Genomic DNA, 144,179 nt, shown 5'->3' with positions numbered 1-144,179 from the left:
GTTAAATCACTGTTTCACCTTAATAAATATTTCACTGCTTCTCTCTTACGAGTGAAGTTAATCACTCCAACCGTGACAGGGCATTCAGTAAAATCCACCTGACATTGTTTGAACAGGCATACAGCCCAAGGTCACCCTCCTCTAGCAGCTTCCCTTGTAACCCAATTATTCACCTTAGCACAAATTTAACAACCCTCAATTGCTCTTTTTGCTAAAAGAATAAGACCCAAGGCAGCATACATTTTGAGGAAGGCTTCCGCTAATCCTCGAGAACCGCAATGACTCCCCTCATGGAATTGTTTTAATATTTGCAGGGCCAAGGCCTTTGGTACCCATTTTTTACCATTCTTTGTAAACCAATTATTCTTTCTTTTTTCTGCTCCACTATTTTTAATTATCTCCAACTCAGGTGGAAAACACATCCTCTCTGGCAGTGGTGGAGTCACTGGGAGCAAAGAGAGGATCCTAGATGCTTCTGGCAAAAGTGCTGCTTTTTGAGCTTCTTCATCTGCCAATCGACTGCCTATTGCCTCTTCTGAGTATCCTGTCTGATGTCCCTTGACATGTATTATAGACACTTTCTCTGGTAAATTCACCACCTCCAATAGGTGAGTAATTAAACCTTCGTGAGCTAATGTTTTTCCTCTACAGGTTAATAACCCTCTTTCCTCCCATAATTTTCCAAATGCATGAGCCACCCCGTATGCATATTTTGAATCTGTAAATATGTTTACTGTTTTTCCTCGATACAATTCACAGGCTCATATTAATGCATACAAATTTGCAGTCTGTGCTGACCATGTGGAGGGTAGCTTCCCTCCTTGAAGTTCTCTTCCTTTTACCACAGCATATCTTGTAACTCGTTTTCCTTCTATTACCCTTGAGGACCTGTCGATAAATACATTTTCCCCATTTGGCCAAGGGGTATCCCTTAGTTCTTCCCTGGCCCGTGTTTGAAGATCTATTACTTGAACACAGTCATGAATTTCCTCCAGATCTCCTCCCTCAGGACCAGCTAAACAGGAGGCTGGATTAAACCCTTCCCCGCTTCTTAATTCTAAATCCTCTTGTTCCATTAAACAAGTTTCATACTGTAATAACCTAGCACTGGTCATCCATTTAGAAGCTCTTTCAGTTAACAAAGCTTTAATTTGGTGTGGTACTTTAACAATGAGAGCTCCTCCTGTTGTCAGTTTTTGAGCCTCGGTTACCATTAAAGCTGTAGCTGCACAATTTTGTAAACAATGAGGCCACCCCCTTGCCACTGGATCCAACATTTTAGAAAAATAGGCCACTGGTCTTCGACTACCCCCGTGTCCTTGCACTAGAATCCCTTTAGCATGGCTTTGTTTAACATCCACATATAATTCAAATTCTTTTTCCCGGTCTGGAAGGGCTAGAGCCAGAGCTTTGGTTAACTTATTCTTTAACATTTCAAAGCTCTGCTTCCCTTCTGGTGTCCATACTACAACATTGGGGCTGTCTTGCATTAAGAGATCATACAGGGGTCTGGCTAAAGCAGAAAAGTCCCCAGTCCAGATCCTGCAATATCCTATTAGTCCCAAAAATTGTCACAGCTCCTTTTTAGTCTTAGGTAATGGCACCTCTACAACTCCTCGAATTCTTTCTGGATCAATACACTGCAAACCTTCAGTCAAAATATGTCCCAGATATTTAACTTCCTGTTCCACTAGTTGTGCCTTCTTTTCAGATACTCTAAGCCCTTTCTTAGATAGAAAATTAAGCAATTCCACAGTGGCCTCTTCCACTGCCTCCTCTTGTTCTCCTGTCAGGAGTAAATCATCTACATATTGTAACAACCTGATCCCTGGGGGGCAGAGTAAATTCTCTCAATATTTCTTGTAAAGCTTGCCCAAACAGAACCGGTGCTTGTGTATCCCTGTGGAAGGACTGTCCACGTCAATTGTTGCTTCACTATTTTCCCTGCTTCTTCTTGTTCCCATTCAAAGGCAAAATATTGTTTACTATCATCTGTAAGTGGGCACCTCCAAAAAGCATCTTTTAAGTCGAGCACTGTATAATAATGATGTGAGGAGGAAATTTGGTTCAGGATAGTATAAGGATCTGGAACGGTAGGATGCCTTGGTTTAATAATCTTATTTATTATTCTTAAGTCTTGTACCATTCTATAGGTTCCGTACGGTTTCTTAACTGGCAGGATGGGAGTATTATAGGGAGACATACACGGCTCCAAAAGACCTGCCTTTAGTAAGGACTCAATAATGGGTTGCAGTCCCTTTCTTCCGTCTCTTGAAATAGGGTATTGCTTTTTAGAGACCACTTGCCCAGGCTGTTTCAAAGTAACCTGAAGAGGTTCCATATCTAATTTTCCATATTTCCCTGGGACTGCCCACACCTCTGGGTTTATTTTAGCATAAGCTTTATCAGACAATTTGCACAAAGTCACAACATTACTCGCTTCTTCGTCACACTTTATGATATTAATCTGCATCCTCAATTTTGCCATCAGATCCCTCCCCAATAAATTACAATCACAATTAGGAACAAACAAAAATTCATGCATCTCAAACTTATCTCCTATATCTATTAATAGCGGATGGATGAAATGTACCCATTCATCCTTTCCACTTACTCCTTGGATAATTAGAGATTCTCTTGACAACTGTGCCCCCTTTGGCACAAAGTTTAAAGTAGATCGAGAGGCTCCGGTATCCACTAAAAAGTGTACCTCCTCCCGATTTGGACCCACCCGACAGGTTATCAAGGGCTCCAAGGTGGTGGGTCCCTGGAGCAGTGGGAGCCCCTGACACCGCTAACAATCCATTTCCATCAACCAGTGGACTTCCTCCTCATTAGAATCCACCTGCTTCCGTGGACACTCTCTCTTCCAATGTCCTTCTTTCTTACAAATAGCACACTGATTTCTTCTCAGCCGAGGCCTGGGTTGACCCCTTCCCACTGAGGAAGACACGTTTCTGTTAAATCCTGATGGTTGCCCCCTCCCCTTCGATCCTGGGGGTCCCCACGTTTTTCCCTTTGGAGGCTGTAAAAGCTGTGCCATCACTCTTGCCTTCTCTTCATCCCTTCTTACATACACCTGCTGCGCCTTTCTAACCAACTCATCCAAAGGCCTGTTTTGCCAGTCCTCGTCTTTCTGTATTCTTCTCCTTATGTCAGGCCAGGACTTGGTGACAAATTGTACCCTCAACAGTGTGTCAAAGGCCAGTCCCTCGGGGTACAACCCTCCCTGTTTTCTTAAGGCATTCCTGGTCCTTTCCAACCAGTGAGAGGGACTCTCGTCTCTCCTGTTCTAGGGACATAGCTTTTGTCATATTGTTAGTTCTGGGAACCACTGTCTTAATTGTTCTAATCAAATAGGCTCTATAATCCCAAAGGCGGATTAGGTTAGCCTGATTGTTTGGATCCCAGTTGGGGTCCACCTGGGGGATTACGTCATCAACCATGGGCGCATTCTGTCCTGCGTTCCCTGCTGCCTGTGGGTGTTCATCTTCCCACAACTGACGGGCTTTTTGCAAAATCATCCATTTTTCCTGTGGCCCAAATAAAATTCCCAGAAGAAAATCCCAGTCCTTCCAGGTATAATCTGCATTCCCTAGATATTAGTCTACCTTTTCCCCCACCCCTATGGGGCCATCCAGATACGGGGGTAATTCCTTTTTCAACCCTCTTATGTCCTGAGTTGTAAGGGGCACAATTACAAACCCAAATCCCCCCCCTTGTCCGCCCAAAGGGACCTGGGAAAGAGGCATCTGATGAATGCTTGCCTCCTGGGTTTTAGGCACCCTTGGTGCTTCATATTGTGTCCCCCTTCTAGTTCTAGATGGGGACATAATCTCTTGCCTATCCTCCTCTCCACTGTTGTCCTCTTTAAGAGGGGCTGTAGGGATGGTTTCTCCCTGATTTTCTTGATCTGGGATTTGGGGGTATAAAGGCCCAGCAGCCTCTCCTGGGGGACCTGGAGGGGCTTGGCAATAATTTGGGGGAAGACACTGAAGAACATCCCGCGTCTCCTTCTCTGTCCCCTTCCCCCCCCCATTTTCCGTCTCTCCCTTATTTCTTCTCCCTCTGACCACATAAATTCCTGCCGGCGGTGATCTTAACCATATTTCCCACCTGCTTTTTCAATAAGTCCTTTCTCAGTGTCGTTCAAGTATAAGAATAAACACTGACAAAGACTAACATCATCTGACCCAAGAGGAGGCCATCTAAAACCTTTTTGCAAATTATATTCAGGCCAGATAAAATAACAAAACTTCACCATTGTTTCCTTAGTTATTTCTGGGTGAATGTGTAGATCTCCCCAAGATCTTAACATTCTCCCCAAGGGACTTTCCGGGGGTATTTCGGGATCGTCATCCCGGTCGTGGAGACCCATTCTCAACTTTCCCTTACTGCCCTCCCTGGGCGTCCTCCCTCTTTTACTCCCCGAATTTCCCATAGTACTCACTGGTGAGGTTTCCAATGGTCTCTCCCTGCAGACTTCTTCATGGATCCCTGCGGTCCATTGCTCCTCTGTCTCCTGAACAGTCTCAGGTACCCAATCAGTCATCCAGTGCTGGCAGCCATCAAAGGGAACTGATCACTGAAATTCTGGTGAGGCGCGCCATCAGCTCCATTCATTGCCCGCAGTCCCTGGAAGGTGGAAGGATCCCAGACGAACCCCCATTTGTGCAGAAAATCCCATTGCCAGAGGTCGATGTTCACAAAGGAGACAGAGGAGTCCTGCAAAGACTTTATTCGAATAAAGGGAGAGTCCACTGGGGCATTCCCCTGTGGGGTCTCTCAATTTGCCAGAGGACGCAGCTTCCATTTTATCCTAATTCCCCAGCCGCATGTAACCCTCTTCCTTTCCCCATTGGCTGAGGTACTTGGAAGGTACAGACTTCTCAATCCGCCTATTACATAAAAGTTTAACTTTTGTGGTTTTTCAATTGTCTAACTTTTGCATTTTCAGTTAATTCCCCTATTTTTCAGTTATCTCAGTCCTGCAGTTTCAATTAACTCTCCTATTTCCTTCAGTTATCTTACTCTTGCAATTTAAATTAACTTCCCTGTTTGTGGAGACACTCATATCTGTACTTTATCACCTGTTTGTGAAGAGACTCTTATTCCTATCTTATCAACTTGTTCCTCCACCCTGTAAAACAAAGACCAGCTCAAGCCAGACAGCATGGGAAAGGGTCCTTCTAAAGCAGATGCAGGAGGAGGAATCAGATGTAGAGATAATCATTAAATCCTCCTCTATGAAGGATTTACGAAACATGAGGAAGGACTTCAGTTGTCAAGAAGGGGAGACACTTATCTCCTGGTTGCTCTGATGCTGGGACAATGGGGCAGATATCATAGACTTAGAAGGCAGAGAGGTGTCTCGGTTTGAAGTAAAACAGAACCAACTTTTTGTTCAGTAATTTTACATCTTAGCTAGGCCTCTTCTAACTCTCTGAAATTAACAGCATATTGTGGAGAAAACAGCTCGTTCTCAGAATGATAAGACCAATGTTTGTGCTTCATGCCAAGGAATGGTATGCAGGGAGGCCCGTGCTTATACTTATTGCTATAACAACCAAGGTCAGCCAATTTCGTTATTTGCCCCCTTAGAGGGTCGGAAACGGAAAAAGTGTAGAGGGGTCACACCTGTGGGGAGGAGTGGACAGGACAGGTGACCCAAACCTGACCAACAGGGGTATTCCATCCCATCTGCCCCATACTCAGTATAAAAGGTGAGGGATCAAAGGGTCAACTCCTCTTTCTTCAATGGCTGACGTCCAGAGAGGACTCTGTCTGTTCACCTGCCTTTGATCCCAATCTGTGTGTTCCTGACTCCAGAGCTGGAACCCAGTTCCCATCCGTCGCTGAGTCCAGTCTGTGACTTCCCCAGTGCCTGCTGGTGACATCATCCTGGGAGCTTGATACAGTTTTGTATATATTGTATTTATTTCATTATTTTCTTCTTTTTGATTTTAATATTAATACTTCATTAAAGTAGTTTAGTTCATTCTAAACTTCTAAATCTCCTTATCTCTTCCTTTCCTCTCTTTTTTTGGGGGAAGGGCCATCTGTTAGTCTGGTTTTGGTAAATTTGGCCGAAACCACGACAAGAGGCTAAGCAGTTGGGAAACCTGGCCAAAGATGGAGGTATTGATAAAGTGATTGGGAGAAAGACAGACACTCTCAGCCTCTTGAGGAGACTGCTATCACCTATAAAGGGCAGGTATCCCTTTAAGGATGATATTGAATGCCCTCCAAGCAAATGGACCAGCATGAAAAATGGTATCAAGTACCTGAAGGAACTGGCTGTGTGAGAGGTGATTTATGGTGACTGGCAAGTGAATGTAGACCCTGATGAAATGCCGTGCACATGATCCTTTCTCAGGAAGTTTGTGCAGAGTGCAACATCAATGTATTCCCATATATTGTCAACAGTGGTCTGGGGAGGATCCGATGCTCATGCATCAACTGTAAATGCAGTGGCTACCAAGGTACGACAGTATGAAGACAGTCTCTCTTGTCCCCTCACTGTGGCAGCTGTGGAAAAAGTGACTGAGAAAATAGAGGAAATGACCGAGACAATAGCTGAGCAAAATGAGGAAATAGCTAAGAAAAATAATAAACTGTCAGAAAACTGTTCGGGATGGAAAGAATCCCACTCTTCCCCTGAACGGACCCACGTCTCAATCATGAAGAAAAAACACCCTCCAACAAAACTGACTCAAGAGAAACAGGACCCGCTCTAAGATTTCCTGTGGCTTTGCCTCTGCAACTATGGAGAGGACATGAGGAAGTGGGATAATAAAACCTATCCTGGTCCTACAGACACAAGTGCTTGAGTTGCAAGGTAAAGCAGATGGAAGAAAGAATTTTTGCAGGAGGGTGGCTGCTCTAGTCCATGGTAAGCGGTTCTCCGGTCCGGGTAGGAATTAATCTGCTAATTGTAGATGTTGTCCTCAACATTAGAGGTGCCCTGCCTCCAGCCGGGAGCAGGAGAGGAACAACCGAGTTTATTGGACTGTGTGGATTCGATGACCTGGCATGTTAGAGCCACAAAAGTATAAAGCCCTGGTGGACACTGGTGCACAGTGTACCCTATTGCCATCGAATCATAAAGGGACAGAATCTGTTACTATTTCTGGAATAACAGGCGGGTCTCAAGAACAGACTGTATTGGAGGCTGAAGTGAGCCTGAATGGGAATAAATGGGAGAAGCACCCCATTGTGACTGGCCCAGATGCTCTGTGCATCCTTGGCATAGACTACCTAGAGGGTATTTCAAAGACCTGAAAGGGTATTGGTGGGGTTTTGGTATAGCAGCTGCAGAGACTGAGGATATTATGCAGCTGTCTGCCTTACCTGGCCTTTCAGAGGACCCTTCTGTGGTGGAACTGCTGAAGGTTAAAGAACAGCAGGTGCCAATTTCTACTGCCATGGTGCATCGATGACAGTATCACACCAACCAAGACTCCTTGATTCCCATTCAGAACCTGATTTGTCAGCTAGAGAGCTAAGGAGTGATCACCAAGACTCGCTCACCGTTTAACAGCCCTATACGGCCAGTGCAAAAGTCTGGAGATTAACAGCAGACTGTCATGGCCTGAATGAAGTCACACCATCCCTGAGTGCTGCTGTGCCAGACATGCTAGAACTGCAATATGAACTGGAGTCAAAGGCAGCCAAGTGCTATGATACAATTGACATTGCTAATGCCTTTTTCTCTATTCCTTTAGCAGCAGAGTGCAGGCCACAGTTTGCTTTCACCTGGAGAGGCATCCAGTGCACCTGGAATCGACTGCCCCAGGGGTGGAAACACAGCCCTACTATTTGCCATGGACTGATCCAGACTGCACTGGAGAAGGGTGGAGCTCCAGAACACCTGCAATACCTTGATGACATCATTGTGTGGGGTAATACAGCAGAAAAAGTTTCCAAGAAAGATAAGAAAGTAATCAAGATTCTTCTGAAAGCAGGTTTTGCTGTAAGAAGAGGTAAGGTCAATGGACCCGCACGAGACATCCAGTTCTTTGGAATTAAACTACAAGATGGGTGTTGCCAGATCCCAATGGATGTGATTAACAAAATAACAGCTATGTCCCCACCAACTAGCAAAAAGGAAACACAAGCCATTTTAGGTGTTGTGAGTTTCTGGAGAATGCATATTCCAGGTTATAGTCAGATTGTGAAACCTCTCTATGAAGTGACTTGAAAGAAAAATGAGTTTGTGTGGGGTCCTGAGCAACGACAAGCCTTTCAGCAAATTAAACAAGAAATTGTGCATGCAGAAGCCCTTGGACCAGTACGAACAGAACGGGACATTAAAAATGTTCTCTACACTGCAGCTGGGGACAATGGCCCTACTTGGAGCCTCTGGCAGAAAGCACCAGGGGAGACTCGAGGTCGACCCCTAGGATTCTGGAGTTGAGGATACAAAGGCTCCTTGGCCAGCTATACCCCAACTGAGAAAGAAATCTTGGCAGCATATGAAGGAGTTAGAGCTGCTTCAGAGATAATTGGTACTGAAGCACAGCTCCTCCTGGCGCCCCAATTACCAGTACTGGGCAAGGGTAAAGTTCCTTCTGCTCATCATGCCACCGATGCTACCTGGAGTAAATGGGTTGCCTTAATCACACAGCGAGCTCGAATAGGAAACCCAAATCATCCAGGAATCGTAGAAGTGATCACAAACTGGCCTGAAGGCAAAGACTCTGGAATGCCACCTGAGGAGGTGGTAACACATGCTGAGGAGGCCCCACCATATAATGAACTCTCAGGTAATGAGAAACAGTACACTCTGTTCACTGATGGATCTTGTCATATCATAGGAAAGCATCGAAGGTGGAAAGCTGCAGTGGAGTCCTACACGATGAGTCGCAGAAGCTGCTGAAGGAGAAGGTGAATCGAGTCAATTTGCAGAGGTAAAAGCCATCCAGGTGGCCTCAGACATTGCTGAACAAGAAAAGTGGCCAATACTCTATCTCTATACTGACTCACAGATGGTGGCAAATGCTCTGTGGGGATGGTTAAAGCAGTGGAAGCAGAGCAACTGGCAGCGCAGAGGTAAACCCATCTGGGCTGCTGAATTGTGGCAAGGTATTGCTGACCAGCTAGGGGAACTAGTTGTGAAGGTATGCCATGTAGATGCCCACGTACCCATGAGTTGGGCCACTGAGGAACATCAAAACAATCAGCAAGTGGATCAGGCTGCTAAGATTTTCCAGACACATTTGGCATGGGAACATAAAGGAACTGCTGGAACTGTTTTTAGCTTGGTGGGGCCGTGACACTTCAGGTCATTAAGGAAGAGATGCAACATACAAATGGGCCCGTGACCGAGGGGTGGATTTAACCAGGGACATTGCACTCCACTGGTCGTGGAACATGCACTGAAATCAAGCAAGCTAAATGGTTAAAACCTTTGTGGTATGGGAGATGATGGTTAAAATATAAATATGGGGAGGCTTGGCAAATTGACTACATCACACTCCCTCAAACCCACCAGGATAAGCGCTATGCACTTACAATGGTGGAAGGAAGCACTGGATGGTTGGAAACCTATGCCGTACCCCATGCTACTGCCCGGAATACCATCCTGGGCCTTGAAAAGCAAGTCTTGTGGCGACATGGCACTCCAGAAAGAATTGAGTCTGACAATGGGACTAATTTCAAAAACAATCTTATAAGTACTTGGGCAAAAGAACATGGCATTGAATGGGTATATCATATCCCCTATCATGCACCAGCTTCTGGGCAAATTGAGTTATACAATGGACTGTTAAAAACTACCCTAAAAGAATAGGTGGTGGAACCTTTGGAACAGGCCCTTAGCACAAGCTACCTGGTTAGTTTACACCAGGGGATCCATCAATCGAGCTGGTCCTGCTCAATCAGACCTTTTACATACTGTAAAAGGGAATAAAGTGGTGCATGAAAGGAATACGTTGGGGAAAACTGTTTGGGTTTTTCCTGCCTCAGGCAAAGGCAAACCCATTTGTGGGACTGTTTTTGCTCAAGGACCTGGATGTACTTGGTGGGTGATGCTGCAGAATGGAGAAATTCAATGTGTACCTCAAAGAAATTTGACCCTCGGTGAGAATACTCAATCCTGAGTCTGCTGTAATAGATGAGACTCTGCAATTATGAACTGAATGGACTTAAAGAACTTTGTGTATAAAGATAAATCATAAATGACTGATCTCTGTATATGTATATCTTTGATGGATAAGAAGTATTAGTGATCTGACCATGATGCAAATGGTATGGAATAAGGGGTGGAATGTCCTGGTTTGGGGTGGAGCAGAGCCAACTTTCTGTTCAGTGAGAGAGGCTCTTGTGCTTACTTGTTGCTGTGGCAACCAGGGTCAGCTGACTTCATTGTTTACCCCGTGGAGGGGTTGCACCTGTGGGGAGGAGTGGACAGGTCAGGTGACCCAAACTGACCAATAGGGTATTCCATCCCATCTGCCATGCTCAATATAAAAGCTGAGGGATCAAAAGGGTAGGGTTGTCTCTTTCTCAAGTGGTCTCTTTTGGTGCCTCTCTGTCTGAGGAGGTCCCTGTTTGTTCATCTGCCTTTGTTCCCCAGAATTCAGTTCCTTTTTGTCACTGAGTTCAGTCTGAAACATTTCCAGTCCCTGCCGGTGACACCTCCCTGGGAGCTTGATACAGTTTTGAATATATATTTTTATATATAGTATCTATTTCATTTTTTCCTTTTTATTTTATTTTCAATATTTCATTTAAGTAGTTTAGTTTTTTCTAAACTTATAAATTTCTTTCTCTCCTTGGAATGAGAGATTGGGGATAGCATCTGTTGTCTTGTCTTTGGCCAACCTGGCTCAAACCACAGCATTGGTGTATTTTAAAATAGGCTATTATTGTCCCAAAATTGAAGATTTGTCTCGGTATCCCAGTTTATGCACCTGTATTTGATTCCAAATCTGCTTTGGTATTAAAGGTCATTCAAACAGAAAATTAGGCGAGCAGGTCTGCTGGGTGTAGAGGTGGGTTTCCTGAACTGGGAGAACCTCAGGGGAGCGGAGAGACCTGCCAGGAAGCCCACAGCTTGTGTGAGAGCAGTTGATGAGATCTGGGTGGGGCCAGGAGCAACTATGGCCAAGCTCCCCCCCATAAAAGAAACCCCTGGGGAGTGCTAGTGACTAGGAGTGCTGTGAACAGGGCATGGTGTATCAGCAAGGGGGTGTGTGTGTGACAGTTTAACAGGGTGTGGTGCATCAGCAAGGGTGTGTGTGTGCAGCAGTTTGTGTCAAAGGGAGCATAAGAAGGGTGTTGTAATTCTGCTGGCTCAACCAGGGAGCAATGGTATCTACCTGGCAGAAGGCCATGGCCTCTCTAAACTCTGCATCTGCTATGACTGATGCAGCTTCCCAGACAGTTCTGATGGGATCATGCTGCTACCCAAGTGTCAGGCTGCAGGGTGTGCCCTACTCTTATGCCAGTACTGGATGGCTGCAGTGAGTTCAACTGTGGGAGGCGCGCCCAGGTAGAGGAACTCCTCAGTTTGGTGGCAGAGCTCTGGGAGGAGGTGAGTAGGTTGAGGACTATCAGGGAGTCTGACAGGGAGACTGACTATGGGAACCACATCCTACCTTCTCTGGGACAGGCCTGTCAGGCAGACAGGATGCATGATACAGAGGATCCCCTATCCTCTCGCCACCTGGCAGAATGCGGTGACTTAAAGGATAGGGGGCAACGGTGACAAGTTCCTGCCCAGTACAGCAGGTGCATCTCCTCTGTGACTACCTCACCTTCCCAGGTGCCTTTGTACAATAGGTATGAGGGTCTGCAAGTGGAGCCGAACAATGATGAAGTGATGGTCCATCTAGGCTGGAGGTGTCACCAAAAGTCAGCCTATGCCCTGCATCAAAACCACTTCCATAAAGAAAAAAAGATGAGTTATTGTCATAGGAGACTCACTTCTGTGGCGAACAGAAGGCCCAATATACCAACCTGACCCACTTCTTAAGGAAGTTTTCTACTTTCCTGGGGCACAGGTTAAAGATCTGATGAGGAAACTTCCTACCCTGGTACAACCCTTGGATTATTATCCATTATTGCTTTTTCATGTAGGCAGGGATGAAGTTGCAATGAGAAGTCTAAGGGAAATCAAGAGAGACTTCAGGGCCTTGGGATGACTGGTTAAGGGATCAGGAGCGCAAGTAGTTTTTTCCTCTATCCTTCCAGTTGCAGGGAATGATGCTGGAAGAAACAGGACAAGCCTGGTGTCACAAGGAAAATTTTGGATCATGGATTGGTTTACATGACACCAGGCCTGCTAGCAACACATGGGGTAGACCTGTCTCAAAGGGGGAAAAGGATCTTTGCGCAGGAGTTAGCAAGGCTCACTGAAAGAGCTTGAAACTAGTTTTGAAGGATGGAAGTGATAAAACCAGGCTTGCTAGAGATAAGCCTGGGGGCAGCCCGCCAATGTTTGAGGGATGGTGTGCTAGTGAGGTCCTTTGGTCTGCTCCACAATGTGCTGAATACACTGGAGCATGTTTGAAATGTCCCTATACTAATGCACGCAGCACCTTAGCTATCTCAGTAGGGGTAGGAGATGGAGATCCATGCAGCAGCAAAGATGCAAGGGTTGTTGATGGGTAAGAAACCATGGAAGCACCTGAGAATAGTCACATAGGAATGAGGGTACGTGAGCCGATGCAGGCAGGACGCAGGAACAACCACAAAACCACGGATTAAAGGCAAAGAACAAATTTAATCTCAATACCTCATGGATCAGGGAACCTCTGAAGCAGCACCCGGGCAGAGGCAAGCAAGCAGGGGACGCAGGCACCGCGAAGCACGAAAGTCCTTATTAGCAAGAGAGTCCTTGTTAGCAAGGGAGCGAGAGAGCTCCCACTTGCTGTTCGGGCCTGTATTTCAAGGATTCTGGCAGGCAGAGTTTTCCGCTGTGCTTTGATCTCTTCAACAGCAGGGCAGGAATCTCAGACGTGTTCGATAAGGTGCCCCTGAGTCCATCCCAGGCCTACGTTATCTAAGTGCAGATGTTCTACTTGTTGAGCACACAGAACTAAGCGACAATTAGTGTGATATATGTGGTTTCCAGCACCCCACATGCGAATCACTTGAGCGTGTTTACAGTCCTTCTCGCTAATCTTCCATTACTTTCCCACAGAGGGCTTCTCCAAAAAAGGTGGCAGGATCAATAGCCCAACTGACGTGCATCTACACCAATGCACACAGCAAGGTCATCAAACAGGAGGGGTTGGAAGCCATTGTGCAGCTGGAAAACTATGATGTAATTGCAATCACGGAAACATGGTGGGATGACTTACACAACTGGAGTGCTGCAATGGATGGCTATAAATTTCAGAAGGGATAGGCAAGGTAGGAGAGGTGGTGCAGCAGCCCTGTATGTTAGTGTTTTGACTGTCTAGAGCTTGAGGATGGTGATGAAAGGGTCAAGTGTTTATGGGTGAGAATCAGGGGGAAGGCCAATAAGGCAGATATCATGGTGGGAGTCTGTTATAGATCAGCCAAACAGAATGAAGAAACAGATGAAATATTCTATAAGCAGCTAGGAGAAGTCTCGTGATCACTAGCCCTTGTTCTTGTGGGGGACTCCACCTTACCAGATGTCTGCTGGAAATGCAATAAAGCGGAGAGGAAAGAGTCTAGGAGGTTCATTGAGTGTGTGGAAGATAACTTCCTGGCACAGCTGGTGAGTAAGCCAACTAGGGAAGGAGCCCTGCTGGACATGTTGTTTATGAACAGAGAAAGACTTGTGGGTGATGTGACAGTTGGAGGCCGTCTTGGGCATAGCGATCATGAAATGAGTTTTCGATTCTCAGAGGAGTAAGGAGGGGGGTTAGAAGAACTGCTAGTTTGGACTTCCAGAGGGCAGACTTTGGCCTGTTTAGGAGCCTGGTTGACAGAGTCCCTTGGGAGGCAGTCCTAAAGGGCAAAGGAGTCCAGGAAGCCTGGACATTCTTCAAGAAGGAAATCTTTAAGGCGCAGGAGCAGGCCATCCCTATGTGCCAAAAGGTGAGCCAGCGGGGAAGAAGACTGGCCTGGCTGAATAGAGAGCTTTGACTGGAACTTGGGGGAAAAAAAAAAGAGAGTTTATGGAAGAAGGGGCAGGCCGCTCAGGAGGACTACAAGGATGTCATGAGGTTATGCAGGGAGAAAATCAGAAGGGCCAAAGCCCAGCTACCCCAACTTCATCTGGCTACTGTGGTAAAAGACAATAACAAATGTTTCTATACATTAGCAACAAAATGAGGGCTAAGGAGAATCTCCATGCTCTATTGGATGCGAGGGGAAACATAGTGACCAAGGATGAGGAAAAGACTGAGGTACTTAATGCCTTCTTTGCCTCAGTCTTTAATAGTAAGACCTAGGGGTCTTATAGTAAGATCTAATAGTATAGATCTAATAGTAAGTTCTAGGGGTACCCAGCCCCCTGAGCTGGAAGACAGGGATGGGGAGCAGAATGAAGCCCTCATAATCCAAGGGGAAATGGTTAGTGACCTGCTACAGCACCTATACACATACAAGTCTATGGGGTTTGATGGGGTCCACCCAAGGGTACTGAGGGAGCTGGCAGATGTGCTCACCAAGCCGCTTTCCATCATTTATCAGCAGTCCTGGCTAACCGGGGAGGTCCCAGCTGACTGGAGGCTAGCAAATGTGACACCCATCCACAAGAAGGGCTGGAAGGAGGATCTGGGGAACTACAGGCCTGTCAGTCTGACCTTGATGCTGTGGAAGGGTATGGAGCAGATCATCCTGAGTGCCATCACATGGCACGTACAGGAAAACCAGGTGATCAGGCCTAGTCAGCACGGGTTTATGAAAGGCAGGTCCTGCTTGACTAACCCGGTCTCCTTCTATGACAAGGTGACGCCGCTTAGTGGACAAGGGAAATGCTGTGGATGTTGTTTACCTGGACTTTAGTAAAGCCTTTGATATCGTTTCCCACAGCATTCTCCTGGAGAAACGGGCTGCTCGTGGCTTGGATGGGCGTACTCTTTGCTGGGAAAAAGCCTGGCTGGATGGCCAGGCCCAAAGAGTGGTGGTGAATAGAGTTAAATCCAGTTGGCGGCCGTTCACAAGTGGTGTTCCCCAGGGCTCAGTATTGGGACCAGTTCTCTTTAATACCTTTATCAATGATCTGGAGGTGAGCTATGGAGACCACAGAAGTTCTATCGAAGGCCTTTGGATCAAGATTGGAGGGATCGTCACCAAGGGGAATCTTATGGTAGGTATCTGTTACGGACCTCCCAGTCAGGGTGACAAGGCCAACGAAACCTTATTTCGGCCACTCAAGGAAGTCTCAGTCCAACAGAACCTGGTCCTCATGGGTGACTTCAATTACCCGGACATTTGTTGGGAAAACAACACAGCGGTGCACAAGTCGTCCATCAGGTTCCTGGAATGCATTGAGGACTGCTTCCTGCTACAGATGCTGGACATGCCGACTAGGAACAGCGCATTGCTATATTTACTGCTCGCAAACCAAGAAGACTTACTTGACAACATAACTACCAAGGGTAGCCTTGAATACAGCGATCACAACATTGTGGAGTTTAAGATCCTGCCGAGCACACTAAAGACCAGTAGTAGGACAAAGATCCTGGATTTTACAAGAGCCGACTTCAATACGCTCAGAGCCCAGCTGCAAGGGATTCCACGGGAAGCATCCGTGGAGGGCAAAGGAGCTTGCGAGTGCTGGGAGTTATTCAAGAACAGCTTCCTGGAAGCACAAGAACAGTCCATCCCCTACAAAGGGAAAGGAAGAAGGCGGAACAAGAGGCCACTCTGGCTTGACAATGAGATTTTGGGTGTGCTTAAAAGCAAAAAAGCAGCATACTGGCTTTGGAAAGGCGGCCATTGAGGACTACAAGTACCTTTCAAGGGCATACAGAGATACAGTCAGGAAGGCTAAGGCTCAGCTAGAACTGAAATTGGCCAAAGATGTCAAGAACAAACAAGAAAGGGTTCTTCAGTTATGTGAGCAGTAAGCAAAAGCACAGGGAAGACATCGGCCCATTACTAAAAAGGGTGGGGAAACTAGTTATTAATAATGCTGACAAGGCAGAGGTTCTCAGTACCTTCTTTGCCTCTGTCTTTACCTGTGTAGCTAGCCCCCAGATCACAGGATTAAGTAGCTACGACAACATGTGTCAACCCACCAGTAGCGGAGGAAGGGCTGTTCTGCGGCCTCTTGCAAGGGCTCAACCCACATAAATCTATGGGCCCTGGATGGAATTCACCCCAGGGTGATAGGAGAAGTGGCTGACATTATTGCAAGACCACTGTCTATAATATCTGCAAAGTCGTGGAGATCACGAGATGTCTCTGATGAGTGGAAGAAGGCAAATGTCACACCCACCTTCAAGAAGGACCCAAAAGAGGACCCAGGAATCTACAGGCCCATTAGTCTTACTTCAATCCCTGGGAAAGTAATGGAATGAGTCCTCCTAGAAACTATCACAAACCAAATGAAACAGGTGATTGGGAAAAGCCAGCACGGATTTGCCAAGGGAAAATCATGCCAGACTAACGTGATCACTTTCTACAATTAAATAACATCTTCTGTTGACATGGGGAGAGCAGTGGATGTTGTTTACCTTCAGCAAAGCATTTGACACTGTCCAGGAGAAGGCCATGGAAAACAATCTGGCAAGACACAGATTGGATGGATGGTCTGCGAGATGGGTAGGAAATTGGCAACCAGGCTACCCTCAAAGGGTGGTGATCAATGTTTTTTACTCAGGTTGGCAGCCTGCCACAGGTAGGGTCCCCCAGGGATGGATACTGGGCTCCACACTGTTCAACATCTTCATAAATGATCTGGACGATGGGATTGAAAGCGCCCTCAACAAGTTTGCTGATCAATGTTTTTTACTCAGGTTGGCAGCCTGCCACAGGTAGGGTCCCCCAGGGATGGATACTGGGCCCCACACTGTTCAACATCTTCATAAATGATCTGGACGATGGGATTGAAAGTGCCCTCACCAAGTTTGCTGATGACACTAAACTGGGTGGTGACATGGATGTGTCAATGAGGGATTAAATATCACTTCTTGTTGCCCTACGTGTTTGATAGCATATGGTCCAATTTCAGATATTTGTGGAATCAACTCCTCTCTTATTAGCAGAGTTGAAATTTGATTTATTGTGGTGGGTAGTGGGACTGTTGTTGGTATCAAGTCAATTCTTTCACAAGATACAGTAGTTTCTACTTTGCCAACTTCAACGTTAACCGCCACACAACACCTGAAATCAAGTGTTAAACAGCAACTGATAGAATTGGGACAGAGATCTAATTTTTTTGACTACCTCTGTCACAGTTAGATCATATGCTTTATCTGATTCACAACAAAAAACGAGAGTCCCTTCTTTAGGTTCTTCAAGAACTGGGAACTTGGATCCTGTATACTCTAAGTAGATTCTTTTCTTTTTGAATATATTGCCTTTCCACCACTCTGGATCATCCATTCTTTTTAATTTCACAGTTATCCATGCTGTAGTAGACAGCAGAGTCAATAGTACCAGGAGTAGTGAAATATCCCACTTCATTCTTTGTCGATTTTCAGGAATCTGTCATCTGTCAGCTGGTTTGGCTATCCACCACTGCTGATGCTGATCCAGAGATGGTCTCCACTAGGTCTGTAGCCACAGTCAAAAGGAATAAAGTGACCCAAACTGACCTACCACAGAAACATGCAGCTGTCCAGGTGATGGGCTGCATGGAATGTCTGAGCCTGTCACTCTTGCGGGAGGACAGCAAAGACAGTGCCTGTGTGCGCTGTGACCAGGTAAATGATCTGCTCAGCCTGGTGGCTGAGCTTAAGGAGGAAGTGGAAAGGTTGAGGACCATTTGGGAATGTGAAAGGGAAATAGATTGGTGGAGCCATACCCTGCCATCCTTAGGGAAAAAGCAGCAGGTAGAGGCTCCACAAGAGGTTGAGGATCCCCTGCCCTCTTGTCACCAGGAAAAAGGAGGGGAACTAGGAGAGGATGGGGGGGAATGGAAACAGGTACCTGCTCGGGGCAACAGGAGAGTCCCCTCCAGACCTCCCCCGACTCCCCAGGTGCCTGTTCAGAACAGATACGGGCCTCTGAAGATAAACAATGAGGGAATTGAAGATGCTGATGAAGCCCCATCCAGGGAGTTGCTGAAGCAGCCAGCTCCACATATTAAGACTGCTTCTGTGAAGAGTAGAGGAGGGCGATAGTTATAGGTGGCTCCGTTCTGAGGGGAACTGAGGGTCCCATACGCTGGCCGGACCCTTCCCACAGGGAGGTCTGCTGCCTCCCTGGGGCCCGTGTTAGGGATATAACCAGGAAGCTTCCTGGCCTGATATGGCCCTCAGATTACCCTCTTTTGATCTTACAGGCAGACAGTGATGAGTTAGAGAGTAGAAGTCTGAGGGCAATGAAGAAAGATTTCAGGGCCTTGGGACGACTTGTCAGGGGCTCGGGAGCACAAATTGTGTTCTCCTCAGTCCCTCCAGTTTTGGGGACTGATGAATGGGTGAATAAGGCCAGACAGATCAACGTCTGGCTCCAAAACTGGTGCCACCAGCAGGACTTTGGGTTCTCTGATAACAATTTGATTTACAGGACACCGGGCCTGCTCACAAAGGATGGGAAAACCCTATCCCAAAGGGAGAAAAGGGTACTAGGCCAAGAGTTAGCAAGGTTCATGGACAGGGCTTTAAACTAGAAGTGAAGGGGAAAGAGGATAAGACCAGGCCCACTAGTAATGAGCCTAGGGGTAAAGGGCCAAGGATGGGGGTGAAATCGGGAGCCCAGCTCAAGTGCATCTACACAAATGCACGTAGCATGGGCAATAAACAGGATGAGCTGGAAGCCATTGTGCAGCAGGACAGCTATGACGTAGTCGCCATCACGGAAACGTGGTGGGATGACTGTCACGACTGGAATGCTGCGATGAGTGGCTATAAGCTCTTCAGAAGGAATAGGCAAGGAAGGAGAGGCGGGGGTGTGACTCTGTACATTAGGGAGCGTTTTGACTGTATAGAGCTAGATTCCAGTGATGATAAAGTTGAGTGTTTATGGGTAAGGATGAAGGGGAAGGCTAACAAGGGAGATTTGGTGCTGGGAGTCTGCTATAGACCACCCAACCAGGATGAGGAGGCAAATGAAGTATTCTATAAGCGGCTGGCTGAAGTCTCACAATTGCCAGCCCTTGTTCTGGTTGGGGACTTCAACCTACTGGATATCTGCTGGAAATATAACACAGCAGAGAGCAGGCAGGCCAGGAGGTTCCTTGAGTGTACGGAAGATAACTTCCTGACACAACTGGTAGGTGAGCCTACCAGGGGAGGTGCCTCGCCAGACCTACTGGTCACAAACAGAGAAGGACTAGTGGGAGCTGTGGTGGTCGGAGGCTGTCTTGGTCTTAGTGATCATGAAACGGTCAAGTTTTCAATTTGTAGTGAGGTAAGGAGGGGGGTTAGCAAAACCTCCACCTTGGTCTTCCGGAGGGTGGACTTTAGCCTGTTCAGCACTCTGGTTGGGAGAGGCCCTTGGGAGATAGTCCTTAAGGGCAAAGGGGTCCAGGAAGGCTGGACACTCTTCAAGAAGGAAATCTTAAAGGCCCAGGAGCAGGCTGTCCCCATGTGTCGCAAGATTAAAGGGAGGGGAAAATGGCTGGCCTGGTTGAACAAAGAGCTTTTGATGGGACTTAGGGGAAAAAAGGAGGGTTTACCACCTTTGGAAGAAGGGACAGGCAACTCGGGAGGAGTACAGAGATCTTTTTAGGTTATACAGAATGAAAATTAGGAAGGCAAAAGCCCAGCTGGAGATCAACTTGGCCACTGACATAAGGGACAACAAAAAAAAGTTTTTATAAATGTCAACAAAAAGAGAGTCAGGGAGAATGCTGGGGGGAACACTGCAACCAAGGACGAGGAGAAGGCTGAGATACTTAATGCTTTCTTTGCCTCCATCTTTAATAGTCAGACCAGCTTCCCCCAGGGTGTTCAGCCTCCTGAACTGGAAGATAAGGATGGAGAGCAGAACAACCCCCCCATAATCCAGGAGGAAGTAGTTAATGATCTGCTTATGCACTTAGACACGTATAAGTCTATGGGGCTGGATGGGATTCACCCAAGAGTACTCAGGGTGGGAGAGCTCACCAAGCCTCTCTCCATCATCTATCAACAATCCTGGTCAACAGGGGAGGTACCAGATGACTGGAGGGTGGCTAACATGACACCCATCTACAAGAAGGGCCGGAAGGAGGATCCTGGAAACTATAGGCCTGTCAGCCTGACCTCGGTACCGGGAAAGATCATGGAGAGGATCATCTTGAGGAAGCTCTCATGGCAAGTGCAGGGCAGCCAAGGGATCAGGGCCAGCCAGCATGGGTTTATGAAAGGGAGGTCCTGCTTAACTAACCTGATCTCTTTCTATGACCATGTGACCCGCCTTCTCGATGCAGGGAGGGCTGTGGACGTTGTCTACCTGGACTTTGGTAAGGCCTTTGACACCGTCCCCCACAGCATTCTCCTGGAGAAGCTGGCGAATCATGGCATAGACAAGTGTACTCTTCACTGGGTAAAAAACTGGCTGGATGGCCGTGCCCAGAGAGTTGTGATTAATAGGGTGAAATCTTGTTGGCAGCCAGTCACCGATGGTGTCCCTCAAGGCTCCGTTTTGGGGCCAGTCTTGTTTAATATCTTTATCGATGACCTGGATAAGGGGATTGAGTGCACCCTCAGGAAGTTTGCAGATGACACCAAACTAGGTGGGAGTGTTGATCTGCTTGAGGGTAGGAAGGCTCTACAGAGGGACCTTGACAGGTTGGATCAATGGGCCAAGGCCAATGGGATGAGGTTCAATAAGGCCAAGTGCCGGGTCCTGCATTTCGGTCACAACAACCCCAGGCAATGCTACAGGCTTGGGGAAGAGTGGCTGGAAAGCTGCCCGGCAGAAAAAGACCTGGGGATGCTGGTGGACAGCCAGCTTAACATGAGCCAGCAGTGTGCCCAGGTGGCCAAGAAGGCCAACGGCATCCTGGCCTGCATCAGGAATAGCGTGGCCAGCAGGACTAGGGAAGTGATGGTGCCTCTGTACTCGGCACTGGTGAGGCCTCACCTCGAGTGCTGTGTTCAGTTCTGGGCCCCTCACTACAGGAAGGACATTGAGGTGCTGGAGCGTGTCCAGAGGAGAGCCACCAAGCTGGTGAGGGATCTAGCAAATAAGTCATAGGAGGAGAGGCTGAGGGAACTGGGCATGTTTAGTTTGGAGAAGAGGAGGCTGAGGGGAGACCTCATTGCCCTCTACAACTCCCTGAAAGGAGGTTGTAGAGAGGTGGGTGTTGGCCTCTTCTCCCAAGGGAATAATGACAGGACCAGAGGAAATGGTCTGAAGTTGGGACAGGGGAGGTTTAGATTAGATATTAGGAAGAATTACTTTAGTGAGAGGGTGGTCAGGCACTGGAACAGCCTGCCCAGGGAGCCAGTGGAGTCACCATCCCTGAAGGTATTTAATAAACGTGTAGACGTGGCGCTTCAGGGCATGCTCTAGTGGCATGCCCTAGTGGTCAAGGTTGTGGGGGTCTTTTGTTTGTGTATGGTTGGACTCTGTGATCTCAGAGGTCCTTTCCAACCATGAAGATTCTGTAATAGGGGCATATGCAAATTTCTCTCTGTTTCCAGTGATTTTTTTATTGATTACATTTACTGTAAAACAAGAACCTTTGTCTGACTCAATTGACTCCAGAACCCCATATCTAGGTATAATTTCTTTCAATACAGCTTTTAATACTCCCCCGTGTCAGCTTTTCTTGTCCGGAAGACTTTCACTCAGCCTGACCATTGATCTACTATTACAAGCAAATATTTGTATCCGTAAGCAGAGGGCATATCTGCATAATCTACTTGCAATCATTGGAAAGGGAAGTAGGCCCACGGTTCCCTCCCTAACTCTGAGCTTGCCCTGGTACTTGAGAACTTTTGACAAGTTGGGCAGCTACTGGTGATTCTTTTCGCAGCAGCATAAATTGCTGTTGCTGTCCGTACTTTCTGTACCTGATTAGCTATCACCTCCGCTCCCCTATGGGTTTTATCATGAAACCATCTAGCCACAGTAATTACACATTTCTTTGGTAGTATTGGTTTGCCTCCAGTTGTCCATATTCCGTCATCATCTTGGTTTGCTTCCCATTTTTTCCATTGTTCTGTTCTTCTGCTGAACAGTCTCTTTCATACATGGTTTTGGGGTCTGTTAAATTTGGCCATTCGCCTTGGTCCATTGCTGGAATTGCAATCATGCATTCTCTCAGAGGTTGTCAGGCTGCAGCCTTTGCAGCTGCATCAGCTAAGTCATTCCCTTTACTAATTTCTGTAGCACCCTTGGTATGGGTTCGTCAGTGTATGACAGCAATTTCTCTAGGTAGCTAGATTGATTCCAGTAACTCATATAATTCTTCTCCATTATATACCTTTTTTCCTGATGATGTGGTAAATCTTCATTCTTTCCATAACATTCCAGTTGCATGACATACCCCGAAGGCATATCAAGAGTCTATAAATATTAATTCATTTACCTTTTCCCAGATGTGCTGCATGCGTTAAAGCTACCAGCTCTGCTCCTTGTGCACTCATCGTTGCTGGGAGAGGTTCAGCTTCTATTACTCGCCCTTGGCTGACCACAGCATATCCAGTCCAATGTTGTCCATGCAGGTAGTAAGATGAGCCATCTACAAACAGAGTTAGGTCTGGACTCTGCAAAGGAACATAAGTTAAATCTGCTTGCAGTGTACTTGAAGCATTCATCACCTGCTCACACTGGTGATGTTTTTCCCCATCATCAGGCAAAGGTATTAGGATTGCTGGATTCATAGTATTACATCTTTTCACAATTACATTATCTGCCATTAGAAGGATCAATTCATATCTGTGTGCCTGTTGTGGTGATAGGGCTTGGGTTGCATACTGTTTCAACTCTCTCATACTGTTTCAACTCTGGGCAATCCTGCTTCGGCAGGGGAGTTGGACTAGATGATCTTTATGGTCCCTTCCAACTCTAAAAAATTCAGTGAAATTCAGTGAAATATTTCCACCTCATGTGGGACATGAACTGTTACAGGGTGTCCCAGAATGAGGGGGCAACTTCTTTCTAATATCGTGGCCGCTGCTGCCACTGATTTAATACAGGCTGGTGCTCCTGCTGCAACCAGGTCTAGTTGCACGGAGTAGTATGCAACCGGTCTCTGGTGGGGTCCTAATTTCTGTGTTATCACTCCACTGGCCATTTCTTTTCATTCATGCACATATAAACTGAAGGGCTTTGTATAATCCGGGAGCCCAAGAGCAGGAGCTGATGCCAAAGCTCCTTTTATCGCTTTAAAAGCTTGCTCTCTTCCCAGACTCCACGAAATAGGTTCTACCTCTTTGTTTCTTGTTTCTGTCAGAGGTCTCGTTAATTCTCCTAACCCAGGAATCCATGGCCGACAAAATCCCATAGCTCCAAGGAACCCTCACAACTGTTGCTTTGTGATCGGATGCAGAAGCTTTACTATAGCCTCTCTTCTTTCTGAATCTATTGCTCACTGCCCTTCCCTTAGGATAAACCCTAAATATTTGACTTCTTTCTGACACAGCTGAAGTTTGGACAGAGATACATAGTGACCTTTCTCTGCTAAGACAATACATAGACATATAGTATCTTTTATACAAGTGTCCTTGTCCTTACTCGCTATTAGCAAATCACCTACATATCGTACAAGAGTTGATTCACCTGGTAGTTCTACATCTTCCAAATAATTTCTTAGTACTTGTGAAAACATTATAGGAGACCCTGCAAACCCTTGCGGGAGATGCATCCAAGTTAATTGTTGTCCTTTCCACATAAAGGCAAATAAAAGTTGGCTGTCCTCATCTAAAGGGATACTAAAAAAGGTGGTTGAATCAATCACAGTAAAATATTTTGCCCAATGTGGTATTTGTAAAAGTATAGTAGAGGGATCAGGCACTACTGAATGAGGAGCCACTACGTGCTGATTAATTACCCATAGATCTTGTACAAAACAGTATTCCAGGTCTCCATCCTCATACAATTGATTCTCTTTTACAGGGAGTACAGGAGTGTTTTATGTCACACAGACACTTTCAAAATTCCTTGAGCTAAATACCAGTCTATTTGCTTTAGAATGCTTTTTTTCAGCTTCTTGGGGAAATAAGATACTGTTTCACTGCCGGAGAGGGATTTCCTCCCTTTGATTTTATGGTCACGGGTTGAGCCAAAACTAGCAATCCTACATCCATACTAGATTTACTCCACAGCTTTGTTGGTACAGACTTCAATATTTCTGGTATTTTTAGCTCATCACTTGGGCTCTCAGTGACCCCAGCCACTCCCATGAGTATTAAGTCTATTCTTTCAGGTGACAAGTGTAATTCTACAACTAGAGCCTGCAAGAGATCTCTCCCTAACAGGCACACTGGGGAGTCTTCCATTAATACAAACCACCAGCATACACTCTTGTTTCCTATGGTTATTAATAGGGATTTACTCAAATTCTGCTCTCTTTGTCTGGTGACTCCATGTATTAAAATGCTGTCTGTGGTCCTACACTCTCTCAGGGTAAAATTCAAAAGGGATAATGTGGCTCCTATGTCTACCAAGAATTCAACTTCACCTATAATATGTCCCTGCTGGTCCAATTGGGTTATCCCCGTCACAGTTCTAGGCCAGGTTGGCCAATGACAAGGCAACAGATGCTCTCTCCCACCTCTCATTCCAAGGAAAGGAAGAAGAAAGAGATCTATAAGTTTAGAAAAAGTTAAACTACTTGAATGAAATATTGATAACAAAATAAAAAGGAAATAATGAAATAGATACTATATATACAAAACCATATCCAGCTCCCAGGGAGATGTCACCAGCAGGCACTGGGGAAGTTCCAGACCGGACTCAATAACAAATGGGAAATGGATTCCAGATCTGTCTTCTGAAATGCATGGATAAGGATCAAAGGCAGACAAACTACCAGTAACATCAAAAAAAGAGAGCCATCAAAGACACAGCCCAGACTCTTTGATCCCTCAGCTTTTATACTGAGCATGGCAGATGGGATGGAATACCCTATTGGTCAGTTTGGGTCACCTGACCTGTCCACTCCTCCCCACAGGTGCAACCCTTCCACAGGGTAAACCACCAAGTCAGGTGGGACAAGGGACAGTTCCCTTTAATATTTTTATCAATGATCTGGATGAGGGGATTGAGTGCACCCTCAGTAAGTTTGCAGATGACACCAAGTTGGGTGGGAGTGTTGACCTGCTTGAGGGTAAGAAGGCTCTTCAGAGTGATCTGGACAGGCTGGATCGATGGGCTGAGGCCAACTGTATGAGATTCAACAAGGCCAAGTGCCCAGTCCTGCACTTGGGTCATAACAACCCCATGCAGCGCTATAGGCTTGGGGAAGAGTGGCTGGAAAGCTGCCCAGCAGAAAAGGACCTGGGGGATATTGGTCGACAGCTGGCTGAATATGAGCCAGCAGTGTGCCCAGGTGGCCAAGGCAGCCAATAGCATCCTGGCTTGTATTAGACATAGTGTGTCCAGCAGGACTAGGGAAGTGATCATCCCCTTGTACTCAGCACTGGTGAGGCCACACCTCGAATACTGTGTTCAGTTTTGGGCCCCTAACTAGAAGAAAGACATTGAGGTGCTGGAGTGTGTTCAGAGAAGAGCAATGAAACTGGTGAAGGATCTTGATAGGACAAGCGAAAATGGCCTCAAGTTCCTCCAGGGGAGGTTTAGATTGGATATTAGGAAAAATTTCTTCACTGAAAGGGTTATCAATCATTGGAACAGGCTGCCCAGAGAAGTGGTTGATTCACCATCCCTGGAGGAATTTAAAAGCCATGTAGATGTGGCGCTTAGGGACATGGTTTAGTGATGGACTTGGCAGTGTTAGGTTTATGGTTGGACTCAATGATCTTAAGGGTCTTTTCCAACCAAACTGATTGTATGATTAGTGTTATTACCTTTTATTGCTTCTACCGCCTTCACTCTTCTAATCATCTGGAAGATATCTATAGGGCACAGGGAAACATTGTTTTCTCAGTGCATTTTTTTCTTTTAATTTATTAGAAGAATAGTGAGAACTCCATATTCATAGAATCATAGAATGGTTTGGGTTGGAAGGGACCTTTAAAGATCATCTAGTTCCCACCCATGTGCAGGGGGCAGGGACATCTTCCACTAGATCAGGTTGCTCAAAGCCCCATTGAACCTGACCTTGAATACTTCCAGGAATGGGGCACCCTCAACTTTTTTGGGCAACCTCTTCCAGTGTCTCACCACCCTCAGCATAAAGAATTTCTTCCTTATGTCTAATCTAAATCTACCCTCTTTTAATTTAAAACCATTACCTGTTGTCCTGTGACTAGAGGCCCTGGTAAAAAGTCTCTCTCCATCTGTCCCCTTTATGTATTGAAAGGCTGCAATAAAGTCCAGAGCCTGATATTTAATAAAGATCTCACTTTGAGAATTCAGTATTGTTCACATTTGATTTCATTTTAGTAGTCTAATGAACCATCTTGCCTTTAATTTTAATAGATATGTTTAATGTATGACAGTATAATTGTCAAAAATAAGACAAGAGTAAAAGCTTTCTTATGTCTGAGATTTTGCTTCTTTTATAAGTAAAACCAGTAAATCACTACATGAATTGAAGAGTTGTAATTAACATTAAAAATCCAACTTAAAAAAAATATGGTTATTGAATGATTATGTAGTATGCAAGTGTAACTGCAATTCTAAAACAGTTAAGCAATGTTATCAGGTACAAACACTTTCACAGGCAAGCCACCAGACAGAAAAAATACTAAGAAATTTTTCATGTTTGAACTTGGCAAGACAGCCACCAGCCTCTCTATAGATGTAGCTATACACTTACTGTACAGGCTCAAAGTAACAACGTGCACAAAATATACTAACAATTGTATGTCTGATTTCCCGAAACAACAGAAGAATCCTATCTATCTAAATATTTCTCAGAAGTATAAGTTTCCTGCTTTCAAATTTTAATGATTCCTGGTCTAAATTTGTATTTTTAAGTATCCTCATTCTTCTACACAGCAAAAGACTCCATAAAAATAGGTATTATATCATTTATTTTTCAGCCAGAAATACATTTTCGTAGGGCATTTCAATAAATAGTGGTGTTTATTCCTTAGACAAAACCTCCATCTCTTTGGCATCTGACCATATTCTGTTTTTCAAACTAAAGACTACATAGGAAAAGTTTACTTTAGAGATCATTGTTCAATACATTAAATTTACAGAGGTGCAGTTAACTCTAAAATACACATCAGTTGTGGTCTACTACTCTAGACATCATAGTCTACTGGGCTCCTCTTCACTGCCTTTGGTTACAATTGTGGAGTAAGTGGCAGAATGAAAAGAACTCTTCATTTTCCACAACACATGCACTGAATAGTGCTTGCTATTCATTCTGAAGGAGAAACAAAAAAAACCTGAATTGTACCAGAAACAACTGATCAAATAAGTTATGTTTCAAAACAACGTGATCTTAATTTTAACTTCTAAATAAGTAAACCAAAACGAACTTGTACACTGCTTCAGTAATAGATTGCACCTAAAATTATCTAAAAGCTTTTTTTATTTTTTAAACATAAGTTACTAACATGTTTTAAATATATCTAAGAATATAGCTGTCAAAACTGCATTTGATGTCATATTTAGACAAAAAATTCTTAAGCAACAAATTAAGCCAGTGTATTCAATCTACTCTATTGAATAACCAGCTCTTCAGGGCTGATATAGAAATACTTCACTTGCACTCCATCCAAAAATCTCCCTTCCGGATCATAATAAAAGTGTTCAGTGCTTCAAATAAACTAAATTTCCAAAGCAATGCTAGAGTTATTTGACATCTTCCATTACTATACTATATAGAAATCATGACTTAAAATGAAAAACTTTATTGATGTGCTGATGCAGACATTCTAGTATATTTACTGGAATCTGATGTGAATCCTTGTTTACATGTCAAGACAATGTAAAAAAGTCATATTAACCAAAAAACCAAAACCTTCACTCTCAAAAATATTTTTTAATATTCCAAATACTTATTCCAAACTAGTTTTATAAAACAGAGGAGACAAAACAATTACTTCCATGCAGAAAATAAAAAATAATTTAATAGGTTTAAAGTAGCAAATGAACAAAGGTTGATTTTATGAGTGAATTTCCTCCTCACCACCAGTGCAAACCCAGTTTCAAAATGTTTCAATGGGATGGTTTAAAATAACAAGTGATCCAATTTAGCCAAGCTCACATTCCTTCCCATGATGTAAAAAATCATACATACATTTTATTGTAGAATACAGTAAGAAGAAGAAGAAGACAAAAGAAGACAGAAGAAACAAAAAGATAACTTGAGTACTTATCCAAGAGCAATTTCTCACATCAAGCCAAAATTAGCAACAACCAAGCAGACCATCAATTTTTCAGTATTAAATTACCATAAATATTAGATAACTGTACAAAAAAACCCAAATCCAAAAGCCAAAAGCCTTTTCTTTGTTAAAAGGTGTCCAAAGAAATATCCACCAGCTGCAGTCAAATTTGCATTAGAAGCTGCTTGCTCTGGAAAGACTTTTTTCCCTCCAAGTATTTGTAACACAATGCACTGTCAAAATTCTATTCAAATAAATTACTTTCTGATAACATTTAGCTGATACCACCTACAACATGGACAGTCGTGTACACAGTATGACAGTGGATTTTTGCAGCAACAGAGAAATAACCAGAAAATTGTTCTAAATTCTAGATTATAGTTCATAGTTCATGTGTTATTTCTTGCAAACATACAGTCCCCTCTAAGGGTAAGGTGTTGGAGCTGGTATTGTAGCATGTCTGTGTCAGCAGGTTCCTTGATGCTCATTTTGTCTAAATTGAGGTAGTCCAGGGATTTAGAGTGAGCCCTTTTACCTTTTAAAAGGCAAAAAGGCAGGGAACCATGAAGTGCCTTGTAAGGTTCATATGGTAAAGCCTTAGTGCATTTATCCCCTGAGCTGGGCATCCGTCTCCTCCTCCTCCCATTTACTGCTGGGATCTCATATGGCTGATAGTACCTACTTCTAGTTTTGTACAAACGGGAGGAACATGCAAGTCCTGAATCAAGCTGTTTAGAGTGCAAGTTAGGCCTGGATTCCCCTTTATTTTCTTCATTACCTGTATACTTTTGGGCTAATTTTAGCAGCTCCTCTCCAGTCGTGAAGCCAACCAGGTAGTTAGAATCCATACGAAGGATCTGATAGCCTGAAACTGTCCGTCGCATTGGTGAGCAGGGGGTACTGGAACATCGTGGTTTCTCTGCTTCTGTTTTGCCTGCAGAACTGATCTCTGCAAGAGGTCCAGGGAGGGTAGATCTGGTAGTTCTGGACTCTCCATTTATGTCCATTTTAAGCAACGTGCTATTCTCCTAAAAATGAAACAGAGATTGATCAAAAATAGAGCCTTTAGCCAATAAAGGAGCTGAGAGAGGATCTCAGAAATCAGACTTTTTATCACTCAGAAACCATAACCAGTACTTCTCTATTCAGTTTTGTCTTATATTCTACAGAGTGTCCGTCCTGGTTTGAGGTAAAACAGAACCAACCTTCTGTTCAGTAATTTTACTTCTTAGCTAAACCTCTTCTAACTCTCTGAAATTTACAGCATATTGTGCAGAAAACTATTCGTTCTCATTGTGATGAGATCTATTTTTATAGTTAATGCCAAGGAATGGTATGCAGAGAGGCTCATGCTTATACTTATTGCTATAACAACCAAAGTCAGCTAATTTTGTTATTTGCCCTGTTGGACGGTCGGAAATGGAAAAGTGTAGAGGGGTCCCACCTGCAGGGAGGAGCGGACAGGACAGGTGACCCAAAACTGACCAACAGGGTATTCCATCCCATCTGCCCCATGCTCAGTATAAAAGCTGAGGGATCAAAGGGTCAGCCCTTTTTCTTCAATGGCCGATGTCCAAGGAGGATCCTGTCTGCTCATCTGCTTTTGATCCCGATCTGTGCATTCCTGACTCCAGATCTGGAATCCAGTTCCCATCCGTCGCTGAGTCCAGTCCAGGACTTCCCCAGTGCCTGTTGATGACATCATCCTGGGAGCTTGATACTGTTTTGTATATATTGTATCTATTTCATCAATCTCTGGAGATTTTCAAGACCCGCCTTGATGCAGTCCTGAATAATGTGCTCTGGGCAACCCTGCTTCAGCAGGGGAGTTGGACTAGATGATCTCTAGAGGTCCCTTCCAACTCTGACAATTCCGTAATTTCATTATTTCCAGGCTCTTTTCAGTGGTGCCCAGTGACAGGACCAGAGGCAACGGGCACAAAGTGAAACACAGGAGGTTCCATCTGAACATCAGGAAACACTTTTTTACTGTGAGGGTGACTGAGCACTGGCACAGGTTGCCTCAGAGAGTGTGGAGTCTCCCTCCTTGGGGAGATATTCAAAAGATTTCTAGACACAGTCCTGGGCAATTTTCTCTAGGTGGCCCATGAAAGTGACCAAGCAAGAAAACATTAAAGTTAGAAATTGAGCGTGAAAAAGTGATAGCATGAGAAAGCAATCAAGAGCATGAGTGAGAAAGCATGAGAGAAAGTGACAGTACAGAAAGTGAGTGCAATAGAGCAAGCAAGAGAAAGAGCAACATAGGAGAGCACGAGAAATCAAGAAAGTGAGAAAATGAGCTTGTGAGTGAGTAAGTGCGCACATGAGAAAGCAATAGCGAGAAAGCAAGTGTGAGTACATTAAAGCGAGCACTAGAGAGCGAACATGAGCGAGCAAGAGAAAATTAGAGTGAGAATGCAAGAGCAAGAGAGCGTGAGAAAGCGAGTGAGAGTGAACAAGAGTAAGAGAAAGCATGCAGGAGAACGAAAAAGCAAGAGTGAGATTGTGAGGGAAAGCACAAGTGCAAGGTAACACATGAACAAGTGAGCACAAGCAAGAAAGCAAGCATGCGTGAGCGCAAGCAGGAGAAACAGAAATCAAAGGAAAGCAAATGTGATCTTGCAAGAGAGTAAAAGCACGAGAGAACGTGAGAGCGCGAGAAAGTGCAAGAAAGCCTGAGAAAGCAAAAGAAAGGGAAAGACAGAGCGAGAGCAATGAAGGAAAGCAGGCAAAAAAGCAAGAGCAAGCATCAGTGAGAGAAAGCAAGTGCGGGTGAGAGTGCAGAAAGTGAGCGCAAGTGAGAAAGTGAGAGGAGTATCTGCTTGGCAGGGTAACATGGGAAAAAGTACTGGAGAGGAGAGGGGCCCAAGAAAGCTGCTTAGTATTCAAGGATCACCTCCTCCAAGCTCAGGAGCGATACATCCCATGAAAGAGGAAGTCAGGCAAAAAAGCCAGTAGGCCTGCATGGATAAACAAGGAGCTCCTGGACAAGCTCAAAAGCAAAAAGGAAGCCTACAGAGAGTGGAAGCAAGGACTTGCTTTCTCTTGCTCCTCGCTCTCACTCACTCTCGCTGTCTTGCGCTCACTTTCTCTCTTGCTCTCTCGTTCATGTTCTGTTGCTTTCACTCTCTCATCTTTTTATAGTTTGAGAAAACCCATAACAATTTATTGTCGTCTAGACAATTATTCTCTCACCCAATGACCCCTCCCCACCCGGGAAGGGGAACCAGGGAAAACAACAGGCCTCAGGGGTCCGGCACTGGGGCAAGAAGTTCTCTGGACCATCGGCATCAAGGGAGAGAGAACTATGCAGCAAGCTTTCTAATTTATATTGAATGTGACATTTGTGGTAGGAAATAATCCTCTTGGCCAGCCTGGGTCAAATGCCCAGGCCTTGCTCCTCCTCGTCCCTGCACCTGGCAACGCTCAAAAACACTAAGACCTTGAATCCCACAGAGCCTGGCTGGCTATAAAGTAAATATTTTCACAAATTCAGACACTAGAGTCTTCTAAAAGTGAAGTTTTCCCCAGCATTAGAAGAGAAGTTAGTCCTGTGTCGCTCAACCCAGGATACATCTGCACTCTTACCCACACTTGCTTTCTCTCACTGACGCTTGCTCTTGCTTTTTTGCCCATTTTTGCCAGTCTTCCCCATTCCCAGCTATGAATAAGTCCAGAGGTGCAGACTATGTAATAGTGGAAAGTGGAGCCACCTCAATAAACAGGCTTTTCTCAATGATGGTCTATGTTGGTGACACTTCAAACAAATCCAGCTCAGACTTATTTTCTCACCCTGTCTTGCTGAGGTAGGGGAGTGATAGAGCTTGGGCACCTGGCAGCCAGGCAAGGTTAACCCACCATACCCGCTTTTTCTTTTAAAGGCCTGGTGCAGGCCTTTCCTCCAGGATCATGACACAACTTTCCTTCTTTTAAGGCTTTTTCTTTCAATATAAGCAAGTCCTGAGCCTTCCTGATTTGCCACTGTTCTCAACTTATCCGTGACAACCTTGGAAACATTATTAAAGACCTTTTTTTGCAATATCTCGAGCAGCACTTTTAATGTGTGGCTTAACAATTTCCAAACCCCTTTTCACAAGCAGAATGGCTTTTCTAAACAAGCTACAGAATATACCTCCAACACCATACATCACAGCAATGCTTTGAAAAACAGGGAGACCGTTGCCAGCCTGGGCTCTATAGTAATTCTTGTACAAGGATGGATCCCTGTAATTTTTTACCACTAACATTTTGGTGTGGTTTCTTAAAATATCACAGGCTTCCAGGGCTAAAGATGTAGCTTCATAATCACCTTCCAAAGAAAACTGAGACATATTTGCTCTGGTAAGTCTTTATTTCAATGCTGATCATGTCAATGTGGTGGCAGCTTACCAGCACATAGTGTGGCTTATCATACGTCACTGTGACAATCTCATTATTATCATCAGTCAGAACACAGCACAATAATGGAACCACAAAGTCCCCAAATCCATGTCGAGACTGAGCAAGTCAAACCCTCTGGTGATGTCTACCTGTGGTGGGTTAACCTTGGCTAAGGGCCAAACTCCCACCCAGCTGTCCTCAACAGGATGGGAAAGAAAACAGGATGAAAAATCTTGTGGGTCAAGATATAGACAGGGAGATCACTTACTAGTTACTGTCATGGGCAAACCAGACTTTATTTGGGGAAAATTAATTTAATTTATTGTCAATTAAAATAAATCTGCATAGTGAGAAACAAAGCTCCCCCAAAATAAAACACCTTCTTCCCCACCACCCCTCTTTCCCAGGCTCAACTTCACTCATTCATTCCTGATTCCTCTACCCCCTGCCCCTGCCACCCCCCCCCCCCCGAGTGGCACAGGGGAGATGGGGGGTTACAGTCAATACACAGCAGTTCTTCTCTGCCACTCCTTCCTCACACTTTTCCCCCTACCCCAGTGTGGGTCCTTCCATGGCCTACAGTCTCATGAGGAACAACCTGCTCCAGCATGGGCTCTCCATGGGCCATTCAGGAAATATCTAACTGCTCTAAATTGGTGTAGTGTGAGAAGTAGATGCGAATCCCTCAGGGACGAGGCACGACACTCAGCAAGTGGAAGTTTTGGCTTTATTGAAAGTGTAGTGTTGTCCTGGTTTGAGATAAAAGAGAACCAATTTTCTGTTCAGTAATTTTACCTTTCAGCTAAGCATCTTCTAACTATCTGAAATTAACAGCGTATTGTGCAGAAAAGTGTTTGTTCTCAGAGTGATAAGACCAATGTTTATAATTAATGCCAAGGAATGGTATGCAGAGAGGCTCATGCTTATACTTATTGCTATAACAACCAAGGTCAGCCAATTTTGTTATTTGCCCCATTGGAGGGTTGGAAGTGGAAAAGCGTAGAGGGGCTGCACCTGTGGGGAGGAGCAGACAGGACAAGTGACCCAAAACTGACCAACAGGGGTATTCCATCCCATCTGCCTGATGCTCAGTATAAAAGTTGAGGGATCAAAGGGTCAGCCCTTTTTCTTCAATGGCTGGCGTTTGAGGAGGACTCTGTCTGTTCATCTGCCTTGGATCCCGATCCATGCATTCCTGACTCCGGATCCAGAATCCAGTTCCCATCCATCACTGAGTCTAGTCTGGAACTTCCCCAGTGCCTGCTGGTGACAGGATCATCATCCTGGGAGCTTGATACTGTTTTGTATATATTTTATATATTTCCTTATTTTCTTTTTATTATTTTCATTAAAGTAGTTCCTTCTAAACTCATAAATCTCTTTATCTCTCATCCTCCTCTCCTTGGAGAGAGAAAGAGGTGGAGGAGAGCATCTGTCGTTCTCATTGGTCAGTCTGGCCCAAACCACAACAAGTGTTTCTGCAGTACCAACTCTAATAGAAAAAGGGAAAAACACGATGCAGCAGAGCTCTGCTCGTGGCGAGGCTCAAGGGAAAGCACCACAGGGACAGATAATAAATATAAGCTGATAAGAAACATACATGTGCAATGTCTTGTTTCTTTCATTAACAAACTTGCTGACATAGTACATATCCTGTCCAAGTTGCAGGACCCACATCTGGCCATCTTGCTGGTGCCCCGTGCAAGGGTGCGGGTGGCTCCAGCAAGATAAGATGTACTTTGGACTCTCCGTGTTTGGCTGGAGGAGGTGAACTATTCTGGGCTACTGTGGCAAAGTATTCTTACGCCCTACACATGGTCCTCCATGGGCTGCAATGTGGATATCTGCTCCAGCATGGTGTCTTCCACAGGCTGCAGGGGAAATAACTGCTCCAGTGCCTGGAACACCTCTTCTCCCTACTTCTCTGACCCTAGTGCTCACACTGCTGTTTCTCAATCTCAATCCCTCCTCCTCCTTCTCTTATGTTTTCAAAGAGGCAGCACTAACTTCACCAATTGGCTCAGCAGTTGAAACCAACTGTGTCTGGCACAAGGAAGCCCCTGATCTCGTCACAGAGGCTGCCCCTGAAGGCTCCACCACCACCAAAACCTTGCTACATAAACTGCCACAAAGGGAACTTTCTTAGCAGCAACACCTGGAAAACCCCACAAAATATGTGCTAGATCACCAGTTGTAGAAAAAGCGTAAGGCTATTCATCCATTTTGAGTTTTGTTTTCCTTATGACAAGGCCATAGACCAGGCCCACTGCTGGGGAATTCACAGCTGAAGCTTTACTGTGTGGGTTAGTAAGATGATTCATATATTGGGACAACAGAACAGTGCGAGGAGCACCAGCAGCACTGGACACATGAGGGATACACATGGACAAGTAGAAGCTTATCTGAACAGGAGGTGTTCCCCAAGTAACTGACCCTGGACCCACTAATTAGAAGAGACAGCAAGGGGTGGAGCCTGCATCCAGCAGCAGGGGAGATTTAAGCAGGTGAAAACAATCAGACCAGCTGATTGCAACAGAGGAGCATATATATTTCCCAGCAGACAGGTGTGTGTTAGTGGGCAGGCTGTGTATGGAAGCCATGGGCAGGGAGACCTCCCACTAGACTAAGTTGCTCAAAGCCCCATGCAGCCTGGCCTTGAACAATTCCAGGGATGGGGCATCCACAACTTCTCTGGGCAACCTGTTCCTGTGTCTCACCACCCTCACAGTAAAGAACTTCTTCCTAATATCTAGTCTAAATCTCCCCTCTTTCAGTTTAAAACCATCACTCCTCACCCTATCACTACACTCCCTCATGAAGAGTCCCTCCCCGTCTCTCCTGGAGGCCCCCTTCAGGTACTGGAAGGCCACTATAAGGTCTCCTGGGAGCCTTCTCTTCTCCAGACTGAACAACCCCAACTCTCTCAGCCTGTCTTCATAGGAGAGGTGCTCCAGCCCTCTGATCATCTTTGTGGCCCTCTGCTGGACTCATTCCAACAGGTCCATGTCCTTCCTGTGCTGAGGACTCCAAAGCTGGATGCAGGATGGATGAAAAAGATCCTTAGAGGATCTAAGAGAAGCTGGATGCTTCTAAGGATCTTAAACTCCACCATGTCATAGTCACTGCAGCCAAGGCTGCCCTTGAGCTTCACATTCCCCACCAGCCCCTCCTTGTTGCGGAGAACAAGGTCCAGCACAGCACCTTTTCTTGTTGGCTCCTCTGTCACTTGGAGAAGGAAGTTATCATTGATGCATTCCAGGAACCTCCTGGATTGCTTATGCCCTGCTGTGTTGTCCCTCCAACCCCAATATCGGGGTGGTTGAAGTCCCCCATGCGGACCAGGGCTTGTGAATGTGAGACTGCTCCTATCTACCTACAGAGGGCCTCATCTGCTCGGTCTTCCTGGTCAGGTGGCCTGTATCAGACCCTCACTGTAACATCTCCTGCCCCTGCCCTCCCTTTGATCCTGACCTATAAATTCTCAGTCAGCTCCTCATCCATCCCCAGGCAGAGCTCCATGTACTCCAGCTGGACCTTGACATAGAGGGTGACACTCCCTCCTCATCTCCCCTGTCTGTCCTTCCTGAAGAGCCTGCCTGTATCCTTCCATTCCAACACTCCAGTCATAGGAGCCATCCCACCACATCTCTGTGATGCCAATAAGATCATAGCTTTGCAGGCATGCACACATCTTTAATTCCTCCTGTTTGTTCCCCATGCTATGTGCATTTGCATAGAGGCATTTAAGTTGGGCCCCCGATGAAGCTAACTTACTGGCTGGAGTGGCTGGAATTCCTTTGTGCTGTAGTCCTGCCTGACCAACCTAGTGGCCTTCTTTAGGTACTGAAAGGCTGCCGTAAGGTCTCCCTGGAGCCTTCTCTTCTCCAGGCTGAACAACCCCAACTCTCTCAGCCTGTCTTCATAGGAGAGGTGCTCCAACCCTCTGATCATCTTTGTGGCCCTCCTCTACACTTGCTCCATGTCTTATTCTTATGTTGGGTGCTCCAGAGCTGGACACAGTACTCCAGGTTGGGTCTCACCAAAGCAGAGTAGAGGGTCAAGGTAAGAGAGATCACTCAGCAAGTACCATCATGGGCAAAACAGACTCAACTTGGCGAAAATTAATTTATTGGCAAACATCAGAGGAGAATAACGAGAAAAACAAAACTTAAAACACCTTCCCCCCACTCTTCCCTTCTTCCCAGGCTCAACTTCACTCCCAGCTTCTCTACCTCCTCCCCACACCGAGCGGCACAGTGATGGGGAATGGGGGTTGCAGTCAGTTCATCACGTTTTCTTTGCCATTCCTTTCTCCTCGCACTCTTCCCCTGCTCCAGCCTGGGGTCCCACTCGCAGGAGAGAGTCCTTACGAATTGCTCCAGCATTGGTCCTTTCTGTGGGGGTCAAAAGTCCTGCCAGAAAACCTGCTCCAGCACAGGCTCCTCTCCATGGGCTCACAGGTCCTGCCAGGATCCTGCTCTGGTACAGGCTCTCCACAGGGTCACAGCTTCCTTCAGGGAACACCCACCTGCTCCGGTAGTTGGTCCTCCACAGCTGCAGGTAGATATCTGTTCCACTGTGGACCTCCATGGACTGCAGGGGACAACCTGCTCCACCATGGTCTTCACCACAGGCTGCAGGGGAATCTCTGCTCTGGCACCTGGAGCACCTCCTCCCCCTCTTTCTTCACTGACCTTGGTGTCTGCACAGTTGTTTCTCTCACATATTCTCCCTCCTCTCTTTCGGTTGCTGTTGCGCAGCAGTTTTTCTCCCTCTTATATGTTATCACAGAGGCGCTAACACCACCACTTACTGGCTCAGCTTTGGCGAGTGGCCAGCTGTCTTGGAGCTAGCTGGCACTATTGGACACAGGGGAAGCTTCTGGCATCTTCTCACAGAAGCCAGCCCTGTAGCCCCCGCCCCCCCCAGTACCAAAATCTTGCCATGCAAACCCAATACATAGATATAATCTGCAACGGGTTAAGGCTGCACCTTGGAAAGGTGTGTCTCATTTCACTTACACCATCCATGCTTCAGAAGGTCACTTTCTCAAGCTTACTAAAACTATGTAATATAATGACTTTAAGTTTTACTGTCTGCCTCCTTCTCAAGTGTCCCTCATCGTACTGAAACGCTACCTAAAAATTAGTGTTTATTTATATGCAATGCCGGTATGGGACAAACATTAATAGAAGTTCAACAGCTCACTCAAATATAATAAATATGATTTACACTAGTAGTGCCAAGAGAAAACAGAGTCAGTCTTTTGATCTTTGAAGGTCCCTTCCAACCCATCTAGTCCAACCCCCCTGCCATGGGCAGGGACACCTTCCACTAGATCAGGTTGCTCAAAGCCCCATCCAGCCTGACCTTGAACACTTCCAATGACTGGCCAAATATTGACCAGGAATACTCAGTTCATCTGACCATACCATAATGTATTGCATTTGCATGTGATTAGGCAAGCCTGGTGGCAAGACAGGCAGGATATGGCTGGTCAAAGATGAAGAGATTATAAGGAAAGCCATGCTACAATACCAGTACAGTCATACAAGAACTTAGTTTCAGTGATCACACAGCCATTGTCCACTTCCCTCAATTTCAGAGTCACTGCAAGTACCACCCCCTCCTCCATCCTCATAACCACTCTCTCAAAAACAACAAAATCAAAAAAAAACCAACACACCAACATACCACATAATACAGAATATGTTTCAAAATACACCACCAGCAGCAAGATTATAGTTGGGTGGTTGGAAGAGAAGCTTTCAATATGGAAACAACGGGGGGGGGGGGAAAGGAGGGGGAAAAATAATAATAATAAAAAAGAAATCAATGCTGCACATCTCTACTCTTTGTGGGAATGTTCCAAGAAATTTCATTGTATTCAGAAATGTCAGAAGTCAGTCAACTACTGGTAAAGCAGCAAGTCATTCTCCCATCACAGACCTTCATCATTCCTACTGATATCTGCTTAACTGCAGTCTTCTGACATTAATTCATTTCTACATACAGCTATGCAAGCATGATGTACAGCACCACCCAAGACAGACACCGTAACAAGCCACGTTCACATAAAACATCTGCTAATATACATTTGCTATTTTCTGTACAATAGGTACACTACACATGCACTCTCACTTATGTCAACTAAACCCCTTAAGTTGCATATAAATAATAACTAATAAAAAAAAAAAAAGTAAGACCTGAGACTATTTTCCTACATAGCTGTAGGACACTTGAAACATCAGTACTTTAACTGTTCAGAGACAACTCCTCCCCAATATCTTAATAGGCAAAAGAAACCTGCCAATAAATCAAGACCACTTAGCAAGCTTCATATTCTGTAAAGTAACATTTTAATGTACATTAGAGTACACAAATGCAATCTGTTAGTATCATGGATGATATAACTGACATTTAAACAGAGCTTTGACCCTCCATTTACCTTTCACTAAAAAAAAAAACCAAAACCAAACAAAACCACCAAACAACAAGAAAACCCAAACCAAAACCCACCACCTTTTACTATAGTGCAATATAAAATTACCCATAGAAAGCTAGGCACTAGTACACCTTGTTACTATTAGACTGAATAATAAGGTTATAGTCAGGTTTAGCACTTGTATAAGAGTATTAAGAATGGTATAATTAGGACTATTGTTGCTTGTAAGTTGCAACTTAAAAGAATTAAGCAGTTATGAACAGATACAGGTGCTAACATATGTTAATTCTGGCTTTCCCACGAGTTTAGATTGTTATCAATAGCTAGTGCAAAAAATACAGTTGATCAATCTAACTACAAGCTTAAGGATCTACATAAAAATTCCCAAGGTTTCTGCACAAAGGTATCAGAATTAATATCTTTTTTTTTTCCCTCCTAGATTTGCCAGAACAGCTTCACTGCTCTATTCTTATTTCCATTATATTTTAAAGCATAGGAGAAGAAAATGTGGGTCAGAGAGAACACGGGGCAAGACAGGCCTGCAGACCCTTCCACTGTGGCAGGAAAAGAATTCACTAAATTCATTCCTGTCTTGCTAACGACACTACAAAAGTAAGTACAGAGATAGGAACTCTACTCAGAGAGAAGGAAAGTGAAAACATATATATCAGGATCCCCATGTTGCAGGGGAAAATCCTGTCTACATAAGAGCACAGGGTGCTGCAAGGGCTCAAGAAGCACCATGCAGCTGTGAGAGGACCACATGAAGAACGTGTTTGCTACCTACCCTGCATCCCCTGCCCCACATAACCGTATTTCAGATGCCTACCGCCCGCTACTGCCTGGCCCCGGACTGATCGAGGTCTAGTCGAGAAGCGACTTTAAAGACAGGGAGCAGCTGGCGGAAGCTGCCAGCCCTGCCGTGGAGCTCAGCTGCGTTACAAGGGGGCAGCGGCATTACCAACTCCTGCTGAAGCGCCAAGCGCGAGCACACACCATCCCCACCGCTGCCGCACACGGAAGCGTAACGCTGCGCTCAGAGGATCACCAGCTCCCTGCGCTCAGCACCCTGACGCAACAGAAAATCCGCAGTTAGCGCCGCGCCCGCGGCCCAGCCAGTACACGCGCACCCGCTTTCCCGCGGCCCGACAGCCAAGAAACACACACACACACACTCCGAGCCGCACATCTGGGTGATTTAATCGCACTGCCCCAGCGGGCCCCACGGGGGACGCAGTCCTCACACGACCTTTGCGAACAATACTGGACGCCCCGCTGCCGCTACTCCACAACACTGACCACTGACGCTTTACGGCACTCGCCCGACGCCCTTCGGTCCCACCACACAGCACCTTTCCCGCAAGTCCCTTGCCGGCTTCCACAATGCCTTGGCCAGCCGCACGGTACGCTAAAGTCTGCCCGGCTTCACACGGCTCCTCCCCAGGTACCACCCGTCGCCCGCGCTCCAGCAGGCACAGGCAGGGCCAGCCACGGAGCCCAAACTGCAACCCCGGCGGCTCAGCGAACCGACACCACTCCCACCCCTTACCTGCGGTCCAGAGCGGTGGAACTCCGACACACAGCGAGGAGAAACAATGAGGCTCACAATACAGTGCAATCCACTACACTCGCTAGGACTAAGGGTGAAAATAAACCCCCTCTTCCCCCACACTCGCGGCCTGTGGGTTAATGGATGCTTCCAGCCAATCACAACAGACCATGTGACCGAAAGAGGGGTGTGACATCCGGAGCAAATGGTACAGCTGACTGTCTGCAGGGATGGGTTTTTCACTAGAGGTTGGGGCACTTGTAATTTATCTTGGCTAAAAGTCGTCCCTGTACTACTCACATATATATATTATGTGTACTTGGAAATTCCGTTGTCTTTTGCTGTCACCAAAACACTTAGAATTATGTACTTATAGATCAAAGTTTTTTGGAAATAATTCTTTCCAATGTGCAATAAAAAAAAAGTGAAATATTTAGTTGAAAGGGAAAAGTCAGGTTAAAACTGAGCTATGTAAGAGTATCTATAAAGGTGCCACATTGCACTATCTAGAGCAGGGGCAGCTAGCCTATAGACCTTGACCTGTATGCAGTTTACAGGCTCTTCCAGTGCAAGCTGGTGATCCTGCTGTATGCACTGCCAGCCCCAGATTACAAGCACAGTGATGGGGAGTTGTCTCTCACCAACTTTCCCCCAGAGTCACCCTCTCAATTTTCTACATGGTTGTTCTTAAATGTATGAGAATTTTGAATTCAGCTGAAGGGGCTTAAAAAATTTCACATCACTATGCTCTTGAAGGTCCCCTAGAATAGTCGCAGATACACATGGATACCATGTTTGTAGAGAGGGAAAAGGGAAAAAAGACACAGCAAGACTAAAACTATAGATAAAGCTCATGAAAGGTATCAAGGACCTTTCTTCATTAGACATTCTTCAGTGACCTGCTACGCTGTTTGGATGCACACAAGTCTATGGGACCAGATGGGCTACACCCAAGAGTGCTGAAAGAGTTGGCAGACGTGCTCGCCAAACCGCTTTCCATTATTTATATGAAGTCATGGCTAACTGGGGAGGTCCCAATGGACTGGAGGGTGGCAAATGTAACACCCATCTACAGGACAGGCAAAAAGGAGGATCCAGGAAACTATAGACCTGTCAGCCTGACCTCGATACCAGGGAAGGTCATGGAGCAGGTCATCTTGAGTGCCATCGCAAACCATATAATGGGCAACCAGGGGATCAGGCCTAGTCAGCATGGGTTTATGAAAGGCAGGTCCTGCCAGACGAACCTGATCTCCTTCTATGACAAGATGACCCGATTATTGGATGAAGGAAAGGCTGTGGATATTATCTACCTGGACTTTCAAAAAGCATTTGACACTGTTCCCCATAGAATTCTAGTGGAAAAACTAGCTGCACATGGCCTGGGCGAGCATACGATCTGCTGGATCAAGCATTGGCTGTCTGGATGGTCCCAAAGAGTGGTGCTCAATGGAGTTAAATCCAGCTGGTGACCAGTCACAAGTGGTGTTCCTCAGGGCTCGGTGTTGGGACCATTTCTGTTTAACATCTTTATCGATGATCTTGATAATGACATAGAGTGTATCATCTGCAAGTTTTCAGATGACACCAAGTTAAGCGGGAGTGTTGATCTGCATGTGGACAGGGAGGCTCTACAGAGAGACCTAGATAGGTTGGATCAATGGGCGAACCTTAGTGGTATGAGCTTCAACAAGACCAAGTGCCAGGTCCTGCACTTGGGCCACAACAACCCCATGCATCGCTACAGGCTTGGGGAAGTGTGGCTGGAAAGCTGCCTGGCAGAAAAGGACTTGGGGGTTCTGATTGACAAGCGGCTGAATACGAGCCAGCAGTGTGCCCAGGTGGCCAAGAAAGCCAATGGCATCCTGGCTTGTATTAGAAGTAGTGTGACCAGCAGAAGTAGGGAGGTGATTGTCCCCCTGTACTTAGCACTGGTGAGGCCACACCTGGAGTATTGTGTCCAGTTTTGGGCACCTCAATACAAGAGAGATGATATTGAGGTGCTGGAGTGAGTGTAGAAGAGGGCAACGAAGCTGGTGAAGGGCCTGGAGCATAAGTTTTATGAAGAACGATTGAGGGAGCTGGGACTGTTTAGTTTGAGGAAGAGGAGACTGAGGGGAGACCTCATCACTCCCTACAACTACTTGAAAGGACACTGTAGAGAGGTTGGTGCTGGTCTCTTCTCACAAGCAAACAGCGATAGAACAAGAGGAAATGGCTTCAAGTTGCAACAGGGTAGGTTTAGACTAGACATTAGGAAGAAGTTCTTCACAGAAAGAGTGATCAGACACTGGAACAGGCTGCCCAGGGAGGTGGTTGAGTCACCGTCCCTGAATGCGTTTAAGAGTCGTTTAGATGTGGTGTTGGGGGATATGGTGTAGGGAAAAACTTTGTAGAGTAGGGTTGATGGTTGCACTCGATGATCCCAAGGGTCTTTTCCAACCTGAACGATTTTATGATTCTATGATTCACCAACTCCTGCTATTCCTTGAGACAGATACCAAACTATTCTAAGACACAAAACCAAATAGAGAAAATATTAAATTGTTAGATCGCATGTGTCCCGGTTTGAAGTAAAACCGAAACAATTTTCTGTTCTGTAACTTTACATCCTAGCTAGGCCTCCTCTAACTCTCTGAAATTAACGGCATATTGTGGAGAAAACTGCTCGGTCTCAGAATGATAAGACCAATGTTTGTGCTCCATGCCAAGGAATGGTATGCAGGGAGGCCCTTGCTTATACTTATTGCTATAGCAACCAAGGTCAGCCAATTTCGTTATTTGCCCCCTTAGAGGGTCGGAAACGGAAAAAAAAACGTAGAGGGGTCACATCAGTGGGGAGGAGTGGACAGGACAGGTGACCCAAACCTGACCAACTGGGGTATTCCATCCCATCTGCCCCATGCTCAGTATAAAGGCTGAGGGATCAAAGGGTCAGCCCCCTTCCTGCGATGGCCGACGTCCAGAGAGGACTCTGTCTGTTCATCTGCCTTTGATCCCGAGCCGTGTGTTCCTGACTCCAGAGCTGGAATCCAGTTCCCATTCGTCACTGAGTCCAGCCTGGGACTTCCCCAGTGCCTGCCGGTGATGTGATTGTCATCCTGGGAGCTTGATATGGTTTTGTATATATTGTATCTATTTCATTATTTTCTTCTTTATTTTTATTTTAATATTATTTTAATATTAATTCTTCATTAAAGTAGTTTAGTTCATTCTAAACTTCTGAATCTCCTTTATCTCTTTCTCCTCCTCTCTCCTCTTTTGGGGGGGGAAGGACCATCTGGTAAACTCGGCCGAAACCACGACAGCATGAGGTAACAGTCAGATGAAGCAAGAACAAAATTTAACACAGATTTTTTTCAAAATTAAACATAAGAAAATAAAATTATGCATAAGGTATATATTACGGTCCTGTAGGCCGCAAGTATTGTGGTTTAACCCCAGTAGGCAGCTAAGCCCCACACTCACTCTCCCCACAGTGGGATGGGGGAGAGAATCAGAAGGGTAAAAGTGAGAAAACGCATGAGTTGAGATAAAGACAGCTTAATAGGGAAGGCAAAGCTCCATGCCCAAGCAAAGCAAAATAAGGAATTCATTCAGTATTTCCCACTTGCAGGCAGATAGTTATCCATTTCCAGGAAAGCAGGGCTTCATCAAGTGTAACAGTTACTTGGGAAGACAAACACCATAACTCCGAACGTCACTTCTTCATCTAGCTTTTATAAAAGAAAGTGAATGGATATGTGAGGTGGGTTGACCTTGGCTGGCAGCCAGATGCCCATCAAGCCTCTCTATCACTCCCCCTCCACAATTAGGGGGAGAAAACATGTGAAAAGGCTTGTGGGTCAAGATAAGGACAGGGAGATGACTCAGGAATTACCGTCACGGGCAAAGCAGACAACTTGGGGATATTAGTTTAATTTATTACCAATCAAATCAGAGTAGGATAATGAGAAATAAAAACAAATCTAGAAACACCTTCCCCCCACCCCTCCCTTCTTCCCAGGCTCAACTTCACTTCCAACTTCTCTCCCTCCTCCCTTCCAAGCGGCACAGGGAATGGGGGTTGCAGTCAATTCATCACACATTGTCTCTGCCACTCCTTTCTCCTCACTCTCTTCCCCAACTCCAGTGTGGGGTCCCTCCCACAGGAGACAGTCCTTCACAAACTGCTCCAACGTGTTCTTCCCACAGGCTGCAGTTCATAGAATCATAGAATGGTTTGAGTTGGGAGGGACCTTAAAGATCATCGAGTTCCAACCCCCCTGCCCTGGGCAGGGACACTTCCCACTAGAGCAGGTTGCTCAAAGCCCCATTCAACCTGGCCTTGAACACCTCCAGGGATGGGGCATCCACAGCTACTCTGGGCAACCTGTTCCAGTGTCTCACCACCCTCACAGTAAAGAATTTCTTCCTGATATCTAATCTAAATCTCCCCTCTTTCAGTTTAAAACCATTACCCCTCATCTTATTGCTTTGTTCTTCAAGAACTGCTCCAGCATGGGTCCTTTCCATGGGGTGAAGTCCTTGAGGAATGGACTGCACCAGCATGTGTCCCCCTCAGGGCCGTGGATCCTACCAGAAAACCTGTTCTGGCATGGGCTCCTCTCCACAGGCCGCAGTTCCTGCCAGGAGCCTGCTCCTGCATGGGCTCTCACCACAGGCTGCAGCTTCCTTCAGAGTACATATCCACCTGCTCTGTCATGGGGTCCTCCACAAGCTGCAGGGTGGATATCTGCTCTACCGTGGACCTCCATGGGCTGCAGGGAGACAACCTGCATCAGCATCACCATGGTCTTCACCATGGGCTGCAGGGGAATCTCTGCTGCAGTGCCTGGAGCACCTCCTCCCCCTCCTTCTTCACTGACCTTGGTGTCTGCATAGTTGTTTCTCTCACATATTCTCCCTCCTCTTTCACAGCTGCTGTTGAGTAGCTTTTTTTACCCTTTCTTAAATATGTTTTCATAGAGACACTACCATCGTCGCTGATTGGCTCAGCTTTTGCTAGTGGTGGGTCTGTTTTGGAGCTGTCTGGAACTGTCTCTGTCCAATACAGGGGCAGCTTCTGGCATCTTCTCACAGAAGCATCCTCTGCAGCCCCCCTGCTACCAAAACCTTGCCACATAAACCCAATACAATACTTTACAGATTTGTCTTTTTTTCTTACAAATTGTGTATTTTTAAATTTAATATACTAATATTTAATAACATTTAATGTACTGACAGAATTAATGTGGTGTGAAATTCTTTGAAATATCTATAAACCAAAAGTAGATCCTGAAAACATATCCCAAAAATTACATTTATGCTCCACACCAAATATTTGAAACCCCCCTGTGTCTTCCTGAAAACCCACAAATTTCAAACTTCTGTGTTTTCCATGCAAAACCCAAGGCCATTAACCTTTACTAACATTAAGACTACGGTATTTCACTGTTATTGCAGTGCTCTTAAAATCATCATAAGATTTTACATGCAGAGCAAAGATACACTGAGGTACTTGGGCTTTGTTTTCCCCACTTAAAAACTGTTTAACAGTATTAGATGCTGCTTCAATATGGAGAAAAACATAGACCGTAACAGGTTAGCAGCTACTTTGGATTTTCTTTCCATTATCACCCTGACCAAGTACCTACATCTTATGATAGCTTTGCTCAACAGTGGGTTCCTGCATCAATAACAGTCAATTATACTGACAATTTGGCTCCATTTCTTTTCCATTATCTGTAACTTCTTTTGTATTTATTATCCTTAGACAGGCTTTATGAAAAAAATTTTTCTTCTTTGCTTTTCTATATTCCAAGCTTGTGCTGTTATGGCAATTTGAGAATTAATGAAGTTACTAAATCACAAGGACTGAAAGCTGAACAATTGATAGAATATTTAATTCTTTGGTTTTGTGCCCATGGATTTAATTTCAAAGCTTAATTGGCCAAACAGCATCTTATATTAAATATTCAGTCTCTTTTCCCTTATTAGGTATTATCTTTATCCTGAAAAAATGATTTTTGCTGGAAATCCGTAAGGACATTTGTGGTTTTTTTGAAAAAAGAAGAGGAAATTTCTTGAAACATTCTAAACTTAGAGGAGTGGTGCATAATATTAAAAATATATGTATAAAATTTAAAACATATAGGAAAAATTGGTTTTAAAATTCTAAGACAAGTTAATCAACAACTGGTAATAGAAGAACATATATGTCACACTCAAAACTGAGTAACAGATTCCTATAATTCTTATAATTGAAATTATCAGTTATCTTTGCAAAAGCTAACACTGCAGTGGAATAAAAGAAGTGTAAATTTGGCAATGCAGCAGCACTGAGAGGGGTATGTTTGATGTAGTAATATAACTTCTACATTGTAAAAGATCATAAAAAACCTGAACGTTTTTATATTAAAACAGTCATAAGTACATGCCATGCTTACACAAGTATCCATTCAAAGGAGACGATGTTTTGTAAATATTAGGTCTATGGCTGCCATTGTTATCAGGAGAGCTAATAAAATTGGCTAGCAGTCAGATCTCAGCCCCTTCAAGCTACTGCCTGCTAGAGCCTTCGAATCCTAAGGTTTTGTCTCCCATCTTGAGCCTGCCCTAACAACTAAGTCAAAGAGATACCCCCCCTTGCCAGGAATAGAGGATGAAGATGTCTGCTCTTTAAGCCCCTGCAGGTGATTGAGATTCGTGCCCTGTTGTTGAAGAAGATCAAAGCACAGTGAGAAAACTATGCCTGCTTGAACCCTTGAAACACCAGCAAGAGCAGGGAGTCTGCTCTTCCTCACTCTTTCATGCTTTCACTAACAAGGATGCTGGCTAACAAGGACTCTGGCTAACAAGGACTCCCACTTGCTCCACAGTATCTGCATCCCCTGCTTGCGTGCTTCTGCCTGGGTGTCACTTTGGAGACTCTCCGATTTGTGAGGTATCGAGATTAAACTTGTTCTTTGCCTTTTGTCCATGGTTTTGTTGTTGTTCCTATGCCCTGCCCGCACTGGCTCACACAGAGGGCAACACTCCCTCCTCATCTCCCCTGTCTGTCCTTCCTGAAGAGCCTGCCTGTATCCTTCCATTCCAACACTCCAGTCATAGGAGCCATCCCACCACATCTCTGTGATGCCAATAAGATCATAGCTTTGCAGGCGTGCACACATCTTTAATTCCTCCTGTTTGTTCCCCATGCTATGTGCATTTGCATAGAGGCATTTAAGTTGGGCCCCCGATGAAGCTAACTTACTGGCTGGAGTGGCTGGAATTCCTTTGTGCTGTAGTGGCTGGAATTCCTTTGTGCTGTAGTCCTGCCTGACCAACCTAGTGGCCTTCTGTGGTGGAGTGACTACATCAGTGGACAAGGGAAGAGCTACGGATGTCATTAATCTGGACTTCTGTAAAGCCTTTGACACCATCTCCCACAACATCTTTCTCTCTAAATTAGAGAGATATGGATTTGGTGGGTGGACTGTTCAGTGGATGGGGAATTGATTGGATGGTTGCATCCAGAGGGTAGGGGTCAAGGGCTCAATGTCCAGATGGAGATCGGTAATGATGGTGTCCCTCTGCGGTCCGTATTGGGACCAGTACTGTTTAATATCTTCATCAATGACATAGACAGTGGGATCGAGAGCACCCTCAGCAAGCTTGCAGATGACACCAAGCTGAGTGGTGCAGTTGTCACGCCTGAGGGATGGGATGCCATCTAGAGGGACCTGGACAGGCTTGAGAGGTTGGCCTGTGCAAACTTCATGAACTTTAGCAAGGCCAAGTGTAAGGTCCTGTACCTGGGTCGGGGCAACCCCAGGTATCAGTACAGGCTGGGGGATGAAGGGATTGAGACCAGCCCTGAAGAGAAGGACTTGGGGGAACTGGTGGATGAAAAGCTGGACATGACTCGGCAATCTGCACTTGCAACCCAGAAAGCCAATCATATCCTGGGCTGCATCAAAAGAAGCATGGCCAGCAGGTCAAGGGAGGTGATTCTGCCCCTCTGCTCCATTCTGGTGAGACCCCACCTGGAGTACTATATCCAGCTCTGGAGCCCTAAGCACAGGAAAGACATGGACCTGTTGGAGCAGGTCCGTAGGAGGCCACGGAAATGATGAGAGTGCTGGAACACCTCTCCTGTGAAGACAGGCTGAGAGAGCTGGGGTTGTTCAGCATGGAGAAGAGAAGGCTTTGGGGAGACCTTATTGTGGCCTTTTAGTACTTAAAGGGAGCCTACAGGAAAGATGGGGACAAACTTTTCAGCAGGGCCTGTTGCAATAGGAGAAGGGGTAATAGCTTTAAACTGAAAGAGGGTAGACTTAGATTAGATATAATGAAGAAATTCTTTACTGTGAGGGTGGTGAGACATTGGCACAGGTTGCTCAGAGAACTGGTAGATGCCCCATCCCTGGAGACATTCAAGGTCAGGTTGGACGGGGCTCTGAGCAACCTGATCTGGTGGAAGATGTGCCTGCTCATTGCAGGGGGTTGGACTAGATGATCTTTGGAGGTCCCTTCCAACCCAAACTATTCTATGATTCTATATGAAAATATCTCTCTGCTAAGAATGTTTCTATAAAATGATTACCTGCACATAGGTTTAGCAGATGTACTTCTACATGCACTCAGTTCTTTATATTGGCATCTCCAGGAGTTATCATTGCTTTTACTGTAAATTCTCAATCCGCTTGTGAATCTTAATTTTGTCATGTTCACTAATCAAAAGCGCATTAATAAGCCATGTAAATATATAGAAATAAATATCAATCATCACAAACTGAGCCACCACTCAGCATGATCAAAGGCAAAGCTAAATACCTTTAATGTTAAAATTAAACAAAGCTTACCTTAATGAAGATGACCTCATTATCTTGTTTCTGAAGAAGTATGTCATGGTTTTGGCCACCATTAGGTGGGGAGAAAGTGTTCATAGAAAATTAATTATTGTAAGAATGAGACTGATTTAGACATTTGTGCATATTTGAGTGTTTCCTGTTCCTGCTGAAGCACAAAGTGTCTTTTGTCCAGCAATAAAAATATTTCTTATATTTATTTTTTGTTCATCAATATAAGCTTGAATAAATTGGTTTCAACATATAGTACTGAAAAAAATATTATCTGTTCATAGTATTCACCATAACGTCTGCTAGCTGTCTCTTTTTTCCTTGTGGAAAAAAAAACGGCCTCATTCTGTTTCATTCTGTTTGTTTAAAACTATTCCTACTGTAGTCTGTGTGGCATAGAATCATAGAATTGTCTAGGTTGGAAGCAACCTTTCAGATCATCTAATTCAACCGTCAACCTAACACTGACAAAAACCTTCACTAAACCATATCTCTAAGCACTATGTCTACCCATCTTTTAAATCCTGCCAGGGATGGTGACTCAACCACTTCCCTGGGCAGCCTGTTCCAATGCTTGACAACCCTTTCAGTGAAGAAATTTTTCCTAAAAAACCTATACCTCCCCTGGTACAGCTTGAGGCCTGTGACTTGGGAGAAGAGACCGACCCCCACCTCTCTACAACCTCCTTTCAGGTAGTTGTAGATAGCAATAAGGTCTCCCCTCAGCCTCTTTTTCTCTGGGCTAAACAATCCCAGTTCCCTCAGCCGCTCCTCATAAGATTTGTGCTCCAGACCCCTCACCAACTTTGTTGCCCTTCTCTTGAAGGGCACTCTCTTGAAGGGCCCTCCAGCACCTCAATGTCTTTTTTGTAGTGAGGGGCCCAAAACTGGACACAGTACTCAAGGTGGGGCCTCACCAGTGCCGAGTACAGGGGGACAATCACTTCCTTAGTCCTACTCGCCACGCTGTTCCTGATACAGGCCAAGATGCTGTTGGCCTTCTTGGCCACCTGGGCACACTGCTGGCTCATATTCAGCTGACAGTCGACCAACACCCCCAGGTCCTTTTCCGCCGGGCAGCTCTCCAGTCACTCTTCCCCATGCCTGTAACGCTGCATGGGGTTGTTGTGACCCAAGTGCAGGACCCGGCACTTGGCCTTATTGAACCTCATCCCATTGGCCTCGTCCCATTGATCCAGCCTGTCCAGATCCTTCTGCAAAGCCTTTCTACCCTCCAGCAGGTCGACACTCCCACCCAACTTGGTGTCATCTGCAAACTTACTGAGGGTGCACTCGATTCCCTCATCCAGATCATTGATGAATATGTTAAAGACAACTGGTCCCAATACTGAGTCCTGGGGGACACCACTTCTGACTGGCCGCCATCTGGATTTAACTCCATTCACCACCACTCTCTGGGCCCAGCCCTCCAGCCAGTTTTTAACCCAGCGGAGAGTACTCCCATCCAAGTCATGGGCATCCCATTTCTCCAGGAGAATGCTGTGGGAGACTGTATCAAAGGCCTTACTAAAGTCTAGGTAAACAAGATCCACAGCCTTTCCCTCATCCACCAAGTGGGTCACTTTGTCATAGAAGATCAGGTTTGTCAAGCAGGACCTGCCCCTCATGAACCTGTGCTGGCTGGGCCTGATTCATAGAATGGTTTGGGTTGGAAGGGACCTTTAAAGATCCTCTAGTTCCAACCCCCCTGCAGGGGGCAGGGATATCTTCCACTAGATTAGGTTGCTCAAAGCCCTGTCCAACCTGACCTTGAACACTTCCAGGGGTGGGGGCATCCACAACTTCTCTGGGCAACCTGTTCCAGTGTTTCACCATCCTCATCGGAAAAAAATTCTTCCTTATGTCCAATCTAAGTCTACCCTCTTTCAGTTTAAAACCATTATCTGTCATCCTATCACTACAGGCCCTGGTAAAAAGTCTGTCTCCATCTTTCTTAGAATCCCTCTTTAAGTACTGAAAGGCCACAATAAGGTTTCCAATGTCTATTATTAGTTGCAAATACACAGATAATAAAATATAATATTTCTTAGCAGATCATAACTGGGATGAATCAAGCCTGAAGGCCCAGAATTTATTTTCTCTGTTTCAATGCTAAGACATTATCAATATATGCCATAAAATCTGAATGTAGCTGAGTGAATGATCTCTGCTGTTATATAATGCAACTTTAGTCTACAAGGTAGCAGTAGCTTTTCTAGGGCTCTGTATTGGGTTTATGTGGCAAGGTTTTGGTAGTGGGGGGGATACAGGGGTGGCTTCTGTGAGAAGATGCCAGAAGCTTCTTCCATGTCTGATAGCCAGTGCCAGCCAGCTCCAAGACGGACTCGCTGCTGGCCAAAGTGATAGTGCCTCTGCAATAATATATTTAAGAAAGGGGAAAAACTGCTGTGCAACAGCAGCTGGAAGAGAGGAGGGAGAATATGGGAGAGAAACAACTATGCAGACACCAAGGTCAGTGAAGAAGGGGCAAATCATAGAATCATAGAACACCAGGTTGGAAGGGACCTCAAGAATCATCTGGTCCAACCTTTCTTGGCAAAAGCATGGTCTAGACAAGATGGCCCAGCACCCTGTCTAGCCGAATCTTCAGAGTGTCCAATGATGGGGAATCCACCACTTCCCTGGGGAAATTATTCCCCTGGGAATGATTGATTGTTCTCATTGTGAAAAATTTTCCTCTTGTGTCCAATCGGAATCTCCCCAGGAGTAACTTGTACCCATTACTCCTTGTCTTTTCCATGTGACTCCTTGCAAAAAGGGAGTCTCCATCTTCTTTGTAGCCACCCTTTAAATACTGGAACATGGTGATAAGGTCTCCCCTAAGCCTTCTTGTCTCAAGGCTGAACAAACCAAATTCTCTCAGCCTTTCCTCATATGGCAGGCTTCCCGGTCCTTTGATCATCTTGGTGGCCCTTCTCTGGACCCTCTCCAGCCTGGCCACATCTTTTTTGCATAGCAGGGACCAAAAGTGAACACAGTATTCCAGGTGTGGCCTGACAAGGGCTGAGTAGAGTGGGATAATGACTTCTTTATCTCTGATGCTGATGCCCTTGTTGATGTAACCCAGCATCCTGTTGGCTTTCTTTGCCGCAGCAGCACACTGTTCACTCATATTGAGCTTGTTGTCCACCAAGACCCCCAGGTCCCTTTCCACAGAGCTGCTCCCCAGCCAGCTAGATCCCAGCCTGGGCTACACTCCTGGATTATGTTTTCTCAGGTGCAAGGCACTTGTCCTCTTTGAGCTTCATAAGGTTCTTGTTAGCCCACTCTTCCAGCATATCCAGGTCTTCCTGCAGAGTGCCTCTCTTTTCTGAAGTGTCCCCTTCCCCACTCAGTTTGGTATCATCAGCAAACTTCAACAGGGTACACTTGATCCCATCATCCAGATCACTTATGAAGATATTAAACAGTGTTGGGCCCAGTATTGATCCATGGAGAGGAGGGAGGAAGTGCTTCAGTCACTGGAACAGAGATTCCCCTGCAGCCTGTGGTGAAGACCATGATGAAGCAGGTTGTCCCCCTGCAGCCCACGGAGGTCCACAGTGGAGCAGATATCCACTCTGCAGTCCATGGACGACCCCACACCAGAGCAGGGGGATGTGGCCAAAGGAGTCTGTAACCCATGCTGGAGCAGGTTTTCTGACAGGATTTAAGACCTGGATGAGGAATTAGCTGAATGGCTGCACTCAAAGAATTGTGGTCAGCAGCTTGATGTTCAAGTGGAAGCCAGTGATGAGTGGCATTCCACAGGGTTTGGAATAGGGACCAGTGCTGTTTAGCATCTTTGTCGGTGACATGAATGTTGGGATTGAGTACACCCTCAGCAAGTTTGCCGATAACAACAAGCTGTGTGGAGCAGTCAACATGCTGGAGGGAAGGGATGCCATCCAGAGGGACCTGTACAGGCTTGAGAGGTGGGCTCGTGCAAATCGCATGAAGTTCAACAAGGCCAAGTGCAAGGTCCTACACCTGGGACGTGGCAATCCCAAACACAAATACAGATTGGGTGGAGAATGGATTGAGAGTAGCCCCGAGGAGAAGGATTTGGGAGTGTTGGTGGACAAGAAGCTCAATATGAGCAAGCAATGTGCACTGGCAGCCCAGAAAGCCAACAGCATCCTGGGCTGCATCAAAGCAGCATGACCAGCAGGTTGAGGGAGGTGATTCTGCCCCTCTACTCCGCTCTGGTGAAACCCACACCTGGAGTACTGCGTCCAGCTCTGGAGCCCCCAACATAAGGACATGGACCTGTTGGTGCAAGTCCAGAGGAGGATGACGAAGATGATGAGAGGGCTGGAGCACCTCTCCTATGAGGACAGGCTGAGAGAGTTGGGGTTCTTCAGTCTGGAGAAGAGAAGGCTCCAGTGAGACCTTATAGCAGCTGTGTGAGCTGATGCAGGCAGGACGCAGGAAGAACCACAAAACCATGGATGAATGGCAAATAACAAATTTAATCCCAATACCTCATGGATCAGGTAATCTCTGAAGCAGCACCCGGGCAGAGGCAGGCAAGCAGGGGACGCAGGCACCACGGAGCAAGAGAGAGTCCAACAGAGTCCTTGTTAGCAAGGGGGTGAGAGAGCGAGAGAGCTAACACTTGCTGTTCTGGCCTGTATTTCAAGGGTTCAGGCAGGCAGAGTTTTTCGCTGTGCTTTGATCTCTTCAGCAGCAGGGCAGGAATCTCGGGCATGTTCGATAAGGTGCCCCTGAGTCCATCCCAGGCCTACGTTATCCAAATGAAGATGTTCTATTTGTTGAGCACATAAGACTAAACAACAATTAGTGCCATATATTTGTTTTTTCAGCACCCCACATGCGAGTCACTTGAGTGTGTTTACAGTCCTCCTCGCCAATCTTCCGTTACTTTCCCACATTCCACCCCCTCCCTCAAGAGACTGCTTCTGCTGGGGCTGATAAAGCTGGAGATGTTCATTTAGGCTTGCAGGGTGTAGTACAGACTAACTTACAGAGACGTGCAATAAACATATATAGAAAAAGGAATAAACATATCTCTACAATAATGCTTTGAATCAGGTGTCCCGGTCTTCCTGTCAAGGAATTAAACCACCCAGTCAGCCAGGCACCACCAGCAGGTTGTTCCGTTTGATGCATTCAGGCCTGGAGAATGTTGGTTGTTGTGCTCTGGGCTGGCTGTTTCATCAGTTACACTGAAGCAACACTTTTTAAAAGTTGAAGCAGCGTTTCTGGTGTCCAGGGAGGAAACAGTCTACCGTCAGTCAATTTCGTAATGTTCATTGGCACATAGCCGTTACCTACTCAGAAAAGACAGCAATGAGACATTAATATCAAAGTCACTTAGCACAGTATAATTCTATGATACAGCTGCTGGTGTTGATGCACCACTGAAACAAGTTGTCTAAAGATCTGCAGCTGTTAACCTTCCCTTAATATAAAAGGCAGATGAGTTAGTTGCAGTAGAGGCTAACCAAATCTAAGTGTTTACATAATGATTTTGCAGAGATGTATCCAGGGCATGTCCTTGTAGTACTAGACTGCAAAGCACAATGAGACAACCTGTGACAGGGGAGGAAAACAGCAGTGGCATCTCCTTCCAGTGATACTGGAAGTACTCCGAAGACTGAAGGAAAGCCAATGTCACTCCAGTCTTCAAAAATGGGCAAGAAGGAGGATCTGGGAAACTACAGCCTCACCTCCATCCCTGGAAAGATGATGGAACGGCTTGTTCTGGGTGTCATCTCAAAGCATATGGAGGAAAAGCAAGCTATCAGAAGTAGTCAACAAGGATTCACCAAGGGGAAATCATGTCTGACTAACCTGATAGCCTTCTACGATGGCATGACTGGATGGATAGATGAGGGGAGGGCAGTGGATGTTGTCTACCTTGACTAGAGCAAGGCTTTTGACACAATCTCCCACAGCATCCTCATAGGTAAGCTTAGGAAGTATGGGTTAGATGAATGGACAGTGAGGTGGATTGAAAACTGGCTGAAAGACAGAGCTCAGAGGGTTGTGATTAGGGGCACAGAATCTAGTTGGAGGTCTGTAACAAGTGGTGTTCCCCAGGGGTCAGTACTGGGTCCGGTCCTCTTCAATATATTCATCAATGACCTGGATGAAGGGATGGAATGTACCCTCAGCAAGTTTGCTGATGACACAAAACTGGGAGGGGTGGCTGACACACCAGAAGGCTGTGCCGCCATACAGTGAGACCTGGACAGGCTGGAGAGTTGGGCAGAGAGGAACCTGATGAAATTCAACAAGGGCAAGTGTAGGGTGCTGCACCTGGGGAGGAATAGCCCCATGCACCAGTACAGGTTGGAGGTGACCTGCTGGAGAGCAGCTCTGAGAAAAAACACCTGGGAGTCCTGGTGGACAATAGGATGACCATGAGCCAGCAATGTGCCCTTGTGGCCAAGAAGTCCAATGGCATCCTGGGGTGCATCAAGAAGAGTGTGGCCAGCAGGTGGAGGGAGGTTATCCTGCCCCTCTACTCTGCCCTGGTGAGGCTGCATCTGGAGTACTGTGTCCAGTTCTGGGCTCCCCAGTTCAAGAAGGACAGGGAACTGCTGGAGAGGGGACAGCAGAGGGCTACAAAGATGATGAGGGGCCTCGAGCATGTCTCTGATGAGGAAAGGCTGAGGGACTTGGGTCTTTTTAGTCTGGAGAAGAGGGGGGATCTGATCAATGCCTATAAATACTTAAAGGGTGGGTGTCAAGAGGATGGGCCCAGTCTTTTTTCAGTGGTGCCCAGTGACAGGACAAGAGGTAATGGGCACAAACTTGAACACAGGAAGTTCCATCTAAACATAAGGAGAAACTTCTTCACTTTGAGGGTGGCAGAGCACTGGAACAGGCTGCCCAGAGAGGTGGTGGAGTCTCCATCTCTGGACACATTCAAAACCTGCCTGGACACGTTCCTGTGCAACCTGCTCTAGGTGGACCTGCTCTGGCAGGGGGTTGGACTAGATGATCTCCAGAGGTCCCTTCCAACCCCATATCATTCTGTGATTCTGTGATTCTATGATTCTGTGATACATGTGCGTTGCTCCAGCTCCTTCAGCTAATATTAATTCATGTTTGATAATCTGATGTGGGGTAATTTCCCCCACGGATTGTAGAGCTATGGCTTGTGCTTTTTCAGATTGAACTTCAATTCGATGTTGGGTTTGCGACACCAATAATTCAAGGCCAGGTTGGATGGGGCTTTGAGCAACCTGGTCTAGCGGGAGGTGTCCCTGCCCATGGCAGGGGGATTGAAATTAGATGATCTTTAAGGTCCCTTCCAACTTTAACCATTCTATGTTTCTATGATATTTGGTGGGGAGAAGATGCATGAAAGACCACTCCCATAACCTTATTTCAAAACTCATTAGGCTTTCTTTGCATCTCATTTATACTTAACGCACTCAGTTCCCAGAAAAACTGGGTTAACAGAGAATGTTTAGAAGTCTGGACAGGAGTGTTATTAAGAAACAAAATTGTAATAGGGAAAGTAGATCAGGTTTTTAAGCTGTCTGCCTAGTCACTTCTCCAAAGAGAAGTTCTGTGGTTTTTTGGTTTGGTTTTCTGTGTTTGTTTTCTACAGTACCTACTCTCAGTAAGATTCTCTTCTGTAAGTAGCTGTGCTGATTGATAACTGTAGCTTCCACAGAACTTGAGGTTAGAAAGGATGAATTTTCTCTTAGTTATATCTTAAATGACCCCATTAATGTGGGGTAGACTAAAACATTTTAGCAAAGATAAATAAGATGTGCCAAGTATCTTTCATGCTGCTATGGAAAGCAGAAAATCATCCACATGTTGGAATTTTTGGCCTCCAAACCTAGTTCTTTGCATGCATACTTAAATTTCTAACATTAGCCAAGCATCTTAGAAAATTCCATACTGCTGCCAAACATTAGTTCAATACGTCCAATGTTAGTTCTCAAGTTGCTGCTATCCTTACCTAGAACAAGTCCTTTAGAGTATTAGACCCCTGGACCATTTTCATTTTCTAAAATCAATCATTATGGAGTTTTTTTAGGTTGTGGGGGATTTTTTGTTTGGTTGGTTTTTAACTGTTTAAAACCAAGAGAACTTGTCACAGATGGCTCTTAATGGTCTTTGTGTGACAGCATTATTTACCCTGTTTCTCCCTATAGCATTATGGCAAACAGTGTTTAGGAGATCTCAGTAAAGTTTTAGGAACTGTCACCTTGTGCTTAACCATTCATAGTAAAAAGGATTTATTGATTTCTATCAGAAATTAAACAAGTAGCAACAGATAGTTACCATATATAATAGAAGTATCTAAACATTTTAAAATTGTAGTCTATGCAGAAACTTAAACACATCCTTTCTTAGATTTTTTTGGTTACATATGAATCCAGTATTGCTTTTCCACATTGAGAATTCTATTTTATGTTATGAAGAGATTAGACTGCTAGGAGTGCGCAATATAAAGTTTTCATAGCTTTTTTCATAGTCTTCTCTGTTACTACAAAGTATATTCTTGTTTACCAAGTTGCATCAATCATAGTTGGATTTATTTTAGTAAGATTAAGAAATGGCTTTAAAAACTGAGAGTGGGGGGGGGAGTATGTCATGTATTCAGGCATTTTAGTTGACAGTGAAACACCATTTTCTAAGATATAGACTTAAATTTTGTTCGAAATGTTATACATGCTATATTTACCTTCACTGAATGTTGAATGCATATTTCAATAGGTTAGAATAATAGGCAACTTCTCTGTAGGGGTTCAGACAACTAAATTGTTTATTCTTGGTTCAGGCATATGATAATTTTATATCTAGTAAATGTCTTCTGGAAAGTTAAGAAATCCAAGTTCTTAACTTTTGAAATAAATACTGAAGGGTTTCACTAAATATTGTTTATCAATATATTTCATGTACATTGAAAATTGTGTGTGGAGTTGTAGGGGAAAGTGAAATACACATCATATACTATAGTGTCCCCCAAGCATACTCTGAAAAGGATGAAAAACATAAGACCTGAAGCTTACTGTAGTAAGCTTTGGTAAAATAACAAATAGTGTTTAAAAAACTCTACAAAACCAAAACCAAACCACGCACACATAACCTTAGACAGTCCTAAGTATATAAATTCATATTGATAGTTATGCCTTGGTGATTATCTATGATTTTACATAGATACATGGGTGTTTCATTTCCCACCTTAGTTTGCCACAGCAAAGGTTAAAAAAAAGGCAGATTTTTTTCTTTGCTTGTTTTAATAACTAAAAGCTTAGGATTGTTTTAGTTCTTGCTGTGTTGATTTGGTACTCCTTTATTTCAGAAGTCATAACCTCAGTAGGAAGGGCTGACATCCAACACTATTGTAGGTATAAAAAGGTTTATTTAAAAAACAAAAAAAACACCCCACACTGGAATTAGTTTACAAACTTCATCTGTAAGTTATGTGTGTGTTGTTTATCAGTGGACCATTCTAACACTTGCTTTGCATTCCAATATTTTGTCAAGGGCAAGAAGTGATAGGTGCCTGTACAGTCAGTCAATAATATTATTGAAGAACACCCTTTCTCTACTCCCTGCTCCATTCAAAAGCACTTGACTTTCTGCCCCAACCAGGAGGCTGCAACCCACTCTCTCTCCTCCAAGTCTCTCAGGATTTTAACACAACTTTCTCTGCAATCCAGCATAGGGTCAGCCACACCTTACTATCTTCCTTTTCCCACACCAAGAACCTTGAACCTTTTTTATCTTATCCAGACTCCCAGTCCCAGCCCAATGTGTCACCACTACTAGTTCTACCTGCTAGTCCTAGTCTCCTTTATTATAGGTAACATGGTAGGGCAATCTCCAAAATCAGCCAGGAAGAGGTGACACAATGGGAATTATAAAAAACAGAAGAGTAGGATGATGAGAAACAAAGAAAAAACTAAAATACCCCCACCTCCTCCTCTTTTTCCCAGGCTCAACTTCACTCCTTCATTCCTGACTCTTCTAACTTTTTTTCCCCACAAGCAGCCCAGGGGGAGATGGGGAACAGCAAGTTGTGGACATTTCATAACAGTTCTTCTCTGCCACTCCTTCCTCCTTACACTTTTTCCTTGCTCCAGTGTGAGGTCCATCCCACAGGCTACAGTCCATCAGGAAAAGACTGCTCCAGTGTGGCTCTCCATGGGCCACAGTTCCTGTCAGGAAAACCTGCTGCAACATGGGGTCTCCATAGGCTGCAGCTTCCTTGAGACCATATGCACCTGCTGTAGTGTGGGGTCCTCCATGGGCCGCAGTGTGGATATCTGCTCCAACATGGTCTTCTCCACAGTCCACAGGGGAATTTCTGCTCTGGCACCTGGAGCACCTCCTCCCCCTCCTTCTTCACTGACCTTGGTGTCTGCAGGATTATTTCACTCACAGTTTTTTCTTACTCCTCTCTCACAGCTTCTGCACAGCATTTTTTACTCTTTCTTAAATATGTTTTCACAGAGGCACCACCAGCTTCACTGATTGGCTCAGTTTTGGCCAGCAGTGGGTATGTTGCAGAGTCAGCTGGAACTGGGTTTCTCTGGCACAGGGCAGCCCCTGGACTGTTTTCACAGCGGCTACCCCTGCAGCCCCCTCCTGCTATCAATTTTTTGCCACATCAACTCAATACATTAATCCAGGAGACTAAAAATTCAGAACTGTACCCTGCTATGTGAACCAGGATTCTGTTAAGAAGCCAGCTTTGCAGAATGGAAAAACATACCTTTTATGTTATGGATGAATGAGATTTCTAGTCTTGAAGGATAACTCATATTTTTCAAACATTAATTACTTGGCAGAATTTCTAGCATTTGCTTTCTTCCCTAGTAATTCCACAGTTAGTTAAGCAAAATATTTCTAAACATTTAGAATTACCAAACTAAAACATCTTTTCCATGCAAATACCTTAATATTTCCTTTATCAAATTATTTGCTTGAAGAATGTAATTTTTTCCTCAACATCTCACCAGCTGAAGTATGAATTTTCAGCACACTTTAATGACATCAACTAAAAATCAATCAGAGCAGAAGAAACCTCAAACACCGCACTAACACAATGCATCCTTCAACCCTTCAGCAGTCACAGAGTACAAACTGCAAAATGAACCATTGAAATCCTCCAACAGAAGTGTCAGAACAGCCTTAAAGGTCTGAAAAAAACAGTCTTTCCTTCAAGATAGAAGGGAGGTATTTTTATTTTTTCTTATACTGACAAACATTGCTACAAACTGATATCTGGCACACATTGCAAATATCTCCTGCGCAACCACAATGCAGATAAACTTCACATTCATCAACCTCCAAGTTAATTTCTAAATCAAATCTTGTTAAAACATCACATGCATCAGACATGGAGGACAATTATTTGTGGCAAGTCTGAACATTTCAGGAAAAGATGGCTTTTGAAATTTTAGAGTTCCCCATTTGAAGACATCAAAACAGCTTACCCATATTGACACAGACAGAAGAGTTAGTTAGTTTAACTTTGTGGAGATAAGAAAGAGTTTTTGTAAAGATGAGAAAATTTTTGCTAAAATTCTGTACCCAAATTCTAGTAGACTCGGCCTCTGGAGGCCTGATCCATTCTAACTACAACTGTCAGAAGCATAAAACGCTGTCCCAAAAAGCATCAGCCAACCAGGATAAGCCAACCAGTATAAAAATTCATATTTCTCAAATGTGAAATATAAAAGAGGCATCAGTCAACTCCCTCTGCCAAAACCAATTTTACTTAACAATAGTTTTGTTATGAGTTGAATTAAAACTTGTTGAAACTGATACATTTAACTGTCTGTCTTCATTTATGCTCATGCATGTTTCCACCAAAACAAAGGAAGATTCTTCAGGAATTTTGATACCCTAGGCCAAAAAAATAAAAATAAAAAAATTGGCTTGCTTTTGGCTTACAAAAAGGATGCAGAGAAGATGAACAAGTATCAGCTCAAACAGATAAAGGGAAACAGCACATAGAAAAGAAAGATTCAACATTCTGCAGTAATACTATACAAACACGAGCATAAAGAGTAACTTTTCAGATTAGGGCATGAGATACAAGTGGTTTGGATGAAAGAGGAATCACTGTGGTTGTGATACTAATGTCCCCTAATTTCCTGCTTGGGAGAGGAGAATGGCTAACTACAAAATTAACTACTACTGTGCAACAATAAATGTGTCAGAGAAGTAGTGTATAAACACTCAATACTCAAAGTTTACCAATACTTAATAAAGTCCCCAGGTTCAACAAAACACCACTAGAACAAACAGAAAAGTTACACAGGCCCCTCTATATGTCACCTATTTCATCTCTCTGCAAGTTAGTCTCAGGTTACTACATGCAACAGATTCTCGGCTCACAGGCAATAGTTGCTTTTCTTCTCCACCTTGATCACATGTAAATAGCAATTTCCCATGCCCCCAAAAAATTTACATTGAATTTATTGTCAGTTTTCAGGACATCAACACAGAGCCAAAAATACAATGCTTTAAGTATATTAAAAGTACATTTGGGAACATCACCTTATGTGCTGCTTTGTACTCAAAAGCTTCATCTGCCTTTGATATCACAGCAGGCTGCAAACTCATGTCAGTACTATTTCAGTAGCACTGCTTCAGAGAAGCAGCAGTGTTCAGCAGAACTTGGTAAATTATATGACATTCTATCCAATGAATGAACCACAAAATTAGGTAAAAACCTAGATATATGTGGTTATTGGCCATGCCCACTGTGTTTTAAAGACAATTCAAGTTTGCTAAATATTTCTTATTAGGTCTGCTTGGAAAACAAGGAGGACTAGAATAGTTTTGGTTATCCTGTCATCAAGCATTAGGAGTGGATCCTGAAAAGCTAATCCCATGACAGGAGGAAACTGCCAGGTGACCTGATTTTGTTTCTTGTGGGCTCACTGAAAAGCAGACAAGAGCCACAGCCAGCACTCAGGCCCCCACAGGCACAATTGCTACATCACTTCTGTTAGAGCTGTGCTGTGGAGTCCAGCACGACTCACGTCACAATGCGGCACCTCTGCTACAGCCTGAGGGGGCCCTGGCAAGAGCCGGCAGCCCAGCTGGCCTCAAGGATCAGCCCCTAGTACACCTACCATAGGAAACTTTTGCATTGTGGGATCGGGGAAAGGGGGAGGAAGACCTGTTCTTGGCTATGCCTTTTCCCAGGTGGGAAGGTCAGTGACTGAGGCGTGTTACCTCCACATCTCTCACACCACTTCCAGGCACGCCAAATAAATCTCAGGTACAATGGCTGTTACTCCAGCATGTTGGGTTGGGAGAAAAATAAAACCAGCAGATTGCACCCCGTGAGACAGATTACACTGGTTCTTCTGCGGGTGCAGGTGTGGGGGGAAGGCAGAGAATGGGAGAGGAAGGGGAGGGGGGTAGAGGGAAGGAATGGATCGCGTTGCTTTTGCTGTGCTCATGCACTGATCTTGCAGCATTAAAAAGGAAAATAGTTAAGTGTTAGTTGGTATGACTGAAAGCCTAGTCACTAAAGCAAAAAGAGCCCTGGTTATATGGATGCTTCAGTCTCTTTGTCTAAATATTTTCCTTGGCTCTAAAACGGTGATTTTTTTTTTTTTAATTTAAAGGTATTGAAGAATTTCTTACTGACTGTAAAATTACTTTCTTTAAAAATAGAGTGTGTCAAAGCAAACTCTGAAACATGAATTTAATTAGAGTGTTTGCTGTTTAACTGAGAACATATATTTGGGGAGAATAGAAGCACTGAGGCTAAATTACGCCTTATATTTAGGTTTACATGCTTTTATACATTTAGACAAACAAACCATAAATTCTCTTAGATAAGGGAAAGCTCATCACTAATTGGATTAGAATCTTAGTTGGTAACTAAGGATATGGCTCAAGGTTAGTCTTATCAGTGTATACCTATTTCTGGCCATTGTCTCATCTTCTTTGTGCATCATCTACTTTCCATCGGTCATGATGACTGACAGCTTCCACAAGTGTCAGATACATTATGATTACTGATATGAGTAGCATATGAATGATCTGTGTTAAGGGATGTTGTGGGAGACTGGCTAGCTGAGAAGGGTCGCGTAGACATGATCCAGCTGGCCGAGCAAGAACTTGAGAAACATCGGATTCAGCCCCCGTAACTGCTGAGCTGGCAAGGACACCCTGTCCTTGACTGTAATTGTTGTATGATAACAGGGAGATTGCAGCTGCTCAGGCATGGGAAAAGAGGATGAAAGTAACTGTAAAGAAGGAACTAAGGGCGGGGTTGAAGTTTGGAGGACAGGCCAATCAGAAAGATGTATTGCAGAATATGTATTAGCTAATTATAACGAAGCATAAAAGACGGCTGTACTATTCAATAAACGAAGCTTGCTGATCACTCATATTGAGTGTCCCTGTCTTCCCTCCGTCGCGACAAATGGCGCCCGAACAGGGACCCTAGAGAGGGCTGAACCTGCGAGCCACGAGTCGACGGAGCCTGGGTACCGGTCCTGAAAGCAGCGCAGGAGGTGAAAGGGATGGATCCCCGCGCCCGGGAGCACCTACAGAGGGTCCCGGTGAAAGGGACTAATCCCCGCGCCCGGGAGCACCTATAGAGGGTCCCGCCGGCCACGCGCCGCCGAGGTCTTGCAAAGGCTGCAACAGCGCTGACGAAGGTATGAATAGACAAGCGGCGTACGATTTGCTCAAATGCTTTTTAGAAAAGCGGAGCGTTCAGGGTATAGATTGTAAAAGGGAGTTGCCTGGGTTATTAGCGTATGGAGTAGCGAGAGGTTGCTTTGATAATCCAGATACGGTTTTTGAACACGAGGAATGGCGTAAATATGGGAATAAATTGCTTGACGAAGTTATATGCGATAATAAAACAGCCAAAAAGTTGATAAAGCCGTGGCGGGCAGTCGCTAACGCCCCGTTGCAACACTGAGCTGAGCAAAAAAAAAAAAAAAGAAAAAAAAAAAAGAAAAATCCCTTCATATATGGGTATTAAGCAAGGAAGAGAGGAACCATTTGGTTTGTTTATCGATCGAGTAGCAAACGCCATACAGGCGGCCGGGGTGCCCGATTATCTCAAAGGCACTATACTAAAGAAGTGTGCTATACAAAATAGTAATCCGGCCACGCGTAACATCTTGGCTACATTGCCAGGGACATGGACCATCGAGGAAGGACTAGAAAGAATGGCACAGGTACCGGTGGGGCCACAGGCAATGTTAGTTGAGGCAGTAAAGGAGCTAGGGAATAGTTTAAAGGAACACGCGCAGGCTACGCAGAGTCAGGTTTTAGCAGCCCTTGCTCCTTTGCAAACCTCCGCTGGGCGGTCAAATGCCCACGGCCCACCTCGTTTGCGGTGCTTCCGTTGTGGCGTCGCGGGACACATGAGGCAGGACTGCAATGCCAGCTCCGTGTGGTGCAAGAACTGTCGATCAGACACTCACAACGAAGCTGCCTGTCGTCGAGCTGGATCGGGAAACGGACGACCCAGCGGGAAAAGCCGCCCCGCGCTGACACAAAAAGCGGCTGCCTACCCAGCAGCGCACAACCCCTTCCTCTCCGGCCAGCCACAAGCGGAAGCCTCGGAACGGATCCTGCAACGCCAGTGCAGCTTACTGAGCAACAAAGACAAACGCTGCAACAAATAGCTTCTATGGTAACTATGCGTTCCACGCATCGGCGTGTTGAAGGTCTGCCCATTGACTTGACTGTTTTATGTGGTGAGCAGTATCTTATGGCAGCCTTAACTCAGCAAAAAATAAAAACGGGGGAGAAGCAGGGGTCCACCACTATCGTATTGGAATGGATAGCCCCTCCGCTACAACCACAGCGGACAATACAGGAAAAAATTGCCACGCTAGCAGATCTGATCAGGAAGGGTCGGTGCCGAATCCTACAGGTGGATGGCACCCCGCCAAGCACAATATGGGTGCCAATAAAGCAAATTGACCTGGAATGGTACTTGCAGAATTCCAAGGAGCACGATTGTATGAAAGCGAGGAGCAAAAGACCATAGCAAGGGTGCGCTGGAAGATCACCAGGGAGGTTAACAGAATCCTTGGGCAACAACAATCACAAATCTTGACCAGAGTGTGCGGGGATGGCATTAAGGTCCCCCGCCTGTGGATGGTCAGTCCCCTGGATTGGGGGGAGTTGTGTCGTCGTTTTGCTACTATGCCTCCTCGCCAACGGACCCCACGGCAATGCGGGCGGCGTCGCTGCCGTCAGCCTCCACGAAGTTCAACCAACTAAAAACATGTGGGTCACGTGGGCCAACCAAACAGGGCAGACCTCCTTTTGTCTGTCCCTCGCCTCGGCTACTGATCCCTTTCGAACCTGTTTGTTTGGCGCGCCTATAGGAGACCCTGAGCATCTAGCCACTGTAATGAAAGGGTTCTTTACAGGCAACTGTACTAACCAAGACAAGGTGTCTGAAACTGCATCATGCATAATTAATAGCCTTAATGTTACGCTAGGCCCCTGCTATCTGGGCCAACTAACACTGTTTGCTCCAGATATACATACCCTCAGATATCATACTAGAAATAGACGATCTCTTTCTACCCTAGGTTCTGATTGTAATGACAATGTGGAGTTGTGGGGGACAGCAACTAACGTAGTCGCCTCTATCATCCCCGCTGTTGGGACCGCACATGCTTTAGCTAACATAAAGAAGCTTGCTTGTTGGGCAGTTAAGCAATCTAATGTAACCACGCAAATAATTATGGAATTAAGGAAGGTCTTCGTTGGGTTGGTATCATTATACTGATTTTGATAGCAGTACGTGCAATACTGGGATGTGTAGTTAAGAAAGTTGAACAAGTCACCGAAAAGGTATTACTTGCCCAAAATAAAAACGGGGGAATTGTGGGAGACTGGCTAGCTGAGAAGGGTCGCGTAGACATGATCCAGCTGGCCGAGCAAGAACTTGAGAAACATCGGATTCAGCCCCCGTAACTGCTGAGCTGGCAAGGACACCCTGTCCTTGACTGTAATTGTTGTATGATAACAGGGAGATTGCAGCTGCTCAGGCATGGGAAAAGAGGATGAAAGTAACTGTAAAGAAGGAACTAAGGGTGGGGTTGAAGTTTGGAGGACAGGCCAATCAGAAAGATGTATTGCAGAATATGTATTAGCTAATTATAACGAAGCATAAAAGACGGCTGTACTATTCAATAAACGAAGCTTGCTGATCACTCATATTGAGTGTCCCTGTCTTCCCTCCGTCGCGACAGGATGTTATGAGCATGGCCACCTCTTCCAGCTGCTCTAGCCCAGGGCTCCCTCCTGCCTGGATGCTAGAGTTCAGCCCAGAGACCTGATGTCTCTGTCCAAGCTGAGGGATGCAGCTGCCACTTTCCCATTTGCATGTTCAAACAGTAGTGAATCTGAGCACTTGTCCCAGACACACACACACACACAGAGGACACTGACATGGCCAGCTACACAGACTGTCACAGACAAGGCACTGCCTTTGACAGCACCTACTTACAGGACTCACATAAAACATAAACGTAGCCAGCCAAGTCCCCTTCCTCCTCTTTGGCTGGCAGAGATAGAAGTTCACTACTGAAAGCACACAAAGGACACACTCTAGATTCACGAGCACGTGCACAGTTGCAGATCCTTCAAGTACAGGCATGGGCCCCTCTCTCTGCCTGGATCCTCGGCCATCTTACCTGCTTCACAGGTCCCCTACTTGCTAGCTAGTCCAGCTTGATGCTCGCTAGCAAAGATGAGCTCCACACTCACAAGTCCCCCTGGGCATACCAGCACAGACCCTTATCCACCTGATACTCCAGCCTGAACACAAGTCCTGCCCTCACCCAGTCCAGCCTGAAGTTTGCTAGTGAATACATGCATACACTCCCATGCACACCTGCTTTGGGAAAAATACAGACATTCCCTCCCCACCAACAGCTGGCACCAAGCACACAGATTGTGACATATAGTCCTGCTCCAGCTGCCAGTGCTGCGCCTCTCACTCTCCTCACTCACACTGGTTTACCCCCTCTCCAGTAGCTCATTTTTGTGACACAAGGGAATTTAAAGACCCCTACTTGCTCCAGTAGCTGGCACCATAGGCCACGGCCATGCACACCCCTGGTCTGACTCCAGTAGTTGGCACCAATTTTCACTCACACACAGGTCTCACCAGTAGTTGGCACTTAGTCCTGCAGCACACATACACACGGGATAGAGTGAGATTATGCAGAGACAGAGTTAAGAAAAGATTTAATAAGAAGATAGGACAGACTGGTGATTAGGCACATGGCTCAGCCAGACAACTGTACTGACCAGCCCTGGTTTACATGCGACCAGCCCCTTTTATACCCTTTTCTATCTATCCCACTCTTTGTTCCTTCCTGCTCCCCCTTCCCCTGCACATTTCCTCCTCAGCTGTAATAGTTCCACTGACACCTTCCAACATCCTGGATCCTCAGGTTTGTATCTTTATTAGTTGCAAAGTCAAGGTTTGCCTGCAGTTTCTTGATAGTCCATCAGTTAGTGTGACTGACCAGGTTTGTTTCTGGTTATTGTCTTTGTTAACGCTAATTGGTCAGGTTTTATGACTGTGTGGTGCATCCTTCCCTTTCCTTAAGCTCCCAACTGAGAAAAACAGGTTCTTCCCATGTGACCAGGGGGAGGACATGAGGAAGTGGGATGGAGAGCCCACCTTCAAGCTGGAAGCCCATGTATGCAAACTGAAGGGAAAGACAACTGCTAAGAAGGGACCACCCAAGAAGGTTGTCAGTTTAGTTGCTGTTGAGATGGAAGAAGGCAATCAGCGATTCCCCAGACATGGAAGGTCTGAGATTGCTTTCCTTGATTCTGGTGAGGGGACCTCTGGTCTGGCACTGCAGTGAATACTCTGACCAGGAATAGGGGGTCCCTGCCTTTGGCCAAGAGGAAGAAAGGGATGACTATGTTTACTGGACTGTGTGAATTTGATGGACTGGCACATTGGACCCACAGAAGTATAAGGCTCTAGTAGACACTGGTGCACAGTGTATGCTGGTGCCATCAGGGTATAGGTGCACAGAACCCATCTGGGTCTCTGGAGTGACGGGGGGGCTTGTTGTCCGTCCGGAGTCTGACGTGAGCTTAACAGGGGACAACTGTCAAAAGCACCCTATTGTGACCAGCTCAGAGATCCCATGTATCCTTGGTATAGACTACCTCAGGAGAGAGTACTTCAAGGATGCAAAAGGGTACCAATGGGCTTTTGGTGTAGCCACCATGAATACAGAGATTAAACAGGTGTCTACCTTTCCTGGTCTCACAGAAGATCCCTTTGTTGTGGGCTTGCTGTAGGTCAAAGAACAGCAGGTACTGATTGCTACCAGGATGGTGCACTGGCAGCAATAGCACACAAACTGAGACTCCCTGGCTCCCATCCATGAGTCGATTCATCCATTGGAGAGCCAAGGAGTGATCAGCAAAACTTGCTCACCCTTTAATAGTCCCATATGCCAGTGCAAAAATCTGAGAGTGGGTGGAGGTTAACAGTGGACTATTGTGGCCTGAACAAAGTCATGCCACCTCTGAGTGCTGCCATACTGGACGTGCTAGAGCTCCAATATGAGCTGGAGACAGCCAAGTGGTATGCTACAATTGAGATTTTCAATGCATTTTTTCTCAATTCATTTGGCAGCAGAGTACAGGCCACAGTTTGCTTTCACGTGGAGGGGTGTCCAATATACCTCGAATCGACTGGCCCAGGAAGCAGAGTCCTACCATTTGTCATGGACTGATCCAGACTGCACTGGAACAGGGTGATGCCCCTGAACATCTGCAATACATTGATGACATCATTGTGTGGGACATCAAAGCAGAAGTGTTTGAGAAAGGAAAAAGAGTAATTCAGATTCTTCTGAAAGCTGGTTCCTCCACAAAAAGAATCAAGGCCAAGGGACCTGCACAGGAGATCCAGTTCTTAGGAGTAAGATGTCAGGATGGACATCATCACATCCCTATGTATGTGATCAATAAGATAACAACTATGTTCCCACCAGCTAACAAGAAAGAAACAAGCTTTCCTAGGCCTTGTGGGATTCTGGAGAATGCATATTCATGATTACAGTCAGCTTGTGAGCCCTCTCTATCAAGTAACCTGAAAGAAGAACTTTTTTGAGCAGCACTCTGAGCAACAGTAAGCCATTGAGCAAATCAAACAGGAGATGGTTCGTGCAGTAGTCCTTTGGCCCATTTGTACAGGACCAGCTGTGCAAAATGTAGTCTACACTGCAGCTGGGGAGCATGGTCTCACCTGGAGCCTCTGGCAGAAAACACCAGGAGAAACACAAGGTCGACCTCCAGGGTTTTGGAGCCAGGGGTATCAAGGATCAGAAGCTGTCTACACCCCATCTGAAAACGAGAAACTAGCAGCACATAAGGGGGTTTGAACCGCTTCAAAAGTTGTTGGTACAAAAGCAGAGCTTCTCTTGGCACTGCGATTGCCTGTGCTGGACTCAATGTTCAAAGGAAAGGTCCCCTCTACACATCACGCAACTGATGCTACATGGAATAAGTGGGTGGTGTTGATCATGCAACAGGCTTAAATGGGGAAACCCAACCACCCAGATCATGGACTGGCCAGAAGGGAGACATTTTGGAGCATTTCCTGAGGAGGTGGCTCGTGCCCAAGAGGCACCACCATATAATGAGTTATCAAAAGGTGAAAGGCATTATGCTCTATTGGCTCCTGTCTTGTTGTAGGAAACCATCGGAAGTGGAAAGCTGCTGTGTGGAGTCCCACATGACAAGTTTGGCAAGCACTGTACGATGCAGAGGTCGAAGTGCAACAAGTGCCAGGGACCCAGTAGAGAGGTGAAATTTCTAGGTACCTGGTGGGTAGCTGGGAGTGCCGCTATACCCCTGGATACACTAAAGGAACTATAAAATTCAAAAATGCCTAACAGTAGGCAGGAACTGCAACGACTACTCAGAACTTTAGGATATTGGAGGAAACATGCCAGGATTTTCAGTTATAGCACAACCCCTTTATTCTCTATTACAGAAAAGAAAGCCGTGGGATTTTAGAAACAAACATGAAGAAGCAATAAAGACACTAATAGCTGAACTAATCTGGGACAGCAGCACTCAATGGTGGTGTGACTTCATTCAAGCCACGATAGTCTACTGTCAATCTCCATTCCCCATTAGGCTTTTGCACTGGCCATATGGGACTATTAAAGGATAAGCGAGTCTTACTGATCACCCCTTGGCTTTCCAGCTGACAAATCAACTTCTGAATAGGGAGCAAAGAATCTCGGTTAGTGCGATATTGTCGCCTATGCACAGCTGTAGTAGCAATGGGCACATTTTGTTCCTCGACCCTCAGCAGCCCTACAATAGAAGGGTCCTCTGACAGGCCAGGCAAAGTAGACAGTTGCACTACTTTCTCTGCCTCCACCGCCGCTACACCAAACGCCCACCGGTACTTCCTCGGGTCCTTAAAATACCCTTTCTTGAGGTAATCTATGCCAAGAATGCATGGTGCATATGGGCCAGTCACAATGGGGAACTGTTCCCATTTATTCCCAGTTAGGTTCACTTTGGCCTCCAATACAGTCAGCTCTTGAGATCCTCCCATCACTCCAGCAATAGTGACGGATTCTTCCCCTCTATGATTTGATGGCATTAGGGTGCACTGTGCACCAGTGTCCACCAGGGCCCTATACTTCTGTGGTTCTGATGTGCCAGGCCATCGATTCCACACAGTCCAGTAAACTCGATTATCCCTCTCCTCCTCCTGGCTGGAGGCAGGGCAACCCTAGTTTTGACGCGAGGGCCCACCACTTCCATCCATGACAGTTGCATATCGTAAATCAGGCTCCGAAGCCCATCTCTGCCTTCTGGGGGACTTTTCTCTGAAAACTGGAGCAGCACTTCTCCTGGAAGAATCCCCCCTGGGGGGGAGTGTCTTACTCCGCAACTCACATATGCATGTCTGTAAAGCTGAAGTAGGTTTTCCATCCCAATTCCTCATGTTTTCTCCCTGATTACGCAGGGTAGACCACAGGATGTGTCATGGTGTGCTTTGTTTCTCTCGACCAGGTTTAATAGGGGAGCGTTTATCCCTAACTGAGACATTGGCCTTGCCAAATGATTTCTTCAACACTGAGACACTGGCCTGTGGGGCAGAAAGAAGATTATTTGCATAATGCTGCATTTGAGCATCCATATCACCCACTGTCGGTGCCTCATCGTCTCTCCAGCAAAATAATGCCAATACGTTAGCATATGCTGCTGGTGCACTCAGTACCCACTTGTGCCAAATGGGTCCAGTAATTTGGAGTGCATCTGGATCTAATGATGTCTGCAGGTTGTCCAAATCGCTGAAAATCATCTCCCACACAGCTATTTCCCTCAGATTCTTAACACCTTGTCCTGGTTTGAAGTAAAACCGAACCAATTTTCTGTTCTGTAACTTTACATCCTAGCTAGGCCTCCTCTAACTCTCTGAAATTAACGGCATATTGTGGAGAAAACTGCTCGTTCTCAGAATGATAAGACCAATGTTTGTGCTCCATGCCAAGGAATGGTATGCAGAGAGGCTCTTGCTTATACTTATTGCCATAACAACCAAGGTCGGCCAATTTTGTTATTTGCCCCCTTAGGGGGTCGGAAACGGAAAAAACATAGAGGGGTCACATCGGTGGGGAGGAGTGGACAGGACAGGTGACCCAAACCTGACCAACAGGGGTATTCCATCCCATCTGCCCCATGCTCAGTATAAAGGCTGAGGGATCAAAGGGTCAGCCCTCTTCCTGCAATGACCGACGTCTGGAGAGGACTCTGTCTGTTCATCTGCCTTTGATCCCGATCTGTGTGTTCCTGACTCCAGAGCTGGAATCCAGTTCCCATTCGTCACTGAGTCCAGCCTGGGACTTCCCCAGTGCCTGCCGGTGATGTAACTGTCATCCTGGGAGCTTGATACGGTTTTGTATATATTGTATCTATTTCATTATTTTCTTCTTTATTTTTATTTTAATATTAATTCTTCATTAAAGTAGTTTAGTTCATTCTAAACTTCTAAATCTCCTTATCTCTTTCTCTTCCTCTCTCCTCTTTTGGGGGGGAGAGGGGGAGGGTGGGGACATCTGTCAGTCTGGTTTTGGTAAATTTGGCCAAAACCACGACACACCTCTCTCAATAGTTGTCCACTTGGATGGGTGGTACATGATATCGTCCCTATAGGGATACCTGCTCCTCACGCTTAACAGGAGTCGCCTCCAGAGGGTGAGGGATTGTGGTGGTCTTCCAAGAGCTCTGTCAATACCCGATTCTCTAGCCAATGGTGCTAGCCGCTTGGCTTCTCTACCATCTAAGTCCAAACTATCAGCTCCAGTGTCCCAGCATCGGAGCAGCCAAGGAATCACTTGCTCGCCTTCCTGATGGCTGTAATCCTTACGAATGTCTCGCAGCTCACTTAGGGTTAATGATCGAGTAGTTTCCTCTGTTACTGTATTGCCTGATGTCCCTGATTCACCATTGCTATCTGATGCTACTGCACGTTTCCTCTTATGTACAGGGTTGACTGACACTGGCACTGATTGAGTCTGTAGGTCAGCTGCATCATCCATCACCAAGGTCGAAGTAGATTTAGTACTTGTTGCAGCTGCAGGTCTTGTCATGAGAGCCAGCAGGGTTTGGATAAGATCAGGGTCTGTCAGGAGGGCTGGTGAGGTCTGCACGGGTGCAATGTCTGTCGCAGGGGTTGGCAGGGTCTGCACAGGCACAGTGGTTGTCCTGGGGACTGGTGGTGTCTGCACAGGCTGGGGGGCCGGTGGGGTCTGCACAGCTACAGTGGCTGTTGTGGGGACCAGCGGTGTCTGCACAGGCGCGATGTCTGTCGGGGGGGGTGGTGGGGCCTCAGGAACTGGCAGGGTCTGCACGGGTGCAACATCTGCCACAGGGGCCTGAGGGGTCTGCACAGGAGCACTGACTGTGGGGGAGGCCAGCAGGGCCTCTACAGGAGCAATGTCTGTCGGGGGGGCTGGTGGGGTCTCTATCGGACGCTTCCCTCTATCGCAAATCCAGCCCATAAAAAAGAACAAGCCCGCAAAAATTAACAACATAAGCACAATGACCAAAACATTCCAAGAGTATTTCAAACTCTCAAAAACTGTTACTATTGACACTACCAGAACATACAACTCCTCAAGAGATATCCCCCCCCCCCTCGCTAAATGGCCCGTAATATAACCCAAGGTATAATTATGTGCAATGCCCAAAAATGAGCTCCCCCCATCCCGAGATGAGTCTGACCATGGTGATTCAAGAGATGCAATTACATGTGACAAAAAAAACAGAACAATTACAAAAGCAAACATAGCAAAATACACAAAATAACAAGGCAATGTTTTTAACTCCACATTTAGAAATGATAAGCTGCCCTAAACCAATGAGAAACGGCAACAAACTCTTGCACCACTCCCATAGCTGCCCACATACAGCTGCACATAGATACCAGAGAACTCTGTCTACAGTCCTTTGAAACAACTCCAACAGATCCATAATGACTGTTTTACAAATCTGACCAAATCTGTTTACAACTTCAATCCTTCAGAACTCTCAAATCAAGGCCTCTGATTCTCCCAGCACTATTTAAATTAAGTGCAAACTATCACATTAAGTACGAAGGTTGTTAAAATACCACGCCGCATGCCAAACTGTTAAAATACCATGTTATACACCACATTCATTAAAATACCACATTAGGTGCCAAATTTGTTAAGATAGCACCTTGGGCACCAAATTGGTTAAAATATCACGTTGGGTGCCAAATTTGTTATAATACTAGGTTGGGAACTAAATTTGTTAAAAATACCACGTTGGGCACCAAATTTGTTATGGTTTGAGAAAACCCATAACAATTTATTGTCATTTAGACAATTATTCTATCACCCAATGACCCCTCCCCACCCAGAAAGGGGAATCAGGGAACACAAAGAAACATGAGGGTTGAAATATAAATAGATTTAATAGAATAAGACTAAATAATTAACAATAATATTAAAGAATCAGTATTAATCCTGATACTGATATCAGATATACAAGAATTATACTCAGCCAATTCTATCAGTAAGAAGCTGTGCACTCCCAGCAGTGGACAGCAGATGTCAGACACTGTGAGTGCAATGGCTTTGGAGGAAAGGAAGGCCTCAGGGGTCCGGCACTGGGGCAAGGAGTGGTCTGGACCACCGGCATCAAGGGAGAGAGAGCTACGCAGCAAACTTTTCTAATTTATATTGGATGTGACGTTCATGGTATGAAATAATCCTGTTGGCCAGCCTGGGTCAAATGCTCAGGCCTTGCTGCACCTCGAAAACACTAAGACCTTGAATCCCACAGAGCCTAGCTGGCTATAAAGTAGATATTTTCATGAATTCAGACACTAGAGTCTTCTAAAAGTGGAGTTTTCCCGAGCATTAGAAGAAAGGTTAGTCCTGTGTCTCACAACCCAGGACAGGATGTTGGTCAACAGCCAGATGAGTATGAGCCAGCAGTGTGCCCAGGTGGCCAAGGCAGCCAACAGCATCCTGGTCTGTACCAGAAATAGTGTGGACAGCAGGACTAGGGAAGTAAACGTCCCCCTGTACTCAGAGCTGGCGAGGCCGCACTTCGAATTGTGTGTTCAGTTTTGGGCCCCTCACTACAAGAAAGACATTGAGGTGCTGGAGCACATCCAAAGAAGTGCAACAAAGCTGGTGAAGGGTCTAGAGCACAAGTCTTACGAGGAGCGGCTGAGGGAACTGGGGTTGTTTAGCCTGGAGAAAAGGAGGCTGAGGAAAGACTTTATCACTCTCTACAACTACTTGAAAGGAGGTTTTTGCAAGGTGGGTTTTGTTCTCTTTTCCCAGGTAACAAGTGATAGGATGAGAGGAAACGGCCTCAAGTTGTGCCAGGGGAGGTTTAGATTGGATATTAGGAAGAATTTCTTCACTGAAAGGGTTGTCAACCATTGGAACAGGCTGCCCAGGGAAGTGGTTGAGTCACCATCCCTGGAGGTATTTTAAAGACATGTAGACATGGCTCTTAGGGATATGGTTTAGTGGTGGGCTAGAAGTTAATGGTTGGACTAATCAAGTCCAAGTCTTAAGGGTCTTTTCCAACCTAAATAATTCCATGATTCTATGATTCTGTTCTATAATCTGTAGCCCAAACTGAAACATCTAACATATCTTAATCAGCAAAAAGGATACTGGAGATCTTCACTAGGAATCAGAAGAGAAGTCCTCTTTTCCCATTGTCTGGCTTTGCAGTGACTGTGCTTTATATAAGCTACTTCATCCTAAATGCTACTCTCTTAATAAGAACCCAGCAGAGATGAGTCATTTTATCCTAGTCACACTGCTGTGCTGCTTTCTTTGATCAAACTTTGCTCAGCCTGTTCTAACTTCTCAGGTCACAGAATCAAAGAATGATATGGGGTCGGAAGAGACCTCTGGAGATCATCTAGTCCAACCCCCCTGCCAAAGCAGGTCCACCTAGAGCAGGTTGCACAGGAACATGTCCAGGCGGGTTTTGAATTTGTCACAGAATCACAGAATCGGCATGGTTGGAAAAAACCTCTGAGATCACCGAGTCCAACCATACACAAACAAAAGACCCCCTACAATCTCAGCCACTAGAGCATGACCTGAAGTGCCACATGTTTCTTAAATACCTCCAGGGATGGCAACTCCACCACTCCCCTGGGCAGGCTGTTCCAGTGCCTGACCACTCTCTCAGTAAAGTAATTCTTCCTGATATCTAATCTAAACCTCCCCTGCCGCAACTTCAGACCATTTCCTCTGGTCCTGTCATTATTCACTTGGGAGAAGAGGCCAACACCCACCTCTCTACAACCTCCTTTCAGGGAGTTGTAGAGGGCAATGAGGTCTCCCCTCAGCCTCCTCTTCTCCAAACTAAACATGCCCAGTTCCCTCAGCCTCTCCTCATATGACTTGTTCTCTAGACCCCTCACCAGCTTGGTGGCTCTCCTCTGGACACGCTCCAGCACTTCAATGTCCTTCTTGTGGTGAGGGGCCCAGAACTGAACACAGTACTTGAGGTGAGGCCTCACCAGTGCCGAGTACAGAGGCACCATCACTTCCCTAGTCCTGCTGGCCACGCTATTCCTGATACAATCTAGGATGCCGTTGGCCTTCTTGGCCACCTGGGCACACTGCTGGCTCATGTTAAGCCGGCTGTCCGCCAACACCCCCCAGGTCCTTTTCTGCTGGGCAGCTTTCCAGCCACTCTTCCTCGAGCCTGTAGCGTTGCCTGGGGTTGTTGTGACCGAAATGCAGGACCCAGCACTTGGCCTGATTGAACCTCATCCCATTGGCCTTGGCCCATCAATCCAGCCTGTCCAGGTCCCTCTGAAGAGCCTTCTTACCCTCAAGCAGATCAACACTCCCACCTAGTTTGGTGTCGTCTGCAAACTTCCTGAGGGTGCACTCAATCCCCTTATCCAGGTCATCAATAAAGATATTAAACAAGACTGGCCCCAAAACTGAGCCCCGAGGGACACCACTGGTGACCGGCCACCAACAAGATTTCACCCCATTAATCACAACTCTCTGGGCACAACCATCCAGCCAGTTTTTTACCCAGTGAAGAGTACACTTGTCTATGCCATGATTCACCAGCTTCTCCAGGAGAACACTGTGGGAGACGGTGTAAAAGGCCTTGCCAAAGTCCAGGTAGACAACGTCCACAGCCTTCCCCGCATCGAGAAGGCGGGTCACATGGTCATAGAAAGAGATCAAGTTGGTTAAGCAAGACCTCCCTTTCATAAACCCATGCTGGCTGGCCCTGATCCCTTGGCTGCCCTGCACTTGCCATGAGAGCTTCCTCAAGATGATCCTCTCCATGATCTTTCCTGGTACCAAGGTCAGGCTGACAGGCCTATAGTTCCCCGGATCCTCCTTCCGGCCCTTCTTGTAGATGGGCGTCACGTTAGCCACCCTCCAGTCATCTGGTACCTCTCCTGTTGACCAGGATTGTTGATAGATAATGGAGAGAGGCTTGGTGAGCTCTCCCGCCAGCTCCCTGAGTCCTCTTGGGTGAATCCCATCCAGCCCCATAGACTTATGCAGGTCTAGGTGCATAAGCAGGTCATTAACTACTTCCTCCTTTCAATCCACGTCATTGTCCATTCATATAACCCACACTTCCTAAGCTTACCTATGAGGATGCTGTGGGAGATTGTGTCAAAAGCCTTGCTCTAGTCAAGGTAGACAACATCCACCGCCCTCCCCTCATCTATCCAACCAGTCATGCCATCATAGAAGGCCATCAGCTTAGTCAGACATGATTTCCCCTTGGTGAATCTGTATTGACTACTTCTGATAGCTTTCTTTTCCTCCATATGCTTAGAGATGACACCTAGAATGAGCCGTTCCATCATCTTTCCAGGGATGGAGGTGAGGCTGACCAGCCTGTAGTTTCCTGGATCCTCCTTCTTGCCCTTTTTGAAGACTGGGATGACATAGGCTTTCCTCCAGTCCTCGAGCACCTTGCCTGTTCTCCAGGACCTTTCGAAGATGATGGAGAGTGGCCCAACAATGACTTCTGCCAGCTCCCTCAGCACTCGCGGGTGCATCCCATCAGGACCCATGGACTTGCGGATATCCAGCTTACTTAACTGTTCTCTAACTTGGTCTTTCTCCACCAAGGGGAAGTCTTCCTTCGTCCAGACTTTCTCTGTTTACTCCAAAGTCTGCAGCTCCTGAGGGCTGGCCTGAGCAGTAAAGACTGAAGCAAAGAAGGCATTCAGCAGCTCAGCCTTCTCTGCATCCTGTGTCCCCATGGCACCTGTCTCATTCAACAGCGGGCCCACATTTTCTCTAGTTTTCCTTTTGCCTCCAATATACTTGAAAAAACCCTTCTTGTTGTCTTTGACATCCCTTGCCAAGTTTAATTCCAAGGAGGCCTTGGCTTTCCTCCTTTCATCCCTGCATACTCTAACGGCATTCTTGTAATTTTCCCAAGCAGTCAGTCCCTTCTTCCATGCACTGTAAACTTCCTTCTTCCACTTGAGCTTTTTCAGAAGCTGCCTGCTCAACCATGCAGGTCTCCGGCTTCCCTTGCCTGATTTCTTGCTCTTAGGGATGCACTGATCCTGAGCTTGGAGAAAGTGGTATTTGAATATCATCCAGCTCTCTTGAGCCCCCCTACCTTCCAGAGCTCTAACCCATGGGATTTCTCCAAGCAGTTTCTTGAAGAGGTCAAAGTTAGCCCTCCTGAAATCCAAGGTTTCAGTCCTACTTGTTGTTTTGCGCATACTACCCATGATCCTGAACTCATCTTTTCATGATCGCTACAGCCAAGGCTGCCCCCAACCTTAATGTCCTCCACCAGTCCCTCTTTGTTTGTCAGAACTAGGTCCAGTAGTGCTTCTCTCCTTGTTGGCTCCTCCACCACCTGAGTCAAGAAGTTATCATCAATACACTGAAGGAACCTCCTGGACTGTACATGCCTGGCTGTGTAGCCTTCCCAGCAGATATCAGGGTGATGGAATTCCCCCATGAGAACCAGGCCCTGTGATTGCGAGGCTACTTTGAGCTGACTGTAAAAGGCCTCATCAACTTCCCCATCCTGATCAGGTGGCCCGTAATAAACGCCCACAACAGTGCCCCTCATATTCGCCTCCCCTTAATCCTCACCCACAAGCTCTCAACTCTCTCTTCATCTGACCCCAGGGAGGGCTTTAGGGACATCTCCTCACTCTCTATCCATTCCTTAACATAGAGGGCAACACCTCTGCCCCTCCTTCCTTGCCTGTCCCTTCTGAACAGCTTGTAGCCCTCAATACCCACACTCCAGTCGTAGGATTCATCCCGCCAGGTTTCAGTGATGGCCACTATATCCTAGCTTTCCAGCAGCATGGTAGCTTCCAACTCCTCCTGTTTGTTGCCCATGCTGCGTGCATTCATGTAGAGGCACTTCAGCTGGGCTGTTGGCTGTGCCACCTTCCTAGGGGAACATCCCTTGAGGTGTCTCATAGGTGTTACTCTGTTGACTTCAACTACCTCAGGAGCTGCTGGCTCATCTCCATAAGTCTTTGACTGCAGAACATGGTAGGTGTCCTTTGGAATATCTGTGGAGATAACATCTGTAATTGTTACTGTAATTTGAGTATAAATTAAATTTATCTTTTTTTAAAAGTCTTTTTTTTTGCCTGCTGCCATGTCTTATGACTTGCTGTAAAATCAATCAGCAGAAGTCCAGAAAAGGAAGCCCATGTTGTCAAATGCATGTTGCTTTCAAAACGTAAAACAAAGACGAAGTTTCCAATGAGATTTCAGCATATCCATGTATGAACATGTTGATATTATTCAGAATGACATCATGATCAAAGTTATTTTAAGGCAGTGATTAACATGGAATCTATGTGTAGGTATATTTGGGTGTCCAGAAATGAATGTTGAATGAATGTTTCAATCCTTTCCGGATTGAAAGCTCAATCTTTTCTCAGATGCGTCTGTCTTTCCTCACACATAGTAACCCCTTATATGTATATAAGAGATGGAAAAATGTGCAAAAAGGCCAACCAGAGACCCATACCGAGGATTTATTGGTATTAGAGCAATCGTATATATTTGGAACCACTGAAATTACAGCCCTTATTGTTAGAAAGGAACATCTATTACTTGCATTGTCTAGCTTCACCGGGTATAATCAAAACCAGGTAACGCATTTAATCATAGCATTCAGAATCAGATAACCATGGCAGATTTTGGTGGGTGGTCTGTATATATGTATTTCTTTATTCACAGTCTTCTTCCTCCCTCTCTCTCTTACTCAGTCTTGTTTAAACAGTAATTCCTTGTCATCTTTGATAGCTTTCAAGCAAAACTTAGAAAGCAATGAAATAGCGCAGTTTACTTTTCACAGATGTTGTCTTCTCATCCAGATGGTGAATTTTTAACAGATAGGCTTAAAAAAAGGATTGTTCTTGACCTTATTTTGCTCTTCATTTGCTTTCCTTAAGATATTGAAAGATAACTGCCAAAGTTTCCATAACTTTTTAGGACCAATATCTGTAAAATAACCCAGCTGCTAGGGAGAATAAATGGTTTCCAAACTAGCCTTGCATGTGGAAGCCCAACTTTTACTTAGAAACTAATGTTTCACATATCAGTGCTTTCTTTTTTCTGCTTCTGTTCTGTCAGCTAATACAGTTCATTGATACCTGTGAGTTGTTCAGTTACTTTATGGAACTTAAACACTGCAAGTTTGCTGCTTTCATAGGTATTTTCTGGGGTTAACTCAACAAAGAGGGTTAGATCTTGCTTAGTTTAAAAATCACCATTTTCCATTTCTTTAAGTGAGTTGTGGGGTGTTTTTTTAATTAATTCCCTTATGGGGAGAAGGACTGTTTTGACTTTTTAGCTGTTTGCATTTTTTTTTAACATTTGCTGATGTTATTAGCCCCTTATTTAAGGACCTTTAGGTTTTGAGATGCTGAATGTATCCCAAGTGCTCAGTCACAAGAATCACCTGTAAGAGAGTGTTCAGGACCTTGAAGGAGTAGGTCCTGAGTTTTCACATGTTGCATTTCTTAAAATCAGGGGGGTTGTCTAAGAAATCCCTTGAAAGTTTTTGAAGTTTGCTGTAGGAATGTCTTAAATATAGCATTTTCTTTTGAGTATAAATGAAGGAGGCATGGCAGAGTATAAGTACCACCAGGCTGAATTCTTTCCTCCGACAGAGTATTCAGACACCCTTATGGAATAAATTCTGCCCTTGAAAGAGAAGATAGAGCTTCATAAAAATTCACCTAACTTCTTGCTTGCACCAGAAATTTCCTCCCCTAACAGCCGAGGAATGGTATAGACTCACTAATGAATGAGTGGAACTTTGCCCAATAAGTTTTAGCAGTAACTTTTTTTTCCTCACAGTAGGAATGATAACGTTTTTTTTCCTAAATATAAAAGTAATTACCAGGTGGTAGTGGTAGGTTTTGGGGTGAGAAAGAATATAGGTTTTTAAGCTCACTCATTATTGTACTCTGCTGAAGCAGTTTGTCCCCATCCTCTTATCCAAGTCTTTTAGCTTTCCCTGCTTCTGATATTAGAATTTAACAAACAAAAATAAAGCCTAAGGAGAAGAGGTGGGGAAAATCAGAGTCTGTATGTTGTCAGGAGGGAGCTGCAGATAGGCAACATAGGGTGGAAGTTTCCCTGACAGACCTCCTTATCTGTTCAGCACCTCTGGCTATACAGCACACCCATTCTCCTTGGGTGGGCTGCCAGGAATGGCAAATAACAGCACATACCTTTGTCAGGGACCCAGTCTACCATCCTGGCTCTCTTCTTCCTTACTGCCTTCAGCACAGACTGTTATTCTTCTGTTTCAGTTAACAGTTGAAGCAACAGCAATAATATTTTAGGCTGTGCATTATTAAAAAATGCAAAATCAGAGCATGTTTCTGAGAAAGTGATCAAGTTTTGTCTGCTTAATGGATTTATTTTTTTTTACTTCTCTCTGATGTTCTCATTTCACTGAACTCCTTCAGATAACATCTTTGAGTAAGCCCCATGTTTTTTCCCGCTCTGGTACTAATCTTTATTGATTTTTCAAGGAAAAGGCCCAAGGTCCTTTCCTCTCCCATTTGACCATTCCTCTCTGAAAGGGTGAAAGGAGATGCCCTGCCTGTTCCCCCAAATCCTCTGCTTGCTCTTAGCTCAGCTGCTGCTAGCAGATTGCTTGTACATTGGGAGATCTACTACCACAGACTTTTTCTGGTGCTTTTCCAATCAGTGTCACCATTACATATTGCAGATATTGCCTAGATTAAGATCACATTTTTCATATGTTCCTATTCCCAGCCACCAGACTTCTAAATAGTAATAGGGAGAGAAGGTGGTGGCTGATGCATCAGGTCAGAGATTCAGTCACTCCTCAACAGTTCTTCCTTCCCCCCTTGCTATTCTGAATCTCAAACCACTTCTTCTTTCCTTGTCTCATTCACTTTCAAGTGCCCCTGGGGGATGTACAACAGGAACTGGAAGGCACACTGCACCTTATCAGTTCATGGGGTATTTTTTGATGAGACAACAAATACAAATTTGAATTCATATATGAACAATATTTTCTATATTTAATTGTGAAAACTGTGAAATGTTATATCTTTGAGACGTTGGGGTGGAGTATGAGTGAGAGAAAGTATAATATATATAGGAAGTGTGGTGTTAAGCTATAGGAATCCATCAAAATACAAGTCAGGATAGAGAGGCTTGTTTAGAAATAATTGACTTTCAGGATCAGTACATCAACACCAGTATGGCACAATGGAAAATCTAGTTGCTCCAAAAAGAGATGCCATGTAGGTAGATTTAATATGTGTTGTTGGGATACTTTCGATTCTCCTTTAAAAATCAAAAGTAAATATAAGTAATGGCATCTTTGCCATGCATTTAAGTATGAGTTTTGGGGTTTAGTGGCATTTGGGATTCAAGATCACTGGGGTCTAAAAAGAACTGATAAGGCAGGAAGCTTTTAGAGCTGATTAGGAACTGATTAGGCAGGAAGTGAGCAAAAAGTAGAGGACTTAAGTTAGTTTTTCAGGCATGCTGAGAGGTATAAGAATTCTTAGACTAGGTCTCAGCTGACTTTTTCAAATCTCAGCAATTTATAGCTGATCCTTGATGGAAGCTCTTGATTTATTTTATATTACTCATGATTTATGGGTGATTCAATTTTCACTGGTTTAGCAGCAATAAGAGAGTGGTTGTATAACTAGGTGCAACAAAAACCTCTGTTGCCGGCGTAGTGATTAACTTCACTTGTAAGAGAGTAGTGAAATATCCTTCCTTAACACAGGAATGACATGGATCTGTTGGAACAGGTCCAGCGGAGGAGGGCCATGAAAATGATCAGAGGGCTGGAGCACCTCTCCTATGAGGACAGGCTGAGAGAGTTGGGGTTGTTCAGCCTCGAGAAGAGAAGGCTCCAGGGAGACCTTACAGCAGCCTTTCAGTACCTGAAGGGGGCCTACAGGAGAGATGGGGAGGGACTCTTTATGAGGGTGTGTAGTGATAGGATGAGGGGTAAGGGTTTTAAACTGAAAGAGGGGAGATTGAGATTAGATATCAGGAGGAAATTCTTTAGTGTGAGGGTGGTGGCAAATACCACCAACGGTGGCAAACGGGGCAAATAACAAATTTACCTGACCTTGGTTGTTATAGCAATGAGTATAAGCAAGGGCCTCTCTGCATACCATTCCTTGGTATAATCAAGTCTTATCACTGTGAGAGTGAACAGTTTATGAACAATATGTGGTTAATTTCAGAGTTTAGTTAGTTAGAAGAGGCCCAGATAAAAAAAGTAAAATTACAAAACAGAAAATTAGTTCTGTTTTACCTCAAACCAGGACACAAGGTTTAAGTACTAAATAGCTGGTAAAGTCATCTTAGGAGACTTGTTTCAAATTGGAAAGGCCTTCAGAAAATAAGTGAAAATTCTTCTGGAAATGGCAGTCAAGAACCAATTCTTTTTTTTAAATAATATTTTTAAAAATGCTGATTTACAATATTTTGTAAGTAACCTTCCATTCTAACATCAAAACATAACACTAAAGAAAAGAGGTCTTTTGGACTACTACAAAGCTTTATATGTGTTACAAGTCTGAAGTCATACAGAAGGTCTAGGCTTACCTCAGATTTCACATGTTTGAGAAATAATACAATAAAATAAAAGTAACTGGAAAAGAAACTTTTACCAACATTGTATCCCAAATAAGCAATATATCACAATAATTAGATAAAATTAGTTCCAAGCAGACTGAATTTTGTCATTTCAATCATAATATCAAAACCTGCTTCAGCTGTTCAGATGGGTCCTATTAGGAAAATCTCATTCCCTAATTGTACCAATTTGCCTTTATATTATGAAATTGTATGAACTTTCTTAAGATATTGTCATGGATGGAAATATTTGACGTGGTTATGATTTCGTAGCAATTTCAAATTTATTAATGATTTGAGGTAGATCAAGAGTTAAGTTTTAGCAGCACTTAATCATTAACTGATATAAGGATTTGCAAGATGATTTAACAAAATAGTTGAACAGTGACTTAGTTACAGATTCGAAGATGGCAAGATTCATACTAACTTACTATAAGGTTATCCTAAATCAATACATATACATATAAGCACAAACATACAAACACACAACACTTACGGGGTTACACACACCCCTACTATCTGAGTTTTAACTATTAGGACTAAAGGTCCCTTCACAACGGGTGACTCCAATGAGTCAACGAGTCTCCCTTTTACATGTGCATGGACAAATAAGAACATCCACACTTGTAAGAGCTAATGTGTTTATAGAGAGGTGGATGAAAGAATGGCCAGCCTATAGTTAAAATTTCCCTCTTCGAGCTTAGAGCAAATACTCACAATGCATTGGCATTCCTCAGTGGGCAATAACTGGGACTTGATGGGGAGTTGACTTGCCCTGGACCTTCAGTCCTGGAGGTGTCTGGGGGTGCTGGTGGACAGACGGCTTAACACAAGCCAGCAGTGTGCCCAGGTGGACAAGAAGGCCAACGGCATCCTAGATTGTATCAGGAATAGCGTGGCCAGCAGGACTAGGGAAGTGATGGTGCCTCTGTACTCGGCACTGGTGAGGCCTCACCTCAAGTACTGTGTTCAGTTCTGGGCCCCCCACTACAAGAAGGACATTGAAGTGCTGGAGCGTGTCCAGAGGAGAGCCACCAAGCTGGTGAGGGGTCTAGAGAACAAGTCATATGAGGAGAGGCTGAGGGAACTGGGCATGTTTAGTTTGGAGAAGAGGAGGCTGAGGGGAGACCTCATTGCCCTCTACAACTCCCTGAAAGGAGGTTGTAGAGAGGTGGGTGTTGGCCTCTTCTCCCAAGTGAATAATGACAGGACCAGAGGAAATGGTCTGAAGTTGCGGCAGGGGAGGTGTAGATGTGCACTTCAGGGCATGCTCTAGTGGCCGAGATTGTAGGGGTTTTTTGTGTGTGTATGGTTGGACTCGGTGATCTCAGAGGTCCTTTCCAACCATGACGATTCTGTGATTCTGTGTTTGCCTGAGCAGTGTCCCAACTCAGGGGATTTGCTGGTCACAGCTCGCTGCAATCCAGGAGAGCTCAAAGGGTCTCACTAGAAACGCTACTTATAGGGTCTGAGATAATTGACTTTCATCAGGTATTTTTTCACTCCAGCCCAACTCAGATGATGGAATATTCTGGTACTTTCCACCATTTGTGCAAGTCCAGAACTTGCTAGATCTGCAACTTCTGATATCATCTCCCTTTGGGCCATGATCCAAGTACAGATGTACTAGGTTGTCAGGGAGTCATAGTTCCAAGCAATAGGGGAAGCAGGAGCTAGGCATGTTAAGGGAGTGCCTTAATGCTCTGGTCTTTTATCTTTTGCAATTCATGCCTGACATCCCCTAGGTTGGTGTGTGGCCCAGGGATGGGGAATCGCACTGAGTACCGAGTGGCCAAAACAGGGTGGGGGGTGGGGGTGGGTGTTGCACCACCACAGATATATATATAGTTTACATTGTATACTGCACAGTCATGGCTAAGTAAGCATGACTGTTCCTCAGGGGTCAGTATTGGAACCAGTGCTGTTCAACATCTTTGTTGGTGACAAAGCGGAACTGAGTGCACCCTCAGCAAGTTTTCCAATGACACCAAGCTGTGTGGCACAGTCGACATGCTGGAGGGAAGGGATGCCATCCAGAGGTACCTGGACAGGCTTGAGAGGTGGGCTCGTGCAAACCTCATGAAGCTCAACAAAGCCAAGTGCAAGGTCCTGCACCTGGGTCACGGCAATCCCAGGCACAAATACAGGTTGGGCAGAGAATGGATTGAGGGCAGCCCTGAGGAGAAGGACTTGGGAGTGCTCGTGGATGAGAAGCTCAACATGAGCCGACAATGTGCGCTGGCAGCCCAGAAGGCCAACCGCATCCTGGGCTGCATCAAAAGAAGCGTGGCCAGCAGGTCAAGGGAGGTGATTCTACCCCTCTACTCTGCGCTCGTGAGACCCCACCTGGAATACTGTGTCCAGTTTTGGAGTCCTCAACACAGGAAGGACATGGACCTGTTGGAATGGGTCCAGCGGAGGAGGGCCACAAAGATGATCAGAGGGATGGAGCACTTCTCCTGTGAAGACAGGCTGAGAGAGCTGTGGCTGTTCAACCTGGAGAAGAGAAGGCTCCGGGGAGACCTTATAATGGCCTTCCAGTACCTGAAGGGGGCCTACAGGAGAGATGGGGAGGGACTCTTTATGAGGGTGTGTAGTGATAGGACGAGGGGTAAGGGTTTTAAACTGAAAGAGGGGAGACTGAGATTAGATATCAGGAGGAAATTCTTTAGTATGAGGGTGGTGAGACACTGGAACAGGTTGCCCAGGGAAGTTGTGGATGCCTCATCCCTGGAAGTGTTCAAGACCAGGCTGGATGGGGCTTTGAGCAACCTGCTCTAGCGGGAGGTGTCCCTGCCCATGGCAGGGGGGTTGGAACTGGATGATCTTTAAGGTCCCTTCCAACCCAAACCATTCTATGATTCTATGACTAAAAGATCCCAGCTCATTGCAAGGAGAAGGAAAGCCTCCATTCTGAAGATAATAACCTTTGTTTCTCAAAATCTTAAAGCTGTCCACCAAGAATAAAGGATATCCCAGACTACCGAGAAATAATGCCAGCATCCTAGCCCCTCTAACACCTCTGTGAAACTCTCCCATTATCTGGCATCACAGATAAGTAACCATAGCAAGTCCAACTCCAGGGCCATCCAGATCAAGAAAGAAGCAGATGGATGATGATGCCATAGAATTATAGTTACTGAGCAAAACAGTATTGTGTGTGTTAAGTAGTGACTCGTCAAATCATGTTGTATCTGAGCACTTGAGAGGAGGACTCTGTCTGTTCATCTGTCTTTGATCCTGATCTGAGCATTCCTGAATCCAGATCCAGAATCCAGTTCCTGTCTTTCTCTGGGTCCAGTTTGAGATTTTTCCCTGTGCCTGCTGGTGACACGATCATTATCCTGGGAGCTTGATATGGTTTTGCATATATTGTATATATTTCATTATTTTCTTTTTTTTATTATTTAATTAATTTATTAATTTTTCATTGAAGTAGTTTAGTTTTTTTCTAAACTCGTAAATCTCTTTCTCTCTCTCCTCTCTTTGGAGACAGAGGTGGGGGAGAGCATGTGTCGTTCCCATTGGCCAATCCGGCCCATACCACGACTATGCTATTTTGTGGCATTTAATTTCCAATTAGTGAAATGAAATTAGAGAGAGTTATGCCCCAAATAGGGCAGGTTTAAAAAAAAAAAAAAAAGTCATTTTTACAAGTCTAACCAATTTAATGAATATTATTTATTCCCTCAAATAAAGGTGCACTCTTCCAGTAACATCGACATCATCAGAAACTTTATGCCAAATTCAGCTGGCGAGAGGAACTTAGAGAGTGGATGATTACTCTTTCTCACCTCTGAATATTTTACTGTATCCCAAAGTTTTCTTATTGAATCCTGCATACCAAATCTCTCAACACTGTATGGCCCAAATAAAAAGCTCATTTCCCCTTCCAAAAAAATAGATCGTTTTTCTTCAGCTCACTACCTACTTTATATTTGTCAGCTATGCTACCACTGTATGTGCCCTAAGTCAGATGGCATTATCTCAGGGTGTCCCTAAAGAGCAGTTAAGCCAGCAGAGAGAGCACATCAAGAGCAGGAGCACACAAGCAGACCCAAGTCTCAACTCTTTGTCCTAGTTTAGCATCCTGACAGTAGCTGTACTGACAGTATCGCACCAACCGAGACTCCCCGATTCCCATTCAGAACCTGATTCATCGGCTAGAGAGCCAAGGAGTGATCAGCAAGACTCGCTCACCCTTTAACAGCCTGATATAGCCAGTGCGAAAGTCTGATGGAGACTGGTGGCTGACAGTAGACTATCGTGGCCTGAATGAAGTCACACCACCACTGTGTGTCAGAAATGCTAGAACCGCAATATGAACTGGAGTCAAAGGCAGCCAAGTGGTATGCTACAATTGACATTGCTAATGCTTTTTTCTCTATTCCTTTAGCAGCAGAGTGCAGGCAACAGTTTGCTTTCACCTGGAGGGGTGTCCAGTATACCTGGAATCGACTGCCCCAGGGGTGGAAACACAGCCCTACTATTTGCCATGGACTGATCCAGACTGCACTGGAGAAGGGTGGAGCTCCAGAACACCTGCAATACATTGATTGTGGGTTCAGTTAAAGTTCACTCACACAGCTAAGATTTACGTGCATCTGGAGCAACAGTGTGTGCCAGTAGCGACCTTGAGAGCAGGGGAGGATGAGAAACATAAGTTACACATCCTGAAGCTCATCCTGATAAAAACAGAACACAGTCTGGGAACCGAAACTTGTCCTGTTAGCAGAGTACCTGTTATTGTGATAAGCTCAGTAGAAGGTAGAAAATATTTTTGTAAGTCCATGATTGGGCATTACGAGGGGAGTGGGTTTGTGTCTTAGTGTATATAAGTTTCTCTGTGTAGCAATAAAGGATGTCGGATTTGGATTCGCTTACTGCATGACCTACGAGTCTGTGATTTCTTCATACGCCACAAATGGCGCCCAAACAGGATTAAAGATTCAGCACGACGGTGATCAAGGACCGGTGGCGTACCCCCGTGAGCCGGACGGAAGACGTTGATCACCAAGGAGCTCCTATATACTCATCGCTGCACGATATAAGGTTAGCACAGCGAGGGGCCGGGGAAGGTATTATTATAATGGGGCAGTCTGCGATGAAAGCGCAGCAGATACATAAAGCACTTTTAATGAAAATCGTTAAGGAACAAGGATTAAAGTTACAGCCTCTTAAGCTTGTACAGCTTTTAGTATGGATTTGGGATCATTGTCCGTTGTATCCCCCCAACGGGTCTTATGATCTTTCTGACTGGCAGAAAGTGGGAGAATGCTTGCAAGCGCGACTAATTATTGATCATGATGTTAATCCTGATAATATCGTAACGTGGCATGTCATATATACAGCATTAAGAACATTCCTCCCTACCGATAAAGTGTTTGCTAACTCAGATTTTCCGCCTCCGCCGGCTGATTTATTAACTTTAGAGGATACAGCTCCGGCTGGTTCAGACCCTGACGCTGAGCCTGTCTGTGATTCAGCTCAGCAGCCGCAATTGCCGTTAGCTGCTACAGTAGAAGCAGCCGACGACTTAGACTCACCGATACCTGAGGATCCCTTCGATCCAGGTCCTATTGACTCTGATCAAGAGCCTGATTTGTACCCGCCCTTAACTCCGGTTAAAGCTATGGTGGCTTCTGCACCAACCGCAGAACAGATCTTACAAAATACTAAATGAATGACTGTTAGTCGTGCCTCCGTTACGCGTCCACCGCCTTATGCTCCTTCTTTAGATGTGCCTCCTAATGATTCTCACGATAAGGCAAGAAGGGATTTCGTGGAAGAGTGTAGAAAAAGGGCTTCTGCCGTGTGTGGCACGGGGGGGCCACGCGGCCGCCCCCGCGGAATCAACATCAAGAGATTTTAGAACTGTCATTTGCGAGTATCCGCCAGGGAGCGCAAGAGCCTAACATAGAATTCATAGACCGCTTGCAAACAGCTATTTCTTGACAGATTGAACTTCCAGCAGCTGCTGAACTTTTATTAATGCAATTAGCAGTGGAAAATGCTAACGCTGAATGCCGCAGGGCTTTAGACCCTATACGTGGCAAGGCCACCACTTTGAATGAACTTATTAAAGCGTGTCAGCATGTAGGAACGGAAGAGCACAGGGCTGAGATGTTAGCGACGGCAGTGGCTCAACAACTAATCCTGGCTTGTGCTGCTATTAAATGTTTTTCGTGTGGGCAGGGTGGACACATGAGAAAGGATTGCCCAAAACGAAGGGGAGAAAGGGATAAGACTCCAAATGAATTATGTCCTCAGTGTCAAAAAGGATATCATTGGAGCAATCAATGTCACTCTAAATTTGATAAAAATGGTAATCCCTTACCTGCTTCGCGGTCGGGAAATGCCAAGAGGGGCGTGCGTTCCAGTGCCCCACGCAATCCCAAGAGGGCCCAAGGGCAGATGCTGCAATTAGCACCACAGCAGGGGAACGGACAAGCAATGCAGGCATCATCCCCCGCCGTGCCACCCCTGGAAGTGCCGGGTTGGACGTGGCAACTGCCGCCACAACAAATGTAAATGATACTTCTGTGCACCTGATATCAACAGGACTGCAAGGGCCACTGCCTTTTAAAGGACATGCTTTGTTACTGGGGCGGTCTTCTACTACAAAGATGGGTTGGTTTGTTTTACCTGGGATTATTGATAGTGACTATCGGGGAGAAATTAAAATCATGGTATGGACTCCGAATCCTCCCTGTACCATACCAGCAGGTGAACGCATTGCTCAATTAATACCTCTCCCTAGTTTGTCTCCTTTAACAGATGACACTGCTGCATTGGCACCGATCCGTGGAGCTGGAGGTTTCGGGAGTACAGGATCCCCACAGATTTATTGGACTCAGCAGATCACGACTCAACAACCTTTTCTTACTTGTCGACTTAATGGTAAAGATTTTTCAGGGTTGGTAGATACTGGAGCGGATATTTCTATCATCCGTAAGTCTGACTGGCCGTCTGAATGGCCTGTTGTGGACACAGCTGCTTTAATTACTGGAGTTGGAGGAACTCAGCTTCCTTAACAATTGCTACAATTCCTGCTGGTTGAAGGACCGGATGGAAAAATAGCTAAATTGAAACCATACATTCTACCAGTACCCTGTACATTATGGGGCCATGACTTGATTTCACAATGGGGTTTGCTTTTAATGACACATTTTTGACTGGGGTCGCTGATGTCCAGCCGCAGCTCAAACTTACGTGGTTAACCAATTCCCCTGTTTGGGTTGATCAGTGGCCCCTCAGAGGAGAGCGGTTGGAGCGAGCGCGAGAGCTGGTTGCAGAACAATTGCAGTTAGGACATATTGCCCCTTCTACAAGCCCATGGAATACTCCAATTTTTGTAATACCTAAGAAATCGGGCAAATGGCGATTATTGCAAGATTTATGAGCAGTTAATGCTGTTATAGCTCCAATGGGTGCACCGCAATCGGGACTGCCGAATCCTGCAATGATACCGCAATCTTGGAATCTTCTTGTCATTGATCTAAAGGATTGTTTCTTTACAATTTTTCTGCATCCTGATGATTGTCCACATTTTGCCTTTTCTATACCTTCTATTAACAATGAAGAACCCATGGAGAGATATCATTGGGTAGTGCTTCCTCAAGGCATGAAAAATAGTCCAACTATTTGTCAATTTGTTGTTTATTCTGCTTTGAAACCAGTGAAAACACAATTTCCTACCCTGTTGTTTTATCATTACATGGATGATATTTTAATTGCTGCGCCTGATGAGTTTCAGTTACAATCTGTGTTTGCTCAGGTGAAATTGGCCATGGAACGCTACGGACTTCGGATTGCACCTGAGAAGGTACAGTCTATACCACCTTGGAAATATCTGGGTTGGCAAATCTTAGATAAAACCATTATTCCACAACCCATACAAATTGTCAATACAGTAACTACATTGAATGAGTTACAAAAATTATTGGGAACCATTAATTGGCTACGACCTTTATTGGGGATTTCTAAAGAACTATTATCTCCCCTGTTTGACCTTTTGAAAGGTGATTCTGATTTGTCATCCCCAAGATCGATTACCGGGGAAGCTTCACAAGCATTGCAGATTGTTGCAGAAAGGGTTAATACAGCCTTTGCATCCAGGTATGATTTAAATTTACCTGTTCGTCTATTTTTAATCCCTAATTCTTTCCAGCCGTATGCGCTTATTGGCCAATGGGATGAAAAGGAACAACAGCTATTTGTACTAGAATGGCTTTTCCTTCCTCATTCATTTTCAAAAACTGTAACTACTTTGCTTGAGATGTTTGAGAGATTAATTTCTACAGGTCGACTGCGATGCCAGCAACTTCGAGGAAGTGATCCTGATTTCATTCATATGTACATCACGAAGGAAGATTTTACGGTAATGCTTTGTGAGAGTTTATCTTTACAGGCAGCCTTTGTGGACTACCTTGGCAAAATACTTTATACTCTGCCAAAGCACCATCTGCTTAACTCCCTAAAAGATGTTCCTCTACAGCCTCTTTTTTTACAGCAATCATAGAATCATAGAATGGTTAGAGTTGGAAGGGACCTTAAAGATCATCAAGTTCCAACCCCCCTGCCATGGGCAGGGACACCTCCACTAGATCAGGTTGCTCAAAGCCCCATCCAGCCTAGCCTTAAACACTTCCAGGGATGGGGCATCCACAACTTCCCTGGGCAACCTGTTCCAGTGCTTCACTACCCTTACAGTAAAGAATTTCCTCCTAATATCTAATCTAAATCTCCCCTCTTCCAATTTAAAACCATTACCCCTTGTCCTGTCACTACATCTCCTGACAAAGAGTCCCTCTCCGGCTCTCCTGTAGGTTCCCTTCAGATATTGGAAGGCTGCTATGAGGTCTCCCCGGAGCCTTCTCTTCTCCAGGCTGAACAACCCCAGCTCTCTCAGCCTGTCTTCATAGGGGAGGTGCTCCATCCCTCTGATCATCTTAGTGGCCCTCTGCTGGACTCATTCCAATAGGTCCATGTCCTTCCTGTGTTGAGGACTCCAAAGCTGGACACAGGTGGGGTCTCACGAGAGCAGAGTAGAGGGGTAGAATCACCTCCCTTGACCTGCTGGCCACACTTCTCTTGATGCAGCCCAGAATCTGGTTGGTTTTCTGGGCTGCCAGTGCGCACTGCCGGCTCATGTTGAGCTTCTCATCCACCAACACCCCCAATCTTCGCCAATCCCTAATGCCCGAACGGCATTCATTGACGACTCTGGAAGAACGGGCAAAACTGCTGTTGTCTGGCAAGAAGCCACACATGGGTGGCAACACTCTGTTGTTTTTCAGTCGGGTTCTACTCAATTGGTTGAGCTTGCAGCTGCTATCCATGCATTCAGTCTATTTGCTGCTGAACCCCTTAATGTTGTCACTGACTCTGCCGATGTCTTTGGTATTATACAAAGATTAGAAAAATCCTTTTTAAAGGAAGTTGCAAATCAGGACTTGTTTGATCTCCTCTCCAGACTGTATATATTGACTTCAGGGAGAGCTCATTCTTATTTTGTGTCTCATTTACGTTCTCACGCTACATTGCCTGGGCCTATGGTTGAAGGTAATGCTATTGCCGATTCTTTTACTATGACTGTTGTGGTACCTAAGAAACTTCAACAGGCTCAACTCTCCCATCAATTTTATCATCAGAACACCAAGGCACTCTCCAAGGATTTCCAGCTTACACTGCAGCAGGCACGAGAAATTGTCTCTGCCTGTCCAGATTGCCAGCGTCTCCTGCCGCTTCCTACACAGACTGGATCTAATCCTCGTGGATTGCAACCCAATGAACTATGGCAAACTGATGTTACTCATATTTCTGCCTTTGGAGTTTTTTGCTTCGTACATGTTACTGTTGACACCTTTTCTGGGTTTATTGTTGCTTCTGCACACAGGGGCGAAAAGGCTAAAGATGTCTGTCGCCATTGGCTTCGTGCAATTGCTGTTTTAGGTATTCCACAGAAAATTAAGACTGATAATGGGCCAGGCTATGTTGCCAGACAGATGAAAACCTTTTTAGCTGAGTGGGGTATCCTGCACGTTACAGGTATTCCCCATTCTCCGACTGGTCAAGCAATTATAGAGCGTTCTCATCTTACTCTGAAAAATATGCTTCATAAACAAAAAAGGGGGAATCCCCTGGGTATCACACCTCAGGAATGATTAGATAAAGCCACTTATGTTCTAAATTTTTTGAATCTTATGCGTGCTGACAATTTGACTGCTAATCGACGGCGATGTGGTTTGCCGGATCAGACAAATATGAAGCCTACTGTATTTTATAAAGACTTACAATCAGGACAATGGATGGGCCCAGTACCCTTGTTGTCATGGGGACGTGGTTATGGTTGTGTTTCTTTATCCACAGGACCATACTGGTTACCTGTGAAAAATATCAAGCCTGCCAACACTATGCAGAATCTGTTGAAGACGTCTCTCACGGTGAAGATAAAGAGGAAGATTCTAATCTTCCTCAGGTTTAATCATGTCGCATGTGTCTCGCATTATCATATGTATGTTGTGTAGCTCAGTAACTAGAGCTTATGTCTATTGGGCGCATGTTTTAGACATGCCTGTGTTTAGGCCTCTCACATGGTAGGATCTAGTGTCACCTTTAAGTAATAATGACACGAGATGGATGAGAGGAGTTTGATTACCACCATCTTGCGACGATGTTAACAATTCCTTTGAGACTAGCCAGATATTTTATAGTGACTTACATGTGTGTCACATGGGCCAATGTTACTAGGCCCGAGAATCAATCTCCTTATATAAATTTTACTACTCAGTTACATCTTATTGGATTAAAACTAAGTGGCAAAACTAATTACACTGTGGTCACTCTGCCAAGTCCAAGCAATACCGACGAGGAAGGTATTATCCCATATTTGTCCTCTTTTCCAGCACGCAACCTGCAAAATTGCAAGATCTACAACAATTGGCTCGGAGACCGTGTCTGAGGTTGTATCCTCAAAGACAAAATTTCTCATTTGGGTTTGTTATTGACTGGGGTCCGCATGGCACCTTTTGGAATCAAAAAATACAATTGTTTAGCATTATCATTTAGTGAGGATAATGCGAGCCTAATTTGGCATGATGGGAAATGGCAGGACCTTTGATTCTAAGGACAATCATTCTAGCATTAAAACAGATCTATGGAGATTAGTTTTGCCAGGTTTAACACGAACTGTATATCAGTTGTATATGCAGAAAAATATTACCTTAATCAGTCTGATGGGTTTTGCATTGTGCTAACATAACTGTGTGTTCTACTCACCCATATGTATTCGCATTAGCTTGTAATCTTAATGTAACCTTTAATGATAGTTTGTATTCATTAGAAGCACAATCCTTTTCTTTAAGAATTGTATTACACATGTTGATTTAGCATTAGGAAATTATATGACTATTGTTCTTTTAGAAGATGACCAGAAGTATGGATACCTGTTAATTTTACATGTGAATGGGAAGAGCAAGATGGTATAGGTTATTTAGTTAGACTTCTTAAGGATGAAGTTGAAAATACCAAAAAGAGGGTTAAGTGCTTTCTTGAGTGATTAACTTTTGCTATAGTACATGATTACAGGCCCTTGAAGATGCTTTGCTCTTTTTGTTTAATTTTCTTTCTTTTTGGGTTCCTAGGTTCAGTTATTAATTAGACACGTGATATTCGGTGCCAGGTTGTGATGACCCTTGCTTTGATTTCTATTCTAACTAATAAAGGAGGGGGAGATGTGGGTTCAGTTAAAGGTCACTCACACAGCTAAGATTTACGTGCATCTGGAGCAACAGTGTGTGCCAGTAGCGACCTTGAGAGCAGGGGAGGATGAGAAACATAAGTTACACATCCTGAAGCTCATCCTGACAAAAACAGAACACAGTCTGGGAACCGAAACTTGTCCTGTTAGCAGAGTACCTGTTATTGTGATAAGCTCAGTAGAAGGTAGAAAATATTTTTGTAAGTCCATGATTGGGCATTACGAGGGGAGTGGGTTTGTGTCTTAGTGTATATAAGTTTCTCTGTGTAGCAATAAAGGATGTCGGATTTGGATTCGCTTACTGCATGACCTACGAGTCTGTGATTTCTTCATACGCCACAATTGATGACATCATTGTGTGGGGTAATACAGCAAAAGAAGTTTTCAAGAAAGGTAAGAAAGTAATCAAGACTCTTCTGAAAGCAGGTTTTACTGTAAAAAGAGGTAAGGTCAAGGGACCTGCACGAGACATCCAGTTTTTGGGAACGGAGTGGCAAGATGGGTGTTGCCAGATCCCAGTGGATGTGATCAATAAAATAACATCTATGTCAGCACCAACTAACAAAAAGGAAACACAAGCCTTCTTAGGCATTGTGGGTTTCTGGAGAATGCATATTCCAGGTTCTAGTCAGTTTGTGAAACCTCTCTATGAAGTGACTTGAAAGAAAAATGATTTTATATGTGGTCCTGAGCAATGACAGGCCTTTGAGCAAATTAAACAGGAAATAGCCCATGCAGTAGCCCTTGGACCAGTCTGAACAGGATAGGACATTAAAAATGCACTCTACACTGCAGCCAGGGACAATGGCCCTACCTGGAGCCTATGGCAGAAAGCACCAGGGGAGACTCAAGGTCGACCCCTAGGATTCTGGAGTCGAGGATACAAAGGCTCCAAGGCCAACTATACCCCAACTGAGAAAGAGGTCTGGGCAGCATATGAAGGAGTTAGAGATGCTTCAGAGGTAATTGGTACTGAAGCACAGCTCCTCTTAGCACCTTCATTACCAGTGCTGGGCTGGATGTTCAAGGGTAAAGTTCCTTCTACTCATCATGCCACCAATGCTACCAGGAATAAGTGGGTTGCCTTGATCACACAGCGAGCTCAAATAGGAAACCCAAATCATCCAGGAATCAGAGAAGTGATCACAAACTGTCCTGAAGGCAAAGACTCCGGAATGCCGCCAGACAAGGTGTTGACCTGTGTTGAGGAAGCCCCACCATATAATGAACTCTCAGATAATGAGAAACAGTATGCTGGGTTCACTGATGGGTCTTGTTGTATTGTAGGGAACCATCGAAAGTGGAAAGCGGCTGTATGGAGTCCTACACGACAAGTCGCAGAAGCTATTGAAGGACAAGGTGAATCGAGTCAATTTACAGAGGTAAAAGCCATCCAGCTGGCCCTAAACATTGTTAAAGGAAGCACCGGATGGTTGGAAACCTATGCCGTACCCCATGCTACTGCCCGGAATACCATCCTGGGCCTTGAAAAGCAAGTCTTGTGGCGACATGGCACTCCAGAAAGAATTGAGTCTGACAATGGGACTAATTTCAAAAACAATCTTATAAGTACTTGGGCAAAAGAACATGGCATTGAATGGGTATATCATATCCCCTATCATGCACCAGCTTCTGGGAAAATTGAGCAATACAATGGGTTGTTAAAAACTACCCTGAAAGCAATGGGGGGTGGAACCTTTAAAAATTGGGACTGGCATGTAGCGCAAGCTACCTGGTTAGTTAACACCAGGGGATCCATCAGTCGAGCTGGTCCTGCTCAATCAGACCTTTTACATACTGTAGAAGGGGATAAAGTCCCTGTGGTGCATGAAAGGAATATGTTGGGGAAAACTGGGTTTTTCCTACTTCAGGCGAAGAGAAACCCATTTGTGGGACTGTTTTTGCTCAAGGACCTGGATGTACTTGGTGGGTGATGCTGCAGAATGGAGAAATTCAATGTGTACCTCAAAGAAATTTGACCCTCGGTGAGAATACTCAATCCTGAGTCTGCTGTAATAGATGAGACTCTGCAATTATGAACTGAATGGACTTAAAGAACTTTGTGTATAAAGATAAATCATAAATGACTGATCTCTGTATGTATATGTATATCTTGGATAAGAAGTATTATGGATGGATAAGAAGTATTAGTGATCTGACCATGATGCAAATGGTATGGAATAAGGGGTGGAATGTCCTGGTTTGGGGCAGAGCAGAGCCAACTTTCTGTTCAGTGAGAGAGGCTTTTGCTTATACTTGTTGCTGTGGCAACCAGGGTCAGCTGACTTCATTGTTTACCCCATGGAGGGGTTGCACCTGTGGGGAGGAGTGGACAGGTCAGGTGACCCAAACTGACCAATAGGGTATTCCATCCCATCTGCCATGCTCAATATAAAAGCTGAGGGATCAAATGGGTTTGGTTGTTGTCCTGGTTTGAAGTAAAACAGAACCAATTTTCTGTTCTGTAACTTTACATCCTAGCTAGGCCTCCTCTAACTCTCTGAAAGTAACGGCATATTGTGGAGAAAACTGCTCGGTCTCAGAATGATAAGACCAATGTTTCTGCTCCATGCCAAGGAATGGTATGCAGGGAGGCCCGTGCTTATACTTATTGCTATAACAACCAAGGTCAGCCAATTTCGTTATTTGCCCCCTTAGACGGTCGGAAACGGAAAAAACGTAAAGAGGGGTCACATCTGTGGAGAGGAGTGGACAGGACAGGTGACCCAAACCTGACCAACTGGGGTATTCCATCCCATCTGCCCCATGCTCAGTATAAAGGCTGAGGGATCAAAGGGTCAGCCCCTTCCTGCGATGGCCGACGTCCAGAGAGGACTCTGTCTGTTCATCTGCCTTTGATCCCGATCCGTGTGTTCCTGACTCCAGAGCTGGAATCCAGTTCCCATTCGTCACTGAGTCCAGTCTGGGACTTCCCCAGTGCCTGCCGGTGACGTGACTGTCATCCTGGGAGCTTGATACGGTTTTGTATATATTGTATCTATTTCATTATTTTCTTCTTTATTTTTATTTTAATATTATTTTAATATTAATTCTTCATTAAAGTAGTTTAGTTCATTCTAAACTTCTGAATCTCCTTATCTCTTTCTCCTCCTCTCTCCTCTTTTGGGGGGGGAAGGGCCATCTGTCAGTCCGGTTTTGGTAAATTCAGCTGAAACCACGACAGATTTATTGGCGCCCAACGTGGGGCCTGACGACTGTGGTCTGATAAGATTGCCTGAATAGTTTGAATTTCAGTTTGCTCAGGGAGAACCGACAGCTTACATCATGTCGTACCTACAGAATATTGTATATGGTATTTTTAGAGAGCTTTGTATGAAGTTCATTGACACAGTGGTGTTAAACTGGCCGAATATATTGAAAGGTTTATTTGGTTTTTGTGTTTGGATGCGGTGGGTCAAGCGTGCTGTATTCGTGTGGATGTGCCTCCAGATGTATAATGTGGTCAGTTGGATTGCTATGGTACCTGCATATCTTGGGCATCATGGGATGGATTCTGTTGCTAATCACACTTTCGATTTTCGCTGGGGAAAGTTTACCTTGCCTCTTAGTGATTATCCCAAAGTGATACCAACGGAATTAGGGGGTGAGAAACCTGTGGGCTCTTTGGAGAATGATTGTGATTATTGTTACGGTCACTTAATCGTGATAGTGCTGTCGATTTCACTGAATGTAATGCAGGCAGTATTTGCTATGAAATGTCAGTGCAGAAGCGAGCGTTGCGTGGCATGCACTATTGCTGCTCAGACACAAACAGAACTAGCTCCAGCTCTGGTTCCGGCTCCAGCCCAAGCCCTGGCCCCGGCCCAAGCCAAGCCAGCGGCACCGGCCAAGGCCACGCCGACACCGGTGCCAACGGCATCGGCTGCTCCCCCACAGCCACCGGCACGAGCCAAGGCTCCGGCCCCGGCGAAAGCCAGTCCCCTGGCCCCGCCGACACCGGCCCCAGCGGCAGCGGTCGCCCCCCCACCGGCTCCGGCCCAAGCCGCGTCCCGGCCCCGGTCACTCCGCAGCCGGCGGTAAAAGTGACTCCGCCGCCCGCACCCCCCACCCCTCTATCGCCAGCCCCTCCCACGCCCGGAGCGGCACCGGCTGCTCCGGCCCCGACAGCCAGCGCTGTCACTGCTCCAGCTCCCAAACCGAGCACTGCCGCTACCCCAGCGCCAGCAGAACCGGCACAAGTTGCCCCGGTGACCAGGAAGCAGAAAAAGAGGTCGGTTCGGTCCCCTGCCCCTTACGACAAGGACATGCCCAAGCTAGAGAGCTCGGGAGAGGGTTCCTCTGATGAAGATGCAGGACAGGGTCCGTCTGGTGTAGATAAAGGAAAGCACCCTCTTACAACACAGTCAACAGCCCCTTCTCAGGTAGATAGGGGAGAGGGTCCTTCTCAGCCAGCCTTGATACAGGATGATGCCTCAGATGTAGATATAATTATTAACTCTTTGTCCTTAAAGGATTTGCGAAATCTGAGGAAGGATTTTACTCATCATGATGGGGAGCCACTTCTCTCTTGGTTGCTCCGATGCTGGGACAGTGGAGCTAATTCCATAGACTTAGATGGTAGAGAAGCCAGCCAGCTGGGAAACCTGGCCAAAGAGGGAGGTATTGATAAAGCGATTGGGAATAGGGCAGACGTTCTCAGTCTCTGGAGGCGATTGTCATCAGCTGTAAAGAGCAGATATCCCTTTAAGGATGATATCCAATGCCGTCCAAGGCAATGGACCAGCATGGAGAAAGGTATTAAATACCTGAGAGAACTGGCAATTCGAGAAGTGATTTATGGTGATTGGCAAGTGACTATAAATCCTGATGAAATGCCATGTCAACGACCTTTGTTGAAAAAGTTTGTGCAGAGTGCACCATCACTGTATTCCCACACTTTGTCAACAATGGTCTGGGGAGCATCTGATACTGATACACCAACTGTAAATGAGGTTGCTGATAGGGTGCGACAGTATGAAGATAGTCTCTCTCGTCCCATCGGTGTTGCAGCAATAGAAAACCTGACTAAGAAAGTGGCTGAACAAAATAAGACACAGAATGAGACAATGGAGAAAATGACCAAGGCAATAGTTGAGCAAAACGAGACAATTTTTCACAAACTGCTTGAAAAACTTGCTGAGATTGGGAAAGAATCCTACTCTTCTCCAGCTCAGGCTCAAGTTGCAGCTCAGGCTCAAGCTCCTGCTCACATCCAAGTTGCAGCTCAGACTGAGGTGCCTGCTCAGACCCAAGCTGCAGTTAAGAGCAGTGTTGCAGCCATTAAGAAAAAACGCCCTCCTATGAGACCAACCAAAGGGAAACAGGACTCGCTCCGAGGTTTCCTGTGGCTTTGCCTCTGCAATTATGGAGAGGACATGAGGAGATGGGATAAAAAACCTACTTCAGCCCTACAGTCACGAGTGCTTGAGTTGCAAGGTAAAGCAAACAGAAGAAAGGATGGTTACATGAATATGGCTGCTCCAGTTCAGAATATGCACTGCCCCTGTCCAGACAGGAACTCACCTTGCAATTGGAGATGCTGTCCTCAGCATTAGGGTTGCCCTGCCTCCAGCCAGGAGGAGGAGAGGGATAACCGAGTTTACTCGACTGTGTGGATTCGATGGCCTGGCACATTAGAGCCACGAAAGTATAGAGCCCTGGTGGACACTGGTGCACAGTGTACCCTAATGCCATCGAATCATAGAGGGACAGAATCAGTCACTATTGCAGGAGTGACAGGAGGATCTCAAGAACTGACTGTACTGGAGGCCGAAGTGAGCTTGAATAAGAATAAATGGGAAAAGCATCCTATTGTGACTGGCCCAGATGCTCCGTGCATCCTTGGCATAGACTACCTCAAGAGAGGGTATTTCAAAGACCCGAAAGGGTATCGGTGGGCTTTTGGTATAGCAGCTGTAGAGACTGAGGGTGTTACACAGCTGTCTACCTTACCTGGCCTTTCAGATGACCCTTCTGTGGTGGGACTGCTGAGGGTTAAAGAACAGCAGGTACCACTTGCTACTTCCACGGTGCATCGACGACAGTATCGCACGAACCGAGACTCCCTGATTCCCATTCAGAACCTGATTCGTTGGCTGGAGACCCAAGGAGTGATCAGCAAGACTCGCTCACCCTTTAACAGCCCGATATGGCCAGTGCGCAAGTCTGATGGTGACTGGCGTCTAACAGTAGACTACCGTGGCCTGAATGAAGTCACACCACCACTGAGTGCTGCTGTGCCAGACATGCTAGAACTGCAATATGAACTAGAGTCGAAGACAGCCAAGTGGTGTGCTACAATTGACATTGCTAATGCCTTTTTCTCTATTCCTTTAGCAGCAGAGTGCAGGCCACAGTTTGCTTTCACCTGGAGGGGTGTCCAGTATACCTGGAATCGACTGCCCCAGGGGTGGAAACACAGCCCTACTATTTGCCATGGACTGATCCAGACTGCACTGGAGAAGGGTGGAGCTCCAGAACACCTGCAATACATTGATGACATCCATTGTGTGGGGTAATACAGCAAAAGAAGTTTTCAAGAAAGGTAAGAAAGTAATTGAGATTCTTCTGAAAGCAGGTTTTGCTGTGAAAAGAGGTAAGGTCAAGGGACCTGCACGAAACATCCAATTCTTGGGAATTAAATGGCAAGATGGTCGTCGCCAGATCCCAATGGAGGCGATTAACAAAATAACAGCTATGTCCCCACCTACTAACAAAAAGGAAACACAAGCCTTCTTAGGCGTTGTGGGATTCTGGAGAATGCATATTCCAGGTTATAGTCAGATTGTGAAACCTCTCTATGAAGTGACTCGAAAGAAAAATGAGTTTACGTGGGGTCCTGAGCAACGACAAGCCTTTGAACAAATTAAACAAGAGATTGTGCGTGCAGTAGCACTTGGACCAGTCCGAAGAGGACAGGACATTAAAAATGTGCTGTATACTGCAGCTGGAGATAATGGCCCTACCTGGAGCCTATGGCAGAAAGGACCAGGGGAGACTCGAGGTCGACCCCTGGGATTTTGGAGTCGAGGCTATAAAGGCTCCGAGGCCAACTATACTCCAACTGAGAAAGAAATCTTGGCAGCGTATGAAGGAGTTAGAGCTGCTTCAGAAGTAATTGGTACTGAAGTACAGCTCATCCTGGCGCCCCGATTGCCAGTGTTAGGTTGGATGTTCAAAGGTAAAGTTCCTTCTTCTCATCATGCCACCGATGCTACCTGGAGTAAGTGGGTTGCCTTAATCACACAGCGAGCTCGAATAGGAAATCCAAATCGTCCAGGAACTGTAGAAGTGATCACAAACTGGCCCGAAGGCGGAGATTTCACAATGCCACCAGAGGAGGTGGTAACACGTGCTGAGGAAGCCCCACCATATAATGAACTCTCAGATAATGAGAAACAGTATGTGTTGTTCACTGATGGATCTTGTCGTATTGTAGGAAAGCATCGAAGATGGAAAGCTGCTGTATGGAGTCCTACACGACGAGTTGCAGAAGCTACTGAAGGGGAAGGTGAATCAAGTCAATTTGCAGAGGTAAAAGCTATCCAGATGGCCCTAGACATTGCTGAGCGAGAAAAGTGGCCAATACTTTATCTTTATACTGACTCATGGATGGTGGCAAATGCTCTGTGGGGATGGTTAAAACAATGGAAGCAGAGCAACTGGCAGCGCAAGGGTAAACCCATTTGGGCTGCTGAATTATGGCAAGATATTGCTGACCGGCTAGAGAAACTAGTCGTGAAAGTACGTCATGTAGATGCCCACGTACCTATGAGTCGCGCCACTGAGGAACATCAGAATAATCAGCAAGTGGACCGAGCAGCTTTTCCAGACAGATTTAGACTGGGAACATAAAGGTGAATTGTTCTTAGCTCGATGGGCCCATGACACTTCAGGTCATCAAGGAAGAGATGCAACGTACAAATGGGCTCGTGACCGAGGGGTGGATTTAACCATGGACGCTATTGCACAGGTTATCCACGATTGTGAAACATGTGCCGAAATCAAGCAAGCTAAAAGGTTAAAACCTTTGTGGCATGGAGGTCGGTGGTTGAAATACAAGTATGGGGAGGCTTGGCAAATCGACTATATCACACTCCCTCAAACCCGCCAGGGTAAGCGTTACATGCTTACAATGGTGGAAGGAAGCACCGGATGGTTGGAAACCTATGCCGTGCCCCATGCCACTGCCCGGAATACCATCCTAGGCCTTGAAAAGCAAGTCTTGTGGCGACATGGTACTCCAGAAAGAATTGAGTCTGACAATGGAACTCATTTCAAAAACAATCTTATAAGTAGCTGGGCAAAAGAACATGGTATTGAGTGGATATATCATATTCCCTATCATGCACCAGCTTCTGGAAAAATTGAACGATACAATGGATTGTTAAAAACTACCCTAAAAGCGATGGGTGGTGGATCCTTTAAAAATTGGGACAAGCATTTAGCTCACGCTACCTGGTTAGTTAATACCAGGGGATACATCAATCGAGGTGGTCCTGCTCAACCAGACCTTTTACATATTGTAGAAGGGGATAAAGTCCCCGTGGTGCATGAAAGGAATATGCTAGGGAAAACTGTATGGGTTTTTCCTGCCTCGGGCAAAGGCAAACCCATTTGTGGGACTGTTTTTGCTCAAGGACCTGGATGTACTTGGTGGGTGATGCTGAAGAATGGAGAAGTTCAATGTGTACCTCAAGGGAATTTGACCCTGGGTGAGAATACTTAATTCCGAGTATGATGTTAGTTGTTTATAATACTAACAGTGTTCTATGAGTGTTTTTCAGGATGACACTGCAATGATGAAACCTAGCCGGATTGATCAAGTGGCGTCTAGTAAAACTTCTCCGAGATGGACATGTTACCCATGGGCACGAACCACAATGAATTTCACACTGTCTTTCCTACCCTGAGAACCTGATCTGCTGTGAAATGGACTTAAACTTCTGTATATAGAGATAAATTATAACTGAGTGATTTACACATATCTATCTATATATGTATGTATGTATAGATTTTATAGATGATAGTAGTTGTAATCTAAACATGATGCAAATGGTATGGAATAAGGGGTGGAATGTCCCGGTTTGAAGTAAAACAGAACCAATTTTCTGTTCTGTAACTTTACATCCTAGCTAGGCCTCCTCTAACTCTCTGAAATTAACGGCATATTGTGGAGAAAACTGCTCGTTCTCAGAATGATAAGACCAATGTTTGTGCTCCATGCCAAGGAATGGTATGCAGGGAGGCCCGTGCTTATACTTATTGCTATAACAACCAAGGTCAGCCAATTTCGTTATTTGCCCCCTTAGAGGGTCGGAAACAGAAAAAACGTAGAGGGGTCACATCGGTGGGGAGGAGTGGACAGGACAGGTGACCCAAACCTGACCAACTGGGGTATTCCATCCCATCTGCCCCATGCTCAGTATAAAGGCTGAGGGATCAAAGGGTCAGCCCTCTTCCTGCAATGACCGACGTCTGGAGAGGACTCTGTCTGTTCATCTGCCTTTGATCCCAATCTGTGTGTTCCTGACTCCAGAGCTGGAATCCAGTTCCCATCCGTCACTGAGTCCAGCCTGGGACTTCCCCAGTGCCTGCCGGTGATGTAACTGTCATCCTGGGAGCTTGATACGGTTTTGTATATATTGTATCTATTTCATTATTTTCTTCTTTATTTTTATTTTAATATTATTTTAATATTAATTCTTCATTAAAGTAGTTTAGTTCATTCTAAACTTCTGAATCTCCTTATCTCTTTCTCCTCCTCTCTCCTCTTTTTGGGGGGGGAAGGGGGGGGAAGGGCCATCTGTCAGTCTGGTTTTGGTAAATTCAGCTGAAACTACGACAGGTACTTAATACCTTTCTCCATGCTGGTCCATTTGCTTGGACAGCAATCAATATCATCCTTAAAGAGACACCTGCCCTTTACGGCTGATAGCAGTCACCTCCAGAGACTGAGTGTCTGCCTTTCTCCCAATCGCTTTATCAATACTTCCCTCTTTGGCCAGGTTTCCCAGCTGCTTGGCCTGTCTACCGTCTAAGTCTATGGAATCAGCTCCATTGTCCCAGCATCGGAGCAACCAGGAGAGAACTGTCTCCCCATCATGATGAGTAAAATCCTTCCTCGTATTTTGCAAATCCTTCTTAGAGAAAGATTTAACGATTATCTCTACATCTGAGCCCTCATCCTGTGTTGGCACTGCCTGAGAAGGACCCTCTCCTGAATCTGCTGTAAGAGGGTGCTTTCCTTTATCTACGCTAGAAGGACCCTCTCCCTTGCTGTCTGGCTTGGGCAGGTCTTTGTAGTAAGGAGCAGGGGAACGACCTGACTTTCTTTTCTGCTTCCTGGTCACCGGGGCAACGTGTGCCGGTTCTGCTGGCGTTTGAGTAGCAGCAGTGTTCGTTCTGGGAGCTGGAGCAGCCGGTGCCGCTCCGGGCGTGGGAGGGGCTGGCGATAGAGGGGTGGGGGGGTGCGGGCGGCGGAGTAACTTTTACCGCCGGCTGCTGAGTGACCGGGGCCGGGACGGGCCGGGGCGCGGCTTGTGCCAGAGCCAGGGCCGGAGCCGGTGTTGTGGCTTTTGCCGGTACCGGAGGCGGTGTCGGTGCCAGTGCCGGTGTCGTGGCTTTTGCCGGTACAGGCGGAGGTGTGGGCCTGGCCGGAGCCGGTGAGGAAGCAGCTGACGCCGCTGGGGCCGGTGCCGGAGCCGCTGGCTTGTCTTGGGCCAGGGGCGGGGCTTGGGCCAGAGCCGGGACCTTGGCTTGTGCTGGGGCCGGAGCCGACGTGGCTTTCACCAGTGCCGGAGCTCGTTTCGTTTGTGTCTGTACTGTGGCTTTCGCTGGGGCTGGGGCCGGTGTGGCTTGGGCAGTTGTTTGAGTTTCTGCTATCTTTGATTTCACCCGTGTCTGAGTAGCAATATTGCATGTCACATAATACTCACTCCTGCACAGATGTTTAACAATAAATCACCCCTGCAGCACATTCAGGAAAACCAACAGCAAAATCACAATGGAATGATAATAACATTCATTCTCTAAACAGCCCCAAGGTTTTCCATCCCCTAGTTCTGTTGGTGTCACTTTGGGATAATCATTAAAAGGCAAAGTAAACTTTCCCCAAGTAAAACCGAAAGTGTGATTAGTAACAGAATCCATCATATAATGCCCAAAATATGCAGGTATCATAGTAATCCAAGTAATCACATTATACATCTGAAAGCAAACCCACACCAAAATAGCATGCTTAGACCACTGCATCCAAACACAAAAAGCAAATAAACCATGTAACACATTTGTCAAATTAAGCACCACTGCATCAATTAACTTCATACAAGGCTCTCTAAAGGCACGATACAACATTGTGTAGAAACGACATGATGTGAGCTGTCTGCTCTCCCTGAGCAAGCTGGAATTCAAACTATTCAGGCAATCTATCAGAGCTCTGGTCAAGCTCTGTTCAGGCCCCACATTGGGTGCCAATAAATCTGTCGTGGTTTTGGCCGGATTGGCCAATCAGAATGACAGATGGCCCCTCCCCCCCCCCTCTTCAAAGAGAGGAGAGGAAGAGATTTAGAAGTTTAGAATGAACTAAACTAATGAAATATTAATATTAAAATTAAAAAAGAAATAATGAAATAGATACAATATATACAAAACTGTATCAAGCTCCCAGGATGACAGTCACATCACCAGCAGGCACTGGGGAAGTCCCAGACTGGACTCAGTGACGAATGGGAACTGGATTCCAGCTCTGGAGTCAGGAACACACAGATCGGGATCAAAGGCAGATGAACTGACAGGGTCCTCTTTGGATGTCGGCCATTGAAGAAAGAGGGCTGACCCTTTGATCCCTCAGCTTTTATACTGAGCATGGGGCAGATGGGATGGAATACCCCTGTTGGTCAGGTTTGAGTCACCTGTCCTGTCCGTTCCTCCCCACAGGTGGGACCCTTCTACGCTTTTTCCATTTCTGACCCTCCAATGGGGCAAATAATGAAATTAGCTGACCTTCATTGTTATAGCAATAAGTATAAGCAAGAGCCTCTCTGCATACCATTCCTTGGCATGACATACAGACATTGGTCTTATCACTCTGAGAACAAGCAGGGTTTTTTCCACAATATGCTGTTAATTTTAGAGAGTTAAAAGAGGCCTAGCTAAGATGTAAAATTACTGAACAGAAAGTTGGTTCTGTTTTACCTCAAACTGGGACAGAGGGCTAAGGAGAATCTCCATCCTTTATTGGATGGGGGGGAAACATAGTGACAAATGATGAGGAAAAGGCTGAGGTACTTAATAGTAAGACCAATTGATCTCAGGGTACCCAGCCCACTGAGCTGGAAGACAGGGGCAGGAAGCAGAATGAAGCCACCATAATCCAAGGGGAAATGGTTAGCAACCTACTGCACTACTTAGATGCACACAAGTCTATGGGGCCGGATGGGATCCACCCGAGGGTACTGAGGGAGCTGGAGAAGTGCTCACCAAGCCACTTTCAATCATTTATCAGCAGTCCTTGCTAACCAGGGAGGTCCCAGTTGACTAGAGGCTAGGAAATGTGACACCCATCTACAAGAAGGGCTGGAAGGAGGATCCAGGGACTTACAGACCTGTCAGCCTGACCTCGGTGCCTGGGAAGGTCATGGAACAGATCATCCTGAGTGCTAGCATATGGCACGTGCAGGACAACCAGGTGATCAGGCCCAGTCAGCACGAGTTTATGAAAGGCAAGTCCTGCTTGACGAACCTCATCTCCTTCTATGACCAGGTGACCTGCTTAGTGGATGACAGAAAGGCCTTGGATATTGTTTACCTGGACTTTAGTAAAGCCTTTGACACTGTTTTCCACAGCATTCTCCTGGAGAAAATCGCTGCTCATGGCTTGGACAGGCATATTCTTCACTGGGTAAAAAACTGGCTGGATGGCTGGGCCCAAAGAGTTGTAGAGAATGGAGTGAAATCCAGTTGGCGGCCGGTCACAAGTGGTGTTCCCCAGGGCTCGGTACTGGGGCCTGTTCTCTTCAATATCTTTATCAAAGATCTGGACAAGGGGATCGAGCGCTCCCTCAGAAAGTTTGCAGATGACACCAAGTTGGGTGGGAGTATTGATCTGCTTGGGGGTAGGAAGGCTCTGCAGAGGGATCTGGACAGACTGGATCAATGGGCCGAGGCCAATTGTATGAGGTTCAACAAGGCCAAGTGCCAGGTCCTGCACTTGGGTCACAACAACTCCATGCAACAATACAGGCTTGGGGAAGTGTGGCTGGAAAGCTGCCTGGCAGAAAAGGACCTGGCTGTGTTGTTCAACAGCTGGCTGAATATGGGTTGACAGTCTACCCAGGTGGCCGCAGAAGGCCAACAGCATCCTGGCCTGTATCAGAAATAGTGTGGCCAGAAGGACCTTTAACATGAAGATAACTAGTACTAGTACAGTAATATTCTACTTTTTATGTAAATAATTCACTTGAGCCCAACTACCGAATGCTCCAGAAGGAAGGAAACAGAATGAAATAATCATGCCCATAATGAAGATTAATTGCCATCCCTTCCTGTGAAGGCAATGGAAGAATAGTAGTTAATGTGTAGGACCCCGATACAGAGGAACAGTAAGACATTCTTTCCCTGTACTTGGAACTGGTGAGGCTGCACCTCAAATACTGTGTTCACTACAAGAAAGATATTGAGGTGCTGGAGCGCATCCAAAAAAGGTCAATGAGGCTGGTGAAGGGTCTAGAGCACAAGTCTTATGAGGAGAGGCTGAGGGAGCTAGGGTTGTTTAGCCTGGAAAAAAAGGAGGCTGAGGGGAGACCTTATGGCTTTCTACAACTTACCTGACAGGAAGCTGTAGCGAGATGGGTGTCAGTCTCTTCTCCCAAGTAACAAGTGATAGGACAAGAGGAAATGACCTCAAGGTGTGCCAGGGAGGTTTAGATTGGATATTAGGAAGAATTTCTTCACTGAAAAGGTTTTCAAGCATTGGAACAAGCTGCCCAGGGAAGTGGTTGAGTCACCATCCCTGGAGGTATTTAAAAGATATTTAGACATGGTGCTTTGGGACATAATTTAGTGGTGGACTTGGCAGTGTTAGGTAAATAGTCAGACTCGATGATCTTAAGGGTCTTTCCCAACCTAAATGATTCTATGGTAAGTGTTACTATAAATACATGAACAACAAAAGGAGGGTGTCCTGGTTTGAGGTAAAATTTTTCCTGATATCCAATCTAAACCTCCCCTGGCACAACTTGAGGTCATTTCCTCTTGTCCTATCACTCACTACTTGGGAAAATAGAAAGAAACCCACCTTGTTACAGCCTCCTTTCAGGTAGTTGTAGAGAGCCATAGTAACAGTGGTACCAACATGGTTACTCGGTGGTAACATGGTAGTGGTATAGGTCAGGCTCTCTAGCTGGAAGCTTATAAGACGGTTCTGTATGAACTGTGTACGACCAATGTAAAAGTCAGTTCTTTGTTGGCCAAGGAGGGAGACAAGGATGCTTAGCATAGAATTACCAAGGCAATTCATTCTCTTATATGCTATATGCATAGCGATGCCCCAGCCTTATGCATGGAGGACCCCAATACAGAGGAAAGCAAGGTTTATATATGTTACAATACAGTTGTGCAGCCTAATCAAATCACTCATGTTACAGGTGGACTAATCAGTTACTATCACTCATGTAATCAGTATGCACTTGTCCCATGCAGGTGGCTTTGGTTATATGCTTGTTGTTTGTTTGGTGTTTTTTTTTAAAGGCAAAACTTCTATTGTTTTGTCAGTATGTCAGTATAGTGTGTTCTCAGCCAGTAAGAGCTGGCTTAGGTTGGGTCTTCAGGTCACATCAACGCTGAGATAAAAGCTCATAGTCTCAGGTAGCATTCATTCTTTTAAGCAAGTTATATTGCAGTTATCATTTTGCCTTTCATGCCAATCATCACAAAAGAGCATTAGAGTCATCGAACTCCTTGTTAGTGTACGATCAAGCAATCGGATGGAGCTGTAGATTTTAAACATGTGCATGGAGGAGCAGAGCTGCCGACTCAGCGTGGCTTATCAGTGCTAGGGTCTAGTACCGAAACAGGCATTTCTCCATACACTCTGGACCCCTCCCAACTATATCCCGGCACCGCAGGGAGGCAGCAGCCCACAGGAACCCACCAGCGTCTCTAAGCTCCCTGCTCTGCGTCCTCACAGGGCGTGATCACGCACTTGCCGCTGCAGTGCCCCACAACAGCCACCGCGTGCCGCAACGACCGCGCTGCTGCAGCCTCCATAGCCCCTGCTCCGAGTCTCCCACCCTAAACACATCTCGGTGATGGCAGCAGCACGTCCTGGTGACGATTTCCCTCCGCTCCTTCCGTTGCTATGTGCAATCCTCAGCTATTCCCCACCTCTAGAGATGGAGTCGCGACAGAAGACTTTTCCTTGCGGTAGGGCACAAATCCACACAGGCAATGAAATCTCAGCGCCTTCTGGGAGCTTTCTGGTATCTCTTCTGCATTACAAGCACCAAATACCCGAGCGGTGGCCAACCCCACACGTGACGCGCTGCGTCCAGAGCCAAGTACGCCAGAGCTCGTCCACACGGAGAAACAAAAACACGCGCCAAGCTAGAGCAGACAAACAAATCCTCCCCACCTCGTCCGCCTGCTGTGGCGGGCCAATCAACAGCCAGACTGCGCTTCCTCAGAGGAAATGACTTATAGTAAGACAAAACACCCCTAGCAGCCCACCAGCCCAGTCAGTTTAGAATTCTACCAGTCGGCCTGGTGCCTGGCCAATAGAGCAGCAGAAGTGAAGCTGAGTTCCGCTCTGTCCCCGCCCACGGGGCAAAGAGGTTGGTGAGCGGGAACTGTTGCTGTGACGTCAGCACCTAGTTTGGTGATTGGTTACGCCTAAACACGAAATGTAACGCGGGAAAATCTCGGGTTCGGCCCAGGTTGTGCAACAGCAGCTCTTCCTCAGGAACCACCAGGACTGGGACTACAAGCGGGGACCAGTGCCACTTCAGAAAGGTGTGGCAAGGTTGTAGTCATCACAGATTTTTGCGACGGTGGTAGCTGGGAAAGGGAGGTGAGGCCCCGAAAGGAGCCACTGTCTCCGGCGGTAAACTCAAGCAGACCTGGGGGACAACAAGTGGTGGTGGTTGCAAGATTTCTATGCCTTCCCAGCTCTGGGATGTAGACTGTGAAAGAGGAGCTGAGCCGTTGTGGAGCTTCCCCACTCCCTCTTCCCTTTTCTGCGCTGGTGTCTGCGAGGGAGTGGCAATGGTGGAGAGGCCATCGCTGGGTCCCCCAGTGACTTTTTGCCAGGACTCCCCTAAGCGCTTCCTGGTTTCCGTTATAAAGACCACCTCGATCAAATCGCTCTCCCAGGGGACAGCTGAGGAACCAGCATCCCCCTCGCCCATTCCCATCAGCCCTGGCTTCAGCAACTTCATGGTTTACCCCTGGCGCTGGGAGGAGAACGCCCACAGCGTGATCTTTAGCCCCGGTGGTTCCGTCGCCCCTTCATTCGTCCAGCAGCTTTGTGGGGGGCCAGCCAGAATCTGCAGCGAGGAAGAAGAGGAAGCAGGTACCCCAGGTAGCAGCGGCAGCCACCTCAAGGTGAGTGTGCCGAAACAGGCCAAACAGCCGGGCGCGATAGGGTGAACTCCGCTGCCCCTGTACGTGCAGCCTGGAGTCAGCGGAGTGGTAAAATGCCTCACTACGGAACGGCAGAGACACAAACTTAAAGAGCGACGCCGAGCACTCCTTCCCTATTCCCAGTGTCTAGCTCCTCCCGGCCAACTCAAAGTGAAGTCACTTCCGATGACACTACGGCGCGCCCAATCGCATCCGAGGGGAGAGAAGAGGCGAGCCGCCCTTAACGGTCCCCGAGGGGTGGGATGGGGGCGGAGCTATCTGCAGAGGGATTACAACCCGCCAAATGCGGAGCATCTACGTGCTGATAATCCTCCAAAAACATCAAAAACGCCACACCCTAAAAGCTCCCTGCCCACAAAACAAAAAACCCCAACCCTCAACCCCTCAAAAAACCCACAAACCCTCCGATCCATAGAATCCCCCACAAATCCCAACTGCCAAACCAAAAAAAAAAAAAACTCTCCATGAGCCCCAAACTCCGTGAATCTCACTCCCCCAAAGTACCCCAAACCAAAACCCACCCCAAGCAAAAAACCCTAAACCCCTAAATACAAGAAACCCTGACAACTCCAACACCCCCCCTGAATGCTCACACTCCCTCCAAAAGTCCCAACCATGCACAATGCCCCAAACCCCAGAAGCCCCCACAGCCCAAACCTCCCCAAAACTCTGGACACTTCCCCCCCCCAGTCCAATAAAGCACCCACAACCCTCCCATGAACCCCCATACCCAACCCCTGCCTCTCACGAACTTCAGAACTCCCAAAACTGGTAAATCATACCTAAACCCAAAACCCCCACAAATTACAACTGCCCCAACCTCCCCTGCCCCAAACCCCTCAACCCTGCCAAAACCCCAACAAAACATCCCAACCCCCTGTAGAAAGCCAAACCAATAAACCTCCCCTCCCCCCAAAACTTAGACCCACCCAATATACCCCCTAACCAAATAAACCCACCCCTCTAAACACAGAACCAGAAAATCCCCCAAATGAGCTGAAAGAAAAATGCTCCAACCCAGCCCCACAAGAAAGCAACCTCCTCAAAACACACCACACAAAAAAGTGTGCTGAACTCTGAGGAGGCAACTACACTCTCCAAAATGCACCACATGGAAAAAGCATGCACACCCCAGCTCCTTCAACCCCAAGAAGGCAAACACTCCCCAAACTGTACCACATGAAAAAGCCTCTTCCTCCCCCCTATCCTTGTGTTGGTATTCCGCCCCCTAAATGTGCAACATGAAAAAGCACACCAACCCAAGCCCCTAAACCCCAAGAAGGTACCTCCATCAAAAAGCGCCACAGTAAAAAAAGGTGTACCAAACAAAGTCCTCCAAACCCTGAACATCAAACCCTCTACCCAAAGCACAAAATGTGAAAAGATGCTCCAAACCCAGCCTCTCAAACACCAAGGCAACACCCTCCCTCCCCAAAAAGCACCATGAAAAAAATGCTCCAGCTCCCCCCAAAATGTGCTACACAAAAAAGTGTGAAACCCAGCCCCCCCCAACCCCCAAAAGGCACCCTCACGCCTAGAACATGCCACACAAAAAGATGTGCCAACCTCAGCCCCCCCAACCCCAAGAAGGCAACCACCCGCACTATAACACACTACATAAAAAAGCGCAGCAAATACAGCCCTGCAGAATCTCAGGAAGGCACACTCACCCCCAGAATGTGTCACATGAAAAAGTGCACCAACCTCAGCCCACTGAACCCTTAAAAGGCAACTCTCTCTACTGAAAAAAACATGCAACAGGAAGAAGCACTCTAAATGCAGCCCCTCGAACCCCAAGAATCATAGAATCATAGAACTGTCTAGGTTGGAAGGGACCTTTAAGATCATCTAGTCCAACCATCAACCTAACTCTGATAAAAACCATCACTAAACCATGTCACTGAGCACTATGTCAACCCATCTTTTAAATACCTCCAGGGATGGAGATTTCACCACTTTCCTGGGCATCCTGGTCCAATGTTTGATAACCCTTTTAATGAAGAAATTTTTCCTAATATCTAATCTAAACCTCCCCTGGTGCAACTTGAGGCCATTTCCTCTCATCCTATTGCTTGTTACTTGGGAGAAGAGACTGACACCCACCTCGCTACGACCTCCTTTCAGGTAGTTGTAGACAGCAATGACTCCCCTGAGCCTCCTTTTTTGCAGACTAAACAATCCCAGTTCCCTCAAGTACTCCTCATAAGACTTGTTCTCCAGACCCCTCATCAGCCTCATTGCCCTTCTCTGGACATGCTCCAGAATCTCAATGTCTTTCTTGTAGTGAGGGGCCCAAAACTGAACACAGTACTCGAATACAGAACACTGGGCCTCACCAGTGCTGAGTACAGGGGGACGATCACTTCCCTAGTGCTGCTCACCACACTATTTCTGATACAGATCAGGATGCTGTTGGCTGCCTTGGCCACCTGGGCAGTACACTGCTGGTTCATATTCAGCCAGCTGTCTACCAGTACCCCTAGGTCCTTTTCTGCTGGGCAGCTTGCCAGCCACTCTTCCCCAAGTCTGTAATGTTGCATGGGGTTGTTGTGACCCAAGTGCAGGACCTTGCACTTGGCATTGTTGAACCTTATACAATTGGCCTCAGCCCATTGATCCAGCCTGTCCAGATCCCTCTGTAGAGCCAAAGACGGCAATCTCCTGCCCAAAAATGCGCCATGTGAAAGAGCATGCCAAAAGAGTGGTGCTCAATGGATTTAAATCCAGCTGGCGGCCGGTCACAAGTGGTGTGCCTCAGGGCTCAGTGTTAGGACCATTTCTGTTTAATGTCTTTATTGATGATCTCGACAAGGACATAGGGTGTATCATCAGCAAGTTCGCAGATGACACCAAGCTAAGCAGGAGTGTTGATTCCCAGGAGGATAGGGAAGCTCTACAGAGAGACTTAGATAGATTGGATCATTGGGCCAACATCAATGGTATGAGTTTCAACAAGGGCAAGTGCCAGGTTCTGCACTTGGGCCACAATAACCCCAAGCAGCGCTACAGACTTGGGGAAATGTGGCTGGAAAGCTGCCTGGCAGAAAAGGACCTGGGTGTCCTAATTGACAAGCGGCTGAATATGAGCCAGCAGTGTGCCCAGGTGGCCAAGAAAGCCAACGGCATCCTGGCTTGTATTAGAAATAGCGTGACCAGCAGAAGTAGGGAGGTGATTGTGCCCCTGTACTCAGCACTGGTGAGGCCACACCTGGAGTATTGTGTCCAGTTTTGGGCACCTCAATACAAGAGAGATATCGAGGTGCTGGAGCGAGTGCAGAGGAGGGCAACGAAGCTGGTGAAGGGCCTGGAAAACAAATCCTATGAAGAGCGGTTGAAGGAGCTGGGACTGTTTAGTATGAGGAAGAGGAGGCTGAGGGGAGACCTCATCACTCCCTACAACTACTTGAAAGGACATTGTAGAGAGGTTGGTGCTGGTCTCTTCGCACAGGTAACTAATGACAGAACGAGAGGGAATGGCTTCAGGCTCCAACAGGGTAGGTTTAGACTGGACATTAGGAAAGAATTTTTCAGAGAAAGAGTGGTCGGGCATTGGAATAGGCTGCCCAGGGAGGGGGTTGAGTCACCATCCCTGGATGTGTTTAAGAGTCGTTTAGATGTGGTGTTGGGGGATATGGTATAGGGGAGAACTTTGTAGAGTAGGGTAGATGGTTGGACTCGATGATCCCAAGGGTCTCTTCCAACCTGGACGATTCTATGATTCTATGAAATCCTGCCCTCCAAACTCCTAGAAGGCAACACCCCCAACATGCACCATACGAAAAGATGCACCCAGCCCCCTGAAAACACAAAAGGCCACACCTCTCCCTAAAAGACACCATAAGAAAAGACACTCCAACCTCAGCCTCTCAAACACCAAGAAGGCATTCTCACCCCATAAAACGTACCACAGGAAAAAGCATGCCAAACCTGGGCCCTGGAACCCCAGGAAGGCAACCTTCACCCCAATAACGTGCCTCATGAAAAAGTGTGCCCAAGACCAGCCCCCTAAACCCTGAGAACACAATCAATGGCCCCACAACACACTACATTAAAAAGTGCAAAATGCCCCAAAATGCACCATACGAAAAAGTGCGCCAAACCCCACTCTCCGAACCACAGGAAAGCAACAATCCCAAAACACACCACGCAAAAAGGTGTGCCAAGCTTAGGCCCCCCCCGAACCCCCTGAAGGCAACCTTCTGCTCCAAAACATGTTACATAAATAGTGTGCCAAACCAAGTTCCCCAAAACCCCTAGAAAGCAACCCCTATCCAAAATGCACCACACAAAAAAGTGCACCAAATGTAGCCCCCCAAAATCTGGGAAGGCACCCCCTACCACCACCAAATCAAGCCACATGAAAAAGTGCCAGTCCTAGCCCATTGAACCCCACCCACTAAAAATGCATCACGTGGAAACCTGTGCCAACCCCAGCCCCCCAAACCCTGAGTATGCAACCTCCCATCCCAAAACGTGCCACAATAAGAAGCGTGCCACAACCAGCCCCCGAATCACTGAAATGGAAAAAAAACAAACTAAAATGCAGCAAATGAAAAGACTAGCCACACCTAACCCCCCAAACTCCAAGAAGGCAAGCCCCTCCCTCCAAATGTGCCACACTAAACAATGCACCAAACCCAGTCCTCGGAATCCTGAAATGGAATTCCTCTCCCCAAAACATGTCACATAAAAAGATGCTCCAAACCCAGCCCCTTGAACACTGAGAAGGCAACAATCCCACCCCCAAACCAAAAACTTTCCATGAATAAAGATGCCAACCCTGTCCCCCGAATCCCGAGTAGACAACTCCCCTCCCCCCAAACATGCCACACAAAAAGATGTACAAAACCCAGCCCCTGCCGAACCCTGAGAAGACAACCACACTCCCCAAAATACACCATGTGAAAAAGCATGCCAAGGCCAGCCCCCTGAACGCTGAGAAGGTAACACCTCTCCCCAAAATGTGCCACATGAGAAAGCGCACCAAATCCAGCCCCCCAAACTTTGGGAAGAACACCTACTACCCCCCAACAAGCCACATGAAAAAGCACCAAACCCAGCCTCCCGAACCTCGAGAAGGCAACCTCCTTCTAAAACGTACCACATGAAAAGATGCGCCAAACCCAGTCCCTTGAACACCAAGAAGGCAACCTCCTGCACCAAAATGCACTACATGAAAAACTGCGCCAACCCAGCCCCCTCCAGTGCCAGAAAAAATCTCCCAAAACATGCCAAATTAAAAAACGTGCTAAACCCAGCCACCCAGTTCACCAAACGTTAAAAAAAACACAACCACCTAAAACACACCAAATGAAAAACATGCCAAACCTAGCCCCCAAAAATGCACCATATGAAGAACATGCTAACACCAGCCTCCCCAACCAAGAAACATTCCAAAACACACCAAAACTACAACATGCCAAACCCTGCTCCATTCAACAAGCAAACTGAAAACCCCCCAAAATGTGACAAAACAAAACTGTACCATACCTAGCTGAACCACTGAACCAAAAATCTTCCAAAGTACACCAAAAGAAAAATGTGCTCCCTCAACTACGTAACCCCCCAAAAAATCCCAAACCATGTCAAAAGTAAAAAGTGCCAAAACAAGTCCTCTGGGCCATTGAACCTTAAAGAAACCCCTAAAACTCATGAAAAACTATGAAAACCTCCAAAATTTGTACCAATCCCCCCAAAACTACACAAAAAAATAGCCAAAACAAACCTAGCCCCTGAACTACTGATCCAAAAAAACCCCAAGACATACCAAAGCAAAAACATGCCAAACCCCGCCCCAACCACCAGAACAAAAAAACCCAAACCCCAACCCTTCAAAACCCCTAAACCCAATATTAACCCCCCAAAACATGCCAAATCCAGCCCCCTCAACCACCAAACCAAAAAGCCTCCAAAACTATGCCAGAAGTGTGCCAAACCCACCTCCCTCAACCATCAAACTAAAAAAACCCAATCCACACCAAAAAAACGCCATGCCAGACAGCCCCACAACCACTGAACCAAAAAAAACCCCAAAACAAAAACATGTCAAAACAAAACCCACCAAACCCAGCACCTCAAACCACTGAACCAAAAAACCCCAAAACATGCCAAACAAGCCCTACTGAACCACTGAACAAAAAAAATCTCCAAGACATGCAGCTCCCTCCCAAAGTATGTTAAACCCACCCCCCCCAACCACTGAACCCAAAATCTCCCCAAACTTGCCAAAATAAAAGTACACCAAACCCAAGGAGGTGGTTGGGGGGTAACCACCAAACCAAAAAAAGCCCCCAGAATGCACCAAAACAAAAACGTGCCAAAACAAGAATATGCAAAACCCAGTCCTGCCAAACCCAGAATGAAAAAAGCCACCCAAAATATGCAGAAGAAAAACAGCCTAAACTAAGCCAGTCACCGAACCAAAAAATACCCCACAGCATGTAGAAAATGCTGAAAACATGGCAAAACACGCTAAGCTTCCCAAAACCACACCAAAACTAAAACATGCCCAATCCAGCCCTCCAACAAAAAAAAAAACCCAAACCCCAATGCTGTGAGTCTCTGAAGAACAATGTTAATCCCCCCAAACATGCCAAAACAAGACTGCACCTAACCCAGCGCTCCCAACTACCAATCCAAAAAACCCCCCAAAAACATGCCAGACCCAGCCCCCCAACAACTGAAACAAAAAGGCCTGAAACCATGCCAAATTAAAATACCCCAAACCCAGTCCCTCTATCCACTGAAAAAAAACCCAAATCACGCGAAAACTAAAATCCACCAACTAAATAAACCCCCATAAAGTGCTAGAAGAAAAATGTGCTAAAAATAAGCCAAACCCAGCTCCTCAAACCACTGAACCACAAAAAACGTATTATGCCAAAAGAAAAACGCGCCAAAACAAAACCTAGCCAAACCGAGCCCCCCCAAAAGCCCAGAACATGCTGAAACAAAAATCTGCCAAATAAATCCCCCAGAACCACTGAACCAAAAACCCCTGCAAAACACTGTCACCTGACACTAAGGGGACAGACAGGTTCTTTTAGGGATCCTTGGCAGAATGATGATGGCACTAAATTGTAGTTAAAATTAAAGCTTTATTTTCTTAACAGGATATTATGATTATTATAGCACAGAATTTATTATTAGAATGGCACAGGATTTCTACAAGCAGAATCAATATAGTACAATCTATAAGTAGTGTAATACATACTTTGTAATACAACTTAACTTATAATTTCTAATCGCCTGGACCCTCTGCAGATCGGGTCAAATTCTAATACCTTGTTTGCTGTATCAAAATAACAATCGTAATCTAGACTTGAAAATCTTATAAAAGAATACAAGCCACTCACTCAGTCCTCAGAGGAAGCAGATGACGGTGGAGGCGTCCTTGGCCACCGGGGACTCATGGGTCTCACTGTCCAGCAGCAGTTCCAGTCCAAGTTCCCCATTTAGGACTTGTAACTGATTTTATAGACAGTGCTCTGTGTGCTCTTATGCTTCCCTGTTCTGTGATGGGGTGTGGTGGGTTGACCCTGGCTAGATGCCAGGTGCCCACCAAAGCCGCTCTATCACTCCCCCTCCTCAGCTGAAAAAGGGAGAGAAAATATAATGAAAGGCTCATGGGTCAAGATAAGGGCAAGGAGAGATCACTCACCAATTACCCTCACAGGCAAAATAGAATTGACTTGGGGAAAATTAATTTGATTTATTACCAATCAAATCAGAGTAGGGTAATGAGAAAATAAAACCAAATCTTAAAACACCTTTGTCCCAACCCCTCCCTTCTTCCCGGGCTCAACTTCATCCTGATTTTCTCTACCTTCTCCCCCCGAGTGGTGCATGGGGACAGGGAATGGGGGTTGTGGTCAGTTCAACACACATTGACTCTGCTGCTCCTTCCTCCTCAGGGGGAGGGCTCCTCACGCTCTTCCCCTGCTCCAGCATGGGGTCCCTCCCACAGGAGACAGGCCTCCACAAACTTCTCCAACGTGAGTCCTTCCCACAGGCTGCAATTCATCATGAACTGCTCCACCGTAGGTCCTTTCCATGGGGTGCAGTTCTTCAGAAACAGACTGCTCCAGTGTGGATCCCCAACAGGGTCACAAGTCCTGCCAGAAAACCTGCTCCAGCGTGGGCTCCGCTCTCCATGGGGCCACAGGTCCTGCCAGAAGCCTGCTCCAGCGTGGGCTCTCCATGGGGTCACAACCTCCTTCGGGTGCATCCGCCTGCTCTGGCATGGGGTTCTCCACAGGCTGCAGAGTGCATATCTGCTCCACCATTAACCTCCATGGGCTGCAGGGGGACAACCTGTGTCACCATGGTCTTCACCCCAGGCTGCAGGGGAATCTCTGCTCCGGTGCCTGAAGCACCTCCTCCCCCTCCTTCTTCATTGACTTTGGTGTCTGCGGAGTTGTTCCTCTCACATTTTCTCACTCTTCTCTTCCGGCTTCTGTTGCACAGCATTTTTTCCCCCTTCTTAAATATGTTGCCACAGAGACACTACCACCGTTGCTGATTGGCTCAGCTTTGGACAGTGGCGGGTCTGTCTTGGAGCCAGCTGGCATTGGCTCTATCGGATATAGGGGAAGCTTCAAGCAGCTTCGCACAGAAGCCACCCCTGTAGCCCCCCCGCTACCGAAACCTCGCCACACAAACCCAATACAGAGTTTTCCCACCAAGTTTCTGTGATTCCTATGACATCATAACTCTCAGACTGGGCACAGAGCTCCAGTTCCTCCTGTTTGTTGCCCAGACTACTTGCATTGGTATACACACACTTGAGGTGGCTGGACTTAGGGTTCTTACCTTTGGAGAGGATTGGGGAGCACTCCTCATTACTCTGGTAGGTGTGCTCATCTACCCTGTTGCTTATGGATATACATGTGTCACAGCTGTGGACCCCACTCCCCAAGTTCGTTAGTTTAAAGCACAATTCACTGTCAGCCAATCCGCTAGCAAAGATTCCCCTGCCTCTTCTAGATAGGTGGATCCTTTCTCTCCCCAATAGGCTGTATTTGTTGAAGAAAGTCCCACGATCGTAGAAAGCAAAGCCTTGGAGCAACGACACCAGCCACAAAGCCAGGTGTTGATCTGCCTGATGCGTCGACTTCTGCCTGCACCCCTATCCCTGACTCACAAGACAGAGGAGAAGATCACTTGGGCTCCTGTCCCTTTCACTTGCTCCCCCAGGGCTCTGAAGTCCTGCTTGATCTTGCCTAGGTTATGCTTTACCGTGTCATTGGTGCCCATATGGAAAAGAAGTAAGGGATAGTAGTCTGCACTTTTAACCAGTGGTGGCAGTCTCTCTGTGGCATCCCGGATCTTGGCTCCTGGCAAGCGGCAAACTTCCCTTGACTGTATATCAGGCCGACAGATGGGTGCCTCGGTGCCTCTCAGCAGAGAGTTGCCTATTACTAGCACTTGCCGCTTCCTTTTGCGGCTTATAGTGTGTGCAACTGGTGCGGTTTCTCCCTGTGAGTCTTGTTCATTGGTTTTGTCTGCTGCCAAGAGTTTGTATCTGTTGCTGGTTGATACAGGAAGGGGAGTGAGGTGATATCCTGTTGCCACGAGTCACCAGAGACCATGGCGCCTCTTTCTCCAAGGTGCTGTCTGTTTGCTGTTGACACTCTTTGTCTGTTAGTCCTCGGAGGTCAGTGCCACGGGGCCCTAGTATTTCTTCTTGCAAAGTCTCAAATATACTCTTATTTCTTGTTCCCTCTCCCTAACACAGCATAGCCTGCTGACTTCCTCCTGCAGCTCCTCCACCTGCTGCCTGAGTGACTCCACCAGAGCACACCTTGCACAGGTGGAGCTTGCACCCTCCTCCACCCAGGAGTGTGGGGTGCAGTCTTTGCAGCCCTCCACCTGGACAGCAGCTTCCTCCACTCATCCCAGGCTAGCCTGGCTAGGCAGCTGATTCCCGTCTGCTGCAGAGCACAGCCCTTGCCTGGTCTCTACCACCATGCTTTCGACAACCTCAAAGCACTGCCTAATAAGCCCTTCTAATTCCCTGGAGACCTCAAGCTGATGGGTAGGCTTGCATAGCCACCAGCTTGTAGGGGTGACTGTCAGGGCTGCAGCCTAAGCCTGAGGATGAGCAGAGCAGGCGTCAGCTCAATAACTGTCAGAGTGCGCAGCCCTTCCCACAAGAACTGCTGACGCAGCTTCCAACAGATGTCACTCCCTGTTTGCACGCCCTGGTCGTTGGTGCTCCCTGGGGACCAGTTATATGCAGCTTTGTATGGCTTGAACTGGCTGCAGGGACCGCTGGCACCACCCAACTCTTGCCTGCCCCTCTCGTGAGACTTACTGCCAGCTGGCCAGTCCCTCCCACACACACAGCCCAAGGGTGTCAGGGTCCCAGAAACCCTCTCAAACACTCCCAGGGACTTCAGAAGCCTCGCACTCTTCTCAGCATGTGGCAACTGCTGCTGCTGCTGCTACTGTCGGCTTCCTGTGGTTTGAACTGGCTGTGGGGACAGGTGCTGACAGGAGCTGTTTGTGAAGGACTGTATCCCGTGGGAGGGACCCCACGCTGGGGCGGGGGAACAATGTGAGGAGGAAAGAGCAATCTCCCTGTCCTTATCTCAACCCATGAGCTTTTCATCTTATTTTCTCCCCCTGTCCTGCTGAGGAGGGGGAGTGAGAGAGTGGCTTGGTGGGCACCTGACAGCCAGCCAAGGTTAACCAAAGCCCCAGCATAAAAACAAAACAACAAACCAGATGCCCCAAAAGCCCAGAACTAAACAAAAAACACAGATGACACAAAAGCCAGGAACCAAAAGGAAAAAGCAGATGACCCAAAAGGCCAGAACAAACAAAACCACCAGATGCCCCAAAAGCCAGGAACCAATAAAACTCCCAACCCCTATCACCCCAAAGGCTGGAGGAACAAAAAAAAAGCCCTGTATGACCTAAAAGCCTGGAACCAAAAAAATAACCCGGACAGCCCAGAAGCCTGGAAGCAATTGACCTCAGGACCCCAGAAATGCAAAAACCCAAAGCCGCAAAATACAAGAAGCAAAGATCTCCCCCAAAAAACCCAGACCCAAATAATACCCCCAGCCCCCCCCCCGAAAAAAAACCAGACACCAGAACCCCAAAACTAAATCGAAAAATACCCAAACAACCCCAAACCCCACAGTCGAACACCCCAAAGAACCCAAAACCCCGGAACTTAAAAAAAAATAATCAAAAAAGCCCAAGCAACCCAAAACACTGGAATGAAACACCACAAACAATCCAAGACCCCAGAACGAATAAAACCCCCAACAACCCAAGACCCCAGAATGAAAAAAAATCCTCAGATGACCCCAAAAGCAGGAACCAAAATAAAAATAATTTAACACCCCCCCCCCAAAACCACTGGAAGCCCAAAAGCTCATAGCCAAAAAAATCCCCAACAACCCAAAGCCATGGAATGAAAAAAACCCTGACAACCCAAAACCACGGAATGAAAAAAAATCCAGACGACTCAAGACCCTGGCACAGAAAAAAACACCCCAAAACAGATGCCCCCAAAGCCCCCATATGCACACATCTCCAACCCCTACCTAGTCCTGACACACCCCACGCCTACCCACAACCCACCACATGTACCCCACAAATGCACCCCACACAGCATCCATGCATGCACCACACACCCCATGCCACACACTGCGCATGCACATGTGCACCTCCCCACATACCATGCGTGCATGCACCTCCTACCCCACTCACCCCACACTCTACTCCCCCCCACATAACACCTGCACCCACCCACAGCACACACCCACCCACAGCACACACCCACCCACCTACCCATCCATGCACCACACACACACTGCTCTTGCCCACCACATACCACCCACATGACATCTGCCCCACACACTATGCCCCTGTGCACACACACCCCCCATGCACGCACCATGAACCATGTGCACACACACCATGTACCTCACGCGTATCACGCACACCATGCTACACACACCTCACATATCCTGCGCACACACACCCCCCACAAAACCAACCTCCCCCATACTGCTATTTGATGACTCCTGTGATAATATGAGCTATATTGTTGGATAGGCTTAGACTTGGTTCGCACATTTCTGCTGTTTTACCCATCTTTGGATATATCTACATTAGACCTCTGTAAAATATTTTTTGGGCTAATTCTAAATGAGCTCTAGTGCCTTTTTCTTTTGCTTTTTTTTTCTTTTTTTTTTTGCATATAAAAATACTTTCCTATGTATTATTTTAGCAGATCCTTCATTTTTGTTGAGCTTATGTAAGAATACTGTGTGTGGTTGCTTGTGGGTTGGTTTGTTTGGGGGAGGGGGGGATGTTCTTTGCTAAACTGCTTGCATGGAAAAGTATGGCACTTCAGTTTCTTAATTATTTTAATACAGGACAGGACAAGACATGGCCAACCAAGAGCAGACACAGTTCGTGATCTAATAAATGAAGGAGAGCATTCTTCTAGCAGAATACGTTGCAATATCTGCAACAGGGTGTTTCCACGAGAGAAATCACTACAGGCACACAAACGAACTCATACCGGTAAGTGAAGAGATTAAAAGGAAGACGTGAGTAGCTGACAAACGTCTATGAAGCAGTTGGGAAGGCAAAATCCCACCCTCAACCTGTTAATATCTTATTGTAATTGTTAAATTAATGATACTTTTCTCCCAGGGCTTGTTAGTGCAATCAAAGGAAAGTCTTTCTGTAACTGTTTTTGTCACTGTAGCAGTAATTTGGGCATATAGCATAAATATTTTATCTGATGTTGTCAGACTTCCTTAATAAGAGGAAAAAATTTTCCTGAGCTTGGTGTTCTGTACTTGGTAGTATTTTTCATTCTGACTACCTCTTCTCTGGCTTCTGTTTCCTTCTTCTTTTGTGTAGTTTTTACACAATAATTGAATCATAGAATCATTTAGGTTGGAAAAGATCATTGAGTCCAACTGTAAACCTAACACTACCAAGTCCACCACTAAACCATGTCCTTAAGCGCCACATCTACACATCTTTTAAATACCTCCAGGGTTGGTGACTCAACCGCTTCCCTGGGCAGCCCTGTTCCAATGCTTGACAACCCTTTCAGTGAAGAAATTCTTCCTAATATCCAATCTAAACCTCCCCTGGCGCAACTTGAGGCCATTTCCTCTCATCCTATCACTTGCTACTTGGGAGAAGAGACTGACACCCACCTCTCTACAGCCTCCTTTCAGGTAGTTGTAGAGCGTGATAAGGTCTCCCCTGAGTCTCCTTTTCTCCAGGATAAACAACCCCAGTTCCCAGTTGCAATAAAGTATGAACTATTGTAGACACATAAAGCCTTGGCTGCTGTTGTCTCTTTTTCTGACTCAAGACAAGTCTGTGAATACTTATATTAAACACCAGATTCTTCATGCCTTTTGGTCAAAAGATGTTTTCATTTCACTTGCTTGAATTAGGCGTTGAACTTGTGTATTAAACACAGATTACTTCATTGAGCAGAACTCACCTTGGTGTTACTCTTCTGACTTAGTAAGTTAGTGTTACCTTCTTTTAGTTGTCCTTTCTGAGGAGCGGTGGCATGGCACACCTTTGCAAACTTTCCACCCAGTCATACTCTCTTGGGAGACATAGGGGAAATAACCGCTATCTCCATTCCTCTTGTTGCAGTTTGCATGGGGGAGTCGTTCTTGATGGTTTGCCTAAAATTCTCTTGGCTTGAGTCTAGAATGAGTTTGTCTTCCTACCTCCATTTATTCATTACAACTTTTTTCAAATAGTCTAGTAAAAGTCTCTAATAAGATACTTCTGCAACTTTATACATCCCTATATCGTTAACCTCAGTTATTTTCCCCTTGTTCAGTTTATATTAATGATAAAATGTATCTGGTCGTAACTGGAATTGTTTGCCTTTACTTTGTTCTATCTATCTGTTTATCAGTTCTAGGACTTATCTCAGCGCTTTAGGAAAGTTTTATGTCCAAAAAAAAAGTTCTTAAACAAACAAAACACTCTAAGCCCTCAGTCTTTCATGATACTCTGAAAGACAGGATGCAGTGCTCAAAGGGAAAACACTGTCAAATTCTTCTCTTCTCTGGAACCAAGATGATGAGATGCTGCTAACACTGCAGAACTACGAAACTGTAACCTTTTTGGAAACCCGGCCACTACTAAGTTCACACGCCTGCTTACATGCTGAAGCAGAAGTTTTCAAAGGAGAACAGTGTGTAACATTGCTTGCCACTGTCTCACATACCAAAATGAACAGAACTAAGGGATGACTTCTTGATAAGGAGTCATCTTATTTGCAGTTGCTGTAGTGCTCTGTCTGCCTCGCTCAAATTCTTACTGCAGTCCAAAAAATCCGGACAGTGACAGGGAGGAACACCCAATCTTATCACGGAGGGTGGAAAAAGCGAGGCCCATGATTTCTCTGAACTGTGCTCAGCCCATCCTTTTTATGCCTTCTAGAATTATCTTGTACTTCAAGATACCAGAAGCTGACTTGAGTATAGATTATTTAAATAATGTGCAAGATTAGGAATATGATAAGGCAAAAATATAATTTTGTTATTTTTCTGGGGAAAAAATGTATTATCCAGTAGCATTTGATACATACCTTAAACATCCATTTGGGGTAAAAGTGTATCTCTGCTGTCCAGTGCACTAAGGCTTTATGAGTAGATGCAAGTATGAGTGCATAAAAGGAGAGCTTGATTGTGTAAGTCTCAAGCCAAGGACCACCACTGGATAGTATGACTTCTATATTCAGCTTTCATAAATCTGTGTGTGCGGTTGTGGTTTTGGGTTTGGTTTGGGGGGGAAGTTGCTTTTTTTGTGGGGGATTTTTGTTTGGTTTTTTCTGTTTGTTTGTTTTGGGTTTTGTTTGTTTGTTTTGTTTTGTTTTTAAAGGAGAAAGACCTTATTTGTGTGATTATCCAGACTGTGGGAAAGCCTTTGTTCAGAGTGGGCAACTCAAAACTCACCAGCGTCTTCACACAGGGGAAAAGCCTTTCGTCTGCTCAGAGAATGGTGAGCCCCCAGAGAACAACTTGTGACTTTCAGAATTAGTGTCAGTCTAGTACTGGGAATGTATGGATGCTCATGTGGCAGCGATCTACAAAAGCTTTGGATCTTAATTTTAGAGGAGCTTTTAGAGAAGCCACACAGAATCTGTGCATAATCATGCAAACTTAGATATAAGGATTGCATGCTTTATTATATAAGCCAAGTTATCAGTAATTGTATCAGTTGATACCAATGCATAAAATGATTGGGCATGTTATGGGCCTTGCGACTAGTGTGCTGTTTTCAACTGAATCCAGGTTTTTGTGGAGTAAGGAGCATCTTCATCCCACGGATGTTATGCTAACATGTCAGTTGACTGATTTCCTTAATGTGTTCTCCATTGGTATTTTGTTTTTTTTAAGGCTGTTTAAGCAGATTCACACATGCAAACCGTCATTGCCCCAAACACCCATATGCCCGGCTGAAGAGGGAAGAACTCACAGTCAGACTGAATGAAAAACAGACAGCTGACAATAAAGCTGCAGCTGAGTGGCTAGTGAAGTAAGTTTCCTTATGGTGTGATCTCTCTCTAAACTTATAACACAGAGTGGCCTGAGAAAATGTTTTATTCTTAGGGGCAAAAAAAAAAAAAACCAAAACCAATAAACAAAACCCAGCTGTTCCTTTGGTATGATTCAACCCAGCCTTGCCTTTTGTTGCTGACTCCTGGTTAAGACAAAGTTCCTCATGAGGCTTTCTCATCTGTTTTTCCTTCTCTACTTAAATGCTTCTCTTTGCTTGAACAACACCTGCTAATACCGTATTAGTTAGTGCTACAGTCATACTGCTGAATTTGCATCTATGTGAGGAACAACAATCGTGTATGCACAGGGAGAGCTGACTGGTGGGAATACCATGTAGCAGAAAGATCCGTGTGAAAGATCAGCTATCCCTTGGGCACTTCTGCACTTAAAATGCTGAATAAAGGAGGCTTCTGACAGCTTAAATAGTGCCATAAAAGGTTTGAAAGAGAAAAAACAAATGCAGTGATTAGTCATGTGCAAGGCAATACTTGGAAGGTCTTTGCTAGCTTTGAATGGTAGTTCTTACATAAACTGTACATAATTTAAAAGCATTCTCCACCTCTGATGTTGTAGATACTGGAAGACTAGAGAACAGCGTGCTCCCACTTTGAAAAGTAAAACAATCCAGAAAACGGATCAGGAACAGAAGGACCCAATGGGATATCTTCAATCTGATGAAGAGGAGGATGAAGAGAAAAATAGTGCTCATTCAGCTGCTTGCCGCCGCCTCCAGGAACAGCATGAACGTATGCACGGTGCATTGGCTCTTATTGAGCTCGCAAACCTAGCTGTGGCACCACTGTGATAGTAGCATAGGAATGGAGTCTGCCTTTACGAAATGGTGGTCCTTAACCAGTTAGATCCTGGGCATAATCTAAGCACCTTATTTACTTGTCATAGGCTGCTGTTCTATAGAATTTATGAAGAATGTTGTCACCCCATAACATGGGGTGAGAGAGTTGCACTTTTTGTAAGGTAAAAGACAAATGTAAAGTTTAAGCGTATTGTAAATATGGAACTGCATAATGCAGGGTTGTGGGAAGCTAGATTTTTGCAAGGTTAACTCATTTATTTGAAACCATTTTCACAGGAAGCACTTTCTGAGCACAATGTTTGTGATTAACAGAATGGTACATGTGGCCAAAGAAGGCTGAGAAAAGGGAAAGTATTTATCGCACTGTTTAAGCAAAACTATATTAAGTGGTAGGTCTGAAGATACTGTAAGCAGCAATGGAACCAAGTTTTCTATTGTCAGTGTATTTTTACCTATTATCACTAAGGCAGAAGGCAAAGCTTAGATAACTCGTAAGAAACTGCTTCATGCAGGAAATTGTAAGATAGTTCAGGATCTTCACTGTGACTGCTCAAGATGTGAGACTTGACTTTGCTATTTTATGGTTTTTTTATTTGATCTCAGTAGAACCTCTTGGTCTGAGTAGCACTTGTTATTCCTAATGTATGATGTTGGGAGCTTTTGCACGTTGTTGGATTTACCTGAAAATGATTAGTCTTGCAAAGTCTAGACAAAGGTAAACAATTGGTAATAGTTTTTAGATATTTTTGGACCCTTTAATGATTTGGCACTTGCTTTTGTTAATAAAGGGGATATTGACAGGGTGGTATTGATTTGTACTAAACTATTTTAGATCTCCTATTAGTTTTAAAGTATTGCTCTTATATGATTATTAGCAAATAGAAGCCTCCATACTTGGTGTGCATAAAGGCACCTTATTGCTTTACTTCAGGATAACATGCCAATTTTGTGTTCACTAACTGTAGCACAACTATCAATTAAACATGGCAAAAGAAGTATTCACTATATAGCTAGAAAATAGGCTTCCAAAGGTAGTTTTGAGTATGTTAACTCTGTGATTTCATATACTTCCCAAATAAATGAAGGTACAAAACACCGCCTAGTGCTCTAAGATGCAGATAAAAAGCATTTAGCAGTACATCTTGTCACCTCATGAGTATTGTGTATTTTCAAATACCATTGTCTCATGGTGATCACTTTCTGTATTTTGCTTGGAAGGCAACCAGAAAAATTTTGTTTCTGAATTGGATAAACTCTTTAGTTGCGCTACTGCTTTAGCGGATGTTAATAAGTCATATTTACTGCCCCGCTTGCTCTTAACTCCTCCCTCTCATTGAAGGTCAGGAAATTCAGATAAGAATTCAGACTTTCCCTCTTTCTTAAGTGAGAAGAAAAAAAATGTTCAGTTACTTGATATAGACTGACTAGATGCATGCAGCTGTTTCAGAAAAGTAGTCTAATTCTACAGCAGAAACTGCAATTGTTGGGTTATGTTCTCTGATAATTGATACCTGTTGTGGTAGAAAACTGTATTGACCCCGTTTGTTTAAAATAATGTATTAATACACTTCAGTTTTGGTCTTTTGGGCTTAAAAAAATGAAATACTTCGTAGTCATTTCAGGCTTCTTAGCCTATATAAAACTACCTGGCGATTCATGGGTGTGGGTTTAGAATTTCTCAGTTACATGCTTTTGACTGTTCAGTTGGCTGCATACAAATAGTCTGATCCCAAAATGAGCTTTGAGCATGAATCTGTTGTACTTGTGACTAATAACTCAGAATTGCTTGTGAGTGCTGTTTCACAGGGCACAAGACTAATCACCAGCCAGTTGCAGATCCAAGTCATAACTTAATTCAATAGAACTGATTTTCCCAATCAGCTGTAATGCTTTTGACATCTTTTGACAACTTGGACAAGGGAAGAGCTACGGATGTCGTCAATTTGGACTTCCCTCCCTTTGACAGTCCCTCCCAACATCCTTCTCTCTAAATTGGAGAGATATGGATTTGATGGGTGGACTGTTCAGTGGATGAGGAATTGGCTGGATGGTCGCATCCTGAGGGTAGTGGTCAAAGGCTCAATGTCCAGATGGACATCGGTGACAAGTGGTGTCCCTCAAGGGTCCATATTGGGACCGGTACTGTTCAATGTCTTCATCAATGACATAGACAGTGGGATCGAGTGCACCCTCCGCAAGTTTGAGGATGACACCAAGCTGAGTGGTGCGGTTGTCACGCCTGAGGGACGGGATGCTATCCAGAGGGACCTGGACAAGCTCAAGAAGTAGGCCTATGTGAACCTCGTGAGGTTCAACAAGGCCAAGTGCAAGGTCCTGCATCTGGGTGGGGGCAACCCCCGGTATCAATACAGGCTGGGGGATGAAGGGATTGAGAGCAGCCCTGAGGAGAAGGACTTGGGGGTACTGGTGGATGAAAAGCTGGACATGAGCCAGCAATGTGCGCTTGCAGCCCAGAAAGCCGACTGCATCCTGGGCTGCATCAAAAGAAGCACGGCTAGCAGGTCGAGGGAGGTGATTCTGCCCCTCTACTCTGCTCTCGTGAGACCCCACCTGGAGTACTGTGTCCAGCTTTGGAGTCCTCAGCACAGGAAGGAGACGGACCTGTTGGAGCGGGTCCAGAGGAGGGCCATGAAGATGATGGGAGGGCTGGAGCACCTCTCCTCTGAAGACAGGCTGAGAGAGTTGGGGTTGTTCAGCCTGGAGAAGAGCAGGCTCCGGGGAGACCTTATAGCAGCCTTCCAGTACTTAAAGGGAGCCTACAGGAAAGATAGGGACAAATGTTTTAGCAGGGCCTGTTGCGATAGGACAACGAGTAATGGCTTTAAACTAAAAGAGGGGAAATTTAGACTAGATATAAGGAAGAAACTTTTTACTATGAGGGTGGCGAAACACTGGAACAGGTTGCCCAGAGAGGTGATAGATGCCCCATCCCTGGAAACATGCAAGGTTAGGTTGGACGGGACTCTGAGCAACTTGATCTAGTTGAAGATGTCCCTGCTCATTGCAGGGGAGGTTGGACTAGATGACCTTTAAAGGTCCCTTCCAACCCAAACTATTCTATGATTCTGTTCTATATCTTGCACAATACTTCTTTCAGTATGACAAGTACGCTGAATTCTATGTAGCTGTAGAAAAAATTCAGACAGCTCAAGTACTTTTGTGTAAGTAACAAATTTTGGGTAAAATAACAAGTAAAAATCCTGAGGTGGAAGACTGCTTTTTGTTTTATTAAAAAGTGATTGCACACAAGAAATATTGAAGTGTACTATGCTTCATAAGTAATGGCATGACTTAACAGCAGAAGAGTAAATGTGCTGTCATTTTAATAGGTGCTTTGAATAAAAAGTTGACTTAACTTTCAACTTTAGTTTACACGTGTGTAGTGTTAGGGAATTTGTATTGTACTCCTTGAGGTGAATTAATCACACATTTGTGCTTAAATAAAAAAAAATAATTATGAACAATGCATTGGACAGTCCTACCGCTGTAAGCGGTTCTACAAAGACTCATCACAAGTAGATTCCTTATATACACTTGCACCAGTACCAGTCCCATGAGTGTAGGCATGGGGTGCCTTGGCCCAGCACTGGGTTCATCCCCCAGAGCCGGCTCTGCTGCCCAACTGTGGCTCCTGAGCACTTGCATTCCGGGATTACTACAAGACAATGCTGTGGCTGTTTCTTATCTCATCACTGAGGGAAACTTCATTCCCTTACAGGGAGTTTTTCTCCCTCTGGCATTCTTGCTTCCAGCCAGTTTAACCCCTTCTGCACTTGGGCCTTCTTGCCTTCCATGCTAGATCATTCCTTGGTCACAAATTACTGTTGTCCCAAATCACTGTTGTCCCAAATCTGGGTTCTTTACCTGGTGTGCAAGCCAATAACACACAGAGCAGAGGTATTTCCAAGTTTATTCCATTAATGTGCAGAAATGAGGTGCTCGTTCCAAGGGAGCACACCTTAGTTTCAAAAATTTCCCTTTTTATACACTGATTATTACATATTCTAGCAATTAATACATATTCATTGTTATTCTCTTTAATGATTGGCAAAGGTTTCTTTGCTTCCTATGTAAATTAGCACGCAGACTCTGTCGTCTTCTTCCATCATTCTCTTTTGAGTAGGTGGCATCATTTCGGTAGGTGGTCAATGAGTCAGTGGTCGCAATCTCCCCCTGCCAAAATTACCTTTTACCTACTTCTCCTCTAATCTTGGCAGTTCCAGGTGGTTTTCTCGGTTTGCTGACCAGGCCTACAGTTCATCATTTTCTTGACAGAAATATCCTGCTTATTACCAAAGCTACATTGTCTAGTAGTTAGTTTCATAATCTAATCTTAGATTAATCATGTCTGGTTACTATTTCTCTATAATTAATGAAATATGGTTGGGGCTGTATAGATGACTTTTAGCAGCAGCGGCAGGTTCCCTTGGTTGCTTCGATTACGTTACATTTAATTTTTCTAGTTAATATCAATTTTACTACAACATTGCCACTGCTGATCAGTTACAATTTGAATTTCCCCTTCAGTGGTGTTTGGTAATTCTTAATCCTTCTCTTCCTCATAGTTATAATCCTATCATTCTGACATGTCACAGAACATATAGGCGTTCATGTTTCCTGTTTGTTTAAATTTGACATATTATAAGATAACCTTCTCAAGCATGTTGAGGCCAATTTTTTTAGTAGTTCTCTGACCAAAAACTTTGAGAATTCCTTTGAAACAAAGCCCAGATCTGATGTGATGTGGCGTGGCAGCCCAAAACAAGTAAGCAAGTAGTGCCTAGAACTTCTTGAAGCAGCTTTAATCTAGAGATGGTGTGGTGGGTTGACCTTGGCTGGCTGCCAGACACCCATTCAGCCACTCACTCTCTCACTCCCCCTCCTCAGCAGGACAAGGGGAGAAAATAAGATGGAGAAACTTGTGGGTCAAGATAAAGACGGGGAGATCACTTACCAATTACCATCACAGGCAAAACAGACTCGAGTTGGGGAAAATGAATTAAATTTATTGCCAATTAAAAATGGAGTAGGATGGTGAAAAACAAAAACCCCTTCCCGCCTGATAAGGGAGATAACACTCAAGGGTTAATGGCAGGGCCATTGCTTGGTTTAAGCTGTGTATCCATCGCCTTAAGCCATTGATAAGGTATTTAGGCAAGAGAAAGGATGTGTTGAAACCATAAAGTGGTCACATCGGCCTCGATGGGAGATAAGGGAACAATTGGTATACAGAGTGATCATCTGGTTTCCCAACCCCGTGGCCTGGAGCAACACATTAACATTAAAAGCGAGAGGTACACAGCGAGGAAGACATGGCCTTCATCCCCAGGACCCCGGCCCACGACCACCAGGAGACACTGCGCATGTGCAGCTGGGGGGAGTTAAAGGCGGAGACTATGGAAATGATTTCTCGTAACTCATTGTAATAAAGACCGCCTTTTCGGGGAAAGGTCATGGATATGTATAGGCGCCCCTTGAATATGTAAGATCTGATTGTATAAATCTTAAGCTAACTGCTGTGGTGGGTGCGCACGATTGTGGTGGGGTGACCCCCCGTGCTGCCCGGCGCTGAATAAACATACCTACTTTACAACCTCACAGGTTGTGGAGTCTGCTTTCCGCTCGTCACGCCCCCTCCCCCTTTTTCTCGGGTTCAACTTCACTCCTTCATTCCTGACTCTTCTACCCCCCCTCCCTCCAAGTGGTGCAGGGGAAATGGGGAATGGGGGTTTGCGTTTATTCCATAACAGTTCCTCTCTGCTGCTCCTTCCTCCTCACACTTTTCCCCTGCTCCAGCATGGGTCCCCTTCACGGGGTGCAGTCCTTAAGAAAAAAAAATCTGCTTCAGCGTGAGCTCTCCGCAGGCTGCAGTTCTTTCAGAAAATATCCAACCTCTCCGACGACGACGTGGGGTCCTCCATGGGCTGCAGGGGAATGTCTGATCCAGTGCCTGGAGCACCTTCTCCCCCTCCTCCTTCGACTTTGGTGTTCACATGGTTGTTTCTCCCACTTTTTTTTCCTCACTACTCACTGCCTGTGCAGCATTTTGCCCTTTCTTAAATATGTTTTCACAGGGGCATCACCAACTACACTGATTGGCTCAGTTTTGGCCAGTGGTGGCTCCATTGCCAAGTCGGCTGGAACTGGCTGTGTTCAGCACAGGGCAGCCCCTGGTCTCTTCTCACAAGAGACCACCCCTGCACACCACCCCCCACCCCCCCCAAAACCTTGCCTTACACCCAATATAGATCTGCAGCAAATATTTTTTTTTCCCATTTCTACAGCGTGAGTGCTTACAGATGCTGGAATTCCCATGTGCTCGTAGTTGAGAACTTTTTTCTGGTGAGACTGGTGTTTTGTACCAGAACGTGCTAGTTTGTTCTGATCCCAGTAAGAAAGGCACTCACACTCTGTAAAGTATAATTTTAAAAGGCTATTTATTATAGCTAACACTATGAAGGAGAGGACAGTATAGATAACCTTACATCCTTTCAGGTTTTGGGTACCCTGAGCTGTGTAGCATTGGACGTTGATGAGGGCACAGCATGCCATGTAGATCCCGTCCATGGAAGGGTTACTCCACTTTGGTCATTCGAGCTATTATAAGATTTTTCTTATGAGAAAAAAACTCTGTTCATCATTTCTACTGTCAAACAGGAAGGGTGTTTGCGTAAGAGCTTCTTGCTGCACTTTCAGATAAAGGCAAGGCCACGCAGGTGATGTAATTGACAGTACTGAGTGGGAGCTGCCTGCAGGCTCCTCTGTAACAATCAACAGGCTAAGTTTATCCTGTGGCCAAGGGATATATATGCACAGCCCAACACAGGCCAAGCTTTACATGCAGCATAGCACAGCATAGGCCTGGGCCTAAGTAGGTTAACTGTTATGTGGTTCACTAATCCTTCATAGAATCATAGTGACGCGCGGAAACAAACCTTACAACTCGCAGAGAGTTATAAAGCAGGTATGTTTATTGTGGCGCCGGGTGCAAGGGGGATTGCTCCTCCAAACTTGCACACCGGTTTGTAAAACAAGCATCTATTTATGAGAAAAAGCATACATATTCATTAAGGTGGGCTGGGTTATTATAATTGATTCTAAGAAAAGGCGTTACTATTCTAATTATTTCTAAGAACTCATTATCATAAATCTCCTCCCCTTGCCGCATGCGCACTGTCGCCTGGTGGTCGTGGGCCGGGGTCTTCTGGAGGAAGGCTCGCAGTCTTCTTCACCGTGTACCTTCACCTTTGTCCTAGAATGCTGGGTTGGCTGGACCCCAAACCGCGAAACTGGTCCCGACCAGATGGACACTTTACCCAGACAGTTAGGTTCCTCCTTAGCATGCAGGCTGTTCCCGCTATCTTATACACAAGGCCATTTCTTTATCTTGGAATGCTGGGCTCCTGGGCTCCGAGCTCTGTTCTTTGCCAGGCTGTACTAAATCCACACTAACAACCTTTAACCATTCATTCTCTGAATCAAGTCCCCCCTTTTCTTCCACCTTTGTAAATTCTTTTACAATTGCCTATAACGCACTTTCCTTCTCCATCTGATTTCTAAAATACTTCCCTGACTCCACTCGTTCACGGAGCTGATGCTTCTTCCATTGAATGTATTCGTCTTTGGCCCCCCCGGTACAACACATAAGACATCTAGTTAATGCACACACTAAAATTCCTAACACAAGTATTGCTACTAGAAAGATAAACAGTTGTTTAAGCCAAGCCAAGTTAGGTAACCACGAGGTTCCCAGGTACAATTGTTACTGCTAATTAATACAACAAGCTCTTCTTTCAACACTTGTAAATCAAATCTGGGTCCTAAGGGGTAGATATTATCATCGTACTCACAATACCCGTTCAACTCATTTCCCCCTCTTGCCCAAAATTTGGGCCAGGTCCCGTTGGCACTGTTCCAATTGCTTGCTGCCACCCCATATAGAGGCAATTTCATTTCTCCTTTGGGTAGGGTAGTACATACCCAACAATCTGACAGATTAGTAGTCCTTACCAATGTTTCCAGATTTTGTGAATATGTATTCATATCCCATGTCCCTCCCCCTGAAACACAAAGTCCTGGCATGTTGACGACTATTAATGTCATTAATGTCCATCTTTTCGTTGGAGGCGAAGTTTCAGGGGTCCGGCCTGCGTTGATGTCCATGGGGTTCTGGAGCTCTCTTGACTCGAGTCCAATGGATCCAAGCGGCTTGTTCCTTAATCTTTATGGCTGTGTGAGTGGTCAGCAGTACCTGGAAGGGACCTTCCCACTTTGGCTTCAGTGGTGAATCTGTAAAAGACTTGACATATACATAATCCCCAGGTTCGATCTCGTGTACTGGTCCATCCAGCCCACGAGCTCTTGTTCCCAGAACCAGTTTTTCTACCTCTCGGAGCTGTTTTTGTAAATTTATCATGTAATCTGTCAATATTTCATTCCCCAACTCTGTGGATGTCCCGTCTTGTACACTATATGGTCTCCCATATAGTATTCCAAAGGGGCTCAAACCTTCTTTGGTTCTGGGTTTTGTTCTTATCCTGAGAAGGGCTAATGGTAATGACTGAGGCCAGGCCAAGTTAGCTTCCTGGCCTAGCTTTACAACGATTCATCTTTTCTACCTGACCACTCGATCGTGGGTTGTATGGGGTGTGAAGTTGCCAATCTATACCCAATAATCTGCTTACTTTTGAAACAACCTTTGCAGTGAAATGAGATCCTCGGTCCGAGGAAATCACTGCAGGAACCCCAAAACTTGGTATAATTTCTTGCAACAATGCTTTAACGACTCCTCTCGTTTTATTGGTTCGGCAGGGAAATGCCTCTGGCCATCCTGAAAAGGTATCAGTTAATAGGTATCGAAACCCCCCTTTTCTTGGAAGTTCTGAAAAATCAATTTGCCATTGTTATCCCAGATAGTTTCCCTTCCCTATTTGGCCAAACTGGACTCTGGGACCTGTCCTAGGGTTGTTCTGTAAACATACCTCACACTGCTGAGTGACTTGTTTGACAGTGGCATATAGATTCCGAGCACATATTAGCCTACTCAGGTATCTGTAAAGTGCCTCTGTTCCCCAATGGGATTTCTTATGTTCTGCCATGACTACAGCCCATAGTAACGAGAAAGGCACTATTATTTTTCCCTGTGGGGTTCTGGCCCATTTCCCTTCAATTTTCCCATTTAAGTCTTTGATCAATTTGTGATCATCCTTAGAATATTTAGGTTCGTCGTCAATTTGTATCTTACCATCTGGGACCAAGGATTGTATCTCTGCATTACCCATCTCTGCTGCTCTTTTGGCTTCTCGGTCCGCCAGTGCGTTGCCCAGTTCCATAGCGGTGTTCCCTTTTTGGTGAGCTTTGCAGTGCATGATAGCCACTTTGGTAGGCAGTAATACTGCATCTAAGAGCTTGAGAACTTCTTCAGCATGTTTTATGTGTTTCCCTTGTGTAGATAAGAGTCCTCTTTCTCTCTAGACCACCCTGTGAGCATGCACCACCCCAAAAACATATTTAGAGTCTGTTCAGATATTTATCCATTTTCCTTTGGCTAGTTCCAGCGCTCGGGTTAGTGCTATTATCTCAGCCTTTTGGGCTGATGTATTTGGGGCCAGGGCTTTGGATTCTATTACCTTCTCTGTGGTGGTTACCGCATAGCCAGCTTTGCGTATCCCTGTCGGTGAACCAGGAATCCTCTGCATCTTCCAATGGTTCTTTCAGGTCTGGTCGACTGGAGTACACAGCCTCGACTGTTTCCAAGCAGTCATGGGTCACTGATTCTCCTTCGGTTCCGCTGAGGAAAGAGGCTGGATTGACAATATTAGTTACTGTTATTTCTACATCATCTTGCTCTATCAGGATAGTCTGGTACTTAAGAAACCTCTGAGGCGAAAGCCAATGACCCCCTTTTACTTCTAGTACTGCTGAGACGGTATGTGATACCATAACTGTGATTTTCTGGCCTAGGGTGAACTTACGGGCCTCTTGGATGTTTATTACCACTGCTGCCACCGCTCGGAGACAGCTAGGCCACCCTTTACTTACTCTGTCGAGCTGTTTAGAGAAGTATGCCACCGCCCTTCGATAGGGTCCCAGATTCTGAGCTAGGACTCCTAAGGCCATTCCTTGTTTTTCATAGGAAAACAACCAGAAAGGTTTAGTAATATCGGGTAATCCCAGGGCAGGTGCTTCCATTAACCTCTTTTTTAACTGATGGAAGGCTCTGTCTGCTTCCTTATTCCACACAATATTCTTTGAGTTAGATTTTAATAACTCGTATAGCGGCTTTACCAAGAGTCCGTAGTTATATATCCAGAGACGACACCATCCTGTCATTCCTAGAAAGGTCCGAAGTTCCTTAGGCATCTGTGGTCGAGGTGTCTGGCAAATGGCCTCTTTCCTCTCCTTCCCTAGTGTCCGTTGGCCTGCGGTTATTTCATATCCCAGATAGGTCACTTGCTTCTGGGCTATCTGTGCCTTCTGTGGAGAAACTTTATAGCCATTAAGTCCAAGAAAATTTAGCAGGCTCACAGTCCATTCTAGGCATGTTTCTCTGGTGTCAGTGGTGAGTAACATATCGTCCACATACTGCAATACCACTCCTGACCCAGGCGCTGTTCTAAATCTTTGGCTAGCTGATTTCCAAAAAGTGTTGGACTATTTTTAAAGCCCTGTGGTAGCACAGTCCATGTAAGCTGTGTTTTCCTTCCAGATTCTGGGTTTTCCCATTCAAATGCAAATAAAAGTTGGCTCTCTGGGCTCAGAGGCAAGCAGAAAAAAAACATCCTTTAGGTCCAAGACGGTAAACCATGCCAATTCAGGTACCAATTTAGTTAGGATTCCCCAGGTCCCCGTCAATCTCCTTTAAAATGGGCCTGAATTTTTTCTTTTCGTCTCTTTGGACACTCATTCTTCCAGTGTCCTTTCTGCTTACACCATGCACATTGATCTCTTTCTAATGGTTTCCTAAAGTTCTCATTTCTTATTCCACCCTTCCCTTGTAGTGCTGCTACCAGTGCCCGTTTGTCCTTTCTCCTATCTTCTTCTTCTCGGTCGCTAAATACTCTCCATGCCTCATCTAGCAGAGTCTCTAGATTTCTACTTTCAGTTGTTCTTAGCTTTTGCAGCTCCCTCCGGATATCACTAGCGGACTGCTGTATAAAGAGAGACACTAACTGCTGTATTCCTATCTCTGATCCAGGGTCCAAGAGGGTGTAGCGTCTCATTGCATCTCGTAATTTATCCAAGAACTCCGAGGGAGTCTCCTTCGGCCCTTGTCTTACAGCATATAGCATTGACCAGTTAATGGCTTTCGGGATAGCTCTCTCCATCCCTCTTATAACCCAATCTCTATAACCGTGTAATGCTTCCAAGTGACTGCTCCTATTTGGGTCCCAACGAGGGTCCTGCAAGGGGAAATAGTCTTTAATGTCTCTTCCTGAATCTTTCAGGTGGTCCGTGGCTATATCTTGAGCAGCTTTCAAAACCAGTTGTTTCTCAGTTTCTGTCAGGTGATCTAATAATAACTGGATATCACCCCAGTCAGGATTGTGCTGCTTTACCAGAAACTGAAAATGTTTAGTGACCCCTACGGGATCATTCCGATAATTCTTTGCCACGCTTTTCCAGGTTTCTAAATCAAATGAGGAAAAAGGGACTTTTAACAATACAGGTAGTCCTTCCGGACCCACGGCTTCCCTTAAGGGTGCCTGAATCAATGCTCGCCCTGTTCCCTTCCGGGTACGGGACGATACCGGGCTGTCAGGTGGGGTCCTGGAATCAGTTTCTCCATCTCCTTGGGAAACCTTTACCTCCTCCATTGCCTTAACCGGTGGTAAGTAAGTTTCAAGAAAATCGTCTTCTTTTAAACCCCGAATCTTTTCAGGCTTTGTGCATCTCTGCCCTATGCTACAGGCCGAACAACATCTTTTTATATTTGCTTTCATTTCTTCCCTTCTTTCTTTCTCTAAGGCTAATACCATCGGGTCTTGTGGAGGTAACAGCCCGCAGTCCCGTTGGTACTCTGGGTGGTTCCGAAGGGTGAAAAACATGTCCGCATATGTGACTTCATCCCACTTTCCTTCCCTTCTAAGGAATAGCATTAATTGTAATATAGTATTGTAATTAAGGGTCCCGTTAAAGGGCCATTTCTCCTGATCATCTAACTTGTAAAGGGGCCACCACTGATTACAATATTTAATTAAGGTTTTCTTGTCCACGCTGCCACCTGGTGAGCCCCCAATCTCCTTCCAGTGTGCTAAAATACACCCTAGGGGACTCTTTTTCAGTATCTCGCCCCCTTGATTATTGCCCATTTTATGTTCTCCTTACCCCCTTAGTTAAGAGGTGACCCTGATCTCCGTGTGTCACCTGGGTGTTATTCTTGTTTCCCTCCCAGGAAACGGTACAGCTATATCCCTGTCGCTACCTTTATCTCCAGGGGTAGGCTATGTCTCCACAGATTACTTGTTTCAACTCTCCCGCCCGCTCGATTTTTTCCACTCAGTCCAGCTACCACACTGTGGATGCCAAAAATCGTCCTCCTGATCTACCCAAACCTCCGTATTACAAGCAAAGCACTTTAAGATAAAAATAGGATCACAAATGTTATCCGAATGTCCAAGACACTGCCACTTAATATTCTCAATATTAGGTTCACACAATGTTTCTTTACAGTCTGTCATACGCTTCGTTCGTCTCCGGACGCTCTCCTCGCGGAGAACACGGAACCGCGGATCGGAACTCCGCACTCGCTCCGCAGCAGTGCCGCGTCTCAATCACTCATTTCACTCATACAACAATTTACACCTTATGTCAGACAATAACACGATAGCGGTACCTTATGACAAATACAACAAGTAACCAACAGTATTACAATTCCACATACTAACACAAAAACCCGAAACCGAGGGATCCCACACCAGCCATTAGCCCAAGCCTGAGCATACCCCGGGGCGAGTACGTCGACTCTTTACCATGCGTAGGACGTCTCCTCACGACTTACAGGTTCCCCCCTTAAGAAACCCTAAACATACCTGGTCTGCAGGAGATGGTCCTTGTCTGTCCCCGCGGTGATCTGGATGAGTTGGGGAGTCCTTCCAAGAAATCTCGGGGGTGCCCAGAGGAGTCCCGTCCTCAGCAGGTCCCGCAGCCGGACAGAGGGGGTCCCATCTGGGGTGCCAAATTGACGCGCGGAAACAAACCTTACAACTCGCAGAGTTATAAAGCAGGTATGTTTATTGTGGCGCTGGGTGCAAGGGGGATTGCTCCTCCAAACTTGCACACCGGTTTGTAAAACAAGCATCTATTTATGAGAAAAAGCATACATATTCATTAAGGTGGGCTGGGTTATTATAATTGATTCTAAGAAAAGGCGTTACTATTCTAATTATTTCTAAGAACTCATTATCATAAATCTCCTCCCCTTGCCGCATGCGCACTGTCGCCTGGTGGTCATGGGCCGGGGTCTTCTGGAGGAAGGCTCGCAGTCTTCTTCACCGTGTACCTTCACCTTTGTCCTAGAATGCTGGGTTGGCTGGACCCCAAACCGCGAAACTGGTCCCGACCAGATGGACACTTTACCCAGACAGTTAGGTTCCTCCTTAGCATGCAGGCTGTTCCCGCTATCTTATACACAAGGCCATTTCTTTATCTTGGAATGCTGGGCTCCTGGGCTCCGAGCTCTGTTCTTTGCCAGGCTGTACTAAATCCACACTAACAACCTTTAACCATTCATTCTCTGAATCAAGTGAATCGTTTTGATTGGAACAGACCTTTAAGATGATCGAGTTTGCTTAATCACCATTTGATTGCCATTTGATTTTCATTCAGTCATTAGTTAATTACCATTTTTACAAATAAGTATAAATATATTGTTTCTTATTTCTACAAAGATGCGATGTTTTCTATATATACATATACATGCAGAAAATATAGACATTAAATATGTATATCTGGAAAAGTACAGAATCATAGAATCATTTAGGTTGGAAAAGGCCCTTAAGATCATCTAATCCAACCATCAACCTAACACTGCCAAGTCCATCACTAAACTATGTCCATAAGTGCCACATCTACAAGTCTTGAATACCTCCAGGAATGGTGACTCAACCACTTCCCTGGGCAGCCTGTTCCAGTACTTGACAACCCTTTCAGTGAAGAAATTCTTCCTAATATCCAATCTAAACCTCCCCTGGCACAACTTGAGGCCGTTTCCTCTTGTCCTATCGCTTGCTACTTGGGAGAAGAGACTGACACCCATCTCGCTACAGCCTTCTTTCAGGTAGTTGTAGAGAGCCATAAGGTCTCCCCGAGCCTCCTTTTTTTCCAGGCTAAACAACCCTAGCTCCCTCAGCCTCTCCTCATAAGACTTGTGCTCTAGCCCTTTCACCAGCTTCGTTGCCCTTCTCTGGACTCGCTCCAGAATCTCAATGTCTTTCTTGTAGTGAGGGGTCCAAAACTGAACACAGTACTTGAGGTGCAGCCTCACCAGTGCCAAGTACAAAGGGACAATCACTTCCCTAGTCCTTCTGGCCACACTATTTCTGATACAGGCCAGGATGCTGTTGGCCTTCTTGGCCACCTGGGCACACTGTCGACTCGTATTCAGCCAGCTGTTGAACAACACAGCCAGGTCCTTTTCTGCCAGGCAGCTTTCCAGCCACACTTCCCCAAGCCTGTATTGTTGCATGGGGTTTTTGTGACCCAAGTGCAGGACTCGGCACTTGGCCTTGTTGAACCTCATACAATTGGCCTCGGCCCATTGATCCAGTCTGTCCAGATCCCTCTGCAGAGCCTTCCTACCCCCAAGCAGATCAATACTCCCACCCAACTTGGTGTCATCTGCAAACTTCCTGAGGGTGCACTCGAGCCCCTCATCCAGATCATTGACAAAGATATTGAAGAGAACAGGCCCCAGTACCGAGCCCTGGGGAACACCACTTGTGACCGGCCGCCAACTGGATTTCACTCCATTCTCCACAACTCTTTGGGCCCAGCCATCCAGACAGTTTTTTACCCAAAAAATTCAAAATGAATAAAAGATTCTTTAATAAGATCTAATGGAAGGAATAATTAAAGTT

At 45.6% G+C, this 144,179-nt stretch overlaps 2 protein-coding genes and 1 non-coding gene across 3 annotated transcripts; 2 read left to right on the top strand and 1 right to left on the bottom strand.

Moving 5' to 3' along the window:
- Positions 1-28,828: 28,828 nt before the first annotated feature.
- Positions 28,829-110,428, bottom strand: LOC141476593 (macrophage immunometabolism regulator-like). Its single transcript, XM_074165357.1, has 3 exons — positions 110,351-110,428; positions 40,814-41,035; positions 28,829-29,467 (listed from the first exon to the last, which is right to left on the bottom strand). Exons 1-3 carry the CDS (start codon positions 110,426-110,428, stop codon positions 28,829-28,831), a joined length of 939 nt encoding a protein of 312 aa, XP_074021458.1.
- LOC141476831 (U11 spliceosomal RNA) lies at positions 90,090-90,190 on the top strand. Its single transcript, XR_012463689.1, has one exon. It is a non-coding gene; the product is annotated as a U11 spliceosomal RNA (small nuclear RNA).
- A 1,886-nt stretch (positions 110,429-112,314) lies between the features above and the next one.
- LOC141476704 (zinc finger protein 367-like) lies at positions 112,315-129,072 on the top strand. The gene is made up of 5 exons (XM_074165511.1): positions 112,315-112,653; positions 125,088-125,238; positions 127,588-127,707; positions 128,106-128,244; positions 128,841-129,072. The coding sequence occupies exons 1-5, from the start codon at positions 112,315-112,317 to the stop codon at positions 129,070-129,072; spliced, it is 981 nt and encodes a 326-aa protein (XP_074021612.1).
- The last annotated feature ends 15,107 nt before the right edge of the window (positions 129,073-144,179 follow it).

The sequence above is a fragment of the Numenius arquata genome, chromosome W (assembly GCF_964106895.1).
Source record: "Numenius arquata chromosome W, bNumArq3.hap1.1, whole genome shotgun sequence".
In the NCBI taxonomy this organism is placed as follows: Eukaryota; Metazoa; Chordata; class Aves; order Charadriiformes; family Scolopacidae; genus Numenius; species Numenius arquata.
This window is presented reverse-complemented; position numbering and strand designations above follow the sequence as displayed.

Excerpts from the sequence above, each read along its gene's own strand:
- LOC141476593 (XM_074165357.1), bottom strand. The coding sequence starts at position 110,428 with ATGTTACCACCGAGTAACCATGTTGGTACCACTGTTACTATGGCTCTC. Across the intron at positions 41,036-110,350 it reads TGAAAGGAGGCTGTAACAAG|ACAGTCAGCTGTACCATTTG; the intron begins GTGGGTTTCTTT and ends CCATCCCTGCAG. Across the intron at positions 29,468-40,813 it reads TCCACCGCTCTGGACCGCAG|GAGAATAGCACGTTGCTTAA; the intron begins GTAAGGGGTGGG and ends TTTCATTTTTAG.
- LOC141476704 (XM_074165511.1), top strand. The coding sequence starts at position 112,315 with ATGGTGGAGAGGCCATCGCTGGGTCCCCCAGTGACTTTTTGCCAGGAC. Across the intron at positions 127,708-128,105 it reads TTTCGTCTGCTCAGAGAATG|GCTGTTTAAGCAGATTCACA; the intron begins GTGAGCCCCCAG and ends GTTTTTTTTAAG. Across the intron at positions 128,245-128,840 it reads GCAGCTGAGTGGCTAGTGAA|ATACTGGAAGACTAGAGAAC; the intron begins GTAAGTTTCCTT and ends CTGATGTTGTAG.